Here is a 144,179-nt window from a genome sequence, read left to right on the forward strand (position 1 = left end):
GATCCCACATGCTGTGGAGCGGCCGGGCCTGTGAGCCATGGCCGCTGAGCCTGCGCGTCCGGAGTCTGTGCTCCACAACGGGAGAGGCCACAACAGTGAGAGGCCTGCGTACCGCAAAAATAACAAAGAGTAACATATTGATGTTGTTTTCTTAATTTGGAAAAATGGACCATGATAATGTAAGATGTTAACATTAAGGGAAACTAGGTGAGGACTATAGTCATTCATCAGTAACCCAGGGAGATTGGCTCCAGAACACCTGTGGATACCAAAATCTGCAGATGCTCAAGTTCCTTATATAAAATGACGTAATATTTGCACATAACATGTGCACATCCTCCCATATACTTTAAATCATTTCTAGGTTACTTGTAATACCTCATCTAATGGAAATACTATGTACATAGTTGCCAGCTTGTGACAAATTCAAGTTTTGCTTTCGGGAAGTTTTTGGAACTTTTTAAAAAAATATTTCCATCCACGGGTGGTTGAATCCACAGTTGCAGAACCCCCAAATTCAATGGGCGAACCATATTATAGGAACTCTCTCTACCATCTCTGCAGCTTTTCTTGTAAATCTAAAATTATTCCAAATGAAAGTTTATCTTTCAAAAGGAGTTCATGAAACCATGAGTAAACAAATATAACCGAAGCACAGAATTCTGTTAGGAAAATAGTGGCGAATTCAGATGAATGGGTGGGAAAGGGGCCAAATCGTAGAAGACGTTGCATGCCCGGCTAGAGATTTTGGACTTGGATTCTGCGGTCCATGTAAGTCACTGAATGTAGGAGGGTGGTGAGGTGTTTGAAGGAGAAAGGAGCAGGGCTGAGCCTTGAAATGGGTGCTCTCTCCTCAGAGAGGCTTGAATGTCATCATTCGTCTGTGCTTGTTCAACACCAGGCTCCCTGAAAAGCAATTCAAATAACACAGTAACATTTTCCCTATCATATTTTCCTCAGTTATTAAAATGCTAATGCTGGGTTAAAGGGAACCAGAGAGCACAGAACCTTCCAGAGTCCATGGAGCAAACTCTAAATTAAATGGAACCAGAACTCACAGAACCTTCTGGAATCCACGGAGCAAACTCTGAATTAAATGGAACCAGAACTCACAGAACCTTCTGGAGTCCACGGAACAAACTCTGAATTAAATGGAACCAGAACACATAGAACCTTCTGGAGTCCACTGAGCAAACTCTGAATTAAATGGAACCAGAACCCACAGAACCTTCTGGAGTCCATGGAACAAACTCTGAATTAAATGGAACCAGAACACATAGAACCTTCTGGAGTCCACTGAGCAAACTCTGAATTAAATGGAACCAGAACTCACCAGGAGGCTCCAGGCTCAAAGAACCTTCAGGAGTCCACCATGCATCTTTCCCCCGTCAGGCTTGGCACTCAGGTTGGTCACCGCCGTTGTGCTGGGCTGTGCTCGCCCGACTTCGCAGCCTGGCTGCTCTGACCCCTCCTGCAGCCCTGGGGCTGCTGACCCTGCACTGTTTTGTGTCGCTGCCTCTCACTGCAGTGCGGGCAGGAGCCGAATCCTCCTCCTCACCGCGGACCACGTGCTGGGCCACTGGCATCACCTGGATCTTGTTAAAGTGCCGAATCCTAGCCTTCGGCAGTGGATGGTTAGAGAATCTGCATTTGACAAGGTTTCTCAATAATCTGCAGCTCCATAACCAATCACTCTAGACTGTAGGTGCTAAAAACAGTAAACATTTATGATCTCACGCCCTTTCCTGTTTTTTTCATTTTTTTTTTTTATTGAAGTATAGTTGATTTACAGTGTTGTGCCTCTCTCTGCTGTATGGCAAATGACTCAGTTATACACATACAGAAATTCTTTTTTTTACTATTCTTTTCCATTATGGTTTATCCCAGGATATTGAATATAGCTGCCCGTGTTGTACAGTAGGACCTTGTTGTTTACCCATCCTGTATGTGCGAGTTTCCATCTGCTCACCCCACACTCCCAATCCTTCCTTCCCACACCGCCCACCCCTCCACACCCTTTCTGAGGGTCAGGGAGCAGCTTCACTAGACGGCTCCGGCTCAGTCCTTCCTAAGGCTGCAGTAAGACTTGGCCAAGGCCTGCCTGGGGCTGGAGGGCCCACCCACTGCCCGGCCAGTTAGTGCTGATGTGGCCAGAGGTGACAGCTCCTTGTCATGGGGCCTCTCGACCCCACGGGACAACTCGAGTGTCCTGACAACATGGCAGCTGGGGTCCCACAGCAAGTGGTCCAGGAGAAGCAGGAGGAAGTCCCAGTGCCTCCAAAGTCACCTGTGTCGTTACACAGGTTGGCCTCATTCAGACTGGTAGGGACAACTGAGGCCCTGACTGCCAGTGGGCAGGCTCCCTGGGACCGACGTGAGGCTGCCCACCATGCCCGTTACAGTTGGGGAAGCACTAGCTTCTCCCCAAGCTCACAGCCCTGATGCATGGGGGCTGGGAAGGTTTTCGAGATTCACTGGTGTTGGTGGCATGGGGCCTCCTTCAGGGCAGTGGGCTGCTCGCTCCGGCTAGTCCTGGAAAGGCCTCACTGTTCCCCTGCTGCAGACGCCCGTTGGATGAACGCACTGCAGGTCACTGACCCACTGACACTTGGGGCTAATTGAACACCATGGTGCCTCGTGAGCGCCACTGTCTCCCCAAGGAGTTGAAGCGACTCCCTCTCCCACCAGCATCTCCATTCCTTCACATGCCATCAGCACTTGGTTTTGTCCAATTTCTATTTTTTACCCCTTTGGTGGGCGTGAAATGGATCTCGTAGTTTTCATGTGAACTTCCAAGGTTACTAATAAAGGCTTATTAGTCATTTAGATTTCAGTTGCATGAAATGCCCATTTTTCTACTACACTGTTTCTTTCTTGACCATTGGTGCCCTTTGTATATGTTGGATATTAATCCTTTGCAGTTACATGTGTTAGATAAAAAATCTAATGCTTGGTAAAACTACCAGATGCTGGGGGAGATGCAAATGGCTGATTAACTCTCCCCCAATGAGCATTCAAGCCCTGAATGATGATTACTTGGCCTCACTCAATAGCCATAGTCTTGGAGCAGACTTTTCTTTATGAAAAATTAGTATTGGAATGGGGTGCCACTTCTACTCTATAGCCAAGTACAGTCCCTTGGAGGTTATTGCTTCATTGTAGAGATGGATTTAAAATACCCTCAGAGTTATGAAAATGTAAGCAAACAGGTAATCCTTGCCAGTGAAAGTTTGGGTGTAGGTGTAGGTGTAGGTGTGGTTATGTAAAATAGGTGTGTATTTGTTGCTTAGCAACATTTGCCTTTCTCCTTTAGGTGCAAGGGGGAGATCCCTTGTTGGGATGTGCTGAGGTGATCCCATGCAGGGGCAGCGAACCAGGCACTGCAGGGAGGCTGGCACTGGGCTCTTCTCCAGCATGGCCCACCTGGCACTGTTCTAAGCATTAGGGGGAAATGGCTGAGCGTGTGAGAAAAGAGAAGTGTCCTCAGAGCTCAGGGGGACGCTGCTGGGGTGATGGGAAGAAAAGAGATGAATCAATAGGAGTATCTTAACAACCATGAACAAATTTCCTACCATCAGAATGTGCAGGACCACCTGTAACCTCACGTGGCAGAGTCCCAAGCCACGGCATTAGTGAACTGGTCATGCTTCCTGGTTTTCTCTCTCTTCCTGGCTTCTTGCAGTAGCACCGATCTTCTTTGAACTAAGTCCCTAGTATTCCTGCCCAAGGAGGGTGGTTGGGGGAGGCCTTGGGGAATAAGAGGACGTCCCGTCACTGAGGGCAGGTGGGTGCTTGAGCAATACACTGAATAAATAAAAGTGAGGTGACTGTGTTTGTACACCAAGCTAGTAGCGGTGGATCATTCCAGATACACCGTTGACGTGGATTTTTACCAAGTGAGTCATTTCCCTTACGGTCTTTCTCTAAATTTCTTAAATGTATTCCCACAACACCTGCAGTTAAGCCCAGTGTTTCTGGGAATATAAGAAGCAAAGCACACAGCCTACCTCTGAGAAAAATGGACCCAGAGGGTCCTAGTGAGCGCTTTGAGGAAGGAAATCTGCATGTGCTAGTCTGGTCCTTTATGCTTCTTCTTCCTTACGTCCCAGCATGCTGCCTGTTTGAAACCATCTCACAAGGACATTTGCAGGATCTGCTAGGTTGGCCATTCCACAAAAGCAAGAGTTCTGCTTTGCCTATTGACCTATAAGAGGGACAGGTAGAAGCTCAGTAAATATTTACTGAACAAACAAATGAATCTAGTGAGCTAAGGGGCATGAAAGTATCTAAACATTACTATGTACAATTGAAGATGGATGAGTGTTCATTTCTGTCCATTGAAAACACTACTAGGGAGGGAGAAGTTTCCTCAGGGAGGACTGGTGAGAGGCAGGAACACATTAATACAAACACGCTGGGGAGAAAGCTTGGTGATGGGGGGCTTCAGTCTATGTCCCTCAGAGCTAAACTGAGCCAGAGAACATTTGTTTACTGATGAGTGTCCCTACCAAGAGGAAATAGAGAGCTTCACAGAAGGGGAAGTAAATCTCAATACCCTGGGCCTGATGCCCGATATTCCAGCACATTAAAGAGGACGGACAAAGGAGACGACACCTGAAGACCTATTCCAGACTGTATATTTTCCTCCCTTTGTGGGTTAGCCGGCCTTGAGTAATGTGTGTCCAGGAAGTAATAGAGAATGTGGGGAAAGATGTTTTCTGCTGTTCTCTCTGTAATTCTAGGAGCCACACTGTGAGGCTTGAGGTCTAAGTCATGTTGTGATGTCTAGACTATGTGAGAAGAAATGGGAGGATGGTTAAGATGTAACTTATCCAAGGATGCTTGTGGCTGAATGTGTACTAATGGTTTGATTCCCCCCAGATTGGCTGAAAAGGTCAGGGTAGCCTCTACTTACTGGGAAAGAAGAATATTTTATCTTTGCTTTTTAAAAAAATTGGTTACTTTGTTAGGAAACTCTATTGTTGCAGGTTTCCTGGGACCTTGTACCATGCTTTTTTCGTTATGCTAATGTAGAAAATGATCTAGTAAATCATCTGTGTCTTGCTACTTGTAGCATGGGAAGAGTTTTGAAAAATGTAGAATTTTGAAAAGGCACAAGGCTTCTCTGGCCTGAAAAGCTTATACCTAATTCAGACAAAAGTGCTTTCTGCAAAAGTTAGAATTTCAAAGCATGACAGTTTGAAAGACTGAAACAGCTACAGGTTCCAGATATCTTGAGTGGAAAAACAAACGCATTTAGAAAACTTACTCATGCAGGGCTGGGTTCTCATTACTGTAAAAGTAGAGGTAAGACAGTGGACAACAAAGTTTTACAATTTATATGCATTTCCTTGTTAGCGAAAGGACCATTTAAATGTGTGAAAAGCAATTTTGCCAAAAGAATAAACTGGTAGTGAGATCGTTTTATACAATTAGCATTATTGACATTTAGGAAACTTAAGTTCAATTGAGTCAACTAAATGATAACATGTATTTGAGTCAACTAAATGATAACATGTATTTCTCATATTTTTCAGTTTTGATTCTGTGTATTGCTTTATTAATAAATGTTTCACCATAAATAGTCTATTGATCATTTAACAACAGAGACTTAGAGACCAGCTATTGAGTTTTCTATCTGAATTTAAAGTAACGCTTGGGAAATTACTTCATTTACAAATGTGTATTGAGTACCGGTTATGTGGCAGATCCTGTAGTAGGTCTTTCTAACATGTTGCTGAATAACACCCAGGCACTGCCTTGTTAGAAGCTCATAATCTAGCGAGGAGTTGCTCACACAAAGATAATTCACAAAATAGGTGACACTGAGCTCTTACCAAGTGCCAGCCAGCACTATACATAATCTCACAATCTTACCATGGAGGGCGTATTAATCCATTTTATAGATGAAGCAAAGAGCATGAGTTTCTGACCCAAATTCACATGGCTAATCTGGCTCCAGAGCCCTTGAAGCTTTCCTCTGCTTCTGTGTAGTATATACAATGATGGGCATGCAAATGATGGACACACGCACAGTATTATAACAACACAGAAGTAGGGCTTTTGACTGGAGTGGTGGTAACAATGAGCAAAAGCTTCCTAGAAGAAGCCAGGCCAGAAGGAAGCCCTAAAAGATGAATGAGCATTAAGCTGATGGGTGAGACGAGGTAGGCAGGAACCAGGTCATGGATAGCCCTGTGTACCTTCCCATGGAGTCTGGGCTTTTCTCTGTATTCGGGGAGATTCTACCGAAAGGTTTTAAGCTGGGAAACAACATGGCCAGACATGTTTTAGATACATCTTTTCTGATGGTTTTTCACAGCAGCGCATCTCAAACTTCAGCACATGCATGAGCATGACCCTGAGGACTTTTAAAACAGATGGCTGGGGACTTCCCTGGCAGTCCAGTGGTTAGGACTTCGCCTTCCAATGCTGGGGGTGTGCACATGCCTCACGGACAAAAAACCAAAACATAAAACAGAAGAAATATTATAACCAATTAAATAAGTACTTTAAAAATGGTCCAAATCAAAAAAATCTTAAAAAGTAAAATAAAATAAAACAGATGGCTGGGCCACATTCCCTGAGTTTCTCATCAGGTAGGCTTGGTGTGGGGCCTGAGAATCTGCATTCCTAGCAAGTTCCGGGTGATGCTGCCGTGGCTCCTGGCACCACACGTTGAGGCCGCCACTACTGTTACAGAGGATGTATTTGAAGGGGGCAAGGCTGGAGACCACTTGGAAGACTAATATCAGCAATTTGAAAAGCGCTTTAAAAAGAACATCTAGGGGCTTCCCTGGTGGCGCAGTGGTCGAGTGTCCGCCTGCCAATGCAGGGGACACAGGTTCGTGCCCTGGTCCCGGAAGATCCCACATGCCGTGGGGCGGCTGGGCCCGTGAGCCATGGCTGTTGAGCCTGCGCATCCGGAGCCTGTGCTCCGCAATGGGAGAGGCCACAACAGTGAGAGGCCCGCGTACCGCAAAAAAAAAAAGAAAAAAAAGGAACATCTAAAGCAAAATCTAGAACTAAAATATAAGCTCTTTTAGAGCAGGAATTTTGTCAGTCTTATTTAATTCTGTATTTCCACCACCTAGATTAGGTGTAGCGCATAGCAAGTGCTCAATAAACATTCACTGAATGAATACGTGAATACTAGATTCAAGAAATACTCAGGAGATAAAATCGACATTACCTGATGATGTAGACGTGAGACAGAAAAAAGACCGAGTTCCAGGTTTCTAGCTTGGATAACTATGAGTGATACGATGAATAGTGGTAGATACTACAGGATGAAGGACAGCTTTGGGGTAGAGATGGTGGTTTGTTTTGGATATATTGCGTTTGAAGAATGTGTGAGAGTCCCAGGAGAATAAAATCATTCGACAGTTGGATACGAGAATCTAAAGCCCAGAGAATGAGAGCTCTGGGCCAGAGATACCAGTTTGGATTCTAAACTGGAATCCAAGTGGATAGGTGGTAGTTAGCGCCAGGATAGGGCCAGGAGTTTGCTGAATAAAATTGCTCCAGGGGAGCAGGTGGAGTGAGAAGAACAGTGAGCTAAGAGTGAAGCACCATGTTTTATGGAACAGGTAAAGAAGAAAGAGGACAAAGGTAATGGTCAGAGAGGTAGGAGAGAGCTGGGGGAGTGCACTGTCATGGGAACCAGGGGGTTTTATTGTTTGTTTGTTTTACTTTTTATTATATAAAATTTCAAACATAAAAAAAAGAGTGGAAATAATGACATAGTGATTTCCCATAGAGCCATCAACAACGGTCAGCTCATGGCCAATCTTATTTTACTTACATCTCCACGCACTCCCTCCTGCCAACTAAATCCTATTGTTTTTTAAATGAATAATAGACATCTTATTGGTCATTAGCAAATATTTCAGTATACATCTCTAAAAGATAAGACCTCTTTTGAAAAATAGCACAACAATATCATTATCTCACTGAAGGAAATCAACAATTCCATAATATCATCAAATTTTCAGTCAATATCTAAAATTTCCCAATTGTCTTATAATTTTTTGGGGGGTTTTACATTTTTTTTTTGATTGATGCAGGGCCAAATAAGGTCCAAACAATGCAACTAGTTGACATGTCTCTTAGCTCCCTTTTAACCTACAAGTTTTCACCCTACCCCCTTATTCTCTTTCTTGGTTACTTATTTATTGAAAAAAACTGGGCCCTGTAGAATTTTCTGGATTTTGCAGATTCTACTTTATTTCCTGTGTTTTCATAATTTAGATCTGGAGGTGAGGCTTGACTGATTTAAGTTCCATTTTTTGTCAAGAATAGCTTCACAGGAGATATTGTGCACTTCTGGTTATCTCTCTTTTTGTGATATAGCAATCATTGATGGTCATGATCTACATATATAATTTTATTAGAAATTACAATATTCTGATTCTATCATTCTTTTTCCTTTATTCCTCTTTTCATTTATAAATTGAAATACTTTTATAGGGAGAAACTTTCCCATATCAACTATTTGGTTACCCACGGTAAAGTTATACAAGAAAGGCAGGATAATTGCTACATCCTTTCTTTGTATTAACCATTTTTAATACAATAAGTTGGTTTCCTAGCATTTAACAAGGAATATTTCAAAGTATTATCATAAAGTCATTTATTTAAATTTTTTGTTTCAGTGTATTGCAATTATTATAAATGTACAAATTGTCCCATTTTTAGCCCATAGGAACTTTAAAAATTTGGTTCCTGAGTTTTCTAAGATAACTCCAGGAGCATTTGCTCACTCTTGCTTTCTGGTATGACAAGATGTTCCATAGTCATTTCATGCATTTGTTGTTCCAGATCTGGATTTCCTTATTTCTCCAAAAAGTTCTATTTTCTTTTAATGGGGAATGGTATTTTAGAGACCACAATCTGGATGATGAAGGTGCTCATTGCTACTGCATTGGTAATTCTAGGATTTTTTTCCTCAAAAGAGCCAGGAATATGTATTTTTAGACAAAATTCATCATGAGTTCATACTGATATTCCCAATTCCAAACTAAGATTAAGCATTTTTAGTTAAATTAGTATTTGTATTGCTTTTTTCTATCATATATTTTATATATTTCAGAATCACATATTTTATAATTTCAGAATAAAAATGCCCAATATTATTACTAATAACAAGACTACTGAAAATAGTTTAAGATTTTGTTTAGTTCTTTTTGTCCTTAAATTATATCCCAGTAGGGATTTATAGTTACATTACTGGGTTTTTTTTTTTTTTTTGTCATTTGAAATAATTCACCTCTGTGTGTTTATGTCACAGTTTTGATTTATACTTAAGTTCATTTGTCTCATTTTGATTTTAATTTTCATTGATTCTTTTTAAAAAATTACTTTTGCTTTATAACTAGGTAAAACATTTCCATGGTTCCCAAACCAAATTCACAGATAGGGTATTTTCAGAGAAATCTAATTTATATCCCTGTTTTTACCACCTTATTCTTTCTCTTCCTTATATGTGGCTTAAAAAAACAAAGAAAAAACCCCCCAAACTTTTGGTTTATCCTTGCATTATTGCTTTGTTATGAGAAAATATCTCTAAATATATATTCATAGCTCTCCACTTTCTTGAAATAGATATAACATACTATACATAATTTTCTCCACCTTACTATTTATTTACTTATTTATTTTTAAATTTTATTATTTTTTTGGCCACACCGTGTGGCATGCAGAATCTTACTTCCCCGACCAGGGATTGAACCCACGCCCTCTGCAGTGGAAGGGCAGAATCCTAACCACTGGACCACCAGGGAATTCCCTCCACCTTGCTTTTTCACTTAACCAGATATCCTGGAGATTACCCCATGTAGCATATAAAAGATAGTCCTGATTCCTTATTTCAGCTCCAAAGTATTCCGTTACGTTAATTCAACTAGTCCTTGAGGAACAGATATTTGGGTTGTTTCCGATCTTTTACAAAGCCAAAGTTTTTGAGAATGAAGGAATGACTAGTTGTGTCCAATGAATCTGAGCCATCCAATAGAAGATATTAAAGTATTCACTGGATTTGGCAATACGAAGGTCAATGAAATCTTAACCAGGGCTAAGTTGTATACACACAACCTACCCAGCAGCATGCAGAACCTAGCTTAGTAGGGATAGTTTCAATGTCATGGTGCAAACTGAAATCAGATTATAGTGGGTCACTGGGTGAATGTGAGAAAAAAGAGACAACAGGTAGTATAAACAACTCTTTTTTTTTTTTTTTTTTTTTGCGGTAAGTGGGCCTCTCACTGTTGTGGCCTCTCCCGTTGCAGAGCACAGGCTCCGGATGTGCAGGCTCAGCGGCCATGGCTCACGGGCCCAGCGGCTCCGCAGCATGTGGGATCTTCCCGGACTGGGGCACGAACCCGTGTCCCCTGCATCGGCAGGCGGACTCTCAACCACTGCACCACCAGGGAAGCCCATAAACTACTCTCTGAGGAAGTTGGACAAGAAGGGACACAGAAGTGTAACTAGATAAGTATTTGGAAACTAGAGGGGTTCTATTTGGGAGGCTCTATTTTATATGTTTATGAATGTTTGTGCAAATGTGTTTGTAGAATAGAAGATATTACAGCATGTTTATTGTTTGGGGGAGGAGCCATAAAGAGAAAGAGTTAAAATGAGAGGAAAAGAAGGGGTTGAATGCAGAGAGATGTTGTACTTCTTAATTTTTGAGGAGAAGACTCTTCAGGTTGTTGGAAGTATGGTTAGAAAATATAACATGTAACAAGCATCTTTTTAAAAATAAATTTCCTGAAATTTATAGGAACTCAAGTCACCATGAAGAGGCAACTTTCACTGGCCTCATCCTTGTCCCCTTGAAGCTTATAGTATAAGAGGCATTTATCCTTATTACAGCATTCTATCCTTTTTGGTCCATCACTACCACTACTGCCTAGTCCAAGCCACCATCTTCTCTTGGGACCACTGTAGTAGCCTCCAAACTGGCCTACCTGCTTTCACTCATGACCTTTCTGTGGTTCCCACTTTTCTACAGAGAAGCCAGGAAAATATAACTCAGATCCTGTCTCTCCCCTGCTTTAAACCATTCAGTGACTCCTTGTGGCAGTTAGAAAAGACTCCAAAGTCCTTATGAGGGTCTGCAAATGATGATCTGTAACTTCTTCAGCCTCCTTCTCATTGTACATAACTTGGCTCAAAGGCACCTTTGCTGGCTGCCCTGCCTAAAACAGAACACTGCCTACCCCTTAAAGTCCCTGTCTGTCACAGCACCCTGTTTGATTGTCCTCACAGCTTAAATGATCACATCTTCACTTATCTTGTGTTCCTTAGTTCATTGTCTCCCCAACTAAAATATGTGCCAACTGAAAGGAAAACTTCGTGTTCATTGCAGTAAACCCAGTGCCTTAAACAATGCCCAGCACACAGTAGCCACTCAATATACATTTGGTAACTGTATTAATATTGTTCTTTGACTTTTGCAAGGACCTGCTAGAGTAATCTTCACATCCTTTTGCCTCTTATTTTCTCTCCTTTTATTTTACACAAAGCATTTCAATTTAACAGTTTTGACTTTCGGGAATACATACAACTGCAGAAACTTTGAAACGGACAAAATTTGAGTTTGAACTCCTTAACAACAAAATGCAAATTTCAGGAGTTTATGTAGGCAAAGTGGAGTATCCCCGAGTTAACTGGAAAAAAACCTGATCACCTTGTCTCAGGTGGAAAAGTGCAACATTAGCCTTTCTTTTGAAAGATGAGATAACTCAGTGTATATGCTGATGCAGAGTGGAAGAATCCTTTAGGAAACCAGAAGAAGGGTATTTTTTTGTGAGGGAGTGACCCCTTCTATCCGGTCGTACAAATAAATTGCAGCCTGTGGCTTGTCCCACTATGCTAGTGCCTAAGACTGTCTAATTTGGAGGTAAAGTATTAGCAAGCCAATTTAGCCACAGATCTATGGCTAAATATTCCAAGCTACTTTATAGATAATAAAGATGGTGTTTTGAATTCCATCTGCCTGACTTTGGGGTTTGTTTATTATTTGTCTCCATACTCAAGAGGCAAAGGAAGTGTTATTTGTCAACCATTCTCCAAAAACCCCTGAACAGACAGTGGCTCAAATGTGGTTGATTCAGTTGGATACCCAAGCCTTAGAGATAGATTACTACTGATCATTGTTTTTATTTTCAAATAAGATTCTTCATCATAACCGCTACAGTCAGATAACATTAGCTAAAGCAAATCATAAAAAGCAAGATTTTTAGGGCTTCCCTGGTGGCGCAGTGGTTGAGAGTCCGCCTGCCAATGCAGGGGACACGGGTTCGTGCCCTGGTCCGGGAAGATCCCACATGCCACGGAGCGGCTGGGCCCGTGAGCCATGGCCGCTGAGCCTGCACGTCCGGAGCCTGTGCTCCGCAACGGGAGAGGCCACAACAGTGAGAGGCCCGCATACCGCAAAAAAAAAAAAAGCGAGATTTTTAAAAGAAAAATCTCTTGTACAAGCAAAAGCTTTATTATGTTTATACAGTGGACTCTAAAGGTGATAAAACAACACTAAAAATTCCAGTCATAAAAGATATCATCCAAAGAAATAAAAGCTAAAGGAAAGTTTAATGCAAAATTTCAAAGGCTTCTCTTTGTCAGTCTTGTTAGTTTATCACAAGAAAAAGATAAAGAAAAATCTAAAGGTACATTTGGCAACTCTAATTTATATGTGACTTTGTTTCTGGTTTTCATTTCTAAATACCCTAAGTTGTATTTTGGAGGTGAAACCCCTTAGATGGGGTCATGTTCACAAGCCCTTAAGATTTACTTTTCAGTTTCTGGCTCAACTCCTGAAATCATTCTTCTTATTTTATCCCTCCAGAGGGAAGGCACTCTTTGTCCCTTCAGTGCTGTGTTTTCAAGTGTCTGGTTGTGTTCAAAAGAAAAGCAAAACCAAAACAAAACCCACCAAGGATTCTCCTCCTTAAGAGTGAAAAACTATCAATTCCTCCTTATAATCAGGCGAAGAAAATGTTCCACTGTACACTTTTTCCAGGAATACATTTTGGAAGAAGAAATTATTTTAAAGAAATTTTTTATATCTCAGGAAAGTTATACCTTAACTTAGAAAAGCTGGTCAGTCTTAGCCACAGCTTGATATGACAATTGCCTCAAATACAAAATGCAGGGGATGTTTCTGCACATGCATGAGACTTACCAGAACAGAATATTTTTACATAAAACTTTTTCAAGTGCCGGGACAGAAATTTGATTGTTTTATGACATCCCTAGCTTAATACCAAAGAACAACTTTTACAATCTCTGGGAAAATACTAAAACCCAATATAAACGGATATGCCTAACATCTTTACAGAACAAAAAGAGGGAGATTGTTAATATACCAAGTACTTCAAAAGATTACCTGCCTAAGTGTTCACAAGCCTAAACCATTATGGTCAGAGATAAATGATAAGTGTAGTAAGGAAGATGAAAAGCCTTCTGTAGCACAGTCTTCTAGCTACTTATCCAATATTCAGTGGTATGGTATATGTCTAACAACTGGCTCTAGGAAAAAAAAAAAAAGAAAGCCAAAACTTTTTGGTGTTTGCCAATTTTTGTGCTGTAAATGCTCCCATTGTGACAAATTTCAGGCTACCAATGTGTTTAACAACCACCCTATAAAAAAAAAACCTGAAAATTTAACCATTGGCTCTCACAAGCCAGAGTGAGCCATTTGGAGCACATCACTGCATTCATCCTCCTCTTCTTCATCACTAGCAGAGATTCCATTTTGTTGCACTGGCAATTTTCTATGATTAAAGAGAAAAGAAAGGCATTTCCTAGTCATTCTTGCAAATAGGCCATAAGACAGCATGTGCTGATGAGCAGTAGGCACAAGTCATGGTGGGAGTGGTGCTAGTGATGTGTTCCTTAAAGGAGCTTCAGACTCAGGTCATCCTTTTTACCCTTACATTTTCTTTTTCCTGGCTGGAATGCATACATGATGACTGGAGCTGCAGCAGCCATTTTATGATCAACAATTAGGGAGAGAGGACAAGGAACTCACAGAGATCTTGGCCCTGACATCTTTGAGTTGCCTTACCACCTCTGGAGTTCTTATTTCCGATCTTTTTTAAAATAAGAAATAAAATATATTCCTATATTGCTTAAACCACTGTCATTTAGGTTTTGTGTCAAAGGCAGCCAAAGCCAGCCTTTCACCTTGGGCAAACTCACCAATAGATGCAGACCTAGGAAAGAGAAATTGCTACCAGAAGCAAAACTGTTTAAATTTTTTTTTTTCTGGAAATCACATAGACATTAAAACTTTAAAAAACTGACCAATCAGGGCTTCCCTGGTGGCACAGTGGTTAAGAATCTGCCTGCCAATGCAAGGAACATGGGTTCGAGCCCTGGCCCAGGAAGATCCCACATGCCACCGAGCAACTAAGCCCATGCACCACAACTACTGAGCCTGCGCTCAAAAGTCTGCAATCCACAACTACTGAGCCCATGTGCCACAACTACTGAAGCCTGCGTGCCTAAAGCCTATGCTCCGCTACAAGGGAAGCCACTGCAGTGAGAAGCCCATGCACCTCAACAAGGAGTAACCCCTGCTCACCACGAGAGAAAGCCCACATGCAGCAATGAAGACCCAACACAGCCAAAAATAAAAACAAACAAATAAATAAATAAATTTATATATTAAAAAAAAAACACTGACCAATCTACTAAATATTTTGTTGGAATGAGTCTACCTAAAATACTTGACTCTAGAGGCAGAAATTGTATTCTCAGCACAGCACTATGAATCACCAGTGAAGAGAATTTTGGCCACTGTTACTGAACACATGCAATGTACCAGATACTGTGCTAAGCACTGTAGAGGCATCAGCATACTTGCTGTGTAACCTTGATCAACTCAACATCTTGGTGCTTCATCTCATTTATAAGACGGAGATAACACAATAGTTATATAATAGAGGGGTTTTGAAAAATAAAGGAGTTAACAGTATATATGTAAGGTGCTCAAAACAATGCCTGGCAAATAGGAAACACTAAGTGTTAGTTATTATTACCATGATTATTATTCCCCACAAACCCTATGGTTAGGCACTGTTATTACCAGCAGATGAGGGTAAGAGCATCTATCTCATAGGGAGGTTCTGAGACTATGAGATGATTCCTCTCAAGTGTTTAGCATTGTGCCAGGTGAATGCTCAGTAAGCTCTGGCTATTATGAGTTCGATACAGAACAGCAGTCAGATGAGGCCCTTTAGTGAGATCCGTGTCACTAATTTAGTGAAATATTGTGTCAGTGTGGAGAAAAAATTAGCTTTTTTTTTTGTGGGAGAGAAGGCTAGTATTATTCATCCATCCCTATAATGTACTTATGGTGCCTTGTGATATATAATTAATATGTCAAAGGATGAGTGATATTTGACATGGAATAGATAAAAACCAAGTATATGAGGCACAGCAAGAGCTAAGGAACAGAGGAAGCCTTGGGATGGGGTTTTGTATAGAGAAGAGAGAACTCTGGCCCAGGAGACATGCAGTTGGACCTGATTCTGCCATTTACTAGTTTTTTGACCTTGGGCAAATTACTTAACTTTTCATTTCCCTCATTTGTTAAAATGAGAATTCTGAGTTCAATACATCATCTATCCCAACTTTAAAAAGTAATTTTGTTTGTTTAATATCTAAGAGATGATGTTGGACCTTAAAGAATAGGTCAGATTTTGAAAACTGGAGCTTCTGGTTCATACACCAAAGTATGAACACAGGATATACTATTTAGATGCTTTGGGGGAATACCATTGCAAATTTGCCCATGTCCGTGTGAGTGTATGAGTGAGACCAGGCAGGAAATGTGAGTCAGGGTCATACTTTGGGAACCTTAGGTACCAGGCCTTGAAGTTAGAAGTTTATTAGGGGGGCACTGCTAAGCCATTGAACTTTTCTGAGCAGGGGAATGACATGCTCAAACCACTCCCGTTGGGAGATTATTTCAGCAACGAGAATGATATAAGGGTTCCCTGAGGCATGGAGGAGGGTTGCGGGACCACCCTAGAGGTCCAGGCATGAGGTCAAAGTAACTAGGAGCATGGGAAAGGAAGGACATGAGAGGGTTTCAAGAGGGAAGTGAATATCTCATGGAAGGGATGAACCTGTGGAAATTCTCCCGTATGATTTAATTGGCAAGGAGTATATGTGACGGTTCAGCAGTTTAGTGCAGAGCCATTCATTCCTGGCAGAAACTGGGGGTCTGAACATTTGTTAGGTGAATGGTAGGTAGTAAGCTCACAAAATTGGGGATCAGCCTTGTTACTAATGGTTGAATTAATAGAGGTCAGATAAGCAAAAAGAATGCTGTCGATTTATTACAGTTTAGGAGTTCAGTAGCTTGAATATTCACTGTGAGTTTTGGGGAATAACAACATTGAAGTTCTGTGTGGCAGGAAAATGGAGGAGGGAACAGTCCTCAAAGGCTTGTGTCTACATGCTGCAAATACTACCTGACCCTGACTGGAAATGTGGTCTCAGAGAATAATTCTAAGCAAGGATTATAGAACGCCCCACAGACTTCAGAGACTGTTGAAATTCATCTAAAATTCTACTGTCACCATGATATTTACCATCAAATGTTCACATAGAACTTTTTACATAGTATACAGGCTGTTTTGAAACTCTCAGAAAAAAGTCTAACAACTTTTTGCAAATTCTTAGAATTATAATTAGATCTGAAATTTAGACTTGAGAGTGAGGATAATAATGAGAACCATTACTGTGAAGTATGCTCTACTTTAAGAAAGACACCAATTGGAATTTTCACAGCCATCCTATTAGAGATTTATTCCTTCAGCAAATATTTGAGTGTCTACTGTGATAGGTCTGTGGAAACTCTGGGGATGTAGTGGGAAACAAACTAGATAGAGCTCCCACCTACACACAACTTAGAAGGCTGATAGGGTCTTCCCATGAATAGTCAACAACATGCCTAAAAACGTCTATAATTACAAACAGTTCAAAGTTCTCTGGAGGAAAGGGTGTGATGAGAGAATAAAGGGATTTCAACATCAAAAATATATAATGCCCCCCACCACAGTTATCACAGGAACAACCCCCCTTTTTTTTTTGCCTCCTGCCTTTTTTTCTTTCTAGTTTTAATGAGATATAATTGACATCCAACACTGTATAAGTTTCAGATGTACAGCATAATGACTTGACCTACATACATCATGAAATGACGACCATGATAAGTTTAGTGAACATCCATCCTCTCACCTAGATACAAAATAAAAGGAGTACCCCTTTTTAATGTGAAGAATACCACACCAGTGATCCTTGGCAGGCTTGTTCCAGGGAAACTAGTTCACTTAAATTCATTTAAGGAGCTGATACACAAACTCTACATTGCATTTATTTTTCTGAGTAGAACCATCTCTTAAAATAAGTTTTTGGGTTCACAGTTTGCATATATAAATTTGCATTTATTTTTCTGAGTAGGACCATCTCTTAAAATAAGTTTTTGGGTTCACAGTTTGCATATATAAAATTTGCAGCCAATTTTAAGGGCTCACCTTATTGTAAATGATTAGTGATTGATTTGGGGCAGGGGGAGACAAACTGCTTAAGTAGCATAATTAATTTGCCTTCGGTCCCTTGATATCTCCTTTTCTCTGAGGATCCTGTCCTCCTCCCTAGCTCAGCCCATCCACTTTCTCTGATCACACTGCTAGATCTTGGCATTATCCCACACTGTCCCAGCTCCATGATTTTAATCTCCAGCATCCCATTCTCAGACTGTTCCCCAGCTTTTGGGGGTGGTTCCCTGCTCCAGCAATTGTTGGATTCCGCTCCTCCCACCTTCATTCCTTTGATCTTCTCATCTTTCCATCATCATCACACTCTCCCGTGTCCTCACCTCTCTGCTTATCACAGTTCCCCAGAGTCACTCCCCTGCCTACACCCTCCGCTCTCTGACCCTCTTTCCCTCCATCACACCCACCTGCAAAATCCCAGCTCTTCCCCTTTAGGCCAACCGAGGCTGGAGGAAAAGCCACAGCCATGCTGACTGGCCTTGCTTTAAATTCATGACCACTAACCTCAAATGGGCACTTAAGAGTGCTGCCTGGCATCCTACCACATTTCCATGGTTCATTTGCTCTCAAACTCCCCCAACAGATAACCGTTTCATATGCGCCTCTCTCTTTTCCAACCTCCAGCATCTCTTCCACCCTCACCATTTCTCCGGAAGTAGGGTCCGGGGCTATTTCACCAAGAAAAGAGAAGCAGAGAGAAGAGAAGGTCCCTGTGTTCCCAGCTCCGCAGCCACCAGCCCTCGTGCATCTGGGCCACACACTGCCTTCCTTTCTATGCTAGCTTCTCCCTGCTTCAGGGCTCTGGCCCCCGGCTCTTCTGTGAAAGGGGGAAGAAGACTCAGCCTCAGGGTCTTTGCACTTGGCAACCCTCCCTGCAGATCATGTGATAGGCTCCCTCTTCCTCTAGGACCTCTTGTCAATGAGGTTTTCCCCACCCGCATGAATGCAGCAACCGCCCCCATTCCCCATCCCTGTTACCCTTTGGCTTCCATCCCATGTACCTGGCATATTTGTGTATTTATTCATTATTTGTCCCCCCTGAGGGATTTGTATCTGTTTGCACCATATCCCTTGTGACTTGAACAGTGCTAGATTGATTCATTCACTCATTCCTTTATTCAACAGGGGCCGGACCCTGCTCCAGGCACTGAGGGTACAGCGATGCCCAGAACAGACCAAAAAATCCTGCTGTTTTGGTGAAGGAAGTACTTAGGTAGTGATAAGCATCCACACCAGGCAGGGAAAGAGGGCATAAAACGTGTGTATTTGGGCGGGATATGGTGGGTGGGTGGGGTGTGAGATTTTAGATAGAGTGGTCAGGGTGGGCCTCGTTGAGAGAGGAATGTTTGAGTGAAGACCCGAGGGAGGTGAGGGAGAGGCCCATGCGGGCATCAGCGGAAAGGGCTTTCCAGGGAGGAAACAGCCGGTGCACAGGTCCTGAGGTGGGAGTGTGCCCCAGCGGTCCCAGAACTTGTGAGGAGGCCACAGAGACTTGAGGGAAGAGCAAGGGAGAGAGTAGACCAGGTCAGAGTGGTAAAGAAAGACGGGAAGGAAAGTTCATGTAGGGTCTTGTACACATTGTGAGAACTTCTATTTTGAGTGAAATGGGGAACCAAGGGAGGATGTTTTTGGATACAATGATATTAATATGCAACCCACATTCAAGTTTTCACAACTGTCCCAATAATGTCCTTTTGAAAACAGTCCAATTTTCTATTACCATTGAAAGAAATAGCTGGCACGAGTGGCAACATCCAATTTCACAGCACGTGTCGTATTAGTAATTATCATTTGGGGCTACTAGGCTGCACTGGGAAAGGTCATCTATAGATTTAAAAAAATGAACAGTTCTACATCTTTTTATAGCTTTTCCCCCAATCCAGAATCCAAACAAGGATTAGTTGTCATGTCTTTTTTTTTTAACTGCTTTATTGAAATAAAATTCACATGTCATAGAATTTGCCCACAAAGTGTACAATTCGGTGGGCTTTAGTATATCCACAGAGCTGGGCCACCATCACCACAAACTAATTTTAGAACATTTTTGTCACCCCCAAAAGAAACCCCATAACCTTTAGCTATCACCCCCCCCCCCCCACACACACACCTTTCCAATTCCCCCAAACAAAGGCAACCACCATTCTTCTTTCTGTCTCTATAGGTTTGCCTATTCTGGATATTTTGTATAAATGGAAGCTTACAACTTGTGGTCTTTGGTGTCTGGCTTCTTTCACTTAGCATAGTGTTTTCAAGTTTCATCCATGTAGCATGTGTCAGTACTTATTCCGTTTTATGACTAGATAATGTTCCAGTGTATGGATATAGCACATTCTATTTATCAAAGGAGGGTTTGAGCAGAGGAGTGATCTGATGGGAGCGGCATTTAACAAGGCTCACTCCAACTGCTGTTTTGAGGAGCAGAGAATGAATAACTATATCAGAAGTTGATTTTTTGGGAAAATAAGATGAGGCCCAAGAATTGACCTGTAAGTGCTCAAATCATTTAAAGAAGAAATTAGCAGAAATATTCTGACCTATATATAAACAGTATTTTATGTGCTTTGGAGGACTTGCTGCATTTCCTTAGAATAATTAAACATGGAATGCAGAAATTTAAAAATAGTTAATAAATAAGAATTTTAAATGGAATGTGCACGTGTAAAAGTACATGAACAATTGGAGAGTATCATTAATTGGATTTTTAAAAAAATATTGCTGGTAATGGTTCTTTTGGTACATGTGAAATTTATTCCTCAGAATAATTATTCGCCTCTAACATAACTCAGCATTATGGTAATTATCCAAGATTTCATGCCAGCTTCCAGAGAGCTGGCCAAGAGAAAAATGAAATCTTATAAAAAAATTTTCAATGTCTACGCAAATCAGGTATCTGGGAGCTAGTTCGGTTTTATTTTGGGAAGTTGGTGTCATCTAGAAGATTGTAGAAACTCGATCAAAAAAATTTTAAGTTCTATTGTGGCATCTGTCATTATTTGGAGCAGCGAGGTAACCAACTGGAATCATTAGATCCCGAATTGGCATAAAACACACGTATTGATTCAGGGTTTGTTACAAGCACATGCAATAGTTACTAGGTTATCCATTTTGGGGTACGTGCAATTTCTAGGGCTTGCAAATCATTGAGGAGTAAGCGAGGGGCAATGAAACTAGACATAAAAAGGCGAGGCTCGAAAGGTAATTGTCAAAACGCACTCCACGTTTATAGAGCGGTTAGGTGGGCCCGGTGGACGTGTTCTAGGAACATTTCAAAAAAAATAAACATTGAACGCGGAACTTCACCGGCAGGTAAAGTACGGAGACCGCTCCGCCGGGACTAAAGGAGGCAGGGGCTGTGGTGTTTTCTCCTTGGAACCAGAGGGGCGTGGGGCTGGAGGCGCGGCGCGGGCCCAGCGCTCGCGCCGGCGGGGCCCAGCGCTCGCGCTGGCGGGGCCGGGAATTTGGAGAGGATCCCTGGTCGCGCAGCCGCGGCGGGAGCGGCGGCGCGCGCAAGTGCGCGTGTGAGCGAGCTAGAGAGCAGGCGGGCGGGCGAGTGCGCCGGGTATTGGCAGCTGAGGAGTGGAGGCTGGGCGGCTCCGACTCCCTGACGCCAGCGCGACCAGATCAATCCAGGCTCCGGGAGCGAGCGAGCGAGCGAGCGAGTGTGCGAGCGGGCGGGCGGGAGGAGGAAGGAGAGGCCGAGCCGCTGAGCCCGGGCCGAGGCGCGGGGAGTGACCCTGCGAGCGCAGCGCCCGGCCGGCCGGACCGGGGCCGCGGGGCACCCCGCTCGCCCGGCCAACTCGTGCGCCCGCGTGGACAGGCGCGCAGCCAACCCGGTAAAACGAAACAGACCCGAACCCAACTTTCCCCTCCGTCGCGTCCCCGCCCTCCCCTCGGCGCCCCGGGCTTCCCAGCGCCGCCGCCGCTGCCGCCGCGGGCTGGGGCGGGCGCGGGCCGGCCGGGTGGCCACGATCGCGCGCGGGGCCGGCGGCGCGGGCTGCGGCGGGGAGGGGGCTCTTCCCCGCGTGGGGCGGACCGGGGATTCCCCCCCCATGATGGCGCCTCCCGGCTGCTCGGAGGAGCAAGCCTGCCACCTCCTCTCTTCACGCGCCTGGGCAGCCGGGCAAGGCTCGGGCCCGTGTGCCCCCCGCGTCTTTGTTGGGTCTGCGGTGGGGAAGCCGCGTTCCTCGGTCCCCGGCCCTGCCCGGGGCCAGCCCTCCGCGGCCACCCTCCTCCTCCGCCCGCCGCCCGTTTCCCTTTCCCTTCCTGCAGCCGAGCCTGGGCCGTCGGCGCGGCCCGGGGCCCATTGTGTCCCGCGCCGGCCCGGGCGATCCCTGCGGGAGTCGGAGGGCGGCCGCCGGCGCTGCCCTCTCCGCGGAGCGGGGCTGTTGTAAGAGGGACACCCGGTGCCCTGAGTTCCTCTGCGTCCGGGCCAGGCTCCTTCCTGTGCCCCCCAGCAGCGTCTTGGGGGTCGAGGTCAAGGAAAGTTCGCACTGAAATTCCCTCTCATTTATTCAAAGGTTTGGCGGCGGCGGCGCGCGTATTTTTTTTTTTTTTTCTCTTCCGCCTACACCCCCCGGAGTCTCCGAGTGTCGTCTCATTCCTTTCCCTTTCCCGGATTTGATTGCCTCACTGCATGTGTATTTGAGAGTTCGCTGTGCAGCAACTGTTCATTTACTCTGCGCCCGGTCTTTGTTAGTGTTTCTCGGGGTTGTTTCTGCAGGAACGGGGGGGGGGCGGGTGTTGGGTGTGAGAGAGACAGACGTGGGCTTGTTTTTCTAGTTGCTTAATATATATGAAGGCTTCCAGAGAGAGCGTTTCCCTGATGTACTTTGGTAAGGGAGGGGGAACAAATGCCTGCCGGATCTTACAACTACAGTAGCTGCGGCTTTTGTTTATTTTGCGGCGCGGACGATGTTTCAGTGCACTTGCAAGATCCCCGGCCGGGCGCTTCCCTTCTGAAAATCGAGGCGCGTCTCCGAACCCTCTCCCGAGAAAACATCGTTGTCGTGAGTGTTGTGACAGCCGGCCTCTTTCCGCTGAGGTTCTCTTGCCATTGTAGCTGAAATTTCAGAGTAGGTGGAATGATACAGAAGTTGCCTGATCTCTGTATATGCTTCCTCTCACTGAAACTCCTAGCAAGCAGCTCAATCGCCAAATGCCTTTATTTCAGAACGTTTCTCGCTTTCATTACCTGCCGTGGATAACATGCATTCAGTAGCACAATGAGAAAACTGTTCTCTGCCCATGTTGATTTTTCATCTTGTTTCTCATTACCGCTTGACGCTTTATTGGAGGTAGCTGAGCTGTATTAGAACCACGATTTAAAAAGAATCAGGGCAGAATCAGTGTGCACTGCCCCGGGATTTTCAATTAGTATAAATATTTTGCATCAGTGTTAATTCTGATGGAGGTGCCAGGCCTAAATGTGCTGTAACTGACTTAAATGTTTGTCCTCCCCTCTCTCTCCCTCTTTCCCATTTGCAGTAATTTGATATTTCTGTGCAGGTGGTGTACATTTGTGTAATATTGCAGTTCTTAGGAAACTGTAACCAGGGTCGTGGGAGATGATTTTCTAGAGGTGGGCGATGTCAGAGCCTCTGGAGGATCCAGGCAGGATCAGGTTGCTTCTGAGGGTAGGGATTTGTCCTTGATTTAGTTTTGACCCCTCCCAGCATAGGTATGTAACCAAATACATTTTTCCTTTTTGCAGTATCCTTTGGTTTTATACCCTTGAAGAGCTGATGACCTTTGCGTTTTAGAGAAATGACGGTTTTTAGGCAATTTAAAATATTAACTTCTTACACCTCTTGGAATTTAATTTTTTTTCTACTAAGTTCATTAAAGCATTAAGAGGAAGTAAGTCTCATTTTTCCAAATACATTTATTAGTTGAAAACTAAATTGCAGGTTGTAATTTTTATTTCTAGTAATTCTGGGTTTAGTAACTTGGTTACAGTGGGAAAAGAATAAACTTGAGTGTAATTAGATGAGTATATTTAAGCTGCAGTCGCCTACATAATCAAGGCCAAGTTGTGTGTGTATAAAAGATCTCATTTGTGTAGTCTTACAAGGCTAATGGAAGCATCATTGAGGCTTTATAAATAATGTAAGTTGTGTATAATGTAGAGTCTCCAGAGACGGCAGAGAAAGCATCATTACCAGCCTTTTCAACCTGCTTGAGATCTTAAATTGATTTACAGCACTGAACTGGTGCAAAATGATACATCAGGATGACATGGGGTCAGCCTGTAAAAGTCTATGATGTCAGCCTATTAGTTCAGTCATCATAATTAAACCATATTACAGGGGCAGCTAAGCAGGAGTCTGGCGTTATCCTTCAGATATGGGTGGTACATGGATTTTGTTTATAGTGGAAAGGCCAAACTGGCAAGGAACGCTAGTGTTTCTGAAAAGGGGAAGGGCTTACAGAACTCTGAATTTCTGAAAAAATTGAAGCTAAATTAAGGCACGTTCAGTCTGCATTGTCTAAGTAGCTTTCCATTCGGTAGTGGAGAAACAGATGCTTTGAGGGTGCCGATAAGGACCTTTCCAGCTCTGATCCATGCACTGAATCATGCTTCATGTGAGCTTGAATTTAACTTGGCCTTAGGGACCTTATAAAATATCAGAGGACCACATATTTCACATCTCTGATCCTTTTATTAACACTGAGTTGCACTGTATTGATGCCAACGCTGATCCGTTTTTTCTTTAATCATAGTTACCAGGTCTCCACTGGAAACAGAGAGATTTGAATTGAACATGTAAACAATTCAGGGAAAGAAGATTCTTATTTTTTGCTTAAATTTCTGGCAATCCTTATTCCATTTATGGGTCATCTAGGGCTGTGCTGTCCAATTAGGTAGCCATAACCATGTGTGGGTATTTAAGTTGCAATTAGTTAAAATTAAATTAAAATAAAAATTCATCTCAGTAGCACTAGCCACAGTTCCCATGCTCAGTAGCTAATGTGGCTAGCGGCAACCACCATGGAGAATGTATGTATAGAACGTTCCCCTCGTCACAGAAGGTTCTGTTGGACAGTGCCGCTCTAGACCTTTCGCCTCTCCTCATCCTCACTTTCTACTCACCTTTCAGCTGCTTCTCTACTTGGAACGTCTGTGGATGAGTTTGCGAGGTCGAAGGGAGAAAGAAATACATCCATTACTTTTGCTACTTCCTAGTTGCTCTTGTTAAAATAAAAGAGTTTGGAAGTGACAGTGGAAGCTGCGGCATAAAATGAGGCTGACTTTTCTGTCATATTTATCATTGGTGTCATGGCTTCTAATTTGATTTAGAGCTTTGGGTAGGAGAAGTAATTGTAGCTGATTTTTTTTTTCTGTGTCCTTGTCTTTAATACTCATATCTCATTTAAGTGTCAAAACTTCCCCAAGTACTGTTGTTGTCACGTTTCACAGGTAAGGAAACTGAGTTCTGAGTGATTCATTGTCTTGCCTCAGGCTGCACAACTAGTGGTTATATTCTTAGCCACGAAGTGAACAAGGCAAGCTCACTCTAGAGCCTCACTTTTCTAAAAAATTAATTAATTTTTGGCTGCATTGGGTCTCTGTTGCTGCGCGCGGGCTTTCCCTAGTTGTGGCGAGCAGGGGCTACTCTTCATTGTGGTGCGCAGGCTTCTCATTGCGGTGGCTTCTCTGGTTGCGGAGCACAGGCTCTAGGCGCGTGCTCTGCTGAAGCATGGGCTTCAGGAGTCGCGGTGCGTGGGCTCAGTAGTTGTGGCCCGTGGGCTGTAGAGCGCAGGCTCAGTAGTTGTGGTGCAGGGGCATAGTTGCTCCGCGGCATGTGGGATCTTCCCAGACCTGGGCTCGAACCCGTGTTCCCTGCATTGGCAGGCAGATTCTTAACCACTGCGCCACTAGGGAAGGCCCCTCACTTTTAAATATATATATATATATATATATATATATATATATATATCTAGAATACCTGAATAATCATTGTTCTGCTGGGCTTTATTATTCTGGTATAGACATGACTTTGCTTTTATTTTTTAGTCTTTTAGACAACTTTGCCTTCTATTGTGCTTTTCTGGGCCATCTTCTGTTGTCTTCCTTTAAGTGCTTAAGAAAGGAAACATAATGTTAACACCTCTCTAAGCAGAACATAATTGGAAGACTAAATCTGACATAAAAGTAATGCATTTCAAAGCCAAATTGGTTTTATCTCTGCTTTTCTGGGTAATTCCTGTCACTTTCCCCTTGCTTTTTTCTTATATAATCACAAGCTGATGGTACTAAAAAAGAAAGTTCTAGTAGTTCAGTTTATCTCATTAAAATTAGTCTTCTTTAGCTGGTAAACACTGCACCTTTGAGATGCAAACAGTTCATTGCAAATTCCTTGGAATTTTTTTTTCTTTTTTTACATTTATGTCTATTTTTGTATAGTCTTACAGTTCAGTCATTTTTATTTTTATTGTTTTTCGTCAGGGCTATTTAAGAATTTGATGAAACCCTGGATACCCTGTCACGCTCCCATCCTCTAATCCAAAAATGCTTATATGCCCTGGTAAACTTGTGTGTGCACAGAAGTACCCAAATTTCAGGTGAGGGACATCCATGGGACTGCCTTGCCAAGTGTGTTCATAAACACTGATTTGTAATTTCCTTTACAAAGAATAGAGATATTGAGTGTTAAAAGCTACTTTGATGTTCCTATCAAGCTGAGCAATCCGAGGCCCAGGGAAGATAGCGGACTTGCCTGAAGTCACCCATCCAGTGATTGGAGGAGGGAAAGCCTGCACCTGGATCACTGTCATTGTCAAGTTCCCATTTGTTTGTTTTTTCCTTCCTCACTCGCTGTGCTCCCGGGCCTTTGGTCTGAGCATAGCCAGTGTTAATTGGGGAGGGGAGGAAAGAAGAATTTTTTGGCGTGATATTAACTTTTTGTACCCAACATTGTTTGAGCTGAGTGTGAATCAAGTCTGACAACCTCAGAGAGATGTTTTTTACAGATTAAAATGGATTTTTGTTTTTAAATTTTAGAGATGGAAAAGAAACGCCTTATGCCTGATTTAGCCAATGGGACCTTACTAGAAAATGGTAGATCTGAGATTCTACGAAGTTCAAATTAAATTAGGCAAGTCTGCTGTACAAATCTCCTCTTTTGGCTCTCAAAAACAAATCATATTCCTAACCAAAAGTCAGAGATTGGGGTATTTAGGGAAGGAGTTAGGAGGTACTAGGGAGAGAATTGGAAAGGTCTAAGGAGAAAAGGGATAGGATAATTTAAATATAAAAATTTAGAAATGAAATATAAAGTTATAAAATGAAATATAAAGTTATAAAAGTTATAAAATTGAGGCTGATGAAGTGTTCTGTGTAATTGTACTTCTGTATGTGGTTTTTCTTTTCTTTTTTAAAAACTTACTATTACTGGTTTATTATGAAAGGATATAACTCAGGAACAGCCAGATGGAAGAGATGCACAGGGCAAGGTATGGGGGAAGGGCACCACGAGCTCCATGCCCTCTCCAGGCGCCCCACCCGCATAGCACCTTGATGTGTTCACCAGCCTGGAGGCTGTGGTCTTAATTTTTGGTACCAAGATTAGCAGGAAGTGCGTTGGTAACAAATAGAGGCATCTCCATTTTGCCTCAAATTGACATTTCTTGACTCTTTATCCCCCTTTTCTGCTATTACGTCGTACTGCAACTATTTAGGCTCATCTGGTGACCTGTCATCTGATTTGCTGCAAAAATACCTGAAGTATTTTTAATACTTCTGGAGTTACTGCCTTTAAAAAAAAAAAAAAAGCTAAGTTGCATGAATGTACTTACTTAAAATCTAAGTCAAAATCTTCACTATGGTGTTCATTATTAAAATAATGTCAGTTTTAGAGATGTACTACTAGTCCTAGGCAAAAAAGTAACATTTACAGCTATTGCTGGCTGACTTGCAGAAATGAGCGGGCCCTGTAGAATTCATTTGCATAAGGAAAGCTGTCTTTCAGATGGGAAAAGCCAATCTTTCAAAAACAGTTCAACTCCAATGACTGCATTGGGCTTTTAGGCTGATACTGGGAACTGCAGTATTTGAGCAGTTTAATCTAACATCTTTGTGATTTCTTTTAAATTAATTTATTATTTTATTTTTGGCTGCGTTGGGTCTTCGTTGCTGTGCGCGGGCTTTCTCTAGCTGTGGCGAGCGGGGGCTACTCTTCGTTGTGGTGCGCGGGCTTCTCATTGCAGTGGCTTCTCTTGTTGCGGAGCACAGGCTCTAGGTGCGCGGACTTCAGTAATTGTGGCATGCAGACTCAGTAGTTGTGGCGCATGGGCTTAGTTGCTCCGCGGCATGTGGGATCTTCCCGGACGAGGGCTCGAACCTGTGTCCCCTGCATTGGCAGGTGGATTCTTAACCACTGCGCCACCAGGGAAGCCCTGTGATTTTTTAATAAGCTAAAATCAGAACTTTAGAGAACGTTCCCTCTTGAAGATAAAGCATCAAACTCTCTAAGGTTTGAGGGAATCCATACCTGGCAGTTCTCCCAAATCTCTCTGCTTGGTTCCTAGTGTTCACATAGGAGCCTTATATAGAACCCAGGTCTATGGTTGGTGGATTGATTTCTTAACTCATTTTCTTGAGACAGACAAGCCTGGATTTCAAGGAACACATACAACATACACAGCAGTTACTTATGCATCTATATGCTTTTGAGCTCACGGTGAAAATAAATATTCACTATGTCATGTTTGTGAAAAGGAGGATAGAGGGGTCTAGCTTTTGATTCAAAAATATATTTATACGTGTAATTTTCTAATGCTTTATTTGTAGTTTCCCCTTAATTTTAGGGCAGCTGTACTATATGTTTTCCTACAATTCCAGATAGTTAGGGTATAGTTACTCAAACTATTCATTCATTTTCCTCTCTGTGTCTATCTTTTGTGGTTTCTTTGCGGTGTGCTTATGCAAAGTGGAAGTATTTCAGACCTTTATAGTTTTTTTTTTCTTTCAGTTTCGAATACCACAAGAAGAAAAGGGAACTCATTATCTTTCAAGTATTATAATTAGGCGTTAAATTAAGTCATTATTCAGTTAGCTAAATGCAAGATCTTTTGTTCAGACTGAAGGAAAACATGTTTTTTTAATGGAGGAGAGGGGTATTAAATATCTCCTTATTTGATCATTTTGATGCAGTGTGGTAATGAGCATATGCTTCACTTAGTGAATCTGTTAGTTCAGAGGGGCTCAGTAATTAGTGAGGAGACCCACAAAAATGAAAAACTAAATTCAACATCACAAGAGTTGTTGCAGGGTAATATAGGGGTAAGTTGTACAGACAGTTCACGTGAGGCCCACCGTGATGTGGAAGGACGTGTGGCTTTGCACCGGGAGAAGGAAGAGACATTTGGGCAGAGTCGCGGCGTGGAAGGCTCGAGGTAACAGGAGCAGCGCCGTCCGAGAGAACTCTCTGCAGTGATGGAAATGCGCTGTATGTGTGCTGTCCAGCACCATAGCCACTAGCCGCGAGTGGCTGTTGTGCATTTAAAATGTGGCTAGTGCAACTGAGGACTGCATTTTAAATTTTCATTAATTTATGTTGAAATAGCCACCTGTTTAACAATGAGCTATCACGTTGGACAGCACAGATCTGGAGGCCAGTCTGCAGCTCTGACTGACCACAGAGGGTATTCCTGATGGGGTCCCGTGTGGTGAGCTGGGAGAGGTGTTTGGAAAGGTTACGTTGAGGATGAGCGTTTGAGGACCTCAGCGTGCCAGAATGAGGAAGCACTGGGAAGTCACAGAAGGTGTTTGAACTTGCAGTTTGGAGAGGGTAGAGTCCATATGCCAGGAGATTGATAAGAAAGCGCTTTGAGTTCTCTCTCTCTGATGGGGTGGGTTTTGTGAGTGAAAAGACACCTGGTGGTTATTTGGCTATAGAGTAATGGGAAAGAGGGGTGTCAGATTATTCTTAAGTTTCCAACCTGAGTGGCTGGAAAATTAATAAAGCCTTTACTTAAGAATAGAGAAGAACTGGTTGTGGAAGGAATAAAAATTGTGTGAATGATAAATTAGAATTGACAGGTTGAATTTAAGGTGGGGTATCTAAGTATTCTACAGGCAAGTTGGAGATACATAACTAAGCTAAAGCCTAGGGGAGGGCTCGGAGCTTTACGTAGATGCCAAGAAGTGATCTGTTGGGAATGATGGTGGAACGTCCGGGAATGGATGAGTATTTGGAGAGGATCATGAACAGAGAAACAGAGAGCTGGTGGATTGAATCTTCCATTGATGCCCACAACTAGGAAGTGGTAGAAAGAAGAGGCATGTTTTAAGTAGACAAAAGAAGGAACTGGAAGAAAGGTATGGGGTCAGAGGAGAAGTTAAACCAGGAAGCCAAGGGAAGAGGATTCCAGAAGAAGGTTCAAAGGGTGACATGTTGAATGGTTCAGGGTGAAGGAGGGAAGGTCAGGGTAATCAAGTGAATGCAGCTGAGGTGAAGAGACTGAGTATATTAAGAAATGAGAAGCAGCGTCTTCTATGCCCTCGAGTGACTTATGTTCCAAAATTGATGAGACGACTTCTTATTTGAAGGTTGAGGGAAAGAAGTTAATGGACAGAAAGCAATCAGAGATGATGGAGTTAGTGATCTGGAGCGCAGGTGACAAAATGTTAGTCATGGTAAGGAGGGAGATTGTCTGAGAAGGAAGCGGAATGGGGTCCGAGAGAGGAAAGCAGATGGCACAGAGCTCATGTCAGCTTGCGCTGGTTTTCCCAGTAGTGTCGGAGGCAAGTCAGTCCCTTCATTGGGATGGTGAGCCGGGAGAATCAGAAAATGGTACTGGAAGTTTAAGAGTAATGGAGAAGTTTTGGAAGAACCATTGTAGGTGCTGTGCCAGGAAATCTATGGTGAATTCAGAGGCTGAACAGTCGGAGGAAGCCTGGGGTGAGGTTTGATGTGGCTGTAGAGTAGACTAGTAATCGTTGCTTTTTAGTGTAACTTGGTGCCTGAAAGTAAGATTGGAGAGAAAAGTTGGCAGAGATGATTCTGGCTGAGGGATAGAAAATAGGCTAAGAAATGAGGTTCTAGAGTCAGGTTGCCTGGGTTTAAGTCCCAGTCCCCAACACTGACTTGCTTTTTTAGGGCAAGTTTGGGAAAGCTGCCATTAACTTTTTTTTTTCTAATCTTTTAGAATTGAAATATAGTTGATTTACAATGTTGTGACCGTTAACTTTTTTTTTTTGACCGTTAACTTTTGAACCTCACTTTCCTCATCTGAAAAATAGAGATAATAGTATCAGCCTCAGGATTGATAGAACGATGAGATGAGTTATCCTTCCATATTTCATCTAAGATGCTGTTAATCATAAGGTGCTATTTCATGTACTACTGAGGAAAAAACCATCATTTAGGCACAACATACCACTGACTGTAAACTTCCTGGTTAGGAGAGGGTACATCTTGCAGTCAGAGAAGTACAGAATACATAAAGGACTTAGCCTAGGACCTGGCACATAATAAGCCTTTGGAAAATGTTAGCTATTTAATATTTGTAAGAGTCAATGTGATTGTAGAGTCTAGAATGTTAATGAGAGCAATATCGAATCCAATCTAGATAAGGGATTACAGGTTATAAGGAGTCTAATGGATTAAATAAACTGAGAAGGGTTAAGCAGTGGGAATCCCGATAATGAAATTGTGGAATATCAAGTTTGGGAATTTGTAGATGGAGCGTTTCCCTGACAATGCCAGCTAAAGGTTTTTAAGAAAAGTATAGTAATTGAACTAAGAGAAGAATGCCCTTTAATGATCTTAAAAAGCTATTTAAAGTTGCCCAGAGCTTTTAAAAGTAAGTATTGTGAATTTATCTATGGATTTTTCTTACACTATTCATTAGTGTTAAAAAAATTTTTTTTCATTAGAGAATACACACTCAGTGAAGAAAGATACTGGCGTGGATTCTTGTCATAGTGTCAGAAGGAAAGGGGGAGATGGATTCTCGATTGTCATTGATTGAATTGTCATTTTCAAGAGATGGGGGTATGGGGGCGGGGGTAGTACTAATAGCTGCCTGTAGAGCTCTTTTGTTTTTGTTTTTGCCACACTGTGTGGCATGCGGGATCTTAGTTCCCCCACCAGGGATTGAACCCGTGCCCCCTCCGTTGGGAGTGTGGAGTCTTAACCACTGGACCACCAGGGAAGTCCCTGTAGAGCTCTTTTAAACATGGCTCTGAAGGCAGAAACCATAAAGGAAAAATTTATAGATTTGACAACATTTATGTGACCAAACACACACTCTTGAATGACCACACACAAAAATACAACCTTTCAAATTTGCAGCAAGTTACTCTTCTTGTAAAAAAACTTTTTAAATCAATAGGAAATTCCACCCCTACAGAAAAATTGGTACATGGACCTGGAGAGTATCATACTAGGTGAAGTCAGGCAGACAAAGACAAGTATCATATGATATCACTTGTATGTGGAATCTAAAAACATGATACAATGAACTTATTTACAAAAGACTCACAGACGTAGAAAACCAATTTATGGTCACCAAGGGGGAAAGCGGGGGAGGGATAAACTAGGAATTTGGGATTAACAGGTACACACTACTCTATGTAAAATAGATAAACTACAAGGATCTACTGTATAGCACAGGGAACTATACTTAATATCTTGGAATAACCTATAATGGAAAAGAATCTGAAAAAGAATATGTGTGTGTGTATACATACACCTGAAACGTAAATCAAGTATGCTTCAATTAAAAAAAAATGAAATTCTGGGCTCCTAAAAAAATTAGTAAAGGACAGGAACAATTCACAAATGAATGAAACGCAAACTACTAATAGACGTGGACTCTTCACTGGAATGGGGATGATGTCTTCTCTTTTACTTTATTGTATCATTCTTTGTGGAGCGGGAAGGATCAGTCTGGGGAAACAGGGCTTTTCCCACTGAAGGAAAGGAAGCCAAAATTTCCCTGCCTCCTAAGAGGAGCTGGGGTCACAAGGAGGTACACAATGAATGTAAGCTGGAGTTACAAGAGACAGGCCATCTCCATCCCATTTCCTTGATGTTGCCCCACTACCCTCATGACATTGGGCTAGGAGGCTCCTCATTGGAATGTGAGGTGTTCCCAGCGCTTTAGGGCCTCTCAGTTCTATGCAGGTTCTCAGCCAGCTGGCATGATCAGTGAACTTTTAAGGATACCAGTGCTCCATAGAGCACATCAAAGTGGGCCTCTTTCTCTCCCATCTGAGTTGCAGTATTAGATTTGATTTGTAGTGGCATTTTCTTATTCATATGAGACACAGTGATGGTCTTAGAACATGGTTTTTCTTATTGAGCTAGACTGGTTCATAAGTTATTGAAATAAGAAGTTCTCCCACATAGTAAAACCTCTTATAAAGTGAAGAAAATGTAAAGTTAGGCATTAGCATTTGATTTCCCAGATTGTCTCTTAAGGGTAATAGTTAAGGTCGTGGGCGTAAGAAAGGCTTCTCGTGTGCTGCCCGTAAGGTGGTTATTGGTAGGGTCCTTACCTAACCGAAGTACACTCAGTCTTACCTCAGCCTTGAGTGTTTACCTGGCCACTCGACAGAAGAGGATTCATCAGCATCTTCTGACCCACCATCTCCTCTCTCTTAAGTGATCTGCAAATATTTCAGAGTTGGGGGAAAAAAAGGCTTTTGAATTTCACCCACAGGCTTACCACCAATTTCAGCCACAGGCCAGTTACCCCCGCCTCTTCTTTCTTAAGTCCTTTCAGAGGACGGTGACTGGGAGTAGGGGGCCGGAACTGGTATGCATTGGTCAGAGCCGTCCTTCAAACTCTTTAAGCAAAGTTGGGGAGGGAGGATGAATGCCGGCAACACGAGTCTTAATTTTATCAAAATGGGTCTTTAATTTTATGGGTAGCTTTTTTTTTTTTTTTTTTTTTTTTGCCGTACGCGGGCCTCTCACTGTTGTGGCCTCTCCCCCTGTGGAGCACAGGCTCCGGACGTGCATGCTCAGTGGCCATGGCTCACGGGCCCAGCCGCTCCGCGGCATGTGGAATCTTCCCAGACCGGGGCACGAACCCGTGTCCCCTGCATCGGCAGGCGGACTCTCAACCACTGCGCCACCAGGGAAGCCCTTTATGGGTAGCTTTGTGTGGAAGGGAGTGGTAATGCTACAGTGAGTGTTGCTTTAGGAATTACACCTTTAGCCCTGTGACAGCTCAGCACAGCTGCCTGTACATAGCTTGCCGTCCCATCTGTTACGGCTTCCTGTTTTGCTTTGTGTCCGTTGCTGGCTTTGCAGTCTGCATAATTAATAACAACCTCTTTATTTTCCCAGTGTTCGTGTTTGTGCGCTCAGGACTTCTATTCAGTTTGTTCAAGCTCGAGAGAACGTTTGATTGGTTTCAAATGGCCTTCTGTTAAACTGTGAGCAAAATTAATTTGATTATCCTTGAAATGATTGGCATCCAAGCTGTATTTGTAGCATTTATTTGCATGGAAACACTGAAGAGTTCTGTCTTGTCATACTGTGCAGGCTGAGATGTTGATCTGTATTCCAGGAAAGCCTCCTATAAAATTGGTGCATCCTCACTGAGCCGTTCTGCTTTTTGTTGAGCCAATATTAATCAATTCAGCAAACGTTTCATGCATCCAGTGCTGGGCTCTGTTTCGGGGAGGGAGAGAGAAACATCTAAGTCAGTGTTTGCTGTGCAGAAGCAATCTTACTGGTAAGAGGAGACTATGATTATATGAAAAGCTAAACAACAAGCCATCGTTATTCACGTCATAGCGTCTTACTTTGAGTGTATTTCTTCAGTAATTGGGATCGCCTTTCAGAATCAAGGGATTAGGAAGGAAATCTAATGTAGTTGGTAGAGCTCCTGCACTGTGCCCACCTCCAGCTTAGTGGATTCTTTCAGCAGGTTTTTGAGCATCTCTATGTATACTTCTGTTCATAGTGTCTCTTATAGAGCTTGATAAAGTTGGGATAAGGGGTCATAAGTGTAGGATTTGTACTGAGATTGTAACTTTGAGGAAAAATACCAACGTGCTTGTCTAATGTAGCTTCTGTTTTAATAGCTTTTATTACAGTTATCTTATTCATTCTTCAGACTGAGTTCCTTGAGGGTATGTGGACAGTATCTTTACGATCTTCATGTTAGCACAGTGGTTCTCACTTTGTACATCAGAATCCTGTGAATGACAACCACCGCAAAAATGCCAGGGCCCGCCCCTGGCGGGGGGTCTGATTCCAGGGTTATGGTTGGGGAGCTTTTAAAGAAGCACCACAGGTGAGTCTAATGTACAGCAGCATTGAGGACCATCGGCCTGACACATGGTAGTGATGAGTGAATTTTTTCATTTTGATGTGTTTAAAAACGTGTCGGGAAATAGGACCTGTGGTATGTTGTAGGTCTGTTGTTAATATGAACTGTGTCTTTGATACCCAGCAGCACTTGGTGCCGGGTGATACCTGTTCTAGGTGCTCCAGACGACCCAGGTAGTTCTGAGGGTTAACTTTTGCTCCCCCTTTTTTAATTTGAGGAGAGAAGAGATAGAAAGAAAGGATATGTGTGTTTGAGAGCTTTCGCTTTTCCCTTCTTGAAGGAATCAGCAGTTTCTTGTGTCCTAGAGTCTAGAAGTAGAGCTAATAAATAAAGCTGTTGAGACCTGGGACACCAAGAGCACAAAGAGAAAAGGAGAGAGGAGTGTTAGCAGAGGTTATCTGGCAGAGTCTGGAGGAATGTTTGGGTGTCACAGCTGGGGGGAGGGCGGGGCTGTTTCACCAGCAAGGATGCTGCCAAATGTCCTGTAATGCCGAGGTTGAGAAACCCTGGAATAGGGGATAAGGAGGGGACTAGAAGGCAGATAGGATACTGAAGCAGTAGTGTCACAGATGGCTGTTTCTGCCACACCCATATGCTGTTTGCTGTGTTATCCCCTCTCCCAAATCCTCTAGAGTCAAGAGCACTGTTTTTTTGCCCTTATCTGTAGATAGGATTGTGACTGCCAGCTGTGTATGAGCCGTTAACAATGACTATTTTAATACTTTACCTATAATAAAATATACTTGAAAGAGTCCTTCAGTTATTTTCCATCTCTACATTTGCTTGAACGGGACAGTATTAAATCACGCACAAAAAATGAGCCAGTAACTTTTGTTCTGTTTTGCTTATGTTTTCAATAAAGGATACTAAGAACGATCAGTAAAATGGGAAAAAAAAATTAAAAAAGTAAATCCAGGAAAGCAATCAATCAGTCCACCTCTGAGAGAACCAGAATAAAAGGAAAATTTCCAATCTTAACAAAGGCTATCTACTAAAATCTTACTTTTTAAACTGCTGTTTCTTACAGCATCATTTATAAAGGAGGAGTTTGAGGCAGGGCAAGTGTCTCCCTTTTAGGAATGGATGAGAAAATACAGTCTATACGTCTTTTTTTTTTTAAAAAAAACCACTACACGGTAACTGGTAAAAATAAACTAGATTTAAAAAAAAGAACAATCAGTGGGAATGTAAAGAAAATGAATTTCTTATAAGGAGTTTAATTTTAATATTCCACAGCCTCATCATAAGAAAAGAGTGTTAAGAGTTGAACACATACGTGGGCTGTTGGTGTGAGGTAATGGTGCCAATTTCCTTGTGTCTTTGTTCAGTTACAGCTTACAACTACTTATCCCTATTCTAGGCTGTTTAGATGAAAATGAATTTAATTTTGTCATCGCTGCCCTGATAAAACTCTCCGTTTTTTCATGTTCTAGGAAAGTGGCAAGATGCCAAGAAGGAAAGCAACAACGAAAACAAAAATAAGTTGGGGAGAGAAGGAACCAGGGGGATTAAAGTAAAACCATAAGCACATCCTTGCTTGTCCGTCCCTCTGCTTTATGCATGAGACAAAGGAGGAGGTTATTTAGGAGAAGCAGGGTGGTAGAGGGGTTGCCTTGGCAAGCCCTTAACCTTTCTGCACCTCGGTTTCATCATCTCTAAAATAGTCTCTACATCATAGGATTCCCATAAGGATTAAAGAGAGTGAATAGGTATAAAGTGCTCAGGACAGTGTTGGGTGTTTCATTGTGGTGGTGATGGTGATGATGATGACGATATGAGAATGATTTTTTATTCCCTCTGAATACTTGAGCTGTGTTGGAAACTGACAGAGACCATGGATACACTCTTGTGTGATGTCTCCCTTAGAGCCACCTGCATGACAGCCCTCTCTCCCTTTGAAGTGGGTGGTGATGAGGCTGAGAGTTTGTGGAGTCCTCAAACTGGGGTGTTTCAGACGTTCTGTAAAGACTGTTGCCAATAGAATGAATTTCCAGAGGAGGATAGAGTGATTTATGTGATGAAATATGTTTTTAAGTTTTTATAACATAATAAAGCCATTATAGTTAAGTCTCTGTCATCCATGTATAGATTTTCCACAGCAATATTTGAATCTTGAGCAGGCATTTCTTTAGAATTTACTACATTCTCAGAGTATATAATAGTTTTATGGTTAGTGTAAGCAACATGTGGTAAGGAATTAAAAGCGTTCTTTGATAAAAGCATAATACATATTCGAAAAGCAATGGTTACGTTTTATTAAGGCTGCTTTGGATTATCCATTCCGTGGTTCATCCCCACTGATGCAAGTGGTTGATAGTCAGCTGGACTCGTTTGGATTTCCACATCAGAGTAGGCAACACAAAGCCCAAGATGCACAGGAGGTGTAGTTGTGGTAAAGAAATGGCACAGGTTTTTGGCCACTGTCCCTTTAGATAAACAGCCTGAACACGTCCTGTGACTCTCACAATCAACCCGATAATACGGTTCTTCAACCCCCCGCCCCCCATAACGGTGAGCAGGGTGATGCTGGGAACTGTTTCATACCCATTTTCTTCCTACTGCACCTTTGTGTTGGGGATAAGCACTTAAAGTACTGTTCAGTTACATAGTGAATTGGTGGAGACTAACGCCTCTTAGTAGTTGAACTTGTACAAAGGAGGAGAACTTGTGTTCTGAAGCCTTCTAAGAGCACACTGTTCATTAGGTTTTTCCATCTCGATTGGTCAGTAACTCACTGAGGGGAGGTTAGTGGATAGAAACTGGACTGAACAAGTGATCTGAGGCAGAAGAGGTCTAGATTGATGGTGCTGGTCTCCCCTAATTCTGTAGGTGATGCTTGCTTGTGTCCACAGCATTGTTTCCCTAAACCCAGTGAAAGACGGAGCATATGCTGCTTTTCGCTCTTAGCTGGAGGGAGCTCTTACTGTTCTGGAAGAGGGCCGCTGCTCTTTGTTCGGTTTCTCCTCTGAGGTGGCCAAGCGAATGTAAGTCCAGCTTCGTTTTTGGCAGATTGAAAACAGGATGTCACTGATCATGGAGGAGAGTGAAATCTGGCTGATCTCAATGTTTGTTTCAGTGGTTATGTAAACTTTGATTTTGAGAAGTTATTTTATTCTTCCAGATAACAGATTTACATACTGGAAAAGGGACAGGACCAAATTGCTCTTGAGATATTTGAGTAATACAAAACATTTCGGTAAGAAATTCATGCCCTGAAAAATTGGAAGGAGATTTGAATTGTTAATGGAAAGGGGACTAGGAACTAGAACGGAGAGGAAACTGAATTTTTTGTTATAATATGCCATTTTGTAAAATTGGAATTTTTGATCATGTGGCTGAATGGTATAATAAAAAAGTACATTCCCACCCATATCATATTCATCCAGAATTAGGTCATATGTCCCAACCCCATATATTGAATACATTTCTCTGAAAATCCTAGTTCAGTGATAATTCCGTTCTGTGCAGACACTTTCTATTATTTTTTCTTCGTAAAACGATAAATCTTGTCACCTGTTGGTCATAATACTGTCTCCTGGAGCCGTGTAGAATAAAGCTCTTACCTACGTTCAGTTTTTATTTGTTTTTATTGTTAGAGTCTTAAAATTGAAAACCGTAATTGGTTGTAAACAAAAATGGTCTGCTTTCCTGAGCTCCTCTCCTGCCAGCTCACTCCCAAAGGCAACCACTTGTTCAGATTGGTTTATTTCCTTCCAGGCTTTTAAAGGTGTGCATATATTATACATGTGCAGGTTTCGTTTCTATTTGTGTTTTTAAAATGGGATTGTACTATGTGTATGGTTCTCTAGCTTTTTTTAACTGAGCAATTACAGTATGGTTTTCTTTCCATCTTAGACATGAAAGGCTGTCCTTCCCGCCCCCCTTTTTTTTGACAGTTACATCATTGTCAGATGTACTATAATTTATTTAATCATTCCATTATTGTTAGATACCTGGGTTATGTGGAACATGGATGATCTTGAACACAGATCAAACGCATCTGGGGGTGCTGCTTCCCTTGTAGCTGTTTCTGCGGCTGTTTTCTCTCATCACCCTCATATACCACAGGGCCTGCTGGAGGTAGGGGCCTCCTAATTGTCTCCTCCAGACCATTCTCCCACCATCCTCCATGAAAACACCCACCTTTGGCTATCCTGTCAGGTTATACCACTTCCCCTCCTTGTTACTCACTGACTGCCTCACTCCCCACCCTCCACCCTAATTCCTACAGGAGTTTAGTGTCTTTATTCCCTTCCTGCTGCTCCTATGATCATTCTTGGTCTACTTCTCCAGTGACCTTTGACCCCAGCACAGGTTCTCAGTCTCATAGGCCCATAATATGGGATTTTGCACTTCTAAAAATTACAGATTTCACCAACTTTGTGGTTAATTATTTTCCTCATTTACTTAAGCAATAAAGTGTTATTTGTTCATAACCGTACCTTCAGAATACACAGTAGCTGGGATCTGACCACTTCTGCTGGGCTGATCCAAACCTTTATCATCTTTTTTTTTTTTTTTTTTTTTTTGCGGTCCGCGGGCCTCTCACTGCTGTGGCCTCTCCCGTTGCGGAGCACAGGCTCCAGACGCGCAGGCTCAGTGGCCATGGCTCACAGGCCCAGCCGCTCCGTAGCATGTGGGATCTTCCCGGACCGGGGCACGAACCCGTGTCCCCCGCATTGGCAGGTGGACTCTCAACCACTGCGCCACCAGGGAAGCCCCTAAACCTTTATCATCTTGAGCTGTGACAATTGCCGTAGCTTCGTAGCTGGTCCCTTTCCTCCTTCCCACTACTATCACTCCTGCTGCCAGCACTCCTCCTCCTTCCATGCCTTCAGACTGTTCTCAGCCCAGCCATACCATAGTCAGCCTGTTAAGCTAGAAGTCAGATCACGCTGGCATCTCTGCCCCCAGCTCGCAGCGGTTCTCGTCTCTGTTCAGAGGGAAAGCTACAGAATCCTTGCAGCGTTCCTGTCTGCCTGCTCCGCCCTCCCCTCCCCTCCCCTCGCTCTCTCCATCCCAGTCACACTGGACTCCTTGCTGCCCCTGGAACACTTCAGGCATATTCTTGCCTCTTGGCCTCTGCCGTTGCTCCCCCTCTGCTTGCGACGTGCTTCCCTAGATATCCACGTGGCTCCGTCCCTCACCTTTTCAGGCTTCTGTTGGAATATCACCTTCTCCGTGAGGCCTTCCCTGACCACTAGAATGTAGGTCCCATGAAGGCATGATCTTTTTTAAAAAGAGAAAAAGCTGTTTCTGTCTCCTGTTCAGCACTGTGTCCCAGTGCTTAGAATAGTGACTGGCATGTTGTGGGTGTTTGTCGAATGAGTTGCATGACTGTAGTGGTTATCAGCCTTTCTTTTTATCGTTTTCTTTCCTTTTTTTGTACAAAGTTAGAACTTCACTGGACAGACAAAAGCTAGGACACAGACTTTGTTTTTTTTCGTATAAACAAAATATTAGAGTTAGCTTATTGTGAACCAGCTCTGTAAATATGTTACACCTTTCAGCATGTTATAATTTTCAAATCAACTTTATGTATTCCTATTTAAGGCTGATACCAGCCCAGCGTGGGGGTAGGCGGTGGAATCAAAATTTCATGGAAGAGCAAATTGAGGCTCAGAGAGGTGTTTTGTTCACAGAGCAGCTGCTAAGTGGAAAGCTGCTCTGCAGACCTATCTTTTTTCATTCCAAGTGAAGGACTCCTGCTTTCTCATTTAGAAGCATCTCAAAATGACAAAAACATGGTGGGGGTCTTCTTTGAAAGCCTGGGGACTGTGCCCTGATTTCTTACTCTAGATTTCGCCTGCCTTTTGTTTCCATTTGGAAAGCACATAAAATAAATGGTTCACTTTAAAATTCCTGACAATGACAGAGCAACAAGTTTTATTTCTCTCACCTGTGGAGGAAGTGGCCTCCACCCAGTTTTACTGAATTAGGAGGGAAGTGATTTTTTCAAGTGATAAAAAGAAAGAAAATTCCATGCTCTTCCCAGAGGAGGAGTTCAACAATTGGGAGAATGGCGTGAGACCATATGTTGGTTTGTAAAAGGATATAACTTGTAAAGATGTTTCCTTTGATGCCTGTGATGAATATGGATGTGTTTCCCTTCTAGAGGGTCCTGATTAAATTATTCAATTAAGCAGGGAGTTGGAGGATCTAAATATAGGGAGAGGGTTCAGGCTGTCCTGCCTGGTGGGTGTCAGCTCACCCCTACAGATGTGCGTGTTTGTTGTCATAAATAACACCTGCCAGATCAGTGGAGAAGGAGGAATGTTCCAAAAAATGAAATACAGCAGAGTATTCTTCTTTTTTAAATAAAAGGGACAGTTTTTTTCCACCCTTCGGCCTATTCCATTTTCATTTGTGAATTTGGCATTTGAATTACTGATTTTTTTTTTTTTTCTTAACCTGATTCATAGACTTTAGAATCTGTTCTGGTTTCAAGTGTAAATCTACCACTTACTAGAATATGATCTTGAAAAAGTTACTTAACCTCTGATCCTTAGGTTTATTACTAAAATCGAGAGAATGCTATACATCTTGAAAGATTGCTCTAAGAAGTCAATACGATCCTGTTTGTAAAAACGACCAGTAGAATCCTTGCATAAGGTAATAGCTCAATTAAAATAATTTCTTTCATTTGTTAATGATGGAATCATTCCTAACTGGTCACTTTTGGGAATTTACTGCATTTAGCAGGCTTTGCAGTCAGTAAAATTGCTATACTACGATAACAGTGACTCAGAGCAAAGAGTTTTTTCTGAGAGACAACGACTGTATACTTTTTCCGCTTATAGTCTGCACAATTGAGTTTGCAAATGTCCCTGCTCTGCAGTTCCCAGTGTCTGAGGAGTAAGCACTTGCGAGCCAAATGAGTCTATACAGTTGTTGAGTTGAGGTAACTGCAGATGAGATTTATCAGAGTGAGGCCTTTAGGACCTGGATATCTTGAAAGGCTACCACGTGCTGAAGGACAGCTTTCCATTACAAGCATGAATTCGAGAATAGGGATTCAGGGGGATGAAGGAAGGTTATACAACTTCTAGAGAAGTGGTAAGGAGATGTAGAAATAAGCCAAGCTTGTTTGTTGAAGTTGAGGACAGCAAGAAAACTTTTAAGTGTCTCCAGCCTACTTTAACTAAACAAGTAATCGTCTCGTGCAACAAAACAGAACGGACACTTGTTACTCTATAAGGGAAGCTGTGTGACTAAGAAAAATTGACCAGGTGCCCTGTCAGCAGCCTGAATTTGTCAGGATGGAAGGACTTGTGTATGCAGAGCAGAACCAGAAAGAGTTCTTGTCTTGAAGAATTTTCTAACACAACGAACATATATTAAATAGCATACTTGGTGCAACTAAACGCATAAACTACGGCCCTGTCCTTAGAGACGCATCTAAGTGCGACATCCCTAAATTCCTTGCTTCATTGTCATCAAGGGGATGCTGCTTTTGGTTGAAGTGTCACCGCTCACGATGAACTTCCAACTGGTAGGTGGTAAGCTCTTCTTTCTGATTCCTAAGATTCCTACTCACTTAACACTGTTGAGAGACCACATCACGGCAGCCCTTGCTAGCATGTCCCTCAGGTCACACCTGAGAGACTGGTAGACCGGCAGTTAGTGCCTGTGTTTTAAAGGCACCGGTACCTGCATGACTTCATTATGAACAATAGCTTTCAAGAGCTGGTCCTCTCTTCCACCTTCACCCCCTCGTTTCTCCAGATTTGGAAAATTAACCTCTGAAAAGAATTTTTTAATGAAAAAGAGGCAAACTAGCTATTCTGTGTCATCAAACTGACATTTAGAAAGTTGGGAAATGTTTGGAAGTAACCGAAACAAGGCTTTACAGTAAGAGGCTCGGGAAAGTGAAGTCTGCCTTCTGGATGTTTGTCACAGCAGGACTTTGCTATAAGACCAGCAGAATTCTGTGATCGCCAGTGGATCTTTTTTTTTTTTTTTTGTAAAAAGTATTATTAAAACTGTTTTTTAATTTTTTCTTTATCCTTTTTCAGATTCCTTTCCCATGTAGGTTATCACAGAATATTGAGCACAGTCCCCTCTGCCATGCAGTAGGTCCCTGTTGGTTGTCCATTTTAAACGCTGCAGTATGTACACGTCAATCCCCGACTCCCAATCTGGCCCTACCTGCCAGTGCATCTTCGTCTCGCTTTCTTGTGTAGGGACTTGGTTTAAATAGATTTTCTTTTTCTGAGGACTCAGAGTAGAGTTCCTGTTAGCCCAACTTCCCAGCAAAGAAGTAGGTAGTTTAAAAGTGCTTTTACGTCTGTAAAAGAAATGGAGAGAGGTTTTATTCATCCTCACTTTCTTCTTCTTCTTCTAGGATTTTTTTCCCCCTTTATTTTGGTTAGCCGTGAGCTTTGTTTAGCTACATTTGACCCGTTTGAAATTGAGAAATGTTGAGTGAAGGTCCGGGGCTAACTGCTCGTTTAAAACAGGAAGAGGAGGGGCTTCCCTGGTGGCGCAGTGGTTGAGAGTCCGTCTGCCGATGCAGGGGACACGGGTTCGTGCCCCGGTCCGCGAGGATCCCACATGCCGCGGAGCGGCTGGGCCTGTGAGCCATGGCCGCTGAGCCTGCGCTTCCGGAGCCTGTGCTCCGCAACGGGAGAGGCCACAACAGTGAGAGGCCCGCGTACCGCAAAAACAACAACAAGAACAACAACAAAAAAAAACAGGAAAAGGAAAGGCAGAGGGACTTCACCTGTTTTCCCCTTCAAGACAAGTATCTCAAAGCCAGATGAGTTCCTAATTGCAGTAACGGGGGAAAAGAAACATTTGAACAGGTTATTTGTTGAAAGGACATCACAGAATCACAGACCATCGTTGCTTTGGGATATTTTCTGAGACTAGCTGGAGAAAACCCATCTCCGTTTTTATTTTCATTGTGATGGCATTATACTTGTGTAGCAAATTTTAAGTCTTTTTTTCCCCTAAGAGTAGATAAAGGTGTATCATCTTCCTTAAGGAGCTGTACGATCAGTCATTGATGATGCTTTATTAGGAACTGTTTGGAGTTGGTACCACTCTGGTTGTGTCCTGTATGTCCAGAGTACTGTCTCTGCCTGTCCTCATGACTGGTTTCCCTGGGTACCGTTCACAGGGTTGGTTCTCCAGCTGGGAGCCTTCCTACTCAGCCAGTATGTGGGGTGTCTGTGGTTCTACCTTTTTTTTTTTTTTTTTTCTTTTGCGGTACGCGAGCCTCTCACTGTTGTGACCTCTCCCGTTGCGGAGCACAGGCTCCGGATGCGCAGGCTCAGCGTCCATGGCTCACGGGCCCAGCCGCTCCGCGGCATGTGGGATCTTCCCTGACCAGGGCACGAACCCGTGTCCCCTGCATCGGCAGGCGGACTCTCAACCACTGCACCACCAGGGAAGCCCGGTTCTACGTTTAAGTAATAAGTATTTTAGCTTTTTCAAAAGTTTGGTCGTTCCCAGTTCTTCAGGACTTTGGATTAATTCTGTAGCCTAATTTTATTTAGGCCTAATGAATATGGTTATGGTTTTCACCCCCCCACCCTGCCTTTTTTGTGAATTCTCCGTCCTACTCTTACCAGCAAAGCTCATTGCAGTTCTTGGCTTAATGGTGGGTTGCTCTTTATGTTTTAAAATACATGCTGGCATTGAGTCTCTGGAATATTTTTCTTTGCAGCCTTCATCTTTTTAAGCAATTTTAACCTGAATCTATAGTGTGTGTCTGTGATTCTGTGGTTCCTATGAGTGTCAGGAATGTTTGAGTGTCTTTTTTTATCCCCCTTGGGAATCATGATCTGTTTTGATGATTCTGCTTTTGGTTCGGGGTATACATAGGGTTGATGTGGGTACCTGAATGAAATGAAGTACGTTAAAAAAAAATAGTCCATTTTGGAGTAATGAAAAGTTACATTACAGATCCCCTGGTATGTTAGCTTTCTGACTCTTTTTGATGTTTTAATTTAGCTAAGCATCTCGGGGGAGGCAAGAGTTTTCATCAGGCCTTGAATCCTACCTGAAATCGGATGTTAGGCTAGACGACACATACCTTTCCACAGAACTAATGAATATTGCGGCCAGTCACTTTATACAACACACCTCTGGTGTACTTTACATCTCCGTGGAATTCTGGTGAGGTATTTGGTGAAATAATTTAGATACAACTACCAAACTACAGAAATCATATAGTTTGCTTGTGATTTCTCTGAAGCCGCACAGTAGCTCTTCTTTAGGAGCTAGAGTCTTACTTTTTCTGTTTCTTCACAAGATCATCGGTTTAAAAAGAGCTAGTGGTATAAGTCAGGAAATATGCATACAGTTTATTTAGTTACTTGGAAATACTTGTTTCCCCCGCAAAATGGATCAGGCATTTTTTTACAGAAAGATAATTTTGTAAAGTTTTCGTTTTTCTTAAGTAACACATCCAACGTTTACACAGTTAATCAGTTAATCAGTACCCATGCGTTTAGTTGCTTGATTCTTTTGATCTTTATGCCTTGATGTTTTACCATTAGAGTTAAGACAGTAATGAACCAAAGAACAAGAAGTCGGGGGTGGGGGAGAGTTGCTTGCTTCATTGACAGTAGACCATTTATCTCCTTTTTTTAAGGTACTAGCAGAGAGTCTTTGATGTTTTTCCCCCCCAGTCACTTTTTTGGAGCATGTATTTCGTGCCGATTTTATTGAATCATTTCATTATTCCCTCAGTATTTAAAGGAATCAGTCGTTTTGTCTAGTTCACTGCATTGCGTGCCAGTGCAGGAACCGTAACAGCACTGGTCTGCAGCTGTAGAGGGCGACTGGCCATCGTCTGTCTCCTCTCCTCCTCCTTCTGTTAAAAGTACTTGCTTTGGGCTTCCCTGGTGGCGCAGTGGTTGAGAGTCCGCCTGCCGATGCAGGGGACACGAGTTCGTGCCCCAGTCCGGGAAGATCCCACATGCTGCGGAGCGGCTGGGCCCGTGAGCCATGGCCGCTGAGCCTGCACGTCTGGAGCCTGTGCTCCACAATGGGAGAGGCCACAACAGTGAGAGAGGCTCGAGTACCGCAAAAAAAAAAAAAAAAAGTACTTGGTTTGTAGCACCGCCCCCCGCCTTTTTATTGTGCTTCAGATACAAATTAGAATAATTTCCTTTTAAAACTTTCAGTGGGAATCTGGAATCTGAGGTGTGGCATGGCAGAGAGTGTATTTTGTTGATATTCACACAGTTGGATAATTACATGTTTCTTTGCTAGATGAAGATGAAGAAAATGCCATTGTTGTGAAGTTGGCTAACGAGGTTTCCTTTCAGTATAGAGCAAGTCTCACAGCAGTTAAAGGTATTTTACAACTTCTTCCTTTTTTCCTTGTAACATTAAGGAATACCACATAAGTTGCAGAATTCAAGAGCCATGTCGAAAGGAGCGTTATAAGAGTATTTTTCTCATTTGGTTCTGGCATTGCTAATAGAAATCCTTCCCGTGGACAAGACTCCATAGGGAAAGGGCCTGACTTTAGAACTCTGTTTTAAACTGCATTTTTATTACTTCCAAAATCGGGTCACACTGTAAGTGCAACCTGATTTATAAGTAGACTTTGTATGTGGCTTGAGTTAATGAATTGAGGTTTTGATTTGTTTTGTTTTTTGTGTGTAATTTGCAAATATTTGTGTATAGAGGCTTTTAAAAAATTTGAAAGTAACAGTTTTTTATTAAAGAATGTTTGAAAAGTTTTAACAAGTAGGGGAGCGAGAGAGAGATTATTACCCTTCCAGACCCAGCCACCGTTACATGCTTTGGTATATTTACATAGTTGTTCATGTTATGTATACCGTTATTTTGGTCTATTTACATAGTTGTTCATGCTGTATATACCATTTTACATTCTGCTTAAGGTGTTTTCCCAGTTATTTTTATGAACATAATTTTTTAAGGGTTACATAATATTCTATTGAGTGGATTATACTACATCTTACTTATTTTCCAACTTTTAGATATTTCTTTTTTTCCTTATAATAAAGAATGCTCTAATGAAAATCATTATGCAAAAATTTTTTACCTTCCAGTGCAGTGTTTCCTTAGAGTAAATTTCTAGAAGTGAAGTTGCCGGAACAAAGATCTCCCTATTTTTTAAGGCTTCTAGGGGGTTCTTTACCAGATGAATGCTTTTGCTTCTTTGTCACTGTGAAATGTTTGTATTTGGAGAAGAGGGAAGGAAATCTCTGTTTGCTGACTCATGTTTTTATTTTGCACTTTAAACTGATAACGCCACTTAGCTTTTGACATAAACTAAAGCAGGAAGTACCAAAAGGGCAGAAAAAGAATGAGTTGCCTTGCCAAGGCCATAGTGTCATGGACACATTTGAGTTCCTGATGGGAGGTAGGTTACTTGTTTGACTTGAATATAAAAAAATGCTTAACTCAAGTAGGCAAAAATCAGTCATCAGCCTGTATTTTGTTTCATATGCACATTTATATGCAAGAGTTTGTGATCTTGTCACTTTAATGTTTTTAGTGGCATCAAACCCCGCAACTGGCCCTGTGGTGTTTGGAGATGGTAGGGTTTTTTTTCATTTTTCATTCCCTGTGTGGAGAAGCCTTTTGTATTGAGGATATCACCTTAGCTGTCTTTCTTAAACATAAATCTAATCACACTGATGTCCTGATTTAAAGCCTTCCATTTGTCCACAGGATAAGATGCATGACAGGCCCTTCACAGTCTTGCCCTGCCTTTATCAGCCTTGTATCGTCTACAACAACCGTGAACCCTAGCATTTCTCTGATGTTGGTGAGAACGAGCAATTTAGAAAAGTGGTTTAAAAGTTGAGGCTCTAGAGCCAGACAACATAGGTTCACTCTGGCCCCGCCACTTACAACTGTGCGCATAAAACCTCGGGCAAGTTATTTAACTTTTCTATTGTATATTTCACTTTCCTTACCTGTAAAATGAGGAAAATAAGAGTGTTCACTAAAGAGGGTTGGTCACAAAGATTAAACTAGTTAGTAGATATAAAGTGCTTGGGACAGTGTCTGTCAAGTAACGATCACTCAGAATATTAGCTCTGTTGTTTTGCAAAATTCTACTCATCCTTTAATGCTTGTCTGATAGTTCTTCTTTGGGAAAACTTCCTGAAATCCCTGGAATGAACTGTTCTCTCCTTTTCTGCTTTTACACTTTATCGTTTATACCTGTCGTAGAGCTTTTGCCCACAGTGTTACTGTTGGTTCATGGTGGACAAATGCATGGTACACGGGCCGCCTCTTCTATTCCTGCACTCAGGGTTCACCTTGCTGCAGTCCTGGCATTCCTTCCTGCTGAGGTCTGCACTTGACCCAAGACTCCGCAGTACAGTCCTTTCGCTTGGCATGCAGGGGAACCAGTTTGCTTCAAGGGAGTTCACTGTTTACACACTGGCTCTTCAGGATGGAGACATCTTTGCTCCCATCCTCTGTGGATACCGTAGGTACTTAGCAGGCGCTCAGTGCAGCTTTGCTGAATGAGTGTCACTTTGAGCAGTTAAAGCAAAGGTCTGCAATGGTGGTCCTTAATCTCCCCAGCTCCCCACATACTTATACGTTCTATAACAAACCCCCCATCAGTGCTAGAGTTTGAAACAGCCCCAGGTGACTTTGATATAAACTCACCCCCTCTATTTGAAAACCATTGACCAAAATACAAAAAAGCAGTTTTTGGAGTCAAAGAAAAGGACATACAGAATAAGAAGAAAGGTATTTATTCCTTTTATAAATTGCTGCTAGAGGACAAGGAAAAGAAGTTGTCTTTCTTGTTCTTTGGCACAATTAACCTTTAGTCAAAGTAAATGATCATTTCAGGAGGTACACTCTGGCCAAGTGTGGCTTTTGATGGTAGCATAGTTTTGTTTTCTCTTTTTCTGTTCAATGAAAATAACGCCAGCTTCAAAGCACTGGTAAAACTCTCTACTTTACAAAAGGAAACAACTGACCCACTACAGCCTGTTGAATAAGTAAAGCAGCACACTTGGCCTTCTGATTCCTTCAGGGAGCTAAATCATTCATCAAACATTTATTGAGACTCTGATATGTGCCAGCAACAGGGCTAGGTCCCAAAGCTAGGAAGACAGTAAGATAGAATTCCTGAGTCATTTTCCTCTAGTGAGGAAGTAGCTATAGACATGCACAGCTGTATGTCTATACCACAAAGTAGCTATAGACATGCACAGTTCGCTATGATAGCTGTTCATAATTATTATCCCTTTGAGTTCTGAGGATCAGTAATGATTTCCCCCTTGTATTCCTGTTATTGGTCATTTGTGCCTTCTCTTTTATTGATTTATAGTTTTTTTTAGAGGAATATCTGATTTTATTCATATTTTCAAAGAGCCAACTTTGATTTTATAGGTTTTCTCTATTTTGTATATCTATATATATTTAATTTTGCTCTCATTTCCTTTTACTGTCTTTAGGTTTAATTTGCTGTTCCTTTTTTTTTTCTTTTGATAGATACATAGAAAATTAGTTTTCAGCTTTTTTTCTTTTCTAATATATGCATTTAAGACAACACATTTCCTGCTAAGCATGGATTGAGCTACATCTTACAAGCTTTGATGTGTCATATTTTTATAATCATTCAGTTTAAAATATTTTCTAATTTCTCCTGTAGTTTCTTTTTTGACCCATGCATTATTTCAAAGTGTAATTATTTTCAATAACAATACTTTTGGCACTTATTCTTGGTTATACTATGATCAAAGGACATATTCTGTATGGTTTTATTCCTTTGATATGGGTTGAGATTTGCTTAATGGCTTATTATATGGCCAATTTGGATAAGTGTTCCATGTGTTTTTGAAAGCATTGCGTATGTTACAGTTGTTGGGTGCATACACGAATTGAGTCAAGTTTTTAAACATGTTGTTAATCTTCTATATCTGTTGATTTCTGTTAGCTTGTTTAGTCATTTACTGTGTTAATCTCCCACTAAGATTGTTAGTCATTTTAATTCTGTCAGTTTCTGCTTTATGTGTTTTAAAACTGTGTGATTACTTGGATAAAAAATTGGGACTGTGATGTATTTGTATTTGACAGTATGAAATGTCCCTCTTTTATCCCTGGTGGTGCTTCTTACTGTACAGCTTCTTTTGCCTGATGTGATAGCTATGTGAGCTTTTTTGGTTAGAATATGTGCTTTAGTCTGTTCCTTTCCACATTTTTTTCCTTTCAGCCATTCTCTGTCTTTATATTCGACGATGTGTGTCTCTTGTAAGTACAGTATAGTTAAGTGGTGTCCCTACCCCTACCCCTGTCTTTTGCTTGGCAAATTTAGTCTCTTGATATTTAAGTAATTCTTGAGACTTTGAGGATTACCTATGAATCTTACTGTTTTCTATTTGTCCCATCTATTATGTGCTCTTTTTTCCTTCTTCTTAAGTTTTTTTTGGATTAAGCATATTTTAAAAAATAATTCCATATTTTTAACCCCTCTATTACCTTTTTATGGTTTTTAAATTATTTCAGTTGTTGCTTTATTATGACATGAATTCATAACATACCAACAATACTTTAATGCTTTACCACAACCTGGGTAAGACAAGGACCTTAGAAATCTGACTTCATTTACCCCTTCTGCTTTTTTTTTGTTATGCATTTTAATTCTGTATTTTAAACACCACAAGACATTCCTATAATTGTTCTGTAAAGTCAGTACCCTTTTGGAGCTCTCCGTTCTTTCCTTCAGTTCCTTGCTTTTCCCTTGTGCCTGAAAATTCCTGCTGGAAGCCAGTTCTCAGATTTTGTTTGTTGGAGACCATATTTATTTCATAGTCATTTTGCATGATTTTTCTCCACTAAGTATAGAATTCTGAGTTTCCAGCTTTTTATTTGTAGGCTAAAGATGTCATTTCACTGTCATCTGGTTTCCATTGTTTCTGTTGAAATGTCAGCTGTCAGCCTTATTGTACTCATTTTGAAAGTATTGTGTCTTCTTAAAGACTTTTGTGGTAGGTTTTCAGCAATTATACTGTGATATGACACATTAAAACTTGTGGATACCTTTCTATCTCTCCTTCTTCGGATTTATAGGCCTTCATGAATCTGTGGCTAGACATCTGTTGTCACTTTTGGAAGATCTTTGGCCAGTATCTACAAACATTTCCTCTCTCACAGTTTTTCTCTCCTCTTTTCCCATCATCTTGTTCCAGTCTAGTATTAAGATGATTCTAGGCTGTGTTTCAGTGTTTGTAAACACTGGTCCATTTCAGTTTTGCCCTTGCACACTAGGGCATACCTCTTCAGGGGTCTCAACTGAAAGCCTGGTATGTTTACCAGGCCCTCAACTCCATTTTTCTTTTTTCTTTTTTTTTTGGTCTCCTCAGCACTATGAGACTACTGAAATCTCTGTTTGGTTCTTTAGCCTCTTTCGGCTTGGCTACTCACAGCACAGGCATTGGCAAATAAATGCCTTGAGAAGAAAAGCAATGAAGAGTGTTCAGCTTATTATTTCATTGCTTTTCACATCTCTCCAGCATCTTGGCCCCTCATGTCCTGTGTACTTTGGTTGCTCTTTGATACCTTTAAAAAGTTGGGTTTTTTCCCCTCTGATTTGTTCATTGGTATTTTATTCAGCTTTTATAGTTATTTTGGGGAGGAGGTTGGTTTGATACCTGCTACTGACTCTTAGCCAGACTTGGTACAAAGTTATCATCTTTAATCTTTTTCACCGTTTGTGTTTTTATCTGGTGAAGAGTAACTAGAAAGTTTAAATGAGACAACTTGACAGAAGTATTTGGTACAGTACGTGTTCACGTGCTTCATTCCTTTCATGTCAATAAAAAGCAAATTTGAAAAAGTAGGGGGTAAATTTCTTACCTTACTTGCCTGATAGCCCATAGGCATAGGCTAGTTTACTGGTTTACTGAATAAATACCCTAAAATGTTGCTACATTTATATAGTGTAAATATAACTACCTTTTTTATAGCGTAAGACATACTTGAGGAACAAACCAAAATAGATGTTAAGACTATTGCATTTTTACTTTTTCCTTTTGCTTTCAGTTTTTGTTGATTGAGGTGTATTTTGAAATATATATCTTAGAGCCTATAAATGAATCTAAATATAAAACATCACAATATCTGTTGAGAACTTGAACCTTTTTTGCACTAAGGGGTCTGTTGCTTCTATCTCAGAACTCATGTAAACAGTAACATACTCCTTTTTAAAGCTGCATCTCAGTTTATTCATCTATAAAATGGCAGTGATGGTATTACCTAGTTGACAGAATTATTTAAAGGATTAAATACTGTGTTAGTCTGCTTGGGCCGCCATAACAAAGTACCACTGACCGAGTGGCTTAAACGGTAGAAATGTATTTCCCACAGTTCTGGAGGCTGGGAAGTCCAAGATGAAGGCTCCAGCCAGTTTGGTTTCTGGTGAGGGCTCTCTTCCAGGCTTGCAGACAGCTGCCTTCTCTCTATGAAGAAGGCCTTTCCTCAGTGGGTGCACACGTAGGGAGGGAGAGAGAAATCTCTCCTTTCTTCTTATAAGGCCACCAATCCAATTAGATCAGGGCCCCATCCTCATGACCTCATTTAATGTTAATTACTTCCTTAGAGGCCCCATCTCCAAATACAGTCACACTGGGGGTGAGGGCTTCAACGTGAGTTTTAGGGGGGGACATAATTCAGCCCATAGCATACTGTAATACGTAAAAGTGCTTAAAATAGTATCTGGCCCATGGTAATTGTTTAATAAATTGTGATTTTGTGCTAGAGATGATTTTAAACATCTTTTTCCCTTTTTTCTAGGTGCTGACTTTGGGTTACTTTTGGAAACACTAGGAATGGTGATTGCTACTTTTCAGGACCTCAGCACGAAGAAGCTAAGGATAATCCTATGTAAATAAAGTGAAACCTCTTCTGCTGTCCTTTCACATTTGGGGACGTCTTTCTTTCTCCATCCACAAGGAGTGTACGTGGTGCCATCATGAACGTGACAAGTTTGTTTTCCTTCACAAGTCCAGCCGTGAAGAGACTTCTTGGGTGGAAACAGGGTGATGAAGAAGAAAAATGGGCAGAGAAAGCTGTTGATGCTTTGGTGAAAAAACTGAAGAAAAAGAAAGGTGCCATGGAGGAACTGGAAAAGGCCTTGAGCTGTCCGGGGCAGCCCAGTAACTGTGTCACCATTCCCCGCTCCCTGGACGGCAGGCTGCAAGTTTCCCATCGGAAGGGGCTGCCTCACGTCATTTACTGCCGTGTGTGGCGCTGGCCCGACCTTCAGAGCCACCATGAACTAAAACCACTGGAATGCTGTGAGTTTCCTTTCGGTTCCAAGCAGAAGGAAGTGTGCATCAATCCCTACCACTATAAGCGAGTAGAAAGCCCTGGTAAGTGAGCCCTTTTGTGCTGATGCGTTTAGCAGATTTGTATTGTTTCTCAAAATCATTCCTTTCCATGTTTTTAGTTGTAATTTTCAAATATTAGGGGAAAAGGTACGTTTGTCCGCCCTTGAATATGTCATGCGTTCTAACAGCATAGTCTCTAGTTAATCTTATTTCTTAGGAGCAGGGCTGTGAAAACTGTTATCCCGGTACTAATACCTCTAACTTGTAATAAATTGTTTTCTTTCTAAATTTATTCTTTATGTTTCCCTTTGGCTCTGTGCATTTCTCTAGACAAATTTAGCTGTGATTTTATTGTGAGGGAAGAAAATCAGGAAAGGAAAGAAGCATGGCGTTGCTGTCTACCTACTTGAGGGCAGTTGCCAGTGACTTGAATCACTTTATCCTTAAAAATAGCAATTTTTATCATCTCCAGTGGAATTTCGCTATGGCATATTCCCTGTAGAGGATATGAAGGAATTATGTTCTGCTGTGGAATCATTTGATACTATTACTTTATAAGATATTCTTAGTTTTTACATATAAGACCTTGGCCGGTGGGCAGGGGGAGAAACACAGTAAAGGATACACTTTAAAATTTACTTGGCTTTGCCCTCAGATTAGAGTCCACGTTCTAGACAGTTGCATCAATTGGAAAGTGATCAGGCAATCTCAGGAGCTTAAATATCTCATTGTCAGATTGGAACCAATTTTGTTGATGGATTAGTTATTAATAGCTGGTGGTTACCAAGGGTTCCCAAATGAGGCTGTGCATTAGATTCACGTGGCTCCCCCCAGGAAATTCTGATTCTGGCCTAGCCTGGTAATCCATGTTTTTAACAAGTACTCCGGGTGGGGCTGATGGGAGCTATTGGATTGGTGTTTGGGAACTACTAAGCTAGATCCTGTAATAACATGGCTCTCAAATAAAAGGCATTCTAGTTTCTTATGGAATGTTTAAGAAGAGTTTAAGGACTAGGGAATAATATAATAAACATCTTTGTATCCACCACCCAGTTGCCTTCAGTGACTACTGTCCTGAATTTGATGGTTAAATTTGAAGTTCATCATTCCCATGCGTGCTTTTATACAGCAATTCTGTATGTGTTTGAATCCTTGACAGTATGTACTGTCAATTTTGTATATTTAAAGGTATTATATAATGATATTGGAGTATCCTTCTACAATTTTCTATATTCATTCAACACCACTGATGTGTGATTTCTATATTACACACTTTAGGATGACCTTGTCAAGGCCTGTGAAAAATCCTCTGGAGATATTATTGGAATTTCATTTGGGGAAGGATTGATATAGTTCTCTTCTTGAGCGCAGTATTTTTCTAAATTTATTTAGGTATTTTAAGTTTCTTCCATAAAGTTCTTGCACATCTTTTCTTAGATTTATTCCTAGGTAACTGTTTGGGTTTTATTGTATCCTTTTAAAAGTTACATCTTGTTACAGTTGTTCATGGCTAGGACTAAACTTGCTTTTTTCCAGCCATCTTGCTGAATTCTCCTTGCTCTAATCTAGACATTCTTTACTGCTTGTCACACCCACTGTGACGTAAATTTTAGCGTGTAATATGTACAAACAGGATTGCTTAGGTACTTGGTTTTTAGATCCCCATAGTAACTTTAAGAGGTACACAGGGAAGATTCTAATCCCACTTCACAGATGGTAAAACTGAGGTCTCTGTCAATTAAGTGACCTGTGTGTCAGACAGCCAAGGTTCAGTATTGAGAAAACACTGTGGATACATTGTCTCCGGCCACCCCTTCCACCACTCTGCTCCGTTTCATCTTACGCTGCAGCCGTCGGGGACCAGTGCACGACAGAGAGTGTTCTTTGAAGATGCGCGCTGTGGCCATGTAATCGTCCTGCTTCCCATTGCTCTTACACACAGCTCTGTGTTCTGGTCTTCACCCACCTCGCCAGCTTCTCTTCCCACCTTCCATGCTTCTTGTGCTTGAGTCATATGGGGACGCTCAGTGCACTCTTCCTCTGTACCTCGTTTCTCCTCCCTCTTTGCCTAGTTCACTCTTCTTTATCCTTCAGGCCTAAGCTTAATGGAGGCCAACTTTGCTGAGAAGCCTTTGTTGATACCTCCTCTCCCCGTGCACCCCTCACCCCCCACCACTCCGTAGGCCTGCCTGTGTTTCCATAGCCATTTGAATTTCTTCCTGATGTTCTTCACACTTATATTTACCACTGTTGGTCTTCCTGGCAGGATAGTAAATCAAGCTCCATGATGGCAAGGACCATGTTTATTATTGACATCTCTACATCTAGTAGTGAGCGTGGTTAAATACATTTTTGCTGTTAAATGAAAATACTTCTTTTAGTTTCTCTGTATGGTCTTTTTGTTTGTTTGTTTAGAGATGAGCTTTGAATTTGTTTATGTCCTCCAACCATCATCTTCCCTTTCGTGTTCATTTCATTGCAGTTACTATCTGACATAGATGGAAGGGATTTTTTTAAAAGTTAACGCTGAGGTGATTTTGTTGCTCTTAATAATTTACATGTAAAAGACTTGATAGGGAGGAGGTGGGAAACCAGCTAAAACAGGGCATTCTGAGACTCCACAAGTATCATTCCATCCTCCCCCTTAGCCAGGAATCTGGTGAGCCGTGCACAGACCAGTTCTCAAAAACCGTAGGCCAATATCTGTTGAATTTGAACATATCAGGATTTTCCTTATATTTTTTATATTGTGAAGTGAAAATATGGTAGGAATAAGAGTAACTGGACTTCTTCCAGAGACCACTGTGAAGCAGCCCCTGCACCTCATGGGGAGAAGCCCCTCTAAATCAAAGTGCAGTGGGGCCTCAGCCCCTCACAATCCCGGAGTTAAGTAGGCATTTTCCCTCTATAATGCAGCACGGAGCACACCTGGTTATTGTTTCCGTAAAATAGGAAAAAAAAGGGTCTGGAAGTCTAAGCTGTGGACACGCAGCTCAACGCTGAATTACTTTGAACTCTGTAACTATTTTACCTCAGATAAAGTATTTCAAAGACCAATTTAACAGTTTAAGCATGAGATAGTCAGGTCTCCCAAACTTGTTATTTTCTGCTAAGGCCCCTTTTGGGATCTCTAGAGAAAAATTCAGCAGAAATTGGGAGGGAGTCTCTAGATTTAGAGCAGTGGTTTTCAAAGTGTGTGGTTCTCAGACCAGCAGCATCAGCATCACCTGGGAACTTGGTAGAAACGAATATTTTTAGATCCTTCCACAGACCCTACTGAATCAAACTCTAGGGATGGAGCCAGCAATCTGTTTTGACAAACTCTCCAGGTGATTCTGATTCAGGCTAGAGTGTGAGAACCACTGGTTTAAGGTATCCAGGCAGGTCAAGTCCAGCTGACAAGATGAAGTCTCTTATTGAAAAGAGATGCTAATGAGTTACAGTTTGAAATTCTTCATCATTTTGAACTTTGCATCTTGTTAGGGGTATAAAACTGACTTGCTCTTCCAGAATTTCCCTTCCTGCTGATATTCATTAAGATTAGCATTCTGATACAGTGTGATAAGGGTGTCTTAAAGGGAGTGGGGGAGTGAGGGGAGAAAGGAATGCTTCGTTGTTTGGCCCAGTGGAAGTTTTATAATTGTTCTGTGGGGTATCTTTTACTATCTCTGTTTCTTTGACCAAAAATAATTTTAATGGATTTAAGTAAACGTAGTTTTTCTTTAACCTGTGCCATTAATTTTGTTATAAATAAAAGAGTCTAAACATTGTGGTGGGGGAAAAACTGAGAGTTACAGAAACACTTTGCAACAACTCGTGCTCATCATAGGCCATGATGGGAGAGAGTGTGAGAGGGATGAACCTTCCTTTTGGTGAAAGGTAGTAAGTATCTTGGCCATTACTGAAAAATGCATCTTTGGGAAAGTAGAAAGTGGTAAGAATTTCTTTTTCTGCAAGTGTGTGGATAGTTACAGGAAAGAGGAAGTTTGTGCAGTTTCTGAAGACTGTGCCCCTGCTGATGATGTAACAGGTGACTGTTTACTTGGACTTTTGGTAGCCTTTAGAGTCCAGGCTACTTATTAGTGGTTGGGTTAAATGGTGGTTTTCTTTTTCTTTACCAAAGCAACTGCTGACAGGGTAAAGTCAGTCATCTCAGTGTGGTATGAGAAGGCTATTCAGTTGCTATCTGCCACCATTAAAATGTCTTCATGGAGACTTCCTGTCATTTGGCCTTTTTTTTTTTTTAATGTTTTTCACATGGTTCCTGAGAATTATCATCTGTACTTTGAACTTCATCCACTTGCAAGGCCATATTGATCCTGAGCTTGAAATTCTGAGATTTCAGTTTGATCTTTAAAGTAATACCCTGCTGTTCACTTCCTGATGCTTCTTCCATTTTCAGCAGCATGGCTCCCAGCTGTTTAAAATACACCTAAAATCCTCTTCACCTATTGACCGAATGAAAGTTTTGCCCCTTTGGCTGCCTCAGTCACCAGGTAATTCCTGGCTTGGTAAATTTTACCTTAAGAAGAAGGCCTTAAAATCATAGAAATGGAGAATGAGTTGGTGGTTGCTGGGGGCAGGAGGGGAGTGGGTATGGCTATAAAAGGGCAACATGGGGGAGGGACCCTTGGGTTGAATGGAAGTGTTCTGTATCTTGGCTGTATCAGTGTCAGTGTCGTGATTGTGATGACGTTCTGCAGTTTTGCAGGATGTTACCATTTGAGGAAACTGGGTAAGAGGGTAGGCAGGATTTCTCTGTTACTTCTTACAGCTGCCTGTGAACCTGCCATTATTTGAATTTTAAAAATGGTGATTCCCTGAAAAAGCAGCTAGTGCAGCTCGCGACTCAGTCACATTGAGTGCTTTTCCTCAACAACCATTGTGTTTTGACATGTAGCAGAGGTGCTCTGTGAGTACTTTTATATTGTCACACAGAATATTAGACAGACATACACTCAAGGATCAAGATTTAATAAAATTAATATTTAAAAATTAAAAAATTTTAATGTGTTTCTTCATGTTGTGAATGTGTTTTTACATGAGCCAAGGATGACAAAAACCTCTGTCTAATTAAAGTGCCTTTTTTTTTTTTTTTTAAGTCTTTGTATTAGTACATCCATTCAGAGGATGGTGATGGGTGGGGGGACGTATTGACTTTTCCTTCAAGTTTATCTGAGTGGCTGTATCTAGGAGTCTGGTGACTGATGCTGTAAACCAGATACCAGGATACGATGGTGACAAGTGTTTTGAAGATTTAGGATTAATTATCAACAATATCAACTATAAAAATTAAAATAAAGCATTATGACCTGTATATTATAGTCAGAGTTCTCCAGAGCAACAGACCCAATAGGATCGATCGATCGATCTATCTATCTATATAGATATACATACACACACATACATATTATATATATAGATCTTATATATTATATATATACATATATATTATATACCTAGATCCTATATATTTAATAGGATCCTACTAAATTTAAATTAATTTATTAATTATCCTATTAATAAGTCTACTATTGGGACTTCCCTGGTGGTCCAGTGGTTAGGACTCAGCGCTTTCCCTGCTGAGGGCCCGGGTTCAATCCCTAGTCGGGGAACTCAGATCCCATAAGCCTCACAGCCCAGCCAAAAAAAAGAAAGAGTTTTTTAAAAAGTCTATTATATATTATAGATTTATTATGGGAGCTGGCTCATATGAGTATGGAGGCCGAGAGATCCTGTGATCTGCTGTCTGCAAGCTGTAGAACCATGAAGTCTGATAGTGGAAGTCCCAGTCTTAGTCCAAAGGCTTGGGAACCAAGAGCTCCGTATCCGCGGGCAGGAGAAGATAGGTGATCCAGCCTTTTTGTTCTGTTCAGGTGCTCAGCAGTTGGGTGATGTCCACTTACAGTGGTGACGGTGATCTTCCTTGCTCAGTCTACCAATTCAAACGCTTGTCTCCTCTGGAGATACCCTCACAGACACAACCAGAAATATTGTTTTACCAGCTCTCTGAGCATCCCTCAGCCCAGTCAGGCTGACACATAAAATTCACCATGACACCCTGTGTTCATCATCTACATCTAACTTCCTCTTCACTCAAACCTCTGGGGCCCATGTACAACTCCTCAGGAACTGGGTCTGCCAGAGAAAGATGGGCATGTGAGTACAGCACAGTGTGCTAAATTGAATGATAGAAGTGTGGACGGGAGATGCAGCCAACTCTTACAAGCCTGAGAGTGGCCACAGAAAAGCTCACTGGACTCCAGCGCATCTGGACATCGTGTTCCAGCCTGTGTGGTGGTTCAGTTATATAAGTATATAGTACATTTCATTGTACGAAGGATTTAAATTGGTTTATAAGAAGACTTACAGTAAAGTAGAAAGTATAACTAATAAGGTAGGCCAGGGAAAACAAATTCAAAAGGAAGGTCAAGACTAAGAGGAAAATTAGCACATATGCGTCCCATGACTCACTATGATACAGATGTACTGCTGTGCATAGTTACTTGAAGTTTGTGATCCTAGTCTGGATGGTTCTCTCCTACTTTTGGTGTGGGAGAGAGATGTGTATGACATTGAAAAGAAGGAAGAAGGCTTTGAAAGCTGTAAAAGGTACTTCAGAACATTTGTGCCTGAGGTTGGGTGGTGGGTAGAGCTACCGAGGCAGTTTGCAGAGACTTCCTGCAGGAGGGATCCTTGGGACGAGGGCAATGTCCCCTGACTTTGCAGTTGCTTTTCCATAGTCCACTCAGGGCCCCGTTCTCCTGTCCATGTGGAAGTTTTGTTTTGCAAGAGCATTTGGTTACTACTTTTGCTCCTGTCCGAGTTCAGGGGACAGCCAAGTGGACGTGGAGTTTAGATGTTGAACTTATTTCCCAAATATTATCATTGGCATTTGGCTTGTGTTTGATAATTTCATCACTGTCATCTCAAATATTATTAGAAACAGTTGAAGTCATGTAATCACGTGTGGGATTTTATACCCAGATCTCTTAGTGGATTCCATTTTCTCAAATCCAAGGCAAAATGGGAAGTTTATTATTCCGATCTTTTTTTTCCCCGAGCAACTGTTCCTAGTACGTGATTTGGGCAACTGGTTTTGTGTTATTTATTAATTGATGAACACGTGGTAAGTTTTAGCAGTTACTATATGTTACTTTTTCATAAGTTGAAGCAGACATGGAGACCATAATTCTGTGATTTGTTTCTGGGTAGCATTTTTCTATTGCCAGGTCTACTCCAATCTGAAATTTTAAGACCATACTCCATAGATTATACAGAGAGTATCTTGCTCATACTTTGGCTTTCCTGACCATTATCCTCCACTTCATTCCTTTTCTATCTCTGCAGCATTAGGTGGGCAAGAGAAGATATTTTCAGACCTTTTGGATTCACATAAAGCTCAGCACTCTTCTCTGTACCCCTGCTAGTTTATAGGGCTGAAGGAACACTTAGCCGGCTGGCAGCTGTTAAGAACAAAGCACACACACACAAAGCCATGGCTGATGAAAAAGCAATTTTGAAAACCACAGAAAAACATTTGCCGTAATAAAGTAGCTCACTGATTGCAATTGTTTGGAAATAATGTTTCAAATCAAAAGGGAAAGCCTGGCTAATAACTTTCAAGACTAGCTTTGGGTGAAATAATATAGAGACCTGTGAGTACTGCTTTTTTGGCTTTGTATCCCCACGTGTGGAAAATCCTCAAACAGTGATGTCTTGTCGGTCTGGGAATGTTCTGTGTGATTGTGGTGGGGAGCCACAGTTGACTTGCCCCAGGTTGGTAGTGCCCTCGGCTCTTGACAGACACGAGAAGTGAGAGAAATGGAGGGGAAGTTGGCTTTTGTAATGATCTCAGACTGATTTTCTCGGTTTTACTTTCGGCCTCCTTGGTACTAGCTGTTCAGAGGCTCAAGGAAAAGCCTGGGCGTTTCTTTCCCAAAATGCATGTCCCATCCCCTTGTCTTTTTCCACTTTGAGATGCAAATATTCTCTTGAAAGACCCAGCATCATGCCTAATAATCATGAATTAGCCAAATCATCAGACCTCTGCCCTGTTATTTGGAAAAAGGAGATTTGTTTGGGGAGGAGATGGGGAAACAGTGGATATTTATTTAATTTAAGGAGCAGAGCTGGGGGACTTCGGGCAGCTGGAGGCTACCCTGAGCACTGTGTTAAAAATCGCAGAGGGCCTGGAGAAGGGGAGAACTAAAAAAAAAACCCCAAATTTTGTTAATTGGCTAGCTTGGCTGGGGATGCGTTGCTCTCAGATACTGGTCTCAGGACTAGTTGGAAAGGCTGCAGACTTGCTTCCCCCCTGCGTTTAGCCTGGTCTGGGCTTCCACCGTGTCAACAGCAGCTCTTCCCCGTGGGGAGGTAACGCTGAACTTGCCACTTACCCATTTCACTTACCTAATTACCAGTGCCTCAACTGGACTTCTCCATTCCCATGACCTTTAGCACCGAAGCCTGCCCGTTTCACTCCACCCCGTCTGCTCTTCCTAAAACTGCAATGCAGGGTTCCCCAACCCCCGGGCCGTGAACCACGGTGCCCCCGGGCCGCGCGGCAGGAGGTGAGCGGTGGGCGGGGCGAGCTAGGCTTCATCTGCCTCGTCGCTCCCCACCGCTCGCATTACCGCCTGAATCATCCCCCCAGCCCCCGTCCATGGAAGAACTGTCTTCCACAGAACTGGTCCCTGGTGCCAGAAGGGCTGGGGACGGCTGTGCTGCGAGCCACATAGGTTGTGTAACTAGAAGTAACGGTAACCTCCCCGAGAAGAGAATGAGAAGCTGGAAACAGAGACTATGTTTAAATAAAGAGATTTAGGTCCACAAAGGACTGCTTGGCACTTTTTCCCCCGGATCTTTAAATGGGCATTTTCATACTCTGGCACTTTAGCAGACCTTACAACGGAAGATGAGGTTTACGTTCTAGTGCAACACTACGTCAGTTCTAAAACAGCTCTCCGAGCTGCTGCTGTTCTTAGTTCTCCGCTCTCACATGAAACAAGCCATTTCCTGTCTAAGCGAGAGTGTCTGGCTTACGTAGTCATACGTCACCTGACCACCTCCCACTTGCTCCTGTATGGGATCTTCAGTCAGAAGAAGGCAAAAGGATAGCCTGTGATTTTTTTTTAATATATAAATTTATTTATTTTTGGCTGCGTTGGGTCTTAGTTGCTGCGCACGGGGTTTCTCTAGTTGCGGCGAGCGGGGGCTCCTCTTCGTTGCGGTGTGCGGGCTTCTCAATGCGGTGGCTTCTCTTGTTGCGGAGCACGGGCTCTAGAGCGCGCGGGCATCAGTAGTTGCAGTGCAGGGTCTCAGTAGTTGTGGCTTGCGGGCTCTAGAGCGCAGGCTCAGTAGTTGTGGCGCATGGGCTTAGTTGCTTCACGGCATGTAGGATCTTCCCAGACCAGGGCTCAAACCCGTGTCCCCTGCATTGGCAGGCGGATTCTTAATCACTGCACCACCAGGGAAGCCCCCAGCCTGTGATTTTTTGAGTGGTATTTGGGCAGCTTTTTGTAAACTGAAAGTAGTAAACATATATATGACAACAGAGTGGAATTCCTTTGTATGTTTTTTCCTGTATTTTTCCCTATAAATTCCTGACAGTTACATCTGACCAGCTCTGTAGCAGATTCAGCAGTGTTTTTTGTGACAGTACCCTTTCTTTGAGCATCTAAAAAGTGTTTCCAGGGTATAGTGGTGTACCGGGACAGGTATTGAAGTACGATGGTCAAGTTAGGAAACAGTTGTGGGTAAACGCTTTTGAAACATCAAACTTAACAGCTTTTAAACAGGAAAAAGAACAGCTGATTTTAAAATGAGCTATTTTTAAAAGAGAAAACTGGTGGGAGCATGTCACAGGGACACAGAGGTCAGCTTGAAGGGGCTGCTTCTGGCTAAATCAGACAGTTTGATCAACAAGATATTTAAGGGCAGAAATGAATTATCAGCCACTGGGGGATAAAAACAGGGATCTACTCTTGCTCACAGTAGAATGCTGATTGCTGACTGGTAGATGTGGAGTGGAGTTCTTCAGGAAAATCAGGACAAACGGGGACTATTAAAGGAGATACTTCTCTGTAGCTGTAAGGTTAAAATATGGTGGGGCGGAAGCTCAGGTGAGAAGGCCTGGACTAATTTTGGCACTTGGTATATTTGACCTTGGGCCAGTTGCTTGTCCTCTTTGAGCTTGTGTTTGCTAACCTGTGAAATGGGGAGCGATGGTATTTACCTTCCAAGGTCGTGCTGAGGCTTAAATTAAACAGTGCACATGAAAAGGCTTTATGCATTCTGGAAACATAATGTGGCTGAAACAGTGAAACAAAGAGCATAACTTTTGTGCACATCTTCTTTAGAATAAAAACAAAATTTGTAATGTTAAGTTTTCACTAAACAGATCTTCAGAAAACTATAATACAGTTGACCCATGAACAACTCGGAGGTTAGAGGCACAAAACCTCCATGCAGTGGAAAATCCACGTGTAAACGTATAGTCGGCCCTCCATATCCGTGGTTCTGCATCCTTGGATTCAATCACCTGTGGATCGTGTAGTACTGTAGTACATATTTAGTGGGAAAAAATCCGTGTATATGGATCTGTGCAGTTCAAACCCGTGTTAATCAAGGGTCAATTTTTACAGTATTAATAATAGTAACAATAGAAATTTAAATAGCTACTTTTTTTTTTTTTTTTAGTTTCTGCTTTATAGCAAAGTGAATCAGTCATACATATACATCTGTTCCCACATCCCTTCCCTCTTGCGTCTCCCACCCTCCCTATCCCACCCCTCCAGGCGGTCACAAAGCACCGAGCTGATCTCCCTGTGCTTAAAATAGCTACTTTTTCTGCTTACTGTGTGCCAGGCACTGTGCTTATGGATTCACGTGTATTCTCATTTCATCCTGACCGAGCTGTGAAAGGTAGAGAGAGGTACCCACCGACAGGGCCACCTAGCTGCAGTTTAAGTAAGTTGTCACATGGCTTGTAAGGGGAGAGGCGGGGTTCAAATTGAAGTCTAAATGCAAAGTCCATGCTGCTCCCCACCATGCTACTGCTTCCCAAAAGAAGTCATTCCCCCCACCCACCCTGATCAGTTTTCTCTCTCTGACAGAGGGAAAAGGTATCCAAAATTTTCAGTGGTAGAGCATTTGATCTGAAATACATATGTGCAACAGCTGCTTGAATTTGGGGTTGCTAATGGTAAATTGAGAGTCCACACCTGTGCTTCAGATGCTTCTGGAAGCCTTATTTGTGTTTATTTCCCATTGGTCAGTCTTCATCATTAGATAATAAGTGTCTGTTTCCTAGAATATATTTGAACGCCGAAAGAGAACTAATTACATTCAGCTGCAATTAGAAATGAAGCCAAGCTGCCGGGTGTGACACCTGGGGATGGCCATTTCCATATCAGTAGCGTCTGATAGATGATTAGGCGCGCTAGGCCGAGGGCTGACCAGAGCCCAGGAACTTGCTAAAACTAACCTGCGCCACATTGAGAGACACCTGGCCTCCCTCCACTGGTTCCTGGTTGTATACTTATCGGCAAGTCACTCAATCTCTCTCTACCTCAGTATCCGCCCTAGGTCAGAGTTGCTAGGAGGATTAGATGAGTGAACATTTGGTACAGCCCTTGGCATATGTAAGCACGATGTGAATGTTAAATGGAAAGGAAATCTGGGAGAAGTACTGCTCTTCCCATTTTACTGGTAAGAAGTTCAGTGTAGAGTAAGTTCCCTCTTAATCGTCCAGTAAATAACTGAACAAGACTTCCATCCAGAAGTCCAAAACTAAAGCCCGCCTCTAACTGTTCCTAAACTTCCGGTGTACCTTATGAAGGACTTTTTCCTCTCCTGGTATTTTTAGCCCACACCCTGAAGTTTTTCTACCTCTAAGAAACTATGAAGTCTCTGATAATATAGCATCTTCCTTCTGTGGTAGTTAAGCAAATAAGTATTTGGCAAAGGAAAGGAACCTGGGGTAAGGATGGGAGGGGGACCTGGAGGGAGGAGCCAGCATTTGAGAGGCTGCCACATGCCACCTGCCAGAGCTTGGCCACTAGCCCTGCAGGGGGACAAAGGCCTGTGCTGTCTGATTCATGGCAGCTAGGACCCTGGGCTTCTTGATCCAAAGCCAGTGCTTTTTCCTTGGCACCAAGACACCTGACCAGAAAAACTGGACACTTCGTGAATTTTCTTGTCAACTTAGTATAATAAGGCCATGCTGGTCTTTTCTGTATCATTCTAATTTAATCTGTATACCTGAGAACTGGGACTGATGCTGTATGAAGTTTTAGAGGTGAAAGGGATGATTTCTAGAAATCTGACTTAAGGTGAGAAAATTGAAGTTCAAGCTCCACAGCTAGTTAGAGACGTAGACAGGGCAAGAGGCCTGGGGCTATGTTGCCCACAAATATGCTAACCCCTCATCTTCCCCACCCAGGCTGCATTCAGCCAGACTCCAGGAGGCCTGACTTATTGTGTCTGGGATGAGGTACAGGAATATCTGCCTTTAAACAAGTGTCTTGCTAATTCACCGAGGACTATCCTTTGAGCAAGACTGGTCTGTATTAATCAGATGATAATAAGCAATCTAAGAATAGTAATATAATTCACAAACATACATTAATTGAAAAAACACTTATTAGGGATCTGTTACATGCCAGGCACTGGATGATACAGAAGAAAGAAAACTCAATTCTGCCCCCAAGGGGCTTATGGTCTGGGAGAGGTAAAGTCCAATTAGCAATAAAATGTTACAGATGCCATGATGATCTAAGCCACAACGGAGCACAAAGAAAAGAGGAACTCATTTCTCCTGAAGGTGAGTAGAAACACCAAGCAAGATACCATAAAGGAGATGACATTAGAACTAAGATTAGAAGGATGTCACGTGAGCTGAGGTACAGGAGGATGAAACCAGCGGGTGGAAACTTCAGGAAGCTCCGGGTGGCTGGGGCGAAGTGTCAGGGCAGTTACCCCAGAAGAGAGGTCGGGCTAAAGGACGTACTGTGGGCACGTAATCTCTCAGATGAGATGCATTTCAAAGGAATCACCCATGGTGGCCAAAAAGGAGAGAATCCCCAGCCTGGAATTATCTAGGAAGTTGGGTTCTCAGAAGCTGATTTCAATTCAGGCTCTTTTTAAGTCAGTTTCATGTTGTTTTGCAGATCCTTTTATTGAATACAGTTCATTTCTCTGTTTATATTTAAATTTTTTTTCGCATATTCATCTTCTGTTCATGTATTTGTACTCAAGAGTAATTGATACATTCCTAGAAAACAAATACTACAAAGTTGCTATCGTTAGGCAAAATCATCTTAACTTTTAAAAAGACGTCCCCTCAAAAAACTAAACAGAGGAATGGAAAGAGAATGTTAAATCCACAATCTCTTTACAGTTTGGCAGTACTGAGTAACTTAGTCTGGTGGTTATTATGTACAGACCTTCATTCAAACCCTGGCCCTCCACTTAGCAGCTGTGTGACCTCGGACGTGTCATGGAGCTGGACTGAGCCTGCTTCCTCATCTGCTGTGAGGGTTCAGGGATCTGTTATAAGCTCCGTGTGGGCAGGAACAGTGGCTGTCCCGCTGACATCTGCACCTGCCATGTCCCACCCAGAGCCTGGCCCTGAGGTCAGTATTCGATGGGCATGTATGTAGTGCCCAGTGAACAGTATCTAATGTTACTTCAAACCCTCCCTTCTGCCGCCTGACCACCAATAAGCACGCAAAAAGACAAAGGGCCACCACTCAGGGATTTGGGGCTATATTTGCAAATTTAACCTCGATTAAAGGTTACGAGAATCTTTTTTTCAGTGTAGTTTCCCTGACATATCCTGAGGTTAGGAATTTTATTTCATAAATGCATATACTATTAACTTCTAAGTAGTCTTACCCTCTCCTCCACTCTCTCCTGGAAACACTTCTATTTAGAAGGTCATGAACACACACCATATTTAGGGACATCCGTCTAGTATAGATATTATACTGGGCACAGCTGCTCTGGCAGCTTGGCTGCCTTCCCCCTTTCCCCTTCCCTCCTGCACCCCCCACCCACCCATTTTCAGGTGAGAATTGTGGCCGCTGGACCAGCTCTCAGGCTGTTCTCCCATTAGCCCTGGGCCACCTTCCTGCTCTTGGGTGGCCTCACTGGCTGTCCTGAGACCCGAGTGAGATGTGGTCTGACACCTGTGCACCACGACGCTCCAGATTTCCACAAGCAGCCGCGGCAGACTCACACAGTTCAGGGCAAGGAGGGCCCTCGGGATTCAGACCCCTTGCTCTTCGGAGGGAGGAGATTGAGACCCTGGGGAACTAAGTGACTTGCTCAAAGTCACAAGACTAATAATTATCACAGCTAGGCTAGAACTCAGGCATCTTGACTGTTACCTCAATTCATTTTCCAGGTCTTCGGAACTAAAGGACATTTATGTACCATTGGGTCACAGCCAGCTTATTTGCCATTATGTCTGTGGGGACACACATAGGCAACAGCCTGGCAGATTTGTTATCAGAACTCTCTTGTGTGTTTAAAAAAAAAAAAAAATCTCATCCACGAGCATTTGGCAGGTCACAACCTCGTCAGCCTTAGTCTGGTCACTAGACTACTTTACACTGATGACTTGGTGATAGAATTTCAAACAATACTTCAAAATCTTGAAGATGTTCACAAATCTGGAGGGTGTACAGGAATACTTTTCACAACTCAGCCCCCCTCTGCACTGTTAGCTGTTTCTTCTTCATTCCTTTTCCTTGTGCCCTGGTAACACAGAAAAGCTGAGTCCAGTAGCAGAATCACAAATGTCTTTTGAAACTCGCTTCTTGAAATGAAAATACCTCCTGAAACTTTCTTAGTTTGGTTTCCCTATTGACTGGAAAAGGGATTTTTTTTTTTTTTTAATTAAAAGAGACACATAAATACTTTGAAAAGCAGAGATATACGTCACTGAGAAAAGGCAGAAATCTGACCTTTTTCCTCCTGGGAGGTCAGGAAAAGAGGGGAAGATAGCTCCCTCCTTTTAAAGACATACAGCAATTATTAGAGATTTTCAAGTAGGTGGAGGGAGGTGAAGTGAAATTACCTAGGAGCCTTGCCCTCACCCATGTTTAAAAAAAAAAAGAAAGTGTTTTAACACTGAGCCCCTCTTTCAAAGGAGATGCTTGTAATTCAAATTAGCCAGTAGGAGCAGCCCTTAAAGGGAAGCCGCAAACTTCTCTCAAGTTGCCAAGTAGGAGTAACCTTATCAGTTGCTGAGGAAAAGGGTCCCCAGAAGCGTCAGTGCTCCCATATTTCTGTTTTCCATAAAATGGAATAGACTGAAACATGGAAAGAAATATGAAGAGGAAGGCATTCCTCACCCTCTCTCGCTTCCTGTTTCTGACCTGAGTCAAGCATAGAGTTTGCAAATCCTACTTCTTTCAGCTGGGTAACCATCCTCTCACCCAAGAAATAAGAATTGCACATAGAGGGGCTTCCCTGGTGGCTCAGTGGTTAAGAATCTGTCTGCCAATGCAGGGGACACGGGTTCCAGCCCTGGCCCCAGGAAGATCCCACATGCCGTGGAGCAACTAAGCCTGTGTGCCACAACTACTGAGTCTGCGCTCTAGAGTCCGCGAGCCACAACTACTGAACCCACGTGCTGCAACTACTGAAGCCCACACACTCTAGGGCCCGCGCACTGCCACTACTGAACCCATGAGCCACAACTACTGAAGCCCGTGCACCTAGAGCCCGTGCTCCACAATGAAGAGTAGCCCCCGCTCACCGCAACTAGAGAAATCCCGTGCACATCAACAAAGACCCAACACAGACCAAAAAAAGAATTGCACATAGGTTTACTTACACATAGATAATTGGTCTAGATGTTTATTCTTTCCTTTTCCCCCAGTAGAAAACATACCTTAATGTTGAAATATTGCTGAAATGAAAGGAACAAGGACTGGGGATGGGGGGTGGGGAAGACAGCTGGGAGGGAAGTGCACTGTCCTTCAGGATTCCACACAGGCGAGGTGCCTGGGCCTTGTTGTTTTAGAGCAATTTGTGTATATAGGCCTAACCCTGCCTAACTAGCTCCCCCCCGCCTCATCTCTTCTCTTCCACATTAATACTTCTTCCTAGGACTAGCAGCTGTTCCACACCCCAGAACCATATCATTCCTCTCCTTAATTTAATCAGCTATTGTTTATAGTTTGGATGACCATAAAACTTATTGTCTAAACCAGAACACTTTTGAGAGTGACAGGGTCACCTAGTAATAATTCCATCGGACAACAGGTACAGACTGGGATTGTCCCAGGCAAGCCAGAATATACAGATACTCTACTTACAATCTTCAACTACACAAATCAGTTTTGATAATGATTCATCTCTTAGCATCATCAAGGACTTAGAAGTGTCTCATAACTGAACTTACTCAACTGGGCTGGAGTTTTCTCCTTTCAATTGAGCGGGCCTTTAATTTGTTCAGAAACACTTCTAGACTTTATTCTACTCACCCATCCCTCAAACAAACTATATCAGACATAATTTAACATTCTTGGAAGTTAGTAATCGAGACACCAGAACCTCAGTGGTTGAGAGTGCTCATTGCCTTTGTTTGAATCTCAACTCTCGCCCCTTTCTCTGTGACCTTAGGTAAGTTATCCCTCTAGAACTCTTATTTGCAAAGTGTGATAATGTGATCGGCATGGTTCCAGGCTTAAAGTAAATATTAGTGGTGGTAATCTGAATTTTGTAGATTCTGGTGATCACCTGAAAACCAATTTGATGAACATCTCCTTGCCTCTGCATAAATGCTCTTAGTTCTAGAGTCTAGCTTTATATCTTATCTGCCTCCCTCCTTGCTGTGACCAGTCACTTTTCGCTGTAATTTTCTGAGAAATTTGTAACTTATTAGAATTGTGACGCTGAGTAAATAGGAAATCCACACATTCAAACCACCCCAGCACAGTGTCCCACACCAGCTACTCAAAGCCATAGGTAACATGGCAAGCACATCTTCCTGGAGGATCAGTTTTACTAGATTGTAAATTATTTAAGATATCACTTTTATATTTGATAAATAGTGAAGAGCAGAGTGTAAAATGTATATGAGTTAGTTAAGATAAATCAACATGTCGATGTAATTTCAGTTCCAGTGGTGCTGCTGGGACCCCCGGGTGAATTCACTCTCCTCTGTCACTGATGCTTACCTTGGTGGAGAATGTTGAGAAATACTGGGAAAATGTCTTTCAGAAACATTCTACACGGGTAATTTGAGAGGGTTTGAAGCACTGGTTGCTGCTATTGTTAGAGGGTTAAGTTGAACTTTAGGTAAATTTGACAGAAATGTCTTCTTCCAAGAGTGTATAGGAAGATATCCATTTATTTTTTTACATTGCAGTTCTGCTTATTAACTTTGAACAGCCCGTAGAAGACGTATGTCTTAAAGATTATCACCCCCTTCAGCATGAGACTTCCTTGCAGCTCTTTCCTTTTGGTATCTTCAGTTGGTTTTCCCTGTAGGATCTGCTGTATCTGTGATAGCAAACTGGAATTCCTTTCCTGAATGGGGATTCTGAATTGGGAGAGGTATATCTTATATATAGCCCCAGAAGAAGAGCTGGTAGGATCAAACTGTTTTAATTGGGGATGTAGGACTGTTGAGAGCTCAGAATAATGGTTTGCAAACCTGGAAGATGGGATTGGGTAAGGAATAGATAATAGAACATTTTAGACATTTTTTTAGATTAGCAAAAGACAATTTTAAATTGCCTCTTCACAATCATTTTTTGAACGGCTTTACTGAGGATTAATTGGCTTAGACTATACTGCACATGTTTAAAATGTACAATATGATTAGTTTTGACATACATGTGAAAGAATCACCACAATCAAGATAATGAACATACCCATCACCCACAAAAGTGTACTCCTGCACCTTTTCAGTCTCTGCCCCCAGCCCCGACTCTCATCCCCAAGCCACTACTGACCTGCTTTTTGTCACCATACATTGGTTTGCATCTTCGAGATTTTGTTTGCATGGGATCATACAGCGTACACTCTTTTTCTGTCTGCCTTCTCTCAGCATATTATTTTGAGACCGATCCATGTTGCTGTGTGAATCCATGTTTCATTCCTTTTTATTACTGAGTAGTATTCCATTGTATGGATGTACCATATTTGTTTATTCATTCATGTGTTGATGGACATTTGGTTTGTTTCCAGTTTTTGGCTATCACAAATAAAATATACACATCTTTGTAGATACATGTTTTCATTTCTCTTGGGTGAATACCTAGAAGTAGAATGGCTGGGTCATATGGTAAGTGCATGTTCAACTTTACAAGAAACTGCCAAAATATTGTCCAAAGCGGTTGTGCCATTTTACATTCCAGCCAACAATGTGTGAGAAAATCCCTGCTGCCATTACTTGATATGGTTAAGCCTTTTAATTAAAAAATTTTATTGTGGTAAAATACACATAATGTAATACTTATCATTTTAACCATTTATAAGTGTACAATTTCATGGCATTAAATACATTCACAGTGTTGTGCAACCATTACCACTATTCATATCCAAAACTTTCTCATCATCCCCAACAAAAACTTGGTTCCCATTAAACAATAACTGCATCTTTTCCCTTTCCCTCAGCCCCTGGTAACCTCTATTCTACTTTTTGTCTGTGAATTTTTCTATTCTGAGTCCCTCATATAAGTAGGATATTTTTCCTTCTGTGTTTGATTTACTTCACTAAGCATAATACTTTTTTATTTTATTTAATTTTTTTTGCGGTACGTGGGCCTCTCACTGTTGTGGCCTCTCCAGCTGCAGAGCACGGGCTCTGGACGCGCAGGCTCAGTGGCCATGGCTCACGGGCCCAGCCGCTCTGCGGCATGTGGGATATTCCCAGACCAGGGCACGAACCTGTGTCCCCTGCATCGGCAGGCGGACTCTCAACCACTGCACCACCAGGGAAGCCCTGCATAATACTTTTAAGAATTTCTTTGATGAAGGGTGTGTTCGCATCTTTTACCTAATTTTTAATTGGATTATTTGGATTTTTATTAATGAGTTTTGAGAGTTCATTATATATTCAGGACACAAGTCCTTTATCAGATATGTGATTGCAAATATTTCCTTTGAGTCTATGGCTTCAATGTGTTAAGTGTAAGACAATACTTCAAAATAAATATCCTTAAACAAGCATTTGTGGGGAAAAAATCGGAAATTCAGAAACTAAATACAGAAATGGATAAAAATTGGAAGAAAATCAAAGAGAATTGATGGAATTCAATAAATAAATTTAAAAGAAAAACATTTCATAAATAAAGACTAGATTTCAGTGTGCCAAAGAATAGTAGATTTGTATTAAAATGTAGTAAGGTTCATTGAAGAAAGGCAGGAAAAAAACTAAAGGAGTGAATAAAAAATTTAAAATGAGATAAAAAGTGTCTAAGAGAAAGTGATTGGAAAGGACAACAAAGAAGATCCAAAATACGTATAACTGGAGCTCCAAAGTACCCAGAGCCAGTAGAACAGGGCTAATACTTAAAACTTTCCAGAAGTTAGAGAAGACCTAAATCTACATATTGAAAGAACTCAGCTTACCCCTGGGAAAATTCACCTAAAATGATCAACTTTGAGACATATCCTAGTAAAACTATTAGACTTTAAAGATAAAGGAAAGTCCTCAGGGCTTCCAGGTAAAAAGAGCACATTACTTGTAAAGGCAAGAAAGTAAAGCTAAAATCAAACTTCTCAAAAGCATCATCTAGAAATAGGCAACAGTGAAAAAGCATTTCAAGAAACAAGGAAATCAAGGACAAGCCAAGCTCTCCTTCAAGCATCAGGGCTATAGAAAGTTTTAAATGTGCAACAAGTCAGGGAATACTGTAACAATGAGCTAGCTCTTCCTGAGGCATCTGCTGGGGTCATTTTATTCAACTAAGATATGACTGGGGAAGGTTAGACAAAAGGACAGGTGGTGAGCATTTAATATATTCAGTCATAGAGATAAGGCTAAAATAAGTGTAGTGATACGGATGAAAGAATAGTATATAAACTTTAGATATTCTGACAAAGTAGAAAGAGTACAACTATAAAAATGGAATAGAAGAATAGGGAAAGGGGGAAAGTAAAATAAGATCATTGATTGTATAGTTGATAGATGAGAATTAAAACATACCATTTAAAACTGACCAACTAGGCGGTATGAGGTTGAACAAGGAAAAAGACAGAGATGGAAGACCTTAAAAGATACAAATAGAAAAATAACCATAGCACAGCAATATAAAACTATCTTTAGAGTTTCCTTTAAAAAAAATCAAAGACAAATAATTACATCACATAGAGAAATATAGTAAATATAATATTACAATAACTCTAATAAAAAATAACATGACAGAGTTGAGACCAAACATCAGTCATATCAGTAAATGTAAATGGGCAGGAATTCCCTGGTGGTCCAGTGGTTAGGACTCCATGCTCTCACTGCTGAGGGCCTGGGTTCAATCTGTGGTCGGGGAACTAAGATCCCACAGGCTGTGTGGCATGGCCCCAAAAAAATATACACCATATATATATATATGGGTTTAATCACCTATTAAAATTAAAAGGTTTTCAAGTTGGTTCATAAAGCAAAACTTTATGCTGTATTCAGAAGACCCATCCACCCCCCTCCCCCGCCAAAGTGATTAAAAAGCTAAAAATCAAGGAATTGGCAAAGGTATATCAGGCACTTGTAAACAACAGGAAATGGGGGATTGTGATCCTAATATCACACAAAATAGAATTCAGAAGACCAAAAAGCACTGACACAGAACACTTTAAAGTGAACATATATGCACCAAACATCACAGCAACCTCCTATGTAAAGCAGGATATGGCAGGGAAAACGAATAGAAACACACCAATAATGGGAACTTTAATGCACCAGTCTAAATACAAGACAGGTCATGTGGGAAAAAACATAAGTAATCATAGCAGCCAGAGGTTGGGAAACTGCCCACAGGCCAAGTCAAGTCTGTTACTTGTTTCTGTAAATACAGCTTTTTAACACACAGACACATCCACTTGTTTACATATTGTCTATGGCTTTCTTACTACAACAGCAGAGTTGAATAGTTGTGACAGAGGCCCTGTAGTGCACAAAACCTCAAATGTTTACTCTCCGATCCTTTACAAAAGAAGTTCACTGCCTGCCTGCCCGCCCCCCCCCCGCCCCCGCCATGCTGGAGACCTAAGCAACATTATTAATTAGGTAGTTTTTACGGAAACATATTAAACACCGCATCCTAATAATAGAAAATATACCTTCTTCTCAAGTGTGCAAGGAACACTCACAAAAATGTATAATATTGTAGGTCACAAAGAAAATATCAAGTTCCATAAGTTAGAAATACTGCAGTCAGCATTCTTATCACAATGCCATAAACCTAGAAATTTGAAGCAAATAAGCTCTTCTCTCTGGGAATTTTAAAACTTTTCTATTAAATGACCTATTGGCAAATGAGAAAATATAAAGATAAATTACATAATTTCTGGAAAATAATGATCAAACAACTACATATTAGAATCTGTGGGATGCATTTAAACCAGTGATCAGAGAAAAATTCATAGCGTTGAACACATATCAGTAAAAATGAAAGAATAAAAATAAATTTTAAATTCCCAATCAGAAGGCTAGGAAAAGAACACTGAGGTAAGCCAAAGGAAAAGCAAAAGTATGAGGACAAAGATAATAAAGATAAAAGCAAAAAATAATGAAATAGTAAAAAAAAAAAAAAAAAAAACCAAGTCAACAAATCCAAATCCTGGTTTGAAAAAAAACAACCCAAGGGTCAATTTAATAAAGGAAGAAAAAGATGTTGCAAGAAGAAAGCACAAATATAAAATAAGAAATAAGAGGGAAATAGATGTTGATAAAGAGAATACAAAATTTTACTGTAAGGTTACTTAGCATACCTTTATGCAAGTAAATTTAAAAACCTAGGTGAAATGGATAATTTTCTAGAAGAAAGTATAATTTACCAAAATTATCCTCAGTAGACATAGAAAGCTTATATTTATTTACAGAGGACAAATAGAGAAAGTTTTAAGGAGCTACTCCACAGGAAAGCACCAATCCCAGAGAGTTTAAGAGAGGGAGTCTACCAAACATTTAGAGTCTGTTTAGAAACATAAACTGTTTCTGAACACACAAACATTTATGAAGCAAGTGTAACAGTGACATGACAACCTGCTAAAGATAGCACACAAAGAAACTTACAGATCAGTATAGTTTATGAATATTAATATAAAGATCTGAAATAAAATATTAGTTATAAGACTCTAATGCCCCACATTAAGAAAATGATACATCATCACCAAGCAGGTCTTATGCCAGAATGCAGGGATAATTCACCATATTAATAAGTATAAGAAGAAAAATCATAATATCTTTAGAAATGCTGAACAATCTTCTGACAAAAATTCAACACCTATTTCTAGTATTTCAACTATAGGAATGGATGGATACTTCCTTAACATAATTTATATATGTCAGTCCTAAAGTCAGCATCTTACTTAATGAGGAAACACTAGAGGCATTCTCACCAAGGTCAAGAATAAGTCATGGAAATTCACTATCTCCATTACTTTTTAACATTGTATTGGCATTACTAGCCAGTGCAGTCAGACAAGAGAAAACAATTCAAAAGGAAAAAAGTAAAACTAGTTGGAGACATGATCATTTGCTGGAGAACTAACTCTATAATGGGTCAATGATAAAAATAACACAGACAACAAAAGAATTCAGCCAGGTAGTAATATATAAAATAGCATGGAAATATCAATAACCATATATATAAATAATTACCAGATAGAAGATATAATGGAGGTGGGAGGGAGGGAGATGCATGAGGGAAGGGATGTGGGAACAGATGTATATGTATGACTGATTCACTTTGTTATAAAGCAGAAACTAATAAAAAATATATAAAAAATAAAAAAATAAAAAATAAATTAAAAAAAGATATAATGGAATAGAAAACTCCATTTAAAATAGCAACAGAAAAGATAAAATACTTAATTTTATAAGAAATGTTTAAAACCTAATGCAGTGTTATAGATTGAATTATGTCCCCCACGAAATGTATCTGTTGAAGCCCTAATCATAAGTATAATACCTAAGAATGTGACTGTGTTTGGAAGTAGGGTCTTTAGAAAGTTAAAATGAGGCCATTGGGCTGGACCCTAGACTGACTGGTGTCCTTATAAGAAGAGGAGATTAGGACATATAGAGGAACACCAGGGAAGTAAGCTACGGGAGAACACAGCAAGAAAGTGGCCATCTGCAAACCAAGAAGAGAGGCCTCAGGAGAAACCAACCTGCCAACACCTCGGTCTCAGATTTCTAGCCACCAGAACTTTGAGTAAATAAATTTCTGTTGTTTAAGTCCCCCAGTTCCGTGGTACTTTGTTATGGGCAGCCCTGGCAAATTAATACAGACAGTAGCTATGGAGCAGTCCTGAAAGATGCAAAAGTAGAGTTGACCTTCCTAGTTCTTGAATAGAATATTTTAACATCATCAATATATTCTTACTAAATTAATGTGTTTTTTTGGTCTTTTTTTTGTTTTTTGGGTTTTTTTTTTGCGGTACGTGGGCCTCTCACTGTTGTGGCCTCTCCCATTGCGGAGCACAGGCTCTGGACATGCAGGCTCAGCGGCCATGGCTCACGGGCCCAGCCGCTCCGTGGCATGTGGGATCCTCCTGGACCGGGGCACAAACCCGTGTCCCCTGCATCGGCAGGCGAACTCTCAACCACTGTGCCACCAGGGAAGCCCAATTAATGTTTATAATGTGATCCCAATAAAAGTACCAATAATCTTTTTTTCTGGAGGTTGACAAGGTGATAACCAAAGTTCATATGGAAAAGTCAGCGTATGAGTAAAACACTGAAAAGGAAGAACTGTGAGGGGGGACTAGCCTACAGATATTATCATGTACTATAAAGTCTCTGTAATTAAAACAGTGATACTGGGGCATAGACTAGAATGGAATGGAATGTCTAAAGATAGACCCTAACATACATGGACATTTATGAGAAAGGTGGTATCTCCACCCACTGGGACGGGTGGGCTTTTTTTTTTTTTTTGGCCTCACCGCGTGGCTTGGAGGATCTTAGTTCTCCCACCAGGGATCGAACCCGTGCCCCCTGCAATGGAAGCATTAAGTCTTAACCACTGGGCTGCCAGGGAATTCCCCAGAGTTGGGCTTTTTAATTAATGGTATTGGGGCAACTGGCTAACCATTTGGAAAAAGATAAAGTTAGATCTATTCCTCATACTGTAAATAAACTGAACTCCAAATGGATCAGAGATTTAAGTAAAATATGAAACTTTATATGCACTGGAAGAATGCATGGATGAATTCCTCCTTACAGTCTGGGTGTAGAAGAAGGCTTTTTATCACTCAAAATCCATATGCAATAAAAGAAAACATTGATAAATTTGACTACCAAAAAATAAACTTGCACATAAGCAGAGCCAAAAGACAAATTGACAGATTGTGATAAGGTATTTGTAATGTAATATATCATGGGCTAATATCATACATATATATATAAATGAAAAATGGGAAGATGAAAAATGGGCAAAAGGCACAAGCATGCAATTCACCAAATAAAGATAAAAATACGTCTTCTGAAATACATGAAAAGATGATCAACTTTCACCATAATAGAAATATAAATTAAAATTGCACCACAATACCTACCATACCTACCATTTTCCACCCATCAGATTGTCAAAAAAAAGTTTTTTGAACCCATCAGAATAGTCTGTTTAGGAGGCTTTGAGGGAAAAGTCACTCTCATTTGTCGCTGGTAGCAATGCAAAATGGTACAACCCCTATGTAGGGATACTTGACGATAACAAAATTATACTTGCATTTACCCTTTCACCCAGTATTTCCACTTCTAGGAATTTACCCTGAAGATACACCTTTAACAATACTGCAATATATGCCTGGAGTTATGCATTGCAATATAGTATGTAATGGTAGAATATTGTAAACTACCTAAATGCCCAGACATTGGAGATTGGTTGAATAAACTATGGTGCTATTAGCTGTAAAACAAATAAGGTCAATCTCTACAAACTAATATGAAGTTAATCCTAAGATATAGTTGAAAAAGCTAACTGCGAAGGCTATATAGGAGGCTGCCTTTCCTTTTAGCAATAAAGATTAAATAAGAAAGCAAACATTTATCTGCTTAATTTCTTCAAGAAGAAACACAGAAAGGATAAAACAGAAGAAAAATGAAGTTGATTATCCTCTGAGGAGGTTAGATGGGCTGACTGATAAATAAATTGTAATATATGCATATGATGAGATGCTACACACATTGGATGAATCAATCATACAGACATAATGTTGAACTTAAGAAGCCAGACACAAGAGTATATACGATTTCATTTATACAAAGATTTCTGCATTTTATTATAGGTGTGTGATACCTCAATACCCTTTTTAAGTTCATTAAAATATACCTGTACCTATATCAGCAGCAGCAAAATCATCTCATCTTAATAATCAGAGGTGAGACAAAGGTATCGATCTCGTCAAGTTCATCTATAGAGTGCTGCTTTGTTGTAGTTGGTGGCTCACATCCCAGGTCATGTACAAAAGCTGATTGATCTCACCTGTGGTGTACACTAAGGGCAGCCTGGTGCTTTAGAGCCAGACCGCTGCACACCACGCAACAGTTACACAGGAACACCTGTGCGTAGTGTCAGCCGGAGGTACAGAAATACATTGCCTTCTGCTGCCACTGTCATCTGCAAGCAGTGGGAAGAAGTAAATTCCCAGTTCTAAAACTCTGTTAGACAATAAGAGTCGCTAAAACAGGGGCTCCAGTAAGGGGGTGTGGGTGGGAGAGAGGGAGAGAGAGGGAAGAGAGACGGAGAATTGTTTTAAGTTGCTGTCTGGTGCTGTAGTTGGCAGGAGGGGTGTAGAAGCCGGTATTTTCCACCTTTTAAAGGTACGGATCAGAATGGAGGCTGTAGCTAGATGACCATAAAAGGCAAGCTGGGAAGTGGTAATTCAAGCTGCGAGAGTTGAAAGAAAAAGAAAAGTGTTTGATTGCATCGGTAATTTAAAGATATTGCACTATTTCAGAGCATGTGTTTATTTTGGAATATCGATTTCTCTTGGTGTTGGGGGAGCCTTTGTGACAGTTGGGAACTTTGTCGACAACAAAGCAAAGTGGTTTACATTTCAAATGACTACTGAAAGGTAGGAGGAATTAGGCCTTCTTTGCCCTTCCCCCCACTTTTTTCCTTCTTGGGTTTTTTTTTGGGGGGGGGGCGTTGGGTTTTTTGGAGCGTAATTGATTTACAACGTTGGGTTAGTTTCAGGCATCCAACAAAGTAATTCTGATATATATGTATTTATTCTTTTTCCACTATAGGTAGGAATCATGCTTTTGATGACTTGATTTGGACAGATTCCATCACTGTGTGAAAAAGGAAATACATTTATTCTACGAAAAAGATTTGTTTCTAAGGAATCAGATAGTAGGGGAATCAGCAAATCTTATTGCTACAGGATTATGGAGAAATTTATGGTATAGCACATGAGAACTTTTAATACCTTCAAAAACCTTTTTTTTTCTTAAACAATTTTCAGCTCATAAATTAGTGATAATCCAAGCATTAAGAGTACTTTTTCCTGTAGAAATGATATCAGTCATGGATAGATTCCCTGGAAAGCCCTCAAAAATCTACTTTATTGCTAATGCCACAAAATATGGTTTCTTTGGGAAAATGTATTCTGAGGCCTAACTCTCAACAACAATAACAGATTTTAAATCTCCTCTCTCCTCCCATGTTGTTTACCAGATGGATTGTTTTTCTCCTTCCAGCCAAGGCCACAAGAGCAGTAGGGATTCCAAGGACCTTTATTATGGGGAGGAGCCATCTGGTGACCCTGGCAAGAAGCTTAGGATCTAACCCCAGTTAGGGCTCTGGAAGCCAGCTTGCCCTTCCCTTTATCATTGCCTTTGTAGTGGCTTTGCCTCTGGAGGTTTCTGGAGGTTGAGGACCATGCTAATTATTAACTCCTCAGGTTCCTAACATGGAGCTTTTAGGAATGGCTTAAGTTGTTTTATTTCCTTCTCTACTGGTGTGTATGTTTTTTGGCCTTTGTACCTTGAGTATTCATTCAGTGAGCAAAATGTGGATTGCATGACCTGTTTCTTTCTTTGCCTATCAGGTAGTGATAAGGATTACTGAGAAGTGGGTAAATACATTAAGATCCTTAGAGGAAAAATGTTCATAACGTATGACTGCTAGGACACAACATAAAGTCTGTCCCACAAAAAATCCTATTTTATCTAATTAACTGTCTTTCCTGGCATTTGGATTTTATACAGCTCACTGTATTTACCCTCTCAACTTTATGTACTACACTTCCTTGGGTTTAAAGTGAGTTAATGTGTCCATTTAAAGCAGTTGTGGTGAATAACTCATAGCATTCAATAAATATTATTAACTCTTAAACGTGAAATCTTATCAGCCAGGGATGTAAACTGGAATTGTCAATGGCGATATATGTTCCTAGTTGTGCTTTGGTTTTTAGTGAATGAAAAAATTGAGAATAAGGGAACCTTAACATTTTTAACCTAAAAGAATGTATTTTGCAGACTTTCCTTGGGTAGTTTGTCAATGCTGCAGGTCTCAGGCATAGGCCATCAGTGATTCTAAGGAGACTGTAGTTTTTTACTGCATTTATTCCTGAGTGAAAAATGTCTTTTCATTTGAATGGTGCTTTTGAGTTGGCAGCATGACAGTGTTCGAATAATTTGTTGTTACTTACAGATTATGTTTCAACTTTATTGTGTTTTATTGTGACATTATTAACGATTTTCATCATTCTCATTTTCGTCCCTCTTTCCTTTTCTTTCCCTTTTTCCAGTTCTTCCTCCAGTACTGGTTCCAAGACACAGTGAATATAATCCTCAGCACAGCCTCTTAGCTCAGTTCCGGAACTTAGGACAAAATGAGCCTCACATGCCACTCAACGCCACTTTCCCGGATTCTTTCCAGCAACCCAGCAGCCATCCGTTTCCTCATTCTCCCAATAGCAGTTACCCAAACTCTCCTGGGAGCAGCAGTAGCACCTACCCTCACTCTCCGACCAGCTCAGACCCAGGAAGCCCCTTTCAGATGCCAGGTAGGTTGCAGTGTTCAGTGATGTTCTGTGGTCAGATCCAAATTGTCATGACAGTGTTAAGGCGAAGCTGGGTTCGCCTGGAATGGAGAGAGCTTTCCAGCCCTGGTACGTGGCACTGCGCCTCTAGAACTCAGGATGCAACTTTGAATGAAAGGGGACTTCTAGCCAAGTAAGCCAGTGTTTTATTTGTCTGGCACAGATGCTTGAATACATTTTCATTTTTGATTTTTGAAAGGTTTGAAAACAGCTGCATCCTTCTGGGAGTGGCATAGTTGTTCCAGCCTTTGCGCTTGATAAAAGAAAGAGGGAAAAAATAGCATGCTGCACACATTTGCTGTTCCCATGCAAGGAAAAATCCCTGTTGTAAGTGCAGCCTCAGAAAAGATATTTCCTGGGGGATCACGCCCCACCACACAACCTAATTAAATTCGTTTAAGTGGTGATGTAATCCCAAGAAACACATACTTTAACAACAAAAGACTTGCATCAGGAGTACTGGAAACCATCTGCTTGTTTAACAAAGACAAAAAAACCATTATCCTTCTTTTTTAGACTTCTCTGGTGGTGTAATGTTTGTCAAATTAAATGATTAATTAGGACATTATATTTTTCGAGTTATAGGTTCATAAGTGAGCACCTCAAAAAATGATTAGTGCCCAATTTCTCGCCAGCAGGCCTCACAAAGGATACGCCGAGCAAAGGTACACTTGACATCTATTAACATTGCAGGAAGGGAAAATGCGTGGGCGAGCATGTTTAATGTATCACTTGAAATGTTTTTGGGCAGATTTGAATTCGACAGCAGAGCTGGTGTGTCCTCAAAAATTGAAAAGTGGTCCACACTTGATATTCCTATCTTTTATTTATATATTTATTGCTTTTTTACATTTTTAGCCTATGATTTTGCACTGTTTTTCAGTCGAAAATGGTTTAAGATGAGGGTGAGGGATAGACTTGTTTCAAAATCAAACTAGTATCATCTGGTAATCTGCTATCCACTGCACTCTCTCCTGGACCCGCTGGGTTTGAGGAACAGGTTAGTGGTAAGGAGATTGTTTTGGAAAGCTGTGGAGCATGGCAGACCCAGGGTGGGCCCAAGAGTGAAAAAACGGAAGATTATTGCTTGAATTTACACCTTGTCCCCAGCTGCCAGGGATTAAGGCACAGGCCAAGTAGAGGAAATATGGAACAGAGAGAGCTGAACGGGTGGGAGGAGGACCTTGTGGGGAGAACAGAGCATCACCCAGAGTATCTGGTGCCTCCCAGGGACGCTGATGCCTTAAGTCGTTGATGAAGTTTTCACCAGCTTGTTTGCAGAAATGGTATTGGATTTGGTCTCAGAGGAGGCTCTTTGTCTTCATTCCTGGCTGGAAGTAAAGCAGAGGCAGTGTTACAGCTGCAGGGAAGAAGCTGAATTTTAAAAAGCTGGAGAAAGGGTGGAAAATACATCCAGATCAGGTCCCCATAGTCCTGTCTTTGTGCTCTGAGGCCTGGCTTGTTAGCACCTGGACGGTAGAAGTGGCCAGGTTGTGATTCAGCTGGAAAGTCAGTCTGGGAAATCTCTTGAGAAACTCTGAAAGAGTAGTGTTCGCTTTTTCTGTTTGATGGTTGCCCTGAGTGGTCTAGAGTACCTATCCAAGCTATTGGTGGTTCTTTGAGGTGAAACTTTGTTCCCTGCTCTGTTGTATGTGCTAAGTGGTACGAGGTGAGCTCACCGTAGCCCATGAGGAACTTGTTTTTCCATCACAAAGGATTGTTTGTGGGAAATCCTTATTTAAGAAAGCACAAGGGCTTCCCTGGTGGCGCAGAGGTTGGGAGTCCGCCTGCCGATGCAGGGGACACCGGTTCATGCCCCGGTCCGGGAAGATCCCACATGCCACGGAGCGGCTGGGCCCGTGAGCCATGGCCGCTGAGCCTGCGCGTCCGGAGCCTGTGCTCCGCAACGGGAGAGGCCACAACAGTGAGAGGCCCGCGTACCGCAAAAAAAAAAAAAAAAAAAAAGAAAGCACAAGACTTGTGTTAGTGTTCTTTGTTTCAGAAATCACACTGTTTGCCTCTAATTGGCCAGTTAGCTGTGAGTTTTCCAGGAGAAACATGTATGCAAATTCTGAAATAGAAGATAGTTGTGACAAACGCATTTCTTTCCTATTATTCTGCTACTAGGGATTTTGAAACTCGTGGTTATTATTTTTTAATATGGGTACAGAATATTTCTAAAAATTTTTATTGGGGTATAGTTTATTTACAACATTATGTTAGTTTCAGGTGTACAGCAAAGTGAATCTGTTATATATTTAAGTGGGTAGGGAGAAGGTAGTCCTAGCAGATTTCTTGAAGTCATGGGAAATTCACAGTTGGAGTCAGTAAGTTGGCTGTAATGAAACTCAGTTGGTAAACCCCTAAGAGCCCATAGATTTAATGCAAGAGACCCTGAAGCTCCTTTTCTTAAGAAGTCCTGCGTAGCTTTCGAAGGTTTTCCGTCCACCAGAGAAATGATGAAATGCAGAGGCCCTTTTAAAGTGGGTTGGGTAAAAGCATGTTTAAATGCCCTTCTGATTGTTTTAAAATGGCATGATCCTCGGTAGGCAGACAACTTCTAGAACTGGCATATGGTGCTTTCGTCCCACTGAATCTTCACTACAATTGTATAAGACTATTTATTGCATAAGATGGTAGTCATTTTCCAAAAGTGTACACCAAGTCCAGCGCCTGTAGCATCTAATCTTCCGATGGGGAGGTTGAAATGGCAACTTAATCTCTTAAGAATTTCGGCACCGAAGAGAATATATGTTTTAAGCACGTGTGTTTACTAAAGCTTTTTTTCACATTTTGTAGCCGATACACCTCCACCTGCTTATCTGCCTCCTGAAGATCCCATAACCCAGGATGGCTCTCAGCCCATGGACACAAATATGATGGCGCCTTCACTGCCCTCAGAAATCAACAGAGGAGGTAAAATGAATTGCTGCTTATTTCCTTTCAGAGTCTGAAGTTTATCTGTCCAAGTGTTGCTTTCTCTCACAGATTTTTACTAGTCTTTAAAAAGATAGCTATTTGAAAACGATAGAGTACTTATAGTAAGAGAAGCTCAATAGAAAGAATTCTTTGGATTACAGATAAGCCTTTTATATGAGGAACAGGCGCACTGATTTAACTAATGAAGGCCTGGATACAGTTGTGCAGTCATCTGTCTATAACTTCAATACTCAGTACTTTTGAATTGGGGATAAAAGAGTATTTTTAAGTGAAAGACAAAGGATGTTGAGGGAGAAAAAAAGAACGTAAAACTAGAGTTTTCACTGGTGATTTCCAGAATTTAAAGTTCATATAACAAGGCTTTCCAGAAGGTTCTTTGGTCGTTGGAATAGATATTCATAAGCCCCATCTATTTTCTAGGCCTCATCTGTGTATAGCTGCAGCTGAAACAAACCAATAGCTTTAGTTCCCTTGTTGCTCTATTTATTTGTTTCTTGGTACAAGAAGGGACGGGAGGCACATGTTTTTCCTGTTCTTACCCTGAGGAGCTGGCTGCTTTTCCTCTCTAGCAGAGGGCGGGTCTCTGTGATCCCTGGCAGTGTCTGAGAGGAGGACGCCTTCATTCTGCCAGGTCCGCAGAGACTTAAGCGAGCAGGGAACTCGGGTAAATAAGCGTTGGGAGAATCCCTGAGCCTCTGTAAGAAGTCATGACCACACATTGAATGAAACTGTCCCCAGGTAACCTCCCCTGGAGGAAAGTGCTTCACTGGCAGAGATGGATCATTCCATTTGTATTCATTTAATGCAAATTGAAGTTAAAATGCCATTTCATTACTAGGTATGTCTTATCTCATTCCTATCACTTTTTTAGTAAAGGTCTGGAGATACCTCAGACTTTGTCAGAGTTGCTGATACTTTTTAACTTCTTAAAAGTTGTGGATGAACTCAAAGAACCTTCCTTCAGTGTGCAGTGTAATAAATTGGAATTTACACCTTTTTAATCTGTAAACATTTCTTGTATCTTTTTTATTGGCTATGTATGTCATCTTTTTTATTAGCTCTGTATTTTTTTATTATTATTTTTATTTTTTATTAGTTTCTGCTTTATAACAAAGTGAATCAGTCATATATATACATCTGTTCCCACATCCCTTCCCTCTTGCGTCTCCCTCCCTCCCTATCCCACCCCTCCATGCGATCACAAAGCACCTAGCTGATCTCCCTGTGCTATGCGGCTGCTTCCCACTAGCTATCTACCTTAAGTTTGCTAGTGTATATATGTCCATGCCTCTCTTTCTCTTTGTCACAGCTTACCCTTCCCCCTCCCCATATCCTCAAGTCCATTCTCAAGTAGGTCTGTGTCTTTATTCCTGTTTTACCCCTAGGTTCTTCATGACATTTTTTTTTTTTTTTTAGATTCCATATATATGTGTTAGCATACGGTATTTGTCTTTCTCTTTCTGACTTACTTCACTCTGTATGACAGACTCTAGGTCTATCCACCTCATTACAAATAGCTCAGTTTCGTTTCGTTTTATGGCTGAGTAATATTCCATTGTATATATGTGCCACATCTTCTTTATCCATTCATCCGATGATGGACACTTAGGTTGTTTCCATCTCCGGGCTATTGTGAATAGAGCTGCAATGAACATTTTGGTACATGTCTCTTTTGGAATTATGGTTTTCTCAGGGTATATGCCTAGTAGTGGGATGGCTGGGTCGTATGGTAGTTCTATTTTTAGTTTTTTAAGGAACCTCCATACTGTTCTCCATAGTGGCTGTACCAATTCACATTCCCACCAGCAGTGCAAGAGTGTTCCCTTTTCTCCACACCCTCTCCAGCATTTATTGTTTCTAGATTTCTTGATGATGGCCATTCTGACTGGTGTGAGATGATATCTCATTGTAGTTTTGATTTGCATTTCTCTAATGATTAATGATGTTGAGGATTCTTTCATGTGTTTGTTGGCAGTCTGTATATCTTATCTTCTTTGGAGAAATGCCTATTTAAGTCTTCTGCCCATTTTTGGATTGGGTTCTTTGTTTTTTTGCTATTGTAGCTCTGTATTTTGATAATCTCTAGAATATACTCTCAAACATAAAATTATGAGTTGACAAAGATTTTGGTTGGGGAAAATAACTCCTGTCTCACACGTCCTTGGAATGTGTATTTGGGGAACAGAATAGCAGGAGAGAATGGGCACAGCACTGTGAAACAGTTATAAGCCTGTGGACCTGCAGCCATGGTGGCTAAGCCCAAAATGTCTGATTTGAGGAAATAGACCTTCAATTTGCTTTAAAATTTTTCCTTTAAATGGCTTAACATTCTTTCCCCATTAGAATAAGTTTACACTTAATATTTTCATGAGGATGGGCTATTGGCCTTGTGGTTGTTATACTTCGGTAGTTTTCCTGGAGCAGGGGTCAGCAGACTGCAGCCCACAGACCACTTCAGCCTGCTGCCTGTTTTTGTAAATAAAGCTTTATTGGGACACAGCTGTGTTCATTCATTACATATCATCTGTGGCTGCTTTTGCACAGCTAGGGCACAGTTGAATAGGGGCCATAGAGACCACGTGGCCCCCAAGACCTCTCTGGCCTTTTACAGAAAAAAAACTGTCAGCCTCCAACCTGGATGAATAGTCCTGTGAGCAATCCTGATAGCTGATTAAAGCCCTCTCTTAGACTTCCCTGATGGTCCAGTGGTTAAGACTCCGAGCTTCCAATGCAGGGGGTGCGCGTTTGATCCGTGGTCGGGGAAGTTCCGCATGCCGTGAGGCACAGCCAGAAAAAAAAAAAAAGCCTTCTCTTAATGATGTTGCAGTCTTCTTTAAGATTTGGCACCTGTAAATCACTGAAACTTTGGTCTTTGAAATACAGCTTATTGACATGGGATAACACTTAGCAAACAGGGAAGATGGTGTATGTTTGTGTTCAGCTTACCTGCTTAAGTGTATAAAGCAGTTACTCTATGTGTGGATTTTCTTAATGATCATTTTCCTTATTTTCTTTACCAAATTCTACAGTAAAGCTCATTTTAATATTCGTGGAGGTTGATGTTAAGAACACAGGGGTCCTTCTCCCTTAACAGTTAGAGTTCGTGCTTCCAATGTGGATTTTCTCTTTTTTTTTTTTTTTTTTAAGATTGTACACTCAAGTCTTCATAAACCTCAGATCATTACATATTGGCATACTAGATATATATGGTTTGTATTCCTGGAATTGCTAAAGCAGTGGTATAAGGTTTTACTGCAGAAGGAACTTATCTTTAGAACTTTTTAGTTGCAAATGTTTAGAAGCATGTTCTGTTTGGAGATTTGTTAGTCTTAAGAGATTTGACTTAACAAGCTGCATCCTGTCAGTAAAGTTGGGTAATTTCCATTGTTGGCCCATTCTGGGAATGGAGAGACAAAACACACCTGCTCTGCATGACTTAAAGCAAATATAAGGAAGTTAGCATGAAATCTGGATGAGAGAGATATGATTCATCCTGTAAGAATGGCCAGCTGGCAGGATTTCTTCCTGAGCTTGAGGACTGGAGCAAAGCTGTAGCTGTAAGAGTTATTGGCAACCGAATGTGAAGTAAGGTAACTTCTTATCAATAATTAGAAACTGATTTTCACTGCTTTGAAAAAGTGTCGGCATACTGAGGCGTTGTCCAAAGCAATTCCCCTTTGTGCCGGCACCTTTGGCACATTTCCTGTCCTCTATTGTTCTCTCCGCACTTGTTTTTTCACTTGCCACTTGTTGCGTTTCTTTAGATGGTGAGCCAGGGTCAGTGGTGGGGTCATTTCCATTTTGGTGAATTACAGAGCGTTCAGCACATGCTGCTCGTGTGTGCTTGCTTAGCCAGCGTCTTGGTTATCTGATAGCCGTTGGAGAAAATATCTTCCAACGAAAGGTGAATGTCACACTTAGCCAGGAGTACCCTGCTTCCAAGATCAGAGATAAACTCTATACGTTATAATAGCAGTGGCTTTTTCACATCTTCATTCCGGGACCCTGAGGCAACTTCACGACACAGTTTCAGTTTTTGAGAGCCCAGGGCACTCACCTTGCTTGACTCTAAGCTCATCTTTCTTAAAGATGTTCAAGCAGTTGCTTACGAGGAACCAAAACACTGGTGCTCTATTGTCTACTACGAGCTCAATAACCGTGTGGGCGAAGCTTTCCACGCCTCCTCCACGAGCGTGCTGGTGGATGGTTTTACCGATCCTTCCAACAACAAGAACCGCTTCTGCCTTGGGCTGCTCTCCAACGTCAACCGGAATTCCACTATCGAAAACACTAGGCGACACATCGGGAAAGGTGAGCTTTCACTGGAACCTCTCTCAAATGTCTGTGTGTCGTGTCCCTCTTCCCCCAGAACTCACCCGTCGTTCCTGGAGTCAATACCAGATGATATACGCTTGCCGCTATGGTTTATAAATATTTTTTCAATTTATATATTATCAGGAAGTTCTTCATTTTCCAATCAGCGATGTTTGCGGTCTCCTGACTCATAATAATTATAGCTGGAATAGTGATTTGCTATCTGGGGACACCATTCTATCGCGTGTTTTGCCGAAGAATGAAATAGCTGTTAAAAAATTCTTTACAACCTAAAACTAAAAGCAAAAAGCAAATGAAAACAAGTAAATCGAATGTATTTCAAATGAATACCATGACCCACTGGGGAAAGAACTAATTCAAAATAACTTATGAATATATAGTATTTGGCTATAGAACCTCAGCCTGAGCCAGGTAAGGTAGAGCGACTGCAAACAAATCCTGAACTCTTTTTAATAGACTTGATTATTTAGGGGCAGTGTGAAGGAGACAGTTATGAAATTTTAAGATGTATTATAATATTATTAAGCAAATGACTAAATGTGTGGTTGTTGGGGGAAACCTGGGTTTTCACTGTGGAATAAGAAGAGACATACAAGTGTGGAGGAGGGTAAAAAATAAACCCTGTGGAGGTATCAGTGTGAGATCATGATTTTAATCATGTGTATATGCATATTTATGTACTGTACACGTGTATGTATGCACGTGTATGAAGGCACATGTAGATGTGTCTCTGCATGCATCTAGTTTCTGATCTGTCTGCTGAGAGGGCCAAGAGGCAAAGATACCCAGTAGTAATAAGCACATACAGTCCTCAGACCATCATCTCTCAACTCCATGGCTGCCAAGAGGAACCGGGGCTTTTGGAGAAAGGGCTGACTCCAAGGCTGGGATGGGTAGACGCAAGATGAGCCGAGACATTCTTTTATGTCCGAAAGTAAACAAATACTTATGCACATGATGGAGGCATTTCCCAGGAGCCAACTTGGAGGGGCTTCCACTGGCCAACTCTGGGACAGTTCGAGCACCAAAATAATTAAATACAGTAGTGAGTTTTAAACCGCTGGAAAACCATAGTAATTCATAAGTCCGTGCCGATAATAGAGAAATAAATGAATGGGGAAGGCTGACTGGTAAATGCAGAGTGAGTTGGTGGAGTTAGAAAGTCCCCATTTTGCAGCCATCAGGCAAGAATAGTCAGGATGCTAAATATAGAGAGAATTTTTTATGAGAATCAAGATATTTTCATGGTCTTTAAGTATCTCCTCCCAGGCTGCCTATTACTGACATGGGAGAATAAAAATCAGTAACTGTTTAGTGGAGAAATTGGACAACATCTTGACTAGGCGCTGAGAATTATCATCGCCAGTGAGAGGCAGATGGAGGTCGTGAACCTCCAGCTGTGGTGCTCTGAGGAGGGAGTAACGTCACCTACACAGAAATCCAGCTGAGCATGCAGATCTGAACCGAATCTCAGGGTGCCTTCAGACAGACCCCAGACACAAAGGGTGAGAAGGGACTGTAGTCTTCCAAAATACTGATGCCGAAAGACAAAGGTGTGAGAATGTTCCACATTAAAACGGCTAAAGAAACATGACAGCTCTATGTAATAATCTGCCCCTGGACATGATCCTGCAGCAGACAGGGGAAAATACTACAAAGAGCATTACTGGGGTCAGCAGACAGAATTAGAATATGAGTGGTAGATAAGATCAAAGTATTACATCAGCGTTAAATGCAGTGGCATTGCTGATTATGCTGTGGCTTGTAAGAGAAGACCCCCTATTCTTAGGAAATACACACTTAAGTATGTAGGGGTAAAGGACCATGATGAAATGGTTCAGGAAGAAATTATATATGTATCTTATGCTTATAGATAGAGATATCTATCCACCTAGAACAATCCTGTGTCCGAATGTATACACGTATGTACGTATGTGTGTGTATATGAGGGTGTGTGTGGAAGAATAGAGAGGACAGAGGTACCCATGATGAAGCACATGGAGTGAACTGTCCCAGCAGGTGAATCTGGAGAATGGTTGTGTGGCTGTTCTTGGTTCTGTTTCTCTTTGTTGTTTGTTCTATTTCTGTAAGTTTTGAAATTATTTCCAGAGTCAAAGTTTTTTTAAATGACCTACTATGAAATTTAGAACAAATTAAAAGGTTATTCAGTAGGTGCTTAAAAGACATTTGAGATGAAGTTTAACATTGAATCCTGGAAACAAAAACAACAACTCTTAAAACAGGAACTGATAGATAATTCCTTAGTATGCTTAAGGGAGAAAAATAAGCCTAAACTGCACATCTAATGATGAAATGTCAGAACTCAGGTTCATATCGTATGGGTATCTTTCTGTGGTCTCTAAACCCCTGAAATTGTATAAACACAATTTCGCATACATTTGGGACACAGGGACATAGTTTTCATTCTATTCTAAAGTTGACCGTTACTCCAATGTAGTAAAAAGCCATTGTACTCCGGAACATGCCTATTAACAGTTAGGAAGAAAATAAGGATTCTGGGAATGCTGTTATTTCAGATTGTTCCAGATGCCTCGACTCTATTTTTAGAAATTATATATCAGTTTTCTTTCATCTGGCAATAACCAGTTAGAAAATGTAATGGAGAGGAAAATTACATTCTCATTAGCAACAGAATGCATAAATAATCTGAACCAGCAACATATGAGAATTATGTAAAGAAAACCAAATTTCACTTAGAGTGAAAGAAAATTTGAATAATAAACAGGTGGTCTGTGTTCCTTAAAGAAAAGGCTTAATATTGTGAGAACATTTTAAGGATATTCATGCTTCCTAATTTAATTCATAGTTTAAACAATCCATGTCAGAATCACAATGTTTTGTTCTTTGAAAGTTGGAAGATGTATTCTGCATATTACCCAGAAGGATAAATAAGTGAAAATAGCTACATTTTTTTAATGGAAGAGTAAAGAAAAAATTCTCAAGGTGAGGATTAATGAAAGATTATGAAACTACAGTTAAATCGGTGTGTAGACAGAACAGTAGAATAAAGTAAACTCAGACTATACTGTATTTAAAAATTTAATGTCTGATAAGTGAAGCGTAACAAATTAGTAGCGTCTTCCAGTGGTCCTGCAATAACAAATTTAGCTTCGGGGGGAGGCTGGGGGTAGAAACCCTGACCTCATTCCACATATGCAAATGGATTAATGAGTTGAATTATTTTTTAAGGCAAGCTCTTGAAAAGCTAGAAGAACATATATTGATCAAGAGTGGCAGAGAGGGCTTCCCTGGTGGCGCAGTGGTTGGGAGTCCACCTGCCAGTGCAGGAGACACGGGTTAGATCCCTGGTCCGGGAGGATCCCACGTGCTGCGGAGCGGCTGAGTCTGCGTGCCATAACTACTCCGCAGTAAGCCCATGCACCGCAATGAAGAGTGGCCCCCGCTCTCCGCAACTGGAGAAAAGCCCGCGTGCCGCAGCGAAGACCCAACACAGACAAAAATTAAATAAATTAAAAAAAAAAAAAGGATGAGATAGACTGGAAAATGCTTTAAAAAAAAAAAAAAAGAGTGGCAGAGATTTTCTAAGCATAAAAAACAACAGAAAGGGCTTCCCTGGTGGCGCAGTGGTTGAGAATCTGCCTGCCAATGCAGGGAACATGGGTTCGAGCCCTGGTCTGGGAAGATCCCACATGCCGCGGAGCAACTAGCCCCGTGAGCCACAATTACTGAGCCTGTGCGTCTAGAGCCTGTGCTCTGCAACAAGAGAGGCCGCGATAGTGAGAGGCCTGCGCACCGCGATGAGGAGTGGCCCCCACTTGCCACAACTAGAGAAAGCCCTCGTACAGAAATGAAGAGCCAACACAGCCATAAATAAATAAATAAATAAAATTTAAAGAAAAAAAAGTTTAAAAAAAAAAAACAACAGAAAGATTGCAAGAGATCTGTCTGCTTAAAGATTTCAAACTTTTGGGCCTCCCTGGTGGCGCAGTGGTTGAGAGTCCGCCTGCCGATGCAGGGGATACGGGTTCGTGCCCCGGTCTGGGAGGATCCCATATGCCGCGGAGCGGCTGGGCCCGTGAGCCGTGGCCGCTGGGCCTGCGCGTCCGGAGCCTGTGCTCCGCAACGGGAGAGGCCACAACAGTGAGAGGCCCGCATACCACAAAAAGAAAAAAAAAAAAAAAAAAAGATTTCAAACTTCTGTAGGTTAAAGAAAAACAATACCGTGAACAAAATTAAAAGACAAAGGACTAACGGGGAAACAAATAAGACATAAATTATTTATATCTTTCCTATATGGACAGCTCATTAAAAAAATAATAAAAATACTAGAACCCCAGAGGAATAAATATGTAAGAAATATGAACAGTAAATCCATAAGAGAAACACAGATGGCTAGTAAACAGAGGAGAGCATATCAAGGCTCACGTGCAAATTAAAACAATATTGTTTTCCAGCTATAAATTAGGGGAATTTTGTTGTTGTTTTAAACTCAGACTCAGTACTGGCACGGGTGAAGTGAGACAGGCACTCCTCTGCTGCTGGAGAGAGTGTACATTGATACAAGCACTCTGGCAAAGTGAATCAAGAGCCTTCGATCCAACGACTTAACTTCCAGGAATCGCTCCTAACGATATTATCAAAAATTATGCTGAGGCATTCGTCATGGCATTGTTAATCATAGCAGAAAATTAGTATCAACAGAATGGTCCAATAATGGGAGAATCCTTTAAATAAATTGTTGTAGTCATTCAATGGTGGAGATATGTTAAATGTCTGCAAAGAAAGTTTAATGACACTCAAGACCAAATGCGATGTGTATTCACAGTTACTGCCTCTGGGCCACTAAAGGAGTGATAATGTTTTCTGCTTCTTGATATTTTGCTTTACTTTCTAAATTTTCTAAAATGAAAATTCCTCATTTTTATAATCAGGAAAAAAGTAGCAAACACACACACCCTTCAATTGTTTTCTCTACATCAGACAGAGAAATGGGCTTCTGCTCCAGCGGCTATTTAATTGTTACAGCAGTCTTAGCCATTGTGTATACATATCAACACAGCACATAGTTTTTTTTTTTTTCATTTTTCTAAAATACTTTAGTTCACTCAAATCATGACAGCCCTGTAGACACAGCCAGCAGCTCGACTTGCATTTTTTTTCCTTCGTTCTTTCTTTAATATCTTTATGGGAGTATAATCGCTTTCCACAGTTTCTGCTGTACAACAAAGTGAATCAGCTATACGTATACATATATCCCCATATCTCCTCCCTCTTGCGTCTCACTCCCTCCCACTCTCCCTATCCCACCCCTCCAGGTGGTCACAAAGCACCGAGCTGATCTCCCTGTGCTATGCGGCTGCTGCCCACTAGCTATCCACTTCACGCTCGGTAGTGTATATATGTCCATGCCTCTCCCCCGCTTTGTCACAGCCTCCCTTTCCCCCCACTGTGTCCTCAAGTCCGTTCTTTACGTCTGCGTCTTTATTCCTGCCCTGCCCCTAGGTTCATAGTACTGGTTTTTTTGGATTCCATATATGAGCACATAGTATTTGGGATGAGACAATAGGTCTAGCATTGACTAATAAGCTTTACCAGAGTTACCTGCAAGGTCCATCACTGAAAGCCACATGGGATGTGACTCTGTTTGCTGGGTGGCCTGTAATGGTGTGGGGTTTTGTCAGAGTGGTATTTTCCCCTTTCATTTTTTTTAAAGGCTGGGTAAGATCAGTTTCCTACACTCCTGGCACTCTAGGTCTCACAGGAAGAAGTTTGGAGCAGATAATAGTTGAGTGAGATCAGATTCCACACAGTATGAATTATTTTTTCTAGGTTTTTTTTTTTCCTGGACCTTACATCTTACACTTCTCAGCAGTACTTCCTCCACCTGTGGTTTTCTAATTCTTTTACTCCTTTCGATCCTCCCTTCCCCTCCCCTAAAATTTTTCGAAAAGCTTAGCTGCAAAATAAATACAAGAGAGCTTATGTAACGAATATGCGTAGGATCCCATAATCAAGTTCAGCTTTATTGTGCCATGTTTTTATTTATTTATTTATTATTTTTTTCTTTTGCGGTACGCGGGCCTCTCAATGTTGTGGCCTCTCCCGTTGTGGAGCACAGGCTCCGGACGCGCAGGCCCAGCGGCCATGGCTCACGGGCCCAGCCGCTCCGCGGCACGTGGGATCCTCCCGGACCGGGGCACGAACCCGTGTCCCCTGCATCGGCAGGCGGACTCCCAACCACTGCGCCACCAGGGAAGCCCGTGCCATGTTTTTAAAGTGAGAATTTGCTCTGAATCCATGGCCAAATAGGCATTAAATGCTTTTCAAAATGAAATGGCTGGGCTTCCCTAGTGGCTCAGTGGTTGGGAGTCCGCCTGCCGATGCAGGGGACACGGGTTCGTGCCCCGGTCCGGGAAGAAACCACGTGCCGCGGAGCGGCTGGGCCCGTGAGTCATGGCCGCTGGGCCTGCGCGTCCGGAGCCTGTGCTCCGCAACGGGAGAGGCCACAACAGTGAGAGGCCCGCGTACCGCAAAATAAATAAATAAATAAATAATGAAATTGCTGCACTCTGTTACTTATCATTAAGAGCCTTTGTTGTTTCCTACAACCTTCTAGACATGCATGTTGACCTATGGACATTGTATTAGCTAATACAGTTAACTAAGATTTTCTCAATTGTGCAAGACTTGGAGAATGTCTGTTTATCGAATCAACCATGTAAATTTACATTCTGAAGCCACGCGGATGCTTTTCAGCCGGGGAAAGCCATCATGACCACACTCTGTGCTTTGTCTCCCTGCAGGAGTTCATCTTTATTATGTCGGAGGCGAGGTCTACGCCGAATGCCTCAGTGACAGTAGTATCTTCGTGCAGAGTCGGAACTGCAACTACCATCACGGATTTCACCCCACTACTGTTTGCAAGATCCCTAGTGGGTGTAGTTTGAAAATTTTTAACAACCAAGAATTTGCTCAGTTACTGGCACAGTCTGTGAACCACGGCTTCGAGACAGTCTATGAGCTCACAAAAATGTGTACTATTCGCATGAGCTTTGTGAAGGTAAGTGAGCTCCGATTCCTCTGGTCAGGGTTTAACGCACTTCCACGTTATGTGTAAATCTGTATCCTCTTGATATGTGTCCATAGACACCAACTTATGATCTAGACAGTTTTAACCTTTGACAAGGATGTCAACTCTGAGGAAAGTATCATTGGAATATAGGAGTGTTTATGTTAAATGTTAGGAGTAGCAGGCTTTAATAACTTTTCCTTATTCAAGTAGCACTATTTTAGCTATTGGAATACTATTAGAATATGTTATTATGTATATATATAAAGTATATGCTTTAAATGCATGGTTGTCTTACGAGACCAGTTCTTTTTATTTTTTTGTTTATTTATTTTTTGGCTGTGCCACGTGGCTTCAGGGATCTTAGTTCCCTGGCTAGGGGTTGAACCCTCGCCCTCGGCAGTGAAAGCGCAGAGTCCTAACCCCTGGGCCGCCAGGGAATTCCCAGAGATCAGTTCTGTAAACGCACCCCTCTTTTTTTTTAATGCTATGCCTGTTAGTACTTTTAGGATGGTGACACTTGTTACTTTTGTTTCAACAATAAGCAAGTGGTCTTTTTTGTGTGTGAAAGTAAAAGTTCATCACACTGGGATTTATTTTTGATTGGTCAGTTTTTTAGTGGTTCCAGTAAAGCTTGTGATTTTCTGTTTGTTTGGGTTTTTTTTTCCAAACAACAGTAATTTATTCTCAGGTACGTATGGGTGGGCAAGGGATGCACTGATCTAGTATGAGTGCCACTGGGGGTGGCTCTGTCCTATATGACACTCATCCTTTTTTTTTAAATACATCTTTATTAGAGTATAACTGCTTTACAATGTCGTGTTAGTCTCTGCCATACAACAAAGTGAATCAGCTGTACGTATACATATAGCCCCATATCCCCTCCCTCCCTCCCACCCTCCCTATCCCACCCCTCTAGGTGGTCACAAAGCACCGAGCTGATCTCCCTGTGCTATGCAGCTGCTTCCCACTAGCTAGCTATTTTACATTTAGTAGTGTATATATGGCAAGGCTACTCTCTCACTACATCCCAGCCTCCACCTTCCCCCGATTTTCTTATATTCAAGAGTTAATAAGGCCCTTGCCTCAGCGCCAGGATTGTGCTGTGAGGTGCGAGGAGAGTGAAGGTTACGGACATTGCTCACAAGAATTGATCTCTTTTTTGCCTCCTCTTCTGCCTCTGAGAAGTAAAAAGTTTTAAGATGCCATCGAAATGGAAAAAAGAAACTCATATGTCTGATTAAATTTATGAGTCAGAAACTTATTCTAGTGGCTGACTGACTTGGCTCTGAATCCTCCAAGATAGATTTTCCTCCTCTGTTACTCTGAGGAACAAAACTAATTATATATTTGGGCGAGGCAATCGTCTTTCCTATCCTCTCTTCAGAAGCTCACAGAACTTGTTGTTAAACCTGTTCTGTGATGTATTTATTACAGAGGGTAACTTTGGAACCTTACTTTGTTAATCATCCTTTACGTCAAAGATATCTTTCCCCGAATATCATTTTTTCCCTACTTCTTTGAGTCACATGAGCAGATTTTCAGTGTGTTTTCTTGAAACACAATTCAACAGTTTCTTATAGCTGAGTCCGGAACATTTTAGTATTGAAGGAGGTTTTTTTTTTACCTTTTCAAGAGGTTTACCTATATGCTATGTACCTATGAGACTACGAAGAGCTTTCTCATCCATTATTAATGTGCACTGTTTAATTTTTGACTTAGCATTTTGACTGAAATGAATTTTAAAATGAGGACAGTGACTTGCCAGCATTGTTTGTGTTTGTTGTTTTTGTTTTTTGTTTTTTGGGTTTTTTTTTTTTTTTTTTTTTTTTTGCTGTACGCGGGCCTCTCACTGTTGTGGCCTCTCCCGCTGCAGAGCACAGGCTCCGGACGCGCAGGCTCAGCGGCCATGGCTCACGGGCGCAGCCGCTCCGCGGCACGTGGGATCTTCCCGGACCGGGGCACGAACCCGTGTCCCCTGCATTGGCAGGCGGACTCTCAACCACTGCGCCACCAGGGAAGCCCGTGTTTGTTGTTTTCATTGATATGGAGGAAAGCAGACCTCTTGAGAGTCAGGAGATCCCGGTTCTAGTTCTGTGTGTGTGATTAAGGCCCCGGGATTCCTTCCCGATCCCCACGTTCGTTATCTTTAAAATGGGTGGCTGCAGTTGGGGAACTGTGGTGATCATTACTGAGGTCCCTTGATAAGTCTATTGTTATTGAAGGACCACTCTAGGAGAATGTATGACTCTAATGCTCCAATTGGCTTTCTCCTCAAACTTATTTCTTATGGATTACCCAATCAATTTTACACATTTTTAATTATTGACTTTTACACAAGTAAAAACCACCGTTACGCTGATAAAAAGTGTTTATAATGCAAAGATATGCATTAAAAATGTATTAGATTTCATTTATTCAGCGAACATTTTTAGCACCATTCCAGAGAATTAATACAAAATGAAAAAGCACCTAAAGTCTCTAGCTTCAAGATGCTGATGGCCCAGTCTGTGTTTAATTATAATATAAAGTGGTAAGTATTGGAAGGAAGGGTTATACAGGCTATAATGGACACAGCTAGGAAGCTGGATTTGGAGAGTTAAAGATAAACATGTTATTTTAAACTCCCTGCTGACATGATAACGGGCAGCTACTTTATTGTACGTTAGCAACAAAAAATTTACACATGGTACAACATTTTCTTTATTATCATAAGGACTGCATACTTTGCCCTCTCACACTTAGCATCTTAGAGAAAGGATATAGAACGTTTTACTAATATTAATAGCCAATTTTGTACTATTTTTTAAAGATGATCATTTTTGGACTTTAATATAAAACACATACTTTATAAATTATTTGCACAGTAAACTCCGCATATCTGAAAAACCCAAGTCATTTCAGCTGAACAAGTGTTTCTAGAGCTTCTGCTTTGTGCCAGTCACTGTGCTAGATGTTTGAGATCAAAGATAAATAAGATCTGCTCTCTGCCTTCAAAGAACTTACTATCTAATGGAGGAAACATGCACATAAATCTTTTGATTAAACTTAGCAGTTTGTTGATATATGTACAAATGCATGGATGTTTATACATACGCAGTTCATGTATCACAACTTTCTCCTGAAAGTTCTGATATTTAGATACATTTCTTGAACTTCTGGGGGTAGGTAGATAGCAGAGATAAATAGAACCTGGCCTTGTCTGACACCCTCAGGAAACAAGGGTTTATCAGGACCTTGTATGCCATCCTCCACCATCCCAGTGAGGTTTTGGTCTCTGCAGTGGCAAAACTGTTTTTCTCTTTTGTACAGGGACTTGCTTCTGTCAGCTTTCATGTCCTAATTCAGTAATCCTGAAGGTGCCTGGCAAGCTACCCTCTTGTACAGATGATTCAAGGCAATGGCTAGGTGTTACTAATTGATTCAAGGCAATGGTTAGGTGTCGCTAATAGATTTTTGGAAACTTACGTGCTCCTGCCAGTTTTGCTTAGAGACTGAAAGGTCAAGCTCTGTGTTTATAGAGACTTCAGTGGCTAAATAGGAAGAAACAGAATGTCAGTTTGTCTTACATACCTTTTTCCTTATGTTCTTGATGTTGAAATGAGAATTTAACATCTGTCACAATATTATCGGTGAGATAATGGGCAATAAAAATGAAAGTTAGAAAGTGTCTTTATTACAAACAGCCTTATAATGTAGTTTAAAACGTTCATTCCCCAAGACCAGTACTTCTTAATCTGGAACCCATGGATGGCCTCTGGGGAGCCGTGAAATTGCCTGCCAAATCATGTGTGCACATTTGTGCACGTTTGTCTTGTGGAGAGAACCGGATCTTTAATCGGAGTGTCTGGTTATGTGAGCTCTTTTTACTTCATAAGTGTAACCACTGAGTCAAACAAGTTAAATGACCACCTCCCATGTTGTTTCTAGGGTTGGGGAGCAGAATACCACCGCCAGGATGTTACTAGCACCCCCTGCTGGATTGAGATCCATCTGCATGGCCCGCTCCAGTGGCTGGATAAAGTTCTTACCCAGATGGGTTCACCTCATAATCCTATTTCCTCTGTGTCTTAAAACGGCCTCGGGTTTCTGCCTCTTGAGAACTATTGAGCCTTGCATGTACTTGAAGGATGGATGAGTCAGACACCATCTGAACTGACAAAGGAGCCTTGATAATACTTGACCTCTGTGACCAACTGTTGGATTCAGAAATTTCAAAACCTGGGTAACATGCTGTTGATATCAAGAACCTGTTTAGTTTACATTGTAACATTCTATTGTAAAATCAACTAAAATGCATACTTTTAGCAGGACTTCGTGTGTAGTTAAAGGAGAGATGGCCAAGCCAGGGACAAATCATCTGTTGGGAAAACGGTCCTAAGAGATTCTGTTGTGGTCGGCACTTTAAGGTCATCGTTTGGCAGAAGCTGAGCATTAATAGTCTTTCTGACGTGTGTTTTTATCAGGTTTAGAGCCCACGTGGAGTCTTCTCGCATGGGTGTTCATAATATTTTAAAACTATTTGTTTAGTAATGGTTTTTGTTTGTTCGTTTTTTTTAAGTAAAGGTTAATCTTGGTGATATACATAGTAATCTTTCTAAAATTGTATGCTGACCATAATGCTGTCAGAATAATGTTAGGCATATGCTCTTTGCTAAATATATATGTACAGAATATTTGGAGGTTAAGAATTGATTAGATTAGTGGATTTAGGAGTATTGGAGGGGGCGGGGGGAGAGGGAAATGACAAATGTAGAATATACTGTAAAAATTCAGTTTGTTGCTTTAAAGAAACAAACTGATGCCTGGATTTTGCTGTGTTTCAATTTTTTAGAGATTTTATCCTACCTTTTTTTTTTTTTCCATCTTCTGTCCTATCCTCTCCAAAAAACAGTTATACAGCTGGTTAATTCATATAACTGTGAGAGCAAATGAATAATTCCTACTATTCTGAAACTGACTGCCTGTATGTTTCAGTACCAATTGTATGGAGTGCTTGAATTTAATAAGGGGTTTTTATGGAGTTTACAATACAGAAATAGGCTTTAATTTTCAAGTGAATTGTTTGCCAAACCTAGTAACTCTGTTAAATATTTGGAGGATTTAAGGAACATCTCAGTTTAAATCCATTTCAAACTTTTTAAGTTTTTTTGTACTGTGTTTGGTTTTATTTTTCTTCTGCTAATCTTTTATATTCACTTACGCTCTCGTACATTGAGTACTTTTATTCCAAAACTAGTGGGTTTTCTCTACTGGAAATTTTAAATAAACCTGTCATTATTGCTTACTTTGATTAAAAATTTGTTGTTTCCTTTCTTCACACACAAGATTTTAAGATTAATAAAGTTCACCACTCTCTTGAGAGATTTTTCTCAAATATTCTTTGCCAAACATAACAAACATAGATGACTGAGAACCTAAATTGCAGAGACAGGCTGAATCATGAAAAGAGCAGAGTCACTTTCAATCAGAAAAGAAAAGACATATGGAACTTAAAAGTTAAGGAAAAGCTAACTTGCACAACCTGGAATTCTAGATCTAAACATACAAGCTTTCTCGTGTGAGCAGTGTCAGCAGCAGCCATTCTTGGTGGATGCCTCTCAGTCCACCAAAAGTCCCAATTTCTAAACTTCAGATGAGGATGCAAGGGTGAATGTGAAAGGATGTAACATTGGGCCAAGAAGGAGAACTAAAACTGCAGCGAGACAGGATGATCTCTTCTGCATCTACTTGTGACTGGGATGAGCCCATCCTCTCTCTCTCTCAGCCCCAGCTCACCCCCAAAATGGAGTTTGCCCACGAAGGACACAGATTTGGGGAGACTCAGATTATTCCCTGGCCACATAGATGCCACTGTTTCTCCTGTACATTTTTGTACCTCTTTCCCAGAGGTATTTATCAGCCCCTTCTACTTCCCAAACTATGACCAAGCAGAAATTTCTGCTACATCTTGCTGTCTCCAAAAGCATCACGGTGTAAGTGTAGAAAGCCCTGAATGGAGGACCTCCGTTATAACACACATTCATGCTTTGCTAGGGCATTTCACTTCTGTGAACCTCTGTGCCCTCATCTGTAAGATGGAGATAATGTCCTTGTGTCTTCATCACAGGTTGAGGGGAGGATCTATTGGAAGAAAGATGTGTTTGAATATACCTGGCAAACATAACTGCCATGCAAGTATGGGCTCACTCTTTCCTTTGACCCCACCCCCCCACCCCCCACCCCCGTCCTCTGTTTTCTCACTTACCTGCTACCATTCCTGGCACAGGTGATCTGATACACAATGGTGATTGGTGAGCTGTGATAAAAGGAGATTAATAAAACTATCAGGCTTCAGCAATGAAGTATAACTGGAAATTGTCTAAGAATAAAGAACTCGGGTCAGGATTTCTCACCTTGTTCCTGGTGGACAGCTATGTTTTGCTTTCCCCGAGTTCCTAGGGCTGCCTGCTAGGACAGTTATGCAAGGGGTTAATTGGTGTAGCTATGCTGGCAGCCAGCTTGGAGATCTACCAGGTGAAACCCCCAGATTGTCCAAGAGATTGAAACGTACTGGGTCCACGACCCTAGGAGTTGGCAGTGTGGTCCTCATACAACTGCAATTATTTGTATTTTTGGTGAAATCCTAGGACTGTTGTCATCAGCCATAGGAGGCTTTTAAGTCTCCTGGAAGTTTTTAATTAAAGGAATGAAAAAGTCAAAGCAACCATTTGTTTGGATTACTAGAAAAAATTGAAGCTAGTTCAAACAAACAAAAAAGGCAATGTGAACTGTTTCATAGTAGACATGTTTTCTGCCCCTAAGAAGGCACTAGGTGGGATGATTAGAAGTGGAGGCCCTGAAGCCACTGCTTCACTTCAGTGCTTCATAGAATTAGACCTCCAGCAAGTTTCTGAACTTTTCTGCACCTATTTCCTCATCTGTAAAAACAGGCAATGGGACTTCCCTGGTGGCTCAGTGGTTAAGAATCTGCCTGCTAATGCAGGGGACATGGGTTCGAGCCCTGGGCCAGGAAGATCCCACACAGCATGGAGCAACTAAGCCCATGCACCACAGCTACTGAGCCTGCACTCTAGAGCCCGTGAGCCACAACTATTGAGCCCACATGCCACAACTACTGAAGCCCGTGCACCTAGAGCCCGTGCTCTGCGACAAGAGAAGCCACCGTGATGAGAAGCCCATGCACCGCAACGAAGAGTAGCCCCCGCTCACCGCAGCTAGAGAAAGCCTGTGCGCAGCAGCAAAGACCCAACGCTCCACAAAAAAAAAAAAAAAAAAAAACAAACACAGCCAAAAATAAATAAATTTATTTTTAAAAAAACAGGCAATAAAGCCTACCTCGTGGGTTATCTCAGAGATTAAGTCCATACATTCAAAGCACTTAGGGACCTCTCAATGAGTATTAATACTACTGATTAAATATGGCTCAGGAGACAATCCGAAAGGAGTTCAATTCAACAGACATTTGAGGAAGACTTACTTACCTTTAAGGCAATTATTAATAAGCACAGTGGGAAATCCTGACCTAAAGGATTTTACAGCTCACTGAGAGAAACCCGAAGGGAGAAAACTAGCAATTTGTGAGTGTCCACTGAGCCAGGCTCTGTGACTGAAGTTTCCACACATTGTCTTTCATCCTCACAAGGATGTGTGAGCTACAATGTCCTTGACTCATGTCCTTTTTTTTAATAAATGAGGAAACTAATTCAGAAGCTAAATAACTTGTCCAAAGTCACCTAGCTAGGTAGTATGGGAATCACAATTTCAATTCTGATCTGATTTAAAAATCGAGAGTTGGGACTTCCGTGGCAGCCCAGTGGTTAAGAGTCTGCGCTTCCACTGCAGGTGGCACGGGTTCAATCCCTGGTCGGAGAACTAAGATCCCACATGCCGCGCAGTACAGCCAAAAAAAAAATTAAAATCTAGAGTTAATTCCATTATATTCTTACTCTTGTCAGTTTGCAGACATGTAAACTTACTATAAAATAAGGCAAGGGCTTCCCCGGTGACGCAGTGGTTAAGAATCCACCTGCCAATGCAGAAGACGCGGGTTCGAGCCCTGGTCAGGGAAGATCCCACATGCCTCAGAGCAACTAAGCCTGTGCACTACAACTACTGAGCCTGCACTCTAGAACCCACAAGCCACAACTACTGAGCCCATGTGCCACAACTACTGAAGCCCGCGCGCCTAGAGCCCGTGCTCTGCAACAAGAGAAGCCACCGCAATGAGAAGCCCACGCAGGGCAACGAAGAGTAGCCCCCGCTCGCCGCAACTAGAGAAAAGCCCACGCATAGCAACGAAGACCCAACGCAGCCAAAAATAAATAAATGAATAAAAATTTTAAAAATTGTAATAATAAAATAAGGCAAAATGAAAAGCATAGAGGAGAACAGAGGAGAGAAAAATGTTCAGACACGGCTGAGTGGAGATCAATGAAGGTTTTAGAGAGTGGTGTTTAAGGTTGAACCTTGAAGGATGGAAGCATTTTGAAACTTTGAGGCAAGAGAACAGTCTGAGTAGAAGTGCGTGTGACAGTCACCTGTTGTTTGGAACACCCCAGCATCTGCCCACCAATTTCTAAAGACCCGTCTCCAACCCACAGGGTTACTGTGGGATTTACCATAGAGTATAATGTGATGTCCCTTCTGGCTACTGTCATGTGGTCCAGGCAGGGGCCTGTTCTGGAACTGGAAGTAGGGAAGAGGGTTTTTCTGTGCCTGGCTGAAGCTCTGGTAAACCTTGGGAATTGTCTCCTGCCATCTCTTCTGCTACCTGTGCTGGAGACAAAAAGTGAGAGAGAGAGGGTTCTCAGGGAATCCTGGTTCCTGGGTCTAGGATTTCCCAAGTGCTGCCATGTTCCTGTTCTTGGCTATCCTGGGACACACCAGAACCTTTAGGGAGAATCCCCTCTTCTGCTTCGTGTAGTTTGATTTGTGTTTTTGTTACCTGCAAGCAAATGTGACTTAAGCAATACAAGTAAGAACACACTTGACTTTTTAAAGATAGATCATTTTTATAGGTAATTTTAACCAAAGCAGTTCTTGTTCACGCAAGATTTTAAAAGTCCAAGAAAAACAAAAAGAAGAAACAAAGTCACCTGTACTAACCCTTGATGAGTAAGTTTATCCTTGAACTAGGTGATTATGATAACCTGACAGAGAGATACTCAGCAGGCTCTAGGAAATTCAGGTCTAAAGTTTGGTCTTATTAGAGAGATGATGATTGGCTCCATTTGGTAAGCAGTTACTGGCACCAGTCCTGTGCCAGCCACCATGCAGGATGATAAAAGTAAACGAATCCTCGGCCCTGCTCTCAAGGAGCCTGCACTCTATTGATAGAGTCAGACAAGTGAATAGGCAATGACACAGTGCTGTGACAACGAGGGGCCCAGAAGGGGGTATAAACGGGGCCAGAAGAGTAAGGGGAGACTTACAACAGGAGATGGTGCCTCCAGGCTCAGTCTCAGTGTGCTGGCTAGGAATGATATGGGCATGGGATGGGTGGGGAAGGTTGTGTGCCAGGCAGGAGGGGCAGAGGGTGGGAGAACCTGGCACCTTTGGGGGCAAAAATGCAGTGCAGCTGGAGTGTAGGGCAATTTGCAATGGTGAAGGAATGGAGGTGAAAGAAGGGGCCAGGTCATTGAAGATCTTGTATACGTAACACTAAAAATGGGATTTCGCCCCTAGAAGTTTAGCTCCTAGAGATCTCAACCTAGAAGTGGTGATGACAGTCCAGAGTCCAGGAGAGAATCTACAGTGAGGCGTACACACAAGGAGCAGAGAGGAGCTAACGATGTAGAAAAGAATCATAGAAACCAAGGGGAGCATGTCAATAAGGGTTTAAAGAACGACATGAAGAGAACAGATGCAGAAAGGGGAGAACTTAGAAAAGGTTTACGCTTGGTACTTAGGAAGTCTCTGGCGACCTTAGAAGTTTTGGGGCGTGGAGCACAAAGCCAACAGATAAGGGTTAGAGAGTCTGGACTAAAAAAAAATGGAGGCAAAGAGCATTGAATCTAGAAAAGTTGAGTGGTGTGGAGAAGACAAGGAAGTGAATATGGTGGCTGGAGAGAGGAGGATGTGAGGAAGGCTGTGTTAGAGCAAAGAGCTATCGCACGTCTGTGAGATGATGTGTGCCTCTTCGGTGAGGTCATCCACCACAAGAGGATAAGGCTGGGCTGAGGAAGAGTGGAAAGGCCACGGCAGGCGCTGAAGAGAGGACTCAACCAGCAATAAGCTCGAGCCCTGGGAGAGCATCGTTGGCAAAGCCGAGGTGGGGGACATGGCCTGGAAGTCGATCCCATCTTCATGGTTCCATAAAGGCTCTGGAATCGGGGGCAGGATTAGAGAAAAAGATGGTGGGAAAATTCCCAGAGTTGATTATTGACAAGGCAGTCCTGGGGAAACTCAAGGGGACTAATGACCATCATTGGAACGGTGGCCTAGGTGGTCCAGGCTAAGAAGCAAATGAGGAACGAGAAACCAAGCAGGAGTCGCTGGGAAACTGGGATGAGACCAGAGAGCACGTTTGGTGTGAATGATCACAGCCTGCTCTCCTTCCATCACTCAGAGAAATTTGAAAATGCTGCATCCCAGGCAATAAATCCTGAACCAAGGCCCTTCATAAAGGGTGATTTGTGGGGTAGAGTTGTGAACGTGGTTGGAGGAAAGAAAATTGAGGAACCAAGAAGTAGGCTGAGAGGAGTTAAGTGTGTCATAGGGAAGAACAAATCTGACTCCATATTGGATCTGTTTCTTTGACTTTGTACTCTGTTGCTGTTGCTAGGAGTTAAGAATGTTGCCTGGAGCCTGAAATATACAGGATAGCTCATCCTCAAGGCTCTGACCTTTAAAGGGATAACACTTTTCTATTCATACAGAGAGAAAAAGTTGCAGAGCAGAGAATAATATTTGTCTTGCTGCAGGTTTATAGGAACACCATGGCCGGACCTACATGGACAGCTGCAAGAACAAAGGATTCCGGCCCCAAGAAGTTTGTCACAACCAGCCACAGCCTCCCCCCTTTTAGTATAAAAGAAGCCTGAGTTCTAACTTGGGGAAGATGGTTCTTTGGGACACTAGTCCACCATCTTCTTGGTCTGCTGGCTTTCCGAATAAAGTCACTATTCCTTGCCCCAACACCTCGTCTCTCGATTGACTGGCCTGTCGTGCGGTGAGCAATTAAGAGCTTGGACTAGGTAACAAGTGTTTTTGCCCATCATTGTGTCACCAGGTAGTGTTTAACCCGTGATAGGTACTCCATAAAAAATGAATGAATGAATGATATGGTCTAACAGCATGGATACTGAGGTCATTTAGGGTGATGGAGGAGACAGTGTAGGGGCTTACAGTGGAATTAGGGCAAGGGACCAGCAGAACTACTGTAGTGAGAAAAAAAATCCAGAAGAACATCAGTCTTCAAGGGAAGACAAATGGGAAAGAAAGCCAGAGAGACTTAGGAGCGTGTATCGATTCATCCCAGGATCCGAGAGGGAGCAAAGTGAAAGGTGAAAAGCTTCCTTCCCCCCAGTGCTTGGCATATTTCACACACACAAATTTACGTCATCTGTGTCTTTTAAAGATTCCCTGTGCCTGAGGTTTTGGAAAGGATTTCTGAAGAATTTCTTGCTCAGTTCATAGGGTTCGTGATACAGTTAAATAAAATAGGAACTCAAGAAAGAGGAAACAGGTGTGCGGAGGAATGAAGTTGATGAAGCTCATGGGATAGAATTCTGGGCTCCTGGGAGTCTTATTTCTTGTATTTCAGGTTATAAACGAGTTGCTTCCCCAGATGATACGACGTCAACGGTAATGTGCATAATAAGAGCAGGGTCAGCAAGCGGAATGAATGGAAGGCAGTGGGACGGACACAATAGCAGGACAGGAAGATGGCGATCCTAGCTGCTCTAGAATGTGAGGGCAGTCTCCTCCACTTCCCAGAGCACACCAGATTTCCAACAGGTGAAAGAAGAGGAAAGTAGAAGAGGTGCTTGCCCACTGCCAGCTCTAGAGACCATGGGTGTGGAAACTTCGGGTGATTTCTGGGCTGATACAATACCAGCTGAATCATTTAGAGCAGTAGGTTTTTCTTCAAAGAATATGTTTCGTGTATTGCCTGCCCTGGGTCTACAGTGTTTTCTCACACTAGCAGAACTTATTAAAAAGAAAGAATTTGCCCAAGCCTTGCAAGTTATTGTACTAGATTTAGATTTCACTACTACGTTTCCCCCAACATACTAGATGAGCTGTTAGCCTGCATGTTAGTTGATTTATTTGTTCCATATACATTTCTTATTTTTTTCTGGGAGAAGTGGGATTGGAAAAATTGTAGGCAGTTTACTGAAAAGTCTATTTTTATTGAGTCTGGTGACTTTTATCATTCTTAAGTGATTTTCAAGGCAGTGGTCCCCAAAGAGGGTGCTGTAGGGAATCCTGAGGGCTGCAGTTTGCAAGCAGTGGAACTGAAAACCTCTTCGGCAGATCTGGAAGCTCGGTGCTGGCAATTGAGAGGCCATAATCCACTCCAGTTGAAACGTAACATGATATTTAACAGGCAGGGCTGTATTATATTTAAAAGGTCCGGACTGACTTCTCTAAGGAAGACTTTGTGAAAAGCTGACAATGTGTAAATTCCCCCCTTGATGGGAAAACCAAATAAATCCAAGTAACACAGTTCTGCTCTCTTTATCCCTCAACATAGAGTAAGTTTTAAAAAAGAAAAAAAGAGAGAAGAAAGAAATTGAAATTGAGCTGCTGTTACCCTTTAGGACTAGATACCCTTTGAGAACCTGAGGAAGAAAATGTTCTTCTTTCCCTTGGTCTTGGGTCCGAGTCGCCTCCACCTTATTTCCGTCCCATGTGGATGTGATTGTTGAGTCAGGGCACCTGAGTTCTAGGGACCTGTTTTTAATGCCAGCTCCATCACTTTCGAGCTGTGTCATTTCAGGCAAGTGAATTAATGTCTGAGCTTCAGTCTCACTGTCTGTAAAATGGGAAAATAATAGCCATGTTCTCGTAGGTTGTGTGATTCACACTGAATGCTTGTTGTGGAGCCAGGCACGCTGTGAATGCTTAGTAGTGGCTTGGTGGCATTGGTGATGCTGACCCAGTGGGCTTCATAAATGCAGGCCTCTCAATGAAGGGGGGTGGTAGGCTCTTTGGTACCTCTGGGAGTTGGTAGATGACCTAAAACCCGTAAGGATTTTCCAAATCCCCATAACAATAATAAACATTCTAGTAAAGAAAAATGCAGTGAGTTCTGGCAAAGGAAAAAAAAATTAAAAAAAGAAATGCCCAGTGTGTAGCATAACTAATGTTAATAAAACATAAATCTTGTCCATTTTCCCCTGATGCTTCCAACAAGAATCCCATCTGTGGAGTCTTTGTTTTGTTTTGTTTTTCTGCATTTTTCTTCTTTTTTTTTTTGATTGAATGAAGGATTCTTTAAATTCTATAGTGCTTTACAATTTTCAGAAGTTTCACACACATGATTACATATAATCCCATAATGACCCCCTTTTCTCCTCCACCCCTATGTTCCCTCTCCCCGCTCCCCACTGGTAACTGCTAGTTTGTTCTCTGTATCTATGAATCTGCTTCTTTTTTTAATTTATTCACTAGTTTGTTGTATTTTTTAGATTCCAAATGAGTGATATCCATCTGTGGATTCTTGACTGAAGAAGCTTGAGGTGACCCTATTGAAAGTTTTATCCTATTTGCTAAATACTTGTGCTGTCGAGGTGCTTATAAATATTGATTTTCATTTACGTGACTCCCTACGTCACCCCTCATTTAGAGACTAACTCCTTGGTAGGACATCTCTTAGCCTGGTGCTTTCTAATTCTAAAAACATTTCTTTATTCCTGGTTCCATTTCTACTTGAATGTTGGCCACAACTGATCTCAGACCTATAACTTTCACCACCAGTCTTAGGGTGCTGCTAACTCCAAAGGATTCAAGCCACTCTTCCGTGCTTGCTTTCACCCAGATTCTACTTCATCTGCTGCAAGAACGCGCCCCTGGGCGTTCTCATCCTAGGTACACTCTCATCCTCTGCCACAACTTCAGCCATTGTCCTCCTGTGTAGTGCCACATTCCAGATTCTTGTTTATCCCTTTGTAGGCCAGGATTTATTTTGGTAGTGTAATTTTGTCTCCGCTGGTCGGGACATGGAAGGCTCCTGTTCTACTTCTGGAAGGGTATGATTCCTAACTGGGTGAACTGGCAGTCACTCTGCCCTGGGTGTCTGCCTAAGTACACAGCAGATTCTACCCTTACCAGTCATCAGATATTAATAGCTCACTTGTATCTAGTAAAATCCATTAACTCAGGGCCCTACCAATTTTCCTACCCCACCCCCTTGCTTGCCTAAATATATTTAGAAACTTCAATTAACATAGGTCCTTTTGAGAGGAAGGAGACAAGATAAACCAATTTAACCTTTATAGGATATGTAATTCTGCTTAAGCATAAGGCATTAAAAGTAACACCATTAAGAAATGTCTCTGAAGCTAATCCCCGCAGGACACTAAAACGCTTTAAAATTTGAGCCCTTGAGAAGCCAGTCCTGATGGGGTGTGACATTGATCTATGTTTAAAATGGGTGGAGGATTTCTACATATATATTCCAGCCTCTAGCTTCTGTTTTGGGGGAGACTGGGTGCAGGATGAAGTAAGGGAGAGAGAAAGGCTTTGAGTCAGAGAATTGCATCCTGATCCTGGCCCCAGAGCTCCCTTTGTGGTGACCTCTGTGAAGTTCTCCAGATCCTCTGAGGCCAGATTTTCTCTCTGTAAAGTGGGAAACAAACTCTTCAGGGATGTCGTAAAGATTAGGAATGATTATGTAAAGTGCTGCTTGCCATACCTGTCACCTGAGTTGATGCCCAATAAACAGTAGTTACCATTATTATGTTTGATTGAGTCGGCGGGGTGATTTATTTTTTAATTTATTTAGGTTTGTTTGAAAATTCACTGTAACTGCCTTCAAATTCAAAAATATTAAAGTTGTATGGTATGAAAATTGTATATCCATCTCAATAAAGGTACAAAAAAGAAAGATTTTTAAAATTTAGAAAAGGGGATCTATCAAATTCCCTTAGAAAACATTCAAGTGATTTTTCTTTAATAAATTTATTTATTTATTTATTTGGCTGCGTTGGGTCTTCGTTGCTGGGCGCGGGCTTTCTCTAGTTGCGGCGAGCGGGGGCTACTCTTCGTTGCCCTGTGGGGGCTTCTCATTGCGGTGGCCTCTCTTGTGGCGGAGCACGGGCTCTAGGGCACACGGGCTTCAGTAGTTGTGGCGCACAGGCTCAGTGGTTGTGGCACATGGGCTTAGTTGCTCCGCGGCATGTGGCGTCTTCCTGGACCAGGGCTTGAACCCATGTCCCCTCCGTTGGCAGGCGGATTCTTAACCACTGCGCCACCAGGGAAGCCCACAAGTGATTTTTAAACCAAAAAATCTCAGGGCCTATTCTGTAGGTGACCAGTAAGTATTGACTAATGGACTTCATCTGTAGCTTTTCATGAGAACAGGAGCCCAAGCTGTCCCTTATGTATCCTGCCCTTAATGCAAACATTAATTGCTACTTTTATGATACAAAAGTAGTACTTTGTTATAAACTGCTTTTTAAAATTATTCCTTTAGCATGAATTAGTCATTGGTTGATGACACCAGTCTGGGCTTAAGAGTAAAAATTTTGGACTAATTATATTCATCCATTGAGGGATGAGATGAAGGCCCTTGGCTATGAAGCACAAATTATTTCCCAATGCATGGAGTATGGTTGTCATAACAACCTTATAACAGAATAACCAATAACTGACATGGGCCACGTAGGAGGGGTCTTACTCTTCTCATGAGAAAAATTGTGGATGAGGTCCATTAATTTACGGACCACCCACAAACTAGGGGCTGGAATTTCAGTTTTAACATCACTTTTGTTTCCTAGGAGAATTAGATAGCTTTTGTCTTCTTAATATGTTTTTAAATTTAAAAAACAGTTAAGGTGGAAAAAACCCCATATTATCTGAGAACTTCATTTTAAGGCAGGAGGAAGGGCAATATAAAGTGTATATATATATATATATATATATATTCTTTTTTTTTTTGCGGTACGCAGGCCTCTCACTGCTGTGGCCTCTCCCGTTGCGGAGCACAGGCTCCGGACGCGCAGGCTCAGCGGCCATGGCTCACGGGCCCAGCCGCTCCGCGCCATGTGGGATCTTCCCGGACTGGGGCACGAACCCGCGTCCCCTGCATCGGCAGGCGGACTCTCAACCACTGTGCCACCAGGGAAGCCCAGAAGTATATTTTTTTAAGGAGGCATTGGGTCTCGAGTTTGAGAGCCAATGTCCTGCATGCACTGGCTTCTGCTTACGTCTCCCACCTGACTTCATCCCACCCCAATCCAAATCCTCAAACACACCAAGCTCCGTCCCCCTGACCTCCTCTGCACCAGCCCCTCCTCTTCCGCGAACGCTTCCTGCTCCAGTGCTTCCTCCCTGCTGTTTGCAGGCTGGCGCCTTCTTGAGTTTTACTTCCAGGGTCCTTGCTGACCTCTCTGGCAGGCGTGGCCCGGAGGCACTCGCTGTCACACCACCTACTTGAATTCTCTTTAGCGCTTGTCACCACCTGATTAGGGACCTTTTCTGTCTATGCCACAGTGTATCCTCCATGCCTTGAACATTGCCTGGGATATGCTAGGGGCCCAGTAAATATTTGTGGAATGAAAGAATGAATAAGATAAGGCAAGGTAAAGCATCTGGTTGGTGATATATAAAGAGCATTCATCATTTGATCGTATCTAAAACTGTAAGGTTTTGCATTATGAAATAAAATATTAAGACACTTGAGGGCTTCCCTGGTGGTGCAGTGGTTGGGAGTCCGCCTGCCGATGCAGGGGACACGGTTTCGTGCCCCGGTCCGGGAAGATCCCACATGCCGCGGAGCGGCTGGGCCCGTGAGCCATGGCCGCTGAGCCTGCGCGTCCGGAGCCTGTGCTCCGCAACGGGAGAGGCCACAACAGTGAGAGGCCCGCGTACCGCAAAAAAAAAAAAAAAAAAAAAAAAATATATATATATATATATATATATATTAAGACACTTGAACCAATACTGTGGCAGGGATGGCACACATGCTCACCATTTCAGAGTCTGCAAATTAGTGCTAACTGAAAGTGATATGCACAATATTTTGCAAGCTCTTTTTTTCCGATTAGGTGTGGTGTTTTAGTTAAACTATTATATATTTGTGGGCATGTGTGTAGGGCATAAAAGCTCAGAAAAGTGAGATCTTGTTCAAACTGGGGTTAAAACAAAATGATAATGGATGAACATGAGGTCAGATGACTCCCAGCAAACTATTACTAACAAGCAAATTATCAGCATCAATAACTGGAGGAAAAGCATGGGGCTTAGGTGAGTTAAAATTTATCCCGAGAGTATGCGAAGAGAGCTGCGTGTGAAGGGCGGTAATGAACTTGCCTCCAGCCTCCCCCACCTGCAATCCATCCTCTCCACCCTCCTTCTAAAACACCACTGTCCTCTCTACTCTGACGGAATCCTCCGGTTCCTTATTGCTGCATATGATGTGCACGATCATGAAAGCAATAAGGTGCCACTATTTGCAGAGCAGGCAAAGACCCTTCATAGTCTGGTTCCTCCCAGCCCCTTGTATGTCCCCACACAGGCCCTAAGCTCCAGTCACACTGGAAAACTTGTCATCCTCACTCATGACAGAGGCTTGCTCTTACACAGCCCCTCCCAGAGAGGCCCTTCTGCTGCCTGGAAAATCCTAACTCATCATCAAGAAATACTGAGGCATCACCTCTTCTGTGTAGCCTCCCTGATGTCTGTCTCAGGCAGTGCTGGGTGCCCCTCTCTTATTCTCCCATTGCACTACCCTCAGCAGACCCCCATGTTAAGCAGTCAACATTTCTAGTGTGATTTTCATCATACTTCTCCACTCATCTAGCCGCTGTTTGCTTACAGGACTGTGTCTTACTTATATTAGCCCACCCGGGGCTACTATCCCCAGGCTTGGAATATAATAGCCACTCAGTACATGCTTGTCTGAATGAGAGAATGAATTCACCGAAAGCTTCATAACTCTTCTTGCTGGAGGAAACTGGTATCCCAGAAGCTGTTATTTTAAATAGCATTTTTATCCTTTGAGAATTGAACACGATTCCCTTGGGAAAGCTCACTGAGTCTGAATGTGAGAGCTGGACTTTCTTTCCTTGGGATTCATATGTTTTACCTCTTTTGAATATTGTTCAGTAAAAACATGAATGGAGGCAAGTGACTATTTATATATGTTAAATTCGACAAGCTTTTACGGAGGGTGTTTGTGACCATAACACTATAATGGGGTTTCCAAGAGTGGGGGCTGTGGCCCAGCCTGGTTCACAGCTAAGCTGAGGCGGCCCAGCAGACAGTCACAGGGGAGAGAGCTCGAGGGACCGGGAGATCATGTAGCCCCCAGGCCCTCAGATGGTCCAAGTATGGGCTTTAGGTGTACGGTGATGAACCCCTGAAGTCGTGTAGAAAATGCTTTGTGTATGCACCAACATATATTTTTCCTGGAAGGGTGTCTTTTCCCTGGGGGTAGATGGGCTTGTAGATTTCACTACATTCTCAAAACCATCTGTGACCAGTAAAAGGTTAAGATACAGCCCACTATCAACCCCTCTCCCTTTATGAAATAAACTGAGGCCTGAGCAGTTGGGTGATTTGTCCAAGGCCTCACGGCACCTTGGTGTCATACCTGCATCTAGAACCCAGACTCTGGGATCTTCCCTCCCCTTAGCCATATTGCCATCCCTTAAGAGAGGCCTGATGCTCTGAGAGTTTCCTTAGCAATGCTTCTCCAACTGATGGCAGGATCCCATTTGTCCTAAATTAAATGTAATATCAAGGGGTACCACTTTAAAACTGGGGGTAAATAATATGTTCATTACATTTGATCTCTGTTTTTCACCAAGATTATATAACTGTACTACCATTAAGTGCTATTCGATACCTCCATTTTTTCCCCACACAAACTTTGGAGGCACTTTTAAATTTCATTTATATTTGTCCTACAGGTCAGAATGCAAATTTTGTAATAAAATTACTGAGCTGTGTTTGAGCTTTTAAAATTGCAGTTTCATAGGCTCTTGGTTTCTAAAATTGTGATGACTTGCTTTATTTAGACATGAGCCAAGCTATTTAACTCTTTGAAAGGGACTATGAATTTTATTACTTTGTTTTCTCTGTTGGAAATTACCATGAGAAGTTCCCAGGAAAATTCTTGTTTTGACTCCATTTTTATGCTTTTAGAAAGAGGAGCATCATGGCTCTTTGGCTGGGGATGGTAAAAAAGAGGTTCTGTGTTTCTTCTCCTCGTGGAATGGGACCCTCTTTAGAATTACTGCCCCGGTGCAATTGCTGTCAAAAGCGACAAGAATGGTCTATTGTCACATGCTGGTTTTCTTGGCTTTTTTTTTTTTACTTGAAGTATAGTTGATTCACAATGTTGTTTAATTTCTGCTGTACAGCAAAGTGATTCAGTTATACATACATACATATATGTATATATATATATATATATACGTTCTTATTTAATATTCTTTTACATTATGTTTTATCATAGGATATCAAATATAGCTCCCTGTGCTATACAGTAGGACCTTGTTGTTTACCCATTCTCTGTATAATAGCTTACATCTGCTAACCCCAACCTCCCACTCCATCCCTCCCCCAACCCCGTTTCCCTTGGCTTTTAAATAATACTAAAGAACAGGAGTTTCTTCCCGGGTTGCACAACTGCCTGATTCTACTGAAAACTTGGAATTATTGCTACAAAAGTCTCACTCAGAGGGCTCAAATCAATCAGGGGAGGGAGAGAGAGAGAGGGAGAAAAAGCTCCCATGAGATATGTCACTATCATGCTGAAACACCTGTCCTCTCTCTCTAGGGATCCCTAAAAATGCCTAGATGTTTCAGAAGAAGAAAGGCCAGAAAGGAAATGATAGGAACTTTATGTAAATATGGAGAAATAAAGTTAGCATCACCTATGTAAGAGGGACAGCTGCGTGGACATTGCAAATGCAGAACAGAATGGAGTAGAACAGGAGGGCCCTGGAAGCCCAGGCCAGGGGCAAAGCCACCCAAGGCAGGAGAGAAACAGGAGCTGAGTTCAGAGCTGACAGGAGAAAGAGGAAACGGAGAAGACTGTGGTCTGCCCCCAACTGCCTGTCCCCACGTGCCTCACGAGCCCACCAGGTACCCACAGCCTCAGAGAGACTCAGGTGCCCACTTGCTACCCTGCTTGCTTCCAAACCCCTCTTGCAAGCTTCTTCCTCTAGCTTCGAATCAATCATTCACTCATTCATGTATGTGAGCATTTACCCAGCAAATGTTTACTGAAAATGGCTTCTGGCAAGAGTCAAGATTTCATCAAGCCTTGGAGCAGGGCTGCCGGGAAATTGCAAAGAGGAAGTAAAACCTGGGACAGTTTCAAGGAGAGCCTTAATCACCTGCAGTGTGGGGTGACACGCTAATAGAATTGGGGTCACTACCAAAACGGTCCCCTCTCCCCAGGTTCCTTCACACGGTAGTCAAGTAGTTGTTTGCTCTGAGGTAACTGTCTGTGTGGGCAGCCAAAAGGCAGATGGCCTGAGAAGCCGGGAGATTGGAGAAACGCCCTCCGATACTGGTTAGGGGTCAGATATTATGTTATTACCACATTATACTTGACTTATTCTCTGTTGTTCTTCCCCATTCTCCAGGCTGTGTGTGGGCACCACCATGCTGAACCTTCACCCCCAAACACCAATCCTGGGGGACTTTACTGAGGACACAGGCAATAGAAGACTGGGCGGTCATCCTGGATTCCTGTTATAAATACTGTGATCACCACAGTGCTCTCTTGTGTCTAATTTCATCTCTTACAAACCTCACATGGCCCTTTGTTTTGCTTTGAGATTCTGTTTACAGATACAATTGTTTAGATTTTTCATAAAGTTAAAATGCACATGATTAATTAACAATCAAATAGTCCAGAAGGACTCATCATTGCAAAGCAACTATCCTGGACTCTGCCCTCCCGTTTCTTGATTTTGCTGCCCAGGCGTAACCACTGTTGCATCTGTTGTTTTCTTTTGGTTGCCATCTCCACAGCTCTAAATAATAAGCTTCTACTTCTCTGTCTTGATTAATCAATTCTAGACCTCATTTACTGATTCCCTCCCGTTGAAACTGATGTAACTTAGATTGGGACTTGAACCCAGCCAAAACCCAGATTGGGATTTGAACCCATGGTCTTTTAATTAGAATCACTCACCTGATGTCTGGACTTGCTGAGGCTCAGCCTCTTTGTGTCACAGCGCAGAAAGAATGCAGCAAGAGACAAAGTGATGGATAAGAAGTGATTTATTAGAATAGGATGATTGTGAGGCTTATAAGGGGGCAGGCGAGCATTGCACCGCCCCCGAGTACTTAGTGGGTTACAGTTTTATAATAAAGGAAGAGAGCGGAGGGGGAGAGGACCTTCTTTGTCTGTCTTTCTTTTTTTTTTTTTTCTTGCGGTACGCGGGCCTCTCACTGTTGTGGCCTCTCCCGTTGCGGAGCACAGGCTCTGGACACAGAGGCTCAGCAGCCATGGCTCACGGGCCCAGCCGCCCCACGGCATGTGGGGTCTCCCCGGACCAGGGCACGAACCCACGTCCCCTGCATCGGCAGGCGGACTCTCAACCACTGCGCCACCCAGGAAGCCCTGTCTTTCTTGAGTAGACATCATGCTTTCAACATCAGCTCCTCCTCCAGGTTGGGTTTTTTGTCCCTACATGGTCCGGCCAGGACTGTCATGGCACTTTGGAAAAATTATTTCAGGTCTCAGTGCAATGAGGGTCTTTCACTTTGAAATGTCACCTTTCCATAAATGATAGTTTTTTGTGTGCACAGAGCATGTCCTGGGGGTCATTAACTTGATGACACCACTGGGCAGGTTGTAGGCTTTATTCTCCACTATTGTTTTATTATTTTTAGGGCAGTGTGCAAAGAGCATGTCCTAGGGGTCAAAGAGCATGTTCTGGGGGTCATTAACTTACTGAGCTCACTGGGCAGGATGTAGGTCTCCTGCCACCATTGTTTTATTGTTTGGGGGCATGTCTCGTGCTTCTGTTGTGCAATTTTGTTGCTAATCAAGTTAGCTTTATTTTGCTGTTAAGCAAGCCAATCTGGCTTTGATGCTAAGCGACTTATTCTGCTTTATGAGTCAAGCAAGCCCACATTGTTTCAGGATTTTTCCATTACTTTCTTGAGTGATCGTTAATCTTACTGTGGTCTCCCAAAGCCCCCGAACGTTCCCTCCCTATCTGCAATCCCCTAATGGGGTTTCCAAGGTGACTATTTGATTATCCTCCTGAATCCCTCTCACTGCAATAGAGGACTTGGCTAGTCTACATGGCTCCCACAACCCCTTCCTGCCTCCTCCTGTTACTGAGTCCAAGCTCGTACTGCTCGCCCACACGACAGGCTGATAACTTGAGAGACAAGTTGCTGGGGCAAGGAAGAGCGACATTATCCGGAAAGCTAGAAGACCAAGAACATGGTGGAATAATGTCCCAAAGAACCATCCTGACCAGGTTTGGCTGCTAGTTTCTCTTATAGAGCAAAGAGAGGGAAGTGAGGAGGTAAAGTAAACAAGGTGAGAAGCTGTTGCAAATGTTTCCTGACTCTGGCCTGACTCAGGAGGGGATGTGTTAATTTCTCCTTTCCTGCAGCCATTAGCAGGTGAGCCTGGTGAGGATGTTTCCTGTGAGCTTAAACAAAGGTATTTTAGCTTAATGCTCAGGCACAGGGAGGAAGGCTTCCAGGAGATGGGCCATTATGTATACTTTAAATTGTAGGCAACATCCATTTAGTGATTAACTTGTAGCGGAAGCAATAGAATACAAAGGTTAAAGTAAAAGAAATGGATCCAATATGGAGTCAGATTTGTTCTTCCCTATTACAGTCCCAGTGTAGCAATTTCACGATTCTTGCTTCCTTCACTTTGCCCTTAGCTTCTCCTCCCAGCCTTGCTACCTGAACCTCGGTTGGTAAAATGTCAAGGTTGATGGCATTTACACTGTGTTCCTTAAACAGAGTCAAGTCTCCTGTGGTTTGCCCACAGGTTGATTCTACATGTTCCAAGCCAATAAACAATGTTTACTATCATAACTAGGTAAATAGTATCCATCCAGAGCCAAGTGGTGAGCCTAGATCACCAGGCTTCCTCCAATATCACAACAACTGTGCCCCTGAATGGAAAATGTTTCTACAGTCAAGTTCAAATGGATTCTCCTTTTCTGTGTTCTACCGTGTAATCAAAATAACAGTTAATATTAGTATGATTTTTACTTGGACCATAACTTTCTTTGGTTTTTTTTTAGATAATCAAAATTTTATTTTATTTTTTAATTTTTATTGGAGTATAGTTGATTTACAATGATGTGTTAGTTTCAGGAGCACAGCAAAGCGATTCAGTTATACATATACATATATCCCTTCTTTTTCAGATTCTTTTCCCATATAAGTTAATACAGAAAATTGAGTGTAGTTCCCTGTGCTGTACAGTAGTAGACGATAACTTTCTGATGATGTGAATTTTTTTCTTGTAGTTTCTGATTCCTTTTCTTCTCTTTTATTTTGCCTACATGGAATGAGGTTTTTGATATGTCAGCTTGTCTAGGCTGGAGTTCTGTTATTCAGACTCTAATCTAGGTGTTGCTCTGAAGGGATTTTGATCATTAAAGTCCCCAATTAGTTGATTCTAAGTAAGGGAGGTTAAAGTGGGTGGGGTGCCGTTTCCCTCAGAGAAAAAGAATTTCTTTGGACCTATGGACGACAGTTTCAGTCTGTGCCTGTGGTTTCAAGCCTGCCATGATATTTTCTTCCCGATAACCTGGCCTATGGATTTGAGACTTCTGTAACCAGCCCCTGCAATCATGTAAGCCAATTCCTTTGTAATCAGTCTATCTATCCTTCTCTCTTTCTATCTCTCTATCTATCTGTCTATCCATCTATCTGTCTAATCTGTCATCTGTCAATCTTCTATCATCTCAAACTGGTTCTGCTTTTCTACTTGAACCCTTCTGTTCCTTTATCACAACTTCAAAATTTACCAGTGTTTTCATCAGACTGTTTAGTCCACCAAATGCCGTGTTTTCTGGAGCCCTCCCTCCTGGAGCTGTTTCCCTCCCCTTCCAATCCACAGACATCACTCTCTAGCTCCTAACAGACAGCCACTTTCTCAGGACTTCCCTTCACTGCTCTCTCAAGTTGAACTTATGTTTCCTGGATTCATATCATCCTGTCTATTGGTTAATTTCCTCAATTTGTTGGAGTTCTACTACAAGTTATTTCCTTTTTAAAAAATGAAGGTAAACTTTGAGAAAATGTTTTACATTTTGCTCTCCCCCTTGATGGACAGTTTGGGTACGGAATTCCAGGTTGAAAATAGTTTCCCCCTAAAAACTTTGAAAGCACTGATAGAGTTTGTCCTTGTTATCTAGGACTGCTGGTGAGAAACTGGTGCCAGCCTGATTATCATATCAGTCTTTTTTAGATGACCTGTTATTTTTCACCACTGGAAGCCTTTGGAATCTTCTATCTTTGTTGTGCTAAATTCACAATGATAGTTCTAGGAGTTATTAAATTGATTCCATCAATTTTGCTAGGCACGTCCTAATCCCTAGAACCTGTGAATATGTTATCTTACAAGGCAAAAGGGACTCTGCAGATATGATTAAGTTAAAGATCTTGAAATGGAGAGATTGTTCAGATGGGCCCAATGTAATCACAAAGGTTCTTATAAGGGAAAGAGAGTAAGAATCAGAGAAGAAGATGTGACAACGGAAGCAGAGGTAAGAGAGAGCGATCTGAGTGGGCATCATCTGAACTGTTGAGGGCCTGAATACAACAAAAGGCAGAGCAAGGGTGAATGTGCTCTGTTTCCTTGAGCTGAGACATCCATCATCTCTTGCTTTTGTTTTGTTTTTTTTGAGGTGCGGGCCTCTCACTGCTGTGGCCTCTCCCGTTGCGGAGCACAGGCTCCGGTCGCGCAGGCTCAGCAGCCATGGGTCACTGGCCCAGCCGCTCCGCGGCATGTGGGATCTTCCTGGACCCGGGCACGAACCCGTGTCCCCTGCATCGGCAGGCAGACTCCCAACCACTGCACCACCAGGGAAGCCCCATCATCTCCTGCTTTTGAACACTGGTGCTCCTGGTTCTCAGATCTTCAGATTGGGACCAAATTATACCATCAACTTTCCTGGTTCTCCATCTTGCAGACAACAGATTATGGGACTTCTTGACCTTCATAATGCATGAGCCAATTCCTATTATATATGTATATATATTTATATATAAAATCTTCCTATTTTATATATAATAGGAATATTATATATAAAATAGGAAGATTTTATACATATATATATAGAGAGGAATATAGATATATAATTATGTGTGTATATGTTAAGTCAGCATTAATTTTTTTAATCATTAGCACAAATGATCACCATTCATTCAATAAGTAGTTAATTAAGCAACTATTTTGTGCCATATACTATATTAAGATCTATTTTGTGCTGGATGCTTGGGATATAAAGGTGAGCAAAAGTAGATATATTTCCTGCCCTCATAGAGTTTACACTGTTATGATCAGACAAGTAAATGTAAAATTACATCTGTGGTTAGTGCTTTGAAGGAGTGGGATGTCAATCTGTGACAGTGAATGGGGGCTTGCTGACAAAGTCTGAGAGGTAGGTGAAGGCTTCTTTAAGGAACTGACTCATGAGTAGCATAATTTTCAATAAATGACATTGTATATTTTATAAACATGTATGTATATTATTATTGCATATATAGATTTCATGAAACATACACTGCATGAAAGATGATACAGTAGGAGTGAAAAGTGTTCAGCATGGGTGTTGGGACACCTGGGAGGCCTGGGGAGTTTCAGTGTCAGCTTTGCCAACAGATGGCTGTATGGCCTTGGGCAGCTCAACTTAGCTTTCCTGGGCAGCATTTTTCATCTATACAGGGAAGGAGTTGGATGAAAGGATCTATTAGGTCCTTACCAGCTCTAAAGGTCTCTCAAAATTTATACATTTTCATTAAAAGTCTTGTCTCTCTTAAGGGTCTTGATTTAAGAAATAATTCTGCTCAGGTCATGTGCATATACTTTCTTACCCTAAGAAAGGATCATTTGTTCCAGAAATATTTGGGGGGTACTTATTATCTAATTGTGTGTGCGTGTGTGTGGCGGGGGGAGAGAGAGAGAGAGAAAAGAGAGAGAACTAAGCACATGTGGGACTTCCCTGGTGGCGCAGTGGTTAAGAATCTGCCTGCCAATGCAGGGGTTTGAGCCTCATCCAGGAAGATCCCACATGCCTCGGAGCAACTAAGCCCATGCACCACAACTACTGAGCTTGCATGCTGCAACTACTGAAGCCCACGTGCCTAAAGCCCGTGCTCCGCAACTAAAGAAGCCACTGCAATGAGAAGCCCATGCACTGCAACGAAGAGTAGCCTCCGCTGACCACAACTAGAGAAAGCCCGCATGTAGCAACGAAGACTCAATGCAGCCAAAGATAAATAAATAAAGTAAATAAATTAATTTTTTTAAAAATGACTAAACACATGTGAGTAAGGGGTCATCTTAAGTGAAAATAGAAATATATTTCTATGTCAGCAAATACATATTTTTCATTGTTTCTGGGAGATGCGTTAACTGAAGAACAGGGTTTCAATCAACAATTACTTTTTGGAGCATTAATTAAGTATTCCTTTGGGACTTTTTCAATTGGGACTTTTTAAATGAATCCTGGCTTCGTTTTAAATTGTGAAAGTTTCTAAAATGTTAGCATGCAACAGTGTTAACAACTGCTCTGGAAATATTATTGGAAACTGGATGGAAGCTTGTGTGTGCTTCTGTGCATGCATGTGTGTGTGTGTGTGTGTGTGTGTAGTTCATTTACTGGTAACAAAAACCCTCTTTGGGGGAAAAACAATATCTATTTTCTAAGTCCATAGAAATACCCTTAGAAATGGCCTGCATGATTTGGAAAATTGAAAGGGGAAAGTTACATGTGATAAATAAACCAAAATAGATTTTAGAATTAGACTAGCTCTGTTTCTTGAAGTGTGTGATCTTTGGTCCTTTGTTTATCAGTTTGTCCTTAGTCTGGTATGTGATTAGAAATGCTTATGGTTTAGAAACAGTGATATCTCCCAGTGAATCTATTGCCTATATATTTAAAAAATAAAGATATACACTCCATTTTTAATTTAATTTAATTTAATGTCAAAATATCTTTGATTATGTTCATAATTTTAATTTCTACATCAGACTAAATGCTCTAGACTTCCGAGCTTCTAGTTGGTGGCTGACTTGGTCCTCAAATCGAAGGGAACTTTTTCTTTCACCGGCGGAGCGGTCCCTCTCACCAAGGATGGAGTGGGAACTCAGGTGTGGTATAGCTGAACTCACAGGAAACGTTGCTCTACTGTGATTTCTTTGCATGATATTGAGGCAGTGAGAAAAGAGGAGACATGATTGTCAAGGGGAGGAGACTCACTTGGGTCACTGAAAAAAGTCAAGAGAGAAGCGGCTCCTTTCACCGACATTCTTTCTTTCCCAAGAAACAGGGGGTTGCCAGCAGAAGGCAGTCCTCAATCCCTTTTGATCTCTGAGGGCCTTTGAAATATGAACATAATTACAGATAGTCTTTGGGTAGCCAGTGGAAATACTTAGGTAGCATCATCTTTGGAAAAGTGCTGGTGCTCTCTACAGGTTTCAATTCAACAGCCACATTCCTTTCCTGGCAGAAGTTTTATATTTTCCCCATTTTCCATTTTGAACTTTGCGTTTCAGTTGCTAACCACCATCTATAGTCCTGAGTGTACAACGAGATGAGGATCAGTGCATAAATAAATACACGTGAACTGCTAACAGGTGTCTCTAGAAACTATAGTCACTTTCCATGATTCATCTGCGAACTACAGTATAGGCAAAAATAGCAACATACAAAACCTCGATCAGCTGTGGCTATATCCAAACAGTCAAAATGCATCTGTGGAGGGGTTAGGAAAGGTGGACAAATCCTCTCTTTATAATTGCATTAAAGTGCAGCACAGAAGAGACAAAATAAATGAATGCATTTATGTATTTCCTAAACCTACAAACTCTGTGCCAATAGTTCAGAAATGCATTTTAGTATTATGCATATACATTTATAAATATGGAATATTTTAGCCATGAAAAATTATACTGTGGATGGCTATTTATTGGAAAGGGAAGAAGTTTGTGGTAGACAGTTAACTTAAAATTCAGATTTAAATAAATGTGTACCGAATGGCCTCTCTGTAATAAATAAATGTGTATATATTTATAATAAGAAGAGAGCTGATTTGATAACTAAGAGTTGTTAACAGTGATTACCTCTAGGTGGGTGTTTTACTTACTCTTTTTGCTGATCTGTGTTTTACAATTTTTCTTCAATAAGATTGCATTGCTTTTTCTAATAAGGAAAAAAACAGTAAATGTTACTTTAAACTTATGATATAACAAAAAGTGTTAAGGTATTTGAGAGCAACCGAGCCACTGACAGATAACCTGCAGGGATCATATAAAACAGGAGCGAGAAGCAAAGAAATAACAGTATAAATGATTCTCTTAATTCTGACACCAGGTCTAGCGTATGGGTTTTGTGCCCACCAGCGAGCAATTCTCCAACACCAGCTGTGTGTACTATAATTTAACTCAGTTCTGACACTTATCTACCAAGAATCCCACAAGTTAAGGGCTCATTCCCTCAAGACTGCCCCACGAGACACGAGTGCAAGTCCAGGTTGTGCCCTGTGCTTCGGATTGACCAGCTGTATGTTAGGGGTTAGGGATTCCAGTGACCCCACCCCCGACCCCACTGCTTAGATTCAATTACTTTGCTAGAGCAATTCACAGCACTCAGAGAAACATTTTAATTACTATATTACTGATTTATTATAAAAGGGTATAACTCAGGAACCGCCATATGGAAGAGATGCACAGGGCAAGAGACCGGGAAAGGATGCAGATCTCCATGCCCTCCGAGAGGACCACTATCCCCAAATCTCCACATGTTCACCAACAAGGAAGCTCTCTGACCCTATCTTTTTTTTTTTTTTCGGTACGCAGGCCTCCCACCATTGTGGCCTCTCCCGTTGTGGAGCACAGGCTCCAGACACGCAGGCTCAGTGACCATGGCTCACGGGCTCAGCCGCTCCGCCGCATGTGGAATCTTCCTGGACCAGGGCCCAAACCCGTGTCCCCTGCATCGGCAGGCGGACTCTCGACCACTGCGCCGCCAGGGAAGCCCTGACCCTATCATTTTGAGGCCTCATTACATAGGCAGGGTTGATTAAATCATTGGCCATTGACAACTGATGCGACCTCCAGAAGTCAAGGGGTGGGCCTGAAAAAATGATATACTGCCATTTGCAGTAACGTGGATGGACCTAGAGAATGAGGTGAAATGAGTCAGAGAAAGACAAATACTATATGGTATCACTTACATGTGGATTCTAAAAAAATAATACAAATGAATGTTTCTACAAAACAGAAACAGACTCACAGCTACAGGAAACAAATCTGTGGTTACCAAAGGGGAGATAGAAGGTGGGGAGGGACAAATTAGGGGTATGGGATTAACAGGTGCAAACTACTCTATATACGATAAATAAAATAGGTAAGTAACAAGGATATACTGTAGAGCACAGGGAATTATACCCATTATCTTATGATAACATATAATGGGGTATAATCTGCAAAAAAACTGGATCACTATGCTGTACACCTGAAACTAACACGATATTGTAAATCAACTGTACTTAAATTTTTTAAAAGACACCTTTATCATTCTTATCACTTAGAAAATACCAGGGGCTTTAAGAGCTCCGCACCAGAAATGGTGAGGAAAGCCAAGTACATATTTCTCATCACAGTATCACAATTCCTTAGGGCCAACCTTCCCCAGGGTGTGTTCCCCAGAACAAACGTGCCACAAAATACCCTGTGAAAAAAATAAAGGAGGTCGACTTTAAGACCTACCACAATGTCAGCAACATTTAAGAAAGGACTAACCTGGAGTGGGAGGTACAGACTATCGGGTGTAAGATAGTCTCAAGGATGTATTGTACAACATGGGGAATATAGCTAATACTTTGTAAAACTGTAAATGGAAAGAAACTTTTAAAAATTGTATAAAAATTTTAAAAACAAAAAGAAAGGACTAACCCATTTGTCAATTCGGAAACCACTTTGGAAAGTTCTGCAGTGGAGAAACCTGCAGCAGCAATTACTTACTGGACCACAGATACCTTTTTTCATGGAACACTTATTAGCATTCCATGGCTCACTCTAGGAGCCTGTCTTCCAGTAAAGGCCTAGGAGATGCCCCTCTTTAAGTCTCAAAGGTCTCTTGTTTCCATGACTGCAGTTGCCTAAAGAAGAAATTCCACAGCCAAAGGCCTTCAGTTGAATATGCCTAATGAGTTAAAGTGCAAAATAAACTATCAGACAAACAGCAACAAGTGTGCTTCTGTTGCCTGACATTGCACAGAATTCTCAGTGGGGAGGAAACCAAACGTTCAGTTTCTCTTTGGACTCCAGAGGAGAGTGGATTCTCCACAGCAAACTACCCGGGGCTCTAACTTTCACCTCCGGGCCTTCATTCTTCAAGGCCACCTCCTCTTGGCCTTTGCCAATCAGTTCTCACTTCCTTTAGACTGTAGCACTGATGTTTCAAATGGCCGTAGTGGGAATTTCCAGAGCTGGCTTCCGGTAGGCACGGGCTGCTCGTTGGGCATTTGCTCCACGCGAGACTAAACATGTGTGGTATGTTGAAGTGCATTTTTATTACAGTTTTAAAATAGTAATAAGGGAACTCCCTGGTGGTCCAGTGGTCTGACTCTGTGCTCTCACTGCAGGGGCTATGGGTTCGATCCCTGGTCGGGGAACTGAGATCCCACAAGCTGTGCAGTGTGGCAAAAGAAAAAAAAAAAAAGATCTAAAATAGTAATAAAACATTGTTTTTCACTGCGGTAAAATACACACAACATAATATTTACCATTTTAACCATTTCGAGTGTACAGTTCAGTGGTATTAAGTACATTCACTTTGTTATGCAACCATCATTCCCATCCGCTTCTAGAACTTTTCAATCACCCGATACAGAAACTCTGAAGCCTTAAACATGAACTCCCCACTGCCCTCCCCCAACCCCTGCATCCCTGGTAACTTCTAGTTTACCTTCTGTCTCTATAAATTATTCTAAGTACTTCATATAAGCGGAATCATACAATATTTGTCCTTTTGCGTCTGGCTTATTTCACTTCACGTAATGTTTGTAAGGTTCATCTCAAACAAAATAGTTTCAGTGAATAATAATAATTATTGTATCAGGGAAAGGGACAATACTGTTTGTAATCTTTCACCAAGGTTTCGTTAACCCTCTAAAAGAGGGAGCACAGGAGGCACAGGTTAGAGCCCACATCCAGTCAGATTCTTTTTTTTTTTTTGGCCACACTGCGAGGGTTGCAAGATCTCAGTTCCCCAGTCAGGGATGGAACCCCGGGCCATGGAAGTGAAAGCCCAGAATCCTAATCACGAGGCTACCAGGGAACGCTCCAGATTTTTTTCTTACTCATTTCTACTGAAATAGAAAATCCTAACCATAATTACTGGTCATCAGAACTCGCAAAATTGTTCACGACCTCTGTCTGATACTTCTAAATCTACGGCTCAAACATATACCCAGAAAGTATGTTGTGGTTTCTCTCTCAGCAGTCAGTCATTAGGATAAAAAAAAATTTTTAGAATTAAAAAAACAAAACAAAACACCACATGTAATACCTGGAAGGTTCTCTGTTGCAACGTCAGAGATGATGGTAAATGGAGTAGGTCTCCACTTTGATTTCATTTGGCTCTGCAAAGTGTTTCTCCAGGCTTGGGGATAGCATTTGAATTAGTTTCTTTTATTTATCTTATTTTTACAGATATAACACATAAGCACATCCCATAATGTCTTGGATTTCTCCGATGAATGAAAAAATCACGTGTTAAAATCAAACTTGTTGATTAAGATATTTATACTATAGTATGATCTTCTTAAGACATCCTGAGCGCCACAATATTTAAAATGATAAAAATTTATACTCTGACATGATAGTCTAAGGCTCTTAAAAACAGAATATATCATTGAAATATACTACTTGAAAAACTACTTTAAAAAATGGCATTACTAGTGTCATGAAGAGATGCTTTTATTGCCTCCCTGATTTTAAAAGCTTGTTGAAACATCTTCATCTTGATAAACAGTTTACTTCTGTGTGGAAAAGAAGGCTTGTACTTACTGCCAGTTTCTTCACAAAGCATGCTTAAAAGATAAACACTTGGTGACCACAGTTTAAACGTATTAACTACTTTCACCAACTATGTTCTGGAGAGGAAGCAAGGGATAAGGATACAAGCATTTTATCCAAATAAGTAAGCACTTCCTCCTTGAATTCATAACTGGTGCTGGTAGTATCCTTCCAGCCTACAACATGGTTCACAAAATAATTGTCAACTACATGAAAAAATCTCCTCTAGCGTGGGGGTGGAGCAATAAACTAACCAGTAGGTCACTGAGCACTTCCCTTTTATATATTTCTGCACATTTCTGCCAAGCATTGACTGATACTCAGGACATCTGATCCTTTCCAAATGTAGGCCAAATATCTACCAGTATGCACTCATGATAGACATGGCCCTTCTTTGCTGAATGCCATTAATATTATACGATGTTCAACACTCCACTTGGATCATGAAATTCCCAGTAGCTAATTAAAATTTCTTCCTGAGCATGGTAATTATCATTAGCCTTATAGCTGGATTTGTAAACTTTTTAGCAATATGTGACTTCTCTGTTTGTTTTTTTGTTTGTTGGTTGGTTGGTGTGTTTTGTTTTGTTTGGTGTACAACTTTGATGAATGTTTCTTTAGTTTTGGTCTCTTCTCCACCTTTAAATGACAAAATTTATCAATTTCATATTAGAAAGCATTATTTTGTGCTTGTTCAGGAAAAACTCAATTGGTTTATCAGAAAGGTCATGATACTTTGAAAGCAATGCAAAAGCCTCTGTGGCTTCTTGCCATTCTTTAACAAAGTTTTGTAAGAGACAATGTAATAGAAACTAGAGGCAAATTGATTGCTGGTCTGATAAAATCCAATTTTCACATATTCATCAAGATTCACTTGTTCTAACATATACAGCCTCACATTCAATATTTGCATTGGACTCCTGTTCACTGTTTACATTAACACTGTTGTTCTATTACATTACCGTTTTTATCACTACCTTTATATTTTACTTAACTACCTCTAAGCACGCGATTTATTTCAGTGAATTGCCTATCATAACACACAATAAAAATGTAAAGCTAGATGTAAATAGCATTTAAATATATAAAATTTAATAGTCAAGGCAAAAGTGCACCATTAACTGAATGTTAGTTGAGATGAACAAATTTTAGTGATTATTAAGGATGCAGCTAGATTCCTATCCAAATGATAAATTTATCTTAACTTTCCGATTTACAAAATGAACATGAACTAAATTGTTTCCTTGCTCTTTCCTTCTATAGATAGCTTGGGAACACTGACGATCCACAGTCTGCCTATGACCAGCAGTTCCCTATAGGGTGGCATTTCGGGGTGTTGGGAGGGCTGCCTGCCTTCCAGAATAGCTCATCCTCCAACTAGCCTGATATCCAAAGTCCTCAAGTCATTAGTGATTTCTCCTAGAAGCAAGATAGATGCAGCTCATAAAATTCAAGGCGATTTTTATTAAATATCATGAAGCCCACAGCATACAGGTGGGCTATAGATACAGGTGATATATGAAACGGACACAGTCCCTGCCTTCTGGAGCTTATGATTCAGACCTTAAATAAATAAACACATATAAATGGCAAACTACGGATTACGGTAAGTGCTGAAGGAAAAGAAGGATGAGAGAGAGAATAATAAAGGGGTGGGTGGGGGAGGGGAAGTCTAATTTAAATTGATTGTTCAAGGGCAAATGCTCTGTGAGTTATTCTCTTTGAGATTATTCTCAAAAAGCAGAATAATCCACGGGTACTTAGTATATGCTCTTTTTTCTAACAACATTTGTGTAGTGTAAGAACACCTAAGAGACAACAGGCTTTGCTCTTTCAATTATTCTTATCATTGTTAGTGTTTACTATGTTCCAGGCACTGTTCTAGGCTCTCGGGCAGAGTTGTGACTGAGACAGACAAGATTTCTGTTCTCATGCGGCTTAGAGTCGAGATGCTCCTCAGAATATGAAAAGATAAAAATATAGCTAGGGCTTCCCTGGTGGTGCAGTGGTTAAGAGTCCGCCTGCCGATGCAGGCGACACGGGTTTGTGCCCCCAGTCCGGGAAGATCCCACATGCCGCGGAGCGGATAGGCTCGTGAGCCATGGCCGCTGAGCCTGCGCGTCCGGAGCCTGTGCTCCGCAACGGGAGAGGCCACAACAGTGAGAGGACTGCGAACCGCAAAAAAAAAAAAAAAAAAGTAAAAAATATAGCTAAACTCTGGAGTAAACTATTGGGTTGGCCAAAAAGTTCGTTTGGGTTTTTCCATAAGATATTATGGGAGAACCAAACGAACTTTTTGACCAGCCCAATATTTAAAAGCTTATAAAGCATCAGTTCATCAATAATGCAAGATCACCACAGGGATAAGAGATATACCCTTATCTGACAACACTTGGCTCTAATCTGGTGACTAGCAATGTAGAAGATAAAATCCCCAAATGGAGCTGCATTTCAGGTTTTAATATCATCTTACTCCTCCTCTGATTGAAATTTGGACCCAAATGGAAATTTGCCTGTAGAGAGAATTGTTGACAAGTCTATGTTATATTTTTATAACCGATCAATAAATTGGCATTCTGGTCACACACATTAATCTGTAAGAGTGTGTTTAACCTGAGTCTTTACCTGAGAGATTATAAATCAAGTCTGTGAGGTCAAGGGCTGGCTCTGGATGGAGTGTGTAGCACTCACCCCAGGTGGTGCCCCAGTACCTACCCTTCAGGGTGGCCCCAGGCTTTCTCCATGAGACCACCAGTTTTAGGGCAAGTTCTCTTTCCGATCCGCAGTTTGCATTAACCAATGATCATGAGATATTTGGAAGACACCTCATCAACTATCCCTAGGGAGGAAATAATGATTTAGGATGTGAGATAGGAAAGGGTTATTTCAAGGTTTATAATAAACCATTTTCAACAAAATTGGCTGATATTCCCAAGAACTGTCAATAGACTAGAAAATGAAGGAGCAATTGAACTCACAACTTTTGATCCTTTTGTAAGTGTAGTTGCCTACACTTAGCAGTAGGAAGACAGGCTAACACAGACAATGGAATGCAGACATTTCTCATTTATTCCAACAAGCTGAAATAGTACATAAGATCAAAAAAGAAACATTCAGCAGTTCAGTCTTGTCTCCCTTTCTTGTGAAATTGAAAGGAAAGAAAATAAGGACGCTTGAATTTTGTGTAAATGGGACTAAGAATATTTATCATAGACAGTTGATTATTAGTCATGAGACCAAAGCTACTCTTTCCAAGCTCAGCAGAAATACACAAAGAACTTGATAAATACTGAATTATGCTAGAAGGCAAGGGCTCATACTTCTAACATAATCTGCTTTTTATAAATTTCTTTCCTTCTCCTTTGAAATAAAAGTCCGTCACCAAATACAATTTAAAAAATACTACATTGGGACTCTCCTGGTGGCACAGTGGTTGAGAGTCCGCCTGCCGATGCAGGGGACACAGGTTCGTGCCCCGGTCCGGGAAGATCCCACATGCCGCGGAGCGGCTGGGCCCGTGAGCCATGGCCGCTGAGCCTGCGCGTCCGGAGCCTGTGCTCCACAACGGGAGAGGCCACAACAGTGAGAGGCCCGCGTACCGGAAAAAAAAAAAAAAAAAACAAATAAAAAATACTACATTGAATTGCTTTTCATCTCCGCTTAGGGAAGAGTTTTTACTTGCTTTTATACCATCATCTTTAGCAATTTTTCTCCGAAATGAGAGGGGAAAAAAACTTGAAATTTCCAGAGAAATATAGTGAAAAACAGGCTGCCTATAGAGTTATGTGGTCATGTCACATATATCACATATATTACTATCCAGTTAAGACAATGTACTTAAAGACATCAAATTAGATTACGGTAATTATCTTGGAAATTTGATTTTTCATAACTTTCTGTAAACTAGAGAATATTTAAGCACCTGAAAACATTGATCAGTTTTTCTAAGCTTTGCACATTAGGATCACTTGGTTGGGAGAGAGGTAGATGGTGGAGAGGGTGGGGAAGGGTCAATTTTAAAATTACTGATACCCTGTGCCCCCGCCCCGAGACTCTAGCTCCCTAGTTGATTATAATCTGACATCAAAGTTAAGAACTACTGTCCTAAGAAATAATTGTGATAACGTAACCATCAAAATTCTGTAAATTCAAAATGCGTTTAAGTTGAGGTTAGGTTGCCAGATAAAATAGAGTATGCTTAGTTAAATTTGAATTTCAGATAAACAACAAATACAAATACTGGATCTGGCAACCCTAATTTAGGCTTTTTTTTTTTTTTCTTAAAAATTCTTTGCAGTGGGCTTCCCTGGTGGCGCAGTGGTTGAGAGTCCACCTGCCGATGCAGGGGACATGGGTTCGTGCCCTGGTCTGGGAAGATCCCACATGCCGTGGAGCGGCTAGGCCCGTGAGCCATGGCTGCTGAGCCTGCGCGTCCGGAGCCTGTGCTCCGCAACGGGAGAGGCCACAACAGTGAGAAGCCCGCGTACCGCAAAAAAAATAAAATAAAAAAAAAATTCTTTGCAGTAAAGTTGTTTACCTGCTCTTAGAGCTACTTAGAAACAGACTTCTCTGATTTAAAACAAAACAAAGAAAAACTGGGGAAAGGTGTTAGATGTCCTCCTCTCCTGGGTCCTAAATCAGCTCATCCCCTCTTTACATTCCCAGAGTTTTCCTTTGGTTGTGTCTTGCCTTGTGTCTGGGGCTTATAGTTGTCCTTAGCAGGGAGGGGCAGGGAGAAACAAGGCTACATCATCATCTTGTTGAAACCAGAAGCAGAGTATGTCTCTGCTGTCATTATTAAATGTTACTTTTCATTGAAAAAAAGTAAAAAAGTGCTCTTTGCATATTAAGTGAAAACATTATGAAACTGGGAGATAGCCACTGCTAACACTGTGTATTCCCTTCCAACCTTTAAATAACTAAATTAGATAGATGTAGATCTAGGAATCACACATTACTGGCAGATTTGATAACTGAGGCAGAAGACTCTCAAATCTGCCGTCCTTGGGAATGTAAATGGATACAGCCACTATGGAGAACAATATGGAGTTTCCTTAAAAAACTAAAAATAGAACTACCATATGACTCAGCAATCCGACTCCTGAGCACATACCCTGAGAAAACCATAATTCAAAAAGATACATGCACCCCAATGTTCATTGCAGCACTATTTACAATAGCCAGGACATGGAATCAACCTAAGTTTCCATCAACAGAGGAATGGATAAAGAAGTTGTAGTACATATATACAGTGGAATGTTACTTAGCCATAAAAAAGAACAAAATAATGCCATTTGCAGCAACTTGGATGGACCTAGAGATTGTCATACTGAGTGAAGTAAGTCAGACACAGAAAGACAAATATCATACGATATCGCTTATATGTGGAATCTAAAAAAAAGGGTACAAATGAGTTATTTACAAAAGAGAAGTAGAGTCATGGATATAGAAAACAAACTTATGGTTAGCAGGGGATAAGTCGGGGGAGGGATAAATTGGGAGATTGGGACTGACATATACACACTATTATATGTAAAATAGATAACAAATAAGAACCTGCTGTATAGTACAGGGAACTCTACTCAATACTCTGTAATGGCCTATATGAGAAAAGAATCTAAAAAAAGAGTGGATATATGTATATGTCTAACTGATTCACTTTGCTGTACACCTGAAACTAGCACAACATTGTAAATCAACTATATTCCAATAAAAATTAAAAAAAAAAAACCTGCCGTCTTCTCTGTTTTCTACCAGGCACCTCAAAGAGGACGAGCAGTGGCAACCTAGTTTCACATAAGGCCTTGCTGTTGCTTCCCCTCCTAATTAACCAATTTTCCCGAGACCATTGATTACATAATGCTTCCTTTCCCCATTTATTTGTGATGCCATCTTTATTATGTACAAATTTTTTTGATATTGTGAATAAGGTATTTTTTATCGTGCCTACTAACTAGCTTTGCTGTTATAAAGGAAAGTTATCCATGTCTATCAATTTGTTTTATTTTGGCTTCCTTAGTAAAGTTTCTATGTAAAAAGCTTGTCAAACTTACCAACTGCTACCCCTTCTTGGGTGAGGCCTTACTCCAGCTCTAAAATCTGGTCACAGTGTGTGGAAATTTTATGACACCAAGAAATGGAGACCAATCAAGGGATTCTGGTCCCCTTTCGTTCCTCATCAAATACGATCAAGCACGTTCAGACAATCCCTTTCTTGCTTCCAGTCCTCTTGTGAAGAAGCGGTGTCTTAGGACCACTGCCTTACTCATCACAAAAAGGGGTGGTGCCGACCCCTGTTACTACGGCCTGTGGGTCAGAACCTGTGTGCTCAAGGTATCCTTCAGTCTCAAGACTTTTACCAGTGAAACATGTTCAGTGGTGATTTCCAGAAACAACCTTAACCTCATTAGGGCTAACGTGTATACCTAAACTGTAAGCGTTAAATAGCAAGAAGCATAATTTCTAGACAAATAAAATCTTTAACAAGAATATTTTAAACATTAAATGATCTTTTCATGTTGCATTATGTATAATTTACTTTCTGGGAAGGAACACACAAATCTTAGTTTGACTTAATTAAGAATGTGTCACAGTTTATTAACTCCATGTGTTCCTGTGGGAAAGAATGAAGACTAACCTGATGCTGATAAGGTTTATCGAGAGTCTCAGATGATACTCTCTAATAGTTTTAAAATTAATTTTCTTGGGCTTCCCTGGTGGCGCAGTGGTTGAGAGTCCGCCTGCCGATGCAGGGGACACGGGTTCGTGCCCTGGTCTGGGAAGATCCCACATGCCGCGGAGCGGCTGGGCCCGTGAGCCATGGCCGCTGAGTCTGCGTGTCCGGAGCCTGTGTTCCACAACGGGAGAGGCCGCAACAGTGAGAGGCCCGCGTAACGCAAAAAAAAAAAAAAAAAAATTAATTTTCTTGGTAGACAATAATACTATCAGTAAATAAAAATAGTTTGGTCACACCTTGTCAGTATTTATACCTTATAAATATAATGTAAAATGTTAAATCAAATAGATCATTGGAGGAAAACCATATGACCATCTGTTTAGATAGAAAGACATTTGATAACATTTATCATTCATTCTTGATTATATTTTTAAAGTTATAGTAAACAAGGAATAAGATGCTTCCCTAACATGACCAAGCTGATGTAGCTTTAATAGTCAACATTAAAATATCTTTGTATTTCTGGAATAAGTCGTAAGTTTTATGTTGGCTTTCAGTATCTCTCTTATGAATTGTCAACGTGGTGAATTATAATAATTGACTTTCTAATTAAAACCAAATCTACATTCTGGGAGGACCTCAACTTGGTCTTGAATTACTGTACTTTTTATACATTGCTGTATTTGATGTTAGTTTCAATTACGATTTATGCATTTAAGTTCATGTTTCAGACCAGCCTGTAAATACATTTCTTGAAAAGTTTTTGGTAGATTTTCATATCCAAGTTATGGTAGCCTATTAAAATTAGTATGGGAGTTTTCCCTCTTTTCTATTCTCTGGGAATGTTTGTGTGAAATTGGATATTTTTTTTCTGATTGTTTGCTGAAACTCACTGATGAAAACATCTGGGCTTGAAGGTTTGTTTTTTTTTAAATGGGAATATATATGACTTCTGTTTCAGTTTTTTCAATGGTTATAGGACCATTCAAGTTTTCTATTTCTTCTTGTGTAAGTTGTGATTATATTTTTAAAGTATTCATCTATTTCATTTAAATTGTCAAATCTGTTGACATAACAGATAAAATGTTCACAATACCCTCTAATTATTATGTATAGTATCTTTAACCTCCCTTATATTCTATTTTATATTATTTGTATTGATCATTTGTGCCATATTTATTTGCTTTTGATCACTCTCCTCAGAGGTTTAGAATTTTATTAATCTTTTCAAAGATCCAACTTTTGCCTTTGTTGTTTCTCTTCATTGTATGTTTGTTTTCTATTTTATTTATTTATGCTTGTCTTCTTACTATTTCCTTCTACCTTCTGTGAATTTATTTTGTTAGTATTTTTCTGCCTTCTTGAGATGATGTATATAACTCATTAATCTTCACCCTTTCTTCATTTCTTTTTTTTTTTTTTTTTTGCGGTATGTGGGCCTCGCGCTGTTGTGGCCTCTCCCGTTGCGGAGCACAGGCTCCGGACGCGCAGGCTCAACGGCCATGGCTCACGGGCCCAGCCGCTCCACGGCATGCGGGATCCTCCCGTACTGGGGCACGAACCCGTGTCCCCTGCATCGGCAGGCGGGCTCTCAACCACTGCGCCACCAGGGAAGCCCACTTTCTTCATTTCTTATACTGAGTATTTAAGGCAGTAAATTTCCTTCTATGTACAGCTTATCTGCATCCTATCACTTTTTGTTATGTACTATTTTGACTATTATTCACTTCAAAGTATATTCTAATTTTCACTATAACATTTTCTCCAGTGATTTTTTTGCAAACATATGGGAATTTTCTACTACTTTCTTTCCTTTTTTTTTTTTTTTTTTGGCTTTGCTGTGTGGCTTGTGGGATCTTAGTTCCCCAACTAAGGATCAAAACTATGCCCCTGCAGTGTAAGCGTGGAGTCCTAACCACTGGACCACCAGGGAATTCCCTCTACTACTTTCTTATTGCTCTCTCAGCTTAACTGAATTGAAATGTCAGAGAAACATGACCTGTATAGTAAAAAATATTTTTATTGTGAAATATAATATAAACATAGAAAAGTATGTGAAATATATGTGTACTGATTAATAAATAATAAAAAGTGATGTAACTAGTCATATAACCACTACTTAGGTCAAGAAATAGAATGCTCTCAGACTCCCAGAAGCCTACCTCATTCCTCTTCCCAAAAACAACCCCCTCCAACTCCTAAAGGCAACCATAATAAAGTTGTCCCTAAGTATTCACAGGGGAGTGGTTCTAGGACCCCTACACATACCAAAATACTCAGATACTTAAGTCCTTTATATAAAATGGTGTAGTACTTGCACATTAACCTACACACATCCTCCTGTATGCTTTAAATCACCTCTAGACTACTTATAATACCTAATACAATGTAAATGCTAGGTAAATAGTTGTATGGCTAATTCAAGTTTTGCTTTCTGAAACTTTCTGGAATTTTTTTTCCAAGTATTTTTGATCTGAGATCGGTTGAATCCAAGTATTGGAAATCCATGGATATGGAGGGCAGACTGTACTGACTTTTTAAAAAATCACCTACTTTTTTTCTTAAATAATTTTCCCACCCAAGTAATATCCATAAATTATCATTTAATTTGCTTATTTTTGAACTTTATATAAATGAAATCATATAGCATAAAGTATTTTATATCTAGATTCTTTCACTAAATATTATGTTTTTGTGATCCATCAGTGTTGATCTGAAGCATTCATATGGTTACAACTTTTCAGAAATGGTTTTTATTTCCCATCCCTGCTCTGGTCAGAGCCAAGGCAACTTTCCTTGCAGAAGTGGGCATGTTCACTGCTGGCTCGTCCTTCCCTTTGGTATCTTGGCTTTATGGGGTAAGGATCTCCTTTTAGATCTTCACCTTGGGTAAACCCTTGGCTTTCATTTCTTTTTCCATGCTCTACAAAGCTACTAAAGCCAAAATTTCCCTGGTTTAGCAAATGTTCCTAAGGCAAAAGCCGTTCAAGTGCCCTGCTTATATTTCCGGGGTCCCTTCTCTATTTAGATTTTGGCCTGGAAATTTCTTATGATCCCATCAAGTGCCTGTTGCTTTAAAGAACTTGCTTTTATGTGCTATCCATCATTTTAAGTTGTTCCTCCCTCCAGCTGGGAGGGTTGTTCTAAGTAATGTAGCCTTGCATATTATGGGAAATGGAGGTCTTTTATAATAAAAAAAATTATATTCAACCTGCGTTTCTATTCCCTTTCTCATTCTTAATATATTAATGTGTGCTTGCATGTGTGTGTTCCTTAATTAGAAATTCCCAGGGTATTTTTGTATTATTTTTCCTCCAAATATATAACTCTTGGTCTATTTACAATTCTAATAGTTTTTATTTCATAATCCTGTATTTTCTGGTTTTACCTTTATTTCCTTTCTCATTTTTTAAAAATTCTTTCTAACATTGATTTGAATGCTTAGTTCATTTACTTTTAGGCTTTTTAAAAATATTGAAAATATTTAATAATGAATTTGTTTTTGAGTTCATCTTTGTATGCATCCCATTAGTTTTATTATTTCATATCTTTCTTTTGTAAAGAATCTATGTAGTTTTGATTTCATTTTTGTTCTAAGACTTATTTGGAATAATTTCCTTCCTCAGTTTCCAAAGGATTGCGTTTTTCCTTCTTGTTTGACCATTTATTATTATTATTATTTTTAAACGTGCTCTCTGAATTCATCTTTTTTTTTTTCTTTTTCTTGGCTGCGTTGGGCCTTTGTTGCTGTGCGCCAGCTTTCTCTAGTTGTGGCGAGCAGGGGCTGCTCTTCGTTGAAGTGCACAGGCTTCTCACTGCAGTGGGTTCTCTTGTTGTGGAGCACAGGCTTTAGGCGCACGGGCTTCAGTAGTTGTGGCAAGCAGGCTCAGTAGTTGTGGCTCACGGGCTTAGTTGCTCTGCGGCATGTGGAATCTTCCCGGACCAGGGCTCGAACCCATGTCCCCTGTACTGGCAGGCAGATTATTAACCACTGCGCCACCAGGAAGGTCCCTGACCATTTATTATTAATTTTGATTGTATTTTATTATTTTTAGAGAATGTGACCTGTTTAGTTTCAGATTTTTAAAAAATTTACTGAGTTTTTTGTGGCTTAATGTATATCAATTTTAACATATTTTATAGATCCTTGTCAAAAAGAAGTAGTGATACATCGGGTCTAACATTCAAGATATACATAAACAGATAGTTGACATGTGGATAGATAGATACCAATCTTTAAAATTATAGTCATCTGAGGGTTCTTTTTCATATTTGATTTTTCAGGTCATTAATTCAAATGACACAGGTATAGAATATGAATCTTCTTAGGGATAACATGTTTAAGCCTATGCTTTTCTAAATTTGAAGACATTTTCCTTTACATTACTTTAGAATATTTAATATTTTCACTAACTAATGATACTGGAAAGAGTAAAGCACATGGTTAGTGTCTGTAACAAGATTATTTTCTCTGTCAAATTTTTATTCCCTGTACCTCTTTCAAACTAAATACATATCAACTTTGCCGCAGTTGAATACATGTCAACTACGGTCTTTCTGTGTCTTGTCTCTCCAGTAGGTAACATGACGACTGTGTTTTTTCTTTATGCCTTAGATGGTCACTGTGTCCATCTTTTCCTAGCAACCATATGTTTAGGGGAAAAAAATGGGCAAGAATGGTATCTCTAACTAGTATTTTGACTTTGGAAAGTCCCTCTCTCTATTTCTTCCTTAAATCATTATATTGATAAAATATAGGAATAAAATAGGAATTTAATAGGAATAAAATGGTTTCTCATAGAAAATTTGAAAACAGCATCTGCAATATTAAGCAGGAAAAAAAAAAGGTACATATAATCCCATCACTCCAATGCAACCACTATTAAGTAGTTTTGCCTGTTTCCTTCTATTTTTTTCAAGAATTGTTTTTACACAATTGAGATCAATTTTGTATTCTGATTTTTCCAGTATTATATCATAGGCATTTTCCATTCTTAAAAACTATCCATCAAGCTCATGTTTAAATGCCTCGATAACATTCTACTGTTTACTAAATATTCCTTTAATGATAGAATATCATTTTCAATATCTTTGTATTGTTAATAATGCTTTGATGAATTTCTTTTCTTTTTTTCCAGTAATACAGTGGACCTTGAACTTTCAGGTGCATCAGAAGCACCTGGAGAGCCCCTTGCCCAGAGTTACTGATTCAGTAAGTCTGGGGCAGGGCAAACAATTTACATTTCTAATAACTTCAGGTAATGCTGATGGTGTCCAGACCACATTTTGAGAGTCACTAGAATCACTGTAATTAACAGAATGTATAGGATTTGCTTCAATAAATTTCTGAGAAGCAATGCTTCTTCCTTCCACAGTAGGTTATATCTTTGATATTTCAGGGAAAAAAATAGTAATGCTTATCCTGGTTGGAAAAGGAAGTAGTGATGTCTATTTAAAGGTTCTCTAGAATCTTTTAGTCACTGGCTTTTGCTAACCCATTTGCACTTACTGTGGAATCTTACTGGAACAGGCATCCATTTGACCCTGGAGCTCCATCACTATACAGCTGGTCTCTTTCTTTCTTTATTATTTTTTTTGGTAAGTCACCTGCTCTCATTTAATTCATTTCCTTTGGTGTTTTCCTTCCTGTGGGAAGCCTCTGACATCTGTCCCACATACTTCTTTATAAATACAAAGGCTCATCTTTTATCTTTTTATTTTTAACTTTTATGAGTCATTTACTCCTATCCTTTTTATAGTTGTGATCTTTTCATTCCTTATGTTTTAAAAAGACACTTTAGACTAATTCTTTACGGCTGCTTTTTAAAAAATTTTCTTATTTTTTTAACACCTTTAATTACATTCTGTTGACATTTATATTTTGGTCTGAGCCTAATATCAAATACTAGGATCACACGGAGTCTCACTTCATTGGCACCATCATGTGGTGAAATTGTGTATCACATTGGAAAATCTGCCACATATAGTGAGACAGGATGCCATATCACATCTTACATAGAGATAACACTGAAATTAGAGAGGTCATGATAAGTTGGGGGATCTGGAATAATTCTGTTAGTTTACAGCAAAATGGGAGCTAATAAACACCAGTGATTAAGCATGTGGATACTGGAGTAAAGGACATGAGCTCAAACCCTGGTTCAAACCACTTATAATGATATGACCTTGTGTGCCAGGTTAATCTCCTTGAACCTCAGTTTACTCCTGAGTATGGGGATACCAGGAGCATCTACCTCACAGGGATGTTGAGAGAAGCAGTTATTATTATGATAATAGCACAATGGCCATCAAACAGTTCAATAAAGCAGCTATCATTAGCTGTTAACAAACCATCACATTTGGTTTTCCTTTTACATTCTAACCCAGGATAGAAAGAGTATCAGGAAAGAATAATCCTCCTGAGATTTTTAGAAAGTTATACCAAAATGGCATAATTATTTTTAGAATGATCAGAAGTAGCATGAAGGTAAAAGCCACAAAATGTTGATGTTGAAAGAAACATTTAAATAAAAATGCTTTTATAGAAAAAAGGAAGGGAACTTGTGAAAAAAAAAGTCTTCTAAACTCTACCTACAAAGTGAAATTTGAAAATTATCTGTCTAAATTAACCATAATTTACAGTCAAAATAAACAATTGGCTGGGGGAGTAACTTAAAATCCTTTTTAAGGGTGGAAAAAAAACTTTTAAACATTAAAAATGATTTACAGCCCCAAATCCTTTCAAAGTTCTATTAAAGAGAAATGTTTACTTTTATAAATCCTTGGAAAAGATACACTTAGGACATAACTGGATGTTGGACATTTTTCTATTAAAAATGAATTTTAATTATTTGATTAGAAAAATAGGATGAAAAGATACTTAAGATCAGTGAGAATAAAGTATGTGGGGTATTCCACCCCCCACCTTAAAACAATGCATCATGATTGAATAGAATGGGAAATCTTGCCAGAACCAGAATCTTTTCTTTTTTTTAATAAATTTTATTTATTTTTGGCTGCGTTGGGTCTTCGTTGTCGCTGTTTCGCACGGGCTTTCTCTAGTTGCGGCGAGCAGGGGCTACTCTTCATTGCAGAGCACCGGCTTCTCATTGCAGCAGCTTCTCTTGTTGCGGAGCATCCTCTAGGCCCACGGGCTTCAGTGGTTGTGGGCTCATGGGCTAAGTAGTTGTGGCACGCGGGCTCAGTAGCTGTGGCGCACGGGCTTAGTTGCTCTGCAGCATGTGGGATCTTCCGGGATCAGGGCTTGAACCCATGTCCCCTGCACTGGTAGGCGGACTCTTAACCACTGCGCCCCAGGAAGTCCCCAGAACCATAATCTTACATTCAGTTTTCAAACTGTAGTTTCCTCAGACGGTTAGCCTCATTCAATAAGTTTTTGTTATGCCATTATGCAAATGTAGTCTATGTTCATTACCTACTTATTAAATTCATCAAAAGCTGTCCAGGAACAGATTTTCTGTTTTGTCAATACACCCACAGTCTTGTTCCCAGATTTTTCATCAGCATTTCCAGACTGTGAGGGAAAGAAAACAAGAAATGGAACACTTTTATGAATTTTAAATACGCTGTAACTGTTTCAGTGCAGTATTCTAGTGTGCAACAGCCGTCTGCCACTGCTCCCAGCATACCCAGTCTCAGGGCGGTGCCAGGTTAGCGCAGTTGGTTAGAATGTGGCATTAATATGTTCGTAATCAATTCCTATGTCATTCAACGGGCTGTGCAAAGCAGAAAAGTGTCTTCAGTGTCAACCTGAACTTCTGAGGCAAGCAGTCTTGAAAATGTATGCCTTTGATTATTGAGATTTGGGAATTTTCCAGAAATCTATGATTGACTTCTATTTTTATTTCACTGTGGACAGAGAGCAAATTTTGCATGATTTGAATCCTTATGAATGAATTCAGACGTGTTTTTGCCCAGAATGTGGTATATGTTTTGTGTGCACTAATATGGTATATATCCCCATTTACTTAGATTTTCTTTCATTTCAGCAATGTTCTGTAGTTCCAGAGCATAGGTCTTGCATACCTTTCATTGAATTTATTCCTAGGTATTTATAATACTATTATAAATGGTACATTTTAAAATTTCATTTTTTAATTGCTGCTTGCTAATATATAGAAATATTGATTTTCATATACTTACCTTTTATCCTATGAGCTCACTAATTTCAATTATTAATTCTACTATATATATATATATATTTTTTTGCGATACGCGGGCCTCATTGTTGTGGCCTCTCCCGTTGCGGAGCACAGGCTCCGGACGCGCAGGCTCAGCGGCCATGGCTCACAGGCCCAGCCGCTCCGCGGCATGTGGGATCTTCCCGGACCGGGGCACGAACCCGTGTCCCCTGCATCGGCAGGCAGACTCTCAACCACTGCGCCACCAGGGAAGCCCAATTCTAGTAGATTTAAAAGATTTTCTACATGGACAACTTATTAATCTAAAGACAATTAATTAGGGACTTCCCTGGTGGTCCAGTGGTTAAGAACCCGCCTTCCAACGCTGGGGACTCGGGTTCGATCCCTGGTGGGGGAACTAAGATCCCACATGCTGTGGGGCCACTAAGCCTGCGCGCCATAACTACAGAGCCCACGCGCTCTGGAGACCGCAAGCTGCAACTAGAGAGAAGCCCACGTGCCGCAACTAAGACCCGACGCAGCCAAAAAATAAAATAAATAAATGTAAAAAATAATATTAAACAATAGACAATTAATTTAGATAAATCTATTAATCTAAAGGCAATTAACAGTTTAAAAATTAGACTATGTAGACCACTGTAGATAGAAAGCTTTACTCTTTTCTAATCTATATGCCTTCTATTATTTTTGTTAATTTTTGCCTATTGTACCACCTAGGACCTCTGATACACCGTCGAATAGAAGTGGTGAGAGCAGACATTCTCACCTTCCTAATCCTAGGGTTGACTAATTCACCACCAAGCACGATAGTAGCTATTGGTCTTATAGTAGCTGTAGATATCTTCATTATATGAACTCAGTTCTAATTTCTAATTTTGTGACTGTTTGTGTCATTAAATGGAAATAAATTGTGTCAAATTGCTTTTCCTGAATTCACTGAGATGATCACATTTTCTTCCTCCTTTACTGTCATTAAATTACATTGTTTGATTTGGTAAACCTTGCATGCTGGGAAAAACCCAGCCCTTGTATTTTATCCTTTTTCTATATTGCTGTGTCCCATTTACTAGTGTTTTGTATAGGATTTTTGCATTCATATTCATAGATGTGGTAGTGGTCTGTGATTTTTTTCTTCTAATGTCTCGGTCAGATATTTCTATCAGGGTTATGCAGTCATTATACCATTTGTTGGATAGTATTCT

General features: G+C 41.3%; 1 protein-coding gene across 6 annotated transcripts; it reads left to right on the top strand.

Annotated features, from left to right (window-relative positions):
- The first annotated feature begins 20,857 nt into the window (after positions 1 to 20,857).
- SMAD1 (SMAD family member 1) lies at positions 20,858 to 101,026 on the top strand. 6 transcript variants are annotated; one of them, XM_081224956.1, is made up of 8 exons: positions 21,111 to 21,403; positions 46,086 to 46,169; positions 52,611 to 53,188; positions 81,092 to 81,349; positions 84,185 to 84,301; positions 88,415 to 88,636; positions 95,446 to 95,702; positions 99,642 to 101,026. In XM_081224956.1, the coding sequence occupies exons 3-8, from the start codon at positions 52,789 to 52,791 to the stop codon at positions 99,783 to 99,785; spliced, it is 1,398 nt and encodes a 465-aa protein (XP_081081082.1). In that variant the 5' UTR covers positions 21,111 to 21,403; positions 46,086 to 46,169; positions 52,611 to 52,788; the 3' UTR covers positions 99,786 to 101,026. The 6 variants fall into 6 exon arrangements, with proteins under 6 accessions (XP_081081085.1, XP_081081082.1, XP_081081080.1 ...); XM_081224955.1 differs by lacking the exon at positions 21,111 to 21,403 and adding an exon at positions 47,520 to 47,616; XM_081224959.1 differs by lacking the exons at positions 21,111 to 21,403; positions 46,086 to 46,169 and adding an exon at positions 20,858 to 20,876.
- The last annotated feature ends 43,153 nt before the right edge of the window (positions 101,027 to 144,179 follow it).

This window comes from Mesoplodon bidens (genome assembly GCF_964165515.1).
Source record: "Mesoplodon bidens genome assembly, chromosome: 1".
NCBI lineage: Eukaryota > Metazoa > Chordata > Mammalia > Artiodactyla > Ziphiidae > Mesoplodon > Mesoplodon bidens.

Excerpts from the sequence above, each read along its gene's own strand:
- SMAD1 (XM_081224959.1), top strand. The coding sequence starts at position 52,789 with ATGAACGTGACAAGTTTGTTTTCCTTCACAAGTCCAGCCGTGAAGAGA. Across the intron at positions 84,302-88,414 it reads CTCAGAAATCAACAGAGGAG|ATGTTCAAGCAGTTGCTTAC; the intron begins GTAAAATGAATT and ends TCTTTCTTAAAG. Across the intron at positions 95,703-99,641 it reads TTCGCATGAGCTTTGTGAAG|GGTTGGGGAGCAGAATACCA; the intron begins GTAAGTGAGCTC and ends TGTTGTTTCTAG.